The sequence below is a fragment of the Aphis gossypii genome, chromosome 2 (genome assembly GCF_020184175.1).
Source record: "Aphis gossypii isolate Hap1 chromosome 2, ASM2018417v2, whole genome shotgun sequence".
Lineage (NCBI taxonomy): Eukaryota > Metazoa > Arthropoda > Insecta > Hemiptera > Aphididae > Aphis > Aphis gossypii.
In genome coordinates, this window is record NC_065531.1 from 51,669,546 (window position 1) to 51,813,724 (window position 144,179).

The 144,179-nt window shown below is 27.2% G+C and overlaps 8 protein-coding genes across 12 annotated transcripts; 2 read left to right on the top strand and 6 right to left on the bottom strand.

Moving 5' to 3' along the window:
- Window positions 1-354: 354 nt before the first annotated feature.
- On the bottom strand, window positions 355-42,717 carry LOC114128216 (5'-AMP-activated protein kinase subunit gamma). Of its 4 annotated transcripts, none has more exons than XM_050201101.1 (15): window positions 42,513-42,717; window positions 42,103-42,400; window positions 38,070-38,434; window positions 34,824-34,902; window positions 33,206-33,564; window positions 31,646-31,894; window positions 16,531-16,567; window positions 2,889-3,025; window positions 2,761-2,809; window positions 2,388-2,678; window positions 2,133-2,314; window positions 1,822-2,025; window positions 1,603-1,749; window positions 1,448-1,541; window positions 355-1,377 (listed from the first exon to the last, which is right to left on the bottom strand). In XM_050201101.1, the coding sequence occupies exons 2-15, from the start codon at window positions 42,257-42,259 to the stop codon at window positions 1,277-1,279; spliced, it is 2,451 nt and encodes an 816-aa protein (XP_050057058.1). In that variant the 5' UTR covers window positions 42,260-42,400; window positions 42,513-42,717; the 3' UTR covers window positions 355-1,276. The 4 variants fall into 4 exon arrangements, with proteins under 4 accessions (XP_050057058.1, XP_027848484.1, XP_027848485.1 ...); XM_027992683.2 differs by having other exon boundaries at window positions 2,127-2,314; XM_027992684.2 differs by having other exon boundaries at window positions 2,127-2,314; window positions 42,103-42,265; window positions 42,513-42,716.
- A 299-nt stretch (window positions 42,718-43,016) lies between these two features.
- Window positions 43,017-50,465, top strand: LOC114128218 (protein phosphatase 1 regulatory subunit 37). Its single transcript, XM_027992687.2, has 9 exons — window positions 43,017-43,805; window positions 43,885-44,129; window positions 45,078-45,197; window positions 45,255-45,405; window positions 45,628-45,757; window positions 45,857-45,992; window positions 46,175-46,363; window positions 47,537-47,662; window positions 47,769-50,465. The coding sequence occupies exons 1-9, from the start codon at window positions 43,616-43,618 to the stop codon at window positions 48,666-48,668; spliced, it is 2,187 nt and encodes a 728-aa protein (XP_027848488.2). The 5' UTR covers window positions 43,017-43,615; the 3' UTR covers window positions 48,669-50,465.
- Window positions 50,466-52,890: 2,425 nt separating this feature from the next.
- Window positions 52,891-54,469, bottom strand: LOC114128228 (28S ribosomal protein S10, mitochondrial). The gene is made up of 4 exons (XM_027992702.2): window positions 54,171-54,469; window positions 53,889-54,019; window positions 53,186-53,387; window positions 52,891-53,118 (listed from the first exon to the last, which is right to left on the bottom strand). Exons 1-4 carry the CDS (start codon window positions 54,327-54,329, stop codon window positions 53,059-53,061), a joined length of 552 nt encoding a protein of 183 aa, XP_027848503.1. The 5' UTR covers window positions 54,330-54,469; the 3' UTR covers window positions 52,891-53,058.
- A 2,061-nt stretch (window positions 54,470-56,530) lies between these two features.
- LOC114128223 (uncharacterized) lies at window positions 56,531-62,909 on the bottom strand. 2 transcript variants are annotated; one of them, XM_027992693.2, is made up of 4 exons: window positions 62,661-62,909; window positions 61,125-61,260; window positions 60,007-60,206; window positions 56,531-56,914 (listed from the first exon to the last, which is right to left on the bottom strand). In XM_027992693.2, exons 1-4 carry the CDS (start codon window positions 62,784-62,786, stop codon window positions 56,708-56,710), a joined length of 669 nt encoding a protein of 222 aa, XP_027848494.1. In that variant the 5' UTR covers window positions 62,787-62,909; the 3' UTR covers window positions 56,531-56,707. The 2 variants fall into 2 exon arrangements, with proteins under 2 accessions (XP_027848494.1, XP_050057060.1); XM_050201103.1 differs by lacking the exon at window positions 62,661-62,909 and adding an exon at window positions 61,924-62,016.
- A 906-nt stretch (window positions 62,910-63,815) lies between these two features.
- On the top strand, window positions 63,816-82,664 carry LOC114128235 (probable ATP-dependent RNA helicase DDX31). Its single transcript, XM_027992709.2, has 11 exons — window positions 63,816-64,087; window positions 64,164-64,394; window positions 66,750-67,016; window positions 67,082-67,302; window positions 67,407-67,665; window positions 67,743-67,934; window positions 68,380-68,570; window positions 68,736-68,796; window positions 68,930-69,029; window positions 69,897-70,062; window positions 82,455-82,664. The coding sequence occupies exons 1-11, from the start codon at window positions 63,971-63,973 to the stop codon at window positions 82,576-82,578; spliced, it is 1,929 nt and encodes a 642-aa protein (XP_027848510.1). The 5' UTR covers window positions 63,816-63,970; the 3' UTR covers window positions 82,579-82,664.
- Window positions 82,665-106,667: 24,003 nt separating this feature from the next.
- On the bottom strand, window positions 106,668-110,248 carry LOC126550109 (uncharacterized). Its single transcript, XM_050201073.1, has 2 exons — window positions 110,003-110,248; window positions 106,668-108,657 (listed from the first exon to the last, which is right to left on the bottom strand). Exon 2 carries the CDS (start codon window positions 108,630-108,632, stop codon window positions 107,574-107,576), a length of 1,059 nt encoding a protein of 352 aa, XP_050057030.1. The 5' UTR covers window positions 108,633-108,657; window positions 110,003-110,248; the 3' UTR covers window positions 106,668-107,573.
- A 345-nt stretch (window positions 110,249-110,593) lies between these two features.
- On the bottom strand, window positions 110,594-112,146 carry LOC126550110 (uncharacterized; the record flags this gene model as incomplete). The annotated part of the gene is made up of 4 exons (XM_050201074.1): window positions 110,594-110,842; window positions 110,927-111,129; window positions 111,448-111,542; window positions 111,636-112,146. Coding segments are annotated over 4 exons (960 nt in total), but the record flags the coding sequence as incomplete, so codon positions are not given.
- On the bottom strand, window positions 112,145-115,509 carry LOC126549822 (uncharacterized). Its single transcript, XM_050200204.1, has 8 exons — window positions 115,057-115,509; window positions 114,879-114,968; window positions 114,642-114,732; window positions 114,421-114,524; window positions 113,817-114,357; window positions 113,513-113,735; window positions 112,727-112,990; window positions 112,145-112,602 (listed from the first exon to the last, which is right to left on the bottom strand). The coding sequence occupies exons 1-8, from the start codon at window positions 115,272-115,274 to the stop codon at window positions 112,151-112,153; spliced, it is 1,983 nt and encodes a 660-aa protein (XP_050056161.1). The 5' UTR covers window positions 115,275-115,509; the 3' UTR covers window positions 112,145-112,150.
- Between the last annotated feature and the right edge of the window lie 28,670 nt (window positions 115,510-144,179).

Consider the following 144,179-nt stretch of genomic DNA (forward strand, 5'->3'; position numbering starts at 1 on the left):
TTCTGTGTTACATAATTTTGCATCAATTATCAATAGATATGAATAATAATTAATGATACCATTTTTAAGATTGTAATTTATATATTTTTGTTAGGTATTGGACTTGTATGACTATAGACCACTTGATAATGTTTATAGTTCTGGATTAATTGGGTATTATTATTATGGCCCAATTTTTTAAAAATATTATGTTTGTTGTCAGGATTTCGTTTGTTTGATACGTATAAAATAAATAATGGTTATTAACAAACTACTGTGGTTCTATCTAGCTACAATCTCAAGAAATATAAGTTCAAGAGAACATGAAAAAATTTAATTAGAGGAACAGTTTTTCTTAAAGAAATTAATAAACACTTGTTTTTAAATAATATATTTATTTTAAAATGTATACAATATATTATATATGAATATACTGATTCAATATGTAATATTTTATTTGTACATATAATCATCGGTAATTTGTATAAGTATAAAATTTCACCGTGTAAGCTAAGGCGATTTACTAATATACATAAGTGTTTTTTTCTGTAAAGTATTTGCGTTGACATGAGATGTCATAAGTATTTAATAAATATAATTGTACATTTATAATTATTCTAATAGAAAACGCTTCATGCACATTATAATCAAAATAAAAACAACACAAAATATAAAAATTTAAATTAAGTTTTATAGCAATCAGCGTTCATTTAATTATACACTCGTGTATACATTTTAAAATCTACAAAAAAAAAAATGTATTGGAAAACAAAAAAAAAAGTTTTACATATGTATATTTTTTCTATTGAAAAATATTTTGGTGTGTTAATAATTTGTAATAAATGTATACATGTACATTGTACATAAGGTAAATAGTCAAAAAATATTATTATTAATATATTAAATAACAAATATAATATTTCAACAGCTCTTCATTTGACAATATCACACGGTCATATGAAAAATCACGTAACGCTTTTTTTTTAATGTAGAACTTTTAGACATTAAAATAATATTTATATTAAAAATTCAGACTAGTTCTTTCTAAAAAAAAATATATAATAATAATAATAATAATAATAATAATAAAAAAGGCATTGAACATACATTTTTCAACTAATACTTAGAGAATGAACATTTTGTTGTCTCTAAAGCGCTGTCGTATAATACTACATAGGTAAATAATACTTGTACAAATAAAATTAAACCAGATCATCCGGTGTTATGACTGCATACTATTAATTCTGTTCCCATAACTTATAAAGTCATAGGATTAAATAAAATATGTTTGCTTACATTATGATTGTAATAGTATTGGCTCCATGATTGAGTTTAAAGCTTTAGGGCTTTCCACATTATTTTCATATAGGTCTTTGGCTTTCAATAACCGTTCAGCTCCTTTAAGGAGTAATTTAACAATATTATAAAAGGATGTAAAATATCAGAATAGTCACTTATTTAAACATACCAGAAGGTCGGAGTACTAAATAGTGTAGGATATCGGACAATGAGAGTATTCCAATGACTTTGTCATCTGTGTCTACAATAACTAGCCTATGCACCTGAAAAATAATTGGAAAATCAAAAATAAAATCGTACAAGAATTAATGAAAGTTTTCTTACTTCAGCACGAACAATTTTTTCAATTACATTAAATAATGTATCAGTCAGATGGCATTTTTGTACACCTTCAAACCAATCACTTCGATACTCATTGGCTTGTTTTAGAGTAACATCTAAATTATTATACGTACGTTCTGCAGCTAAATTCTAATAACATAAAACATCAATTAAATATATATTTTGAATTATCAATAGTTTATCCTGTGATTAATAACTTACAATAACATCAAATTTAGCAAATATATCAACAAGTCGACCATGTTGATCAACCATTGGTAAAGCAGATACTCTTCGTTCAACAAATTTCTTTAATGCTAATATAATAGATGTTTCTTCGGAAACTGTCTCTATATTTTCATAAGTGCCAATTTTTAATTCTTCTAGACTCTGAGATAAATATGCAGGTTTTGGTAAATCATTTATCTAAAATGTGAATATAAGATTTATTATTATATAAAACAAAATATAATATTTACTCGATAAATAAAAAAATGTGAAAAAAAAAAAAAAATAAAATTCTATACCCTTACGTAAAGAAGAAGAAAACGTAGAATGCGTTTATGTGTTACAATATAAAGAACATTTCCAGTTGCAGGATCAATTACTGGAAGTCTATGTATTTTATTATTTATTAGAGTTTGAATGGCAAAATATAGTGACATATCAGGGCCAATTGATATTAATTCTTGAGGACGTTCTTGATGTAATTCGTCTGAAACATGAATTTTTATTTTTTTAAACTTTTCTTTTAGAATATACAATTATTATATATTATTAATTTTTACTTCTCCAGGTATCCAACTTATGTTCTTCTAATTCCTCCATACTTGAAGATGATGAAGAATAGTATTTCTGTAGTATCCTGATAAAATCTGTAATAGTTAACATGCCCACAAATTGTTGACGCTTATTGTCCCATAATGGAGCAGCTCGCACACCATTGTAGACCAAAGCGAAAAACGCCTTTTTTACAATTAATTGTGTATCGAATACAACCAATTTTGCACTGGTTGGTATGAGATCATAAGTTTTATGGAAGCGAAAAAATTTCACAAATATTTGACTTTCGTCTTCGACTGAAAGTTAAAAAATTAACGATTAATGCTTAACTTAAGTATTTTAATAAGTAACTATTTATAATTTTAGTCTATAACATACCCAGGTCTTTAATTTTTACTTTTTCCAAAAATGGATCAGCAACAGGAAGCTAAAAAATAAATACAAATATTAAGTATAAAACAAATACATAAGATTCAAGCATTTGTCAAAGGTACTCGGATACTTACTCCTCGAGAATCTCTAAACAATATTGCTGCATGAGTAGGATCTAAAAGGCCATCAGAATTTTTCCTTGAGTTAGAAATAGTGCCTAAGGACAGTCGACGGGTTTCAGGGTCTAGAGAACTTCTACGTAATAGGGCTCCTGGTCAAAAAAAAAAAAAGTTATTCAATACATTATTCATTAAATTTTATAAGAGCAAAAATGATGTAAAACATGAATTATTCATGCAAGTATCATTTTATTTTACAATAAACATCGCAACATCATTTGTGTATTATATTTATTCTTGTTGTTGTGGCCTTTCAATGTCGATGGGTCATGATGATCATAATGCACATATTATAGACGACAACATCAAAATTAAAAAGATATATTTAATGACCACTTATACGCTACATAAGTATAATATGTTTTAATCAACATTTAAAGAGTAATATTTTTAAATGCTAAAAAAAATGTTATTATAATAAAATTCTTATAAGTAGTTTATAGAAATAAAAAGATTATTAATACTATTAAAGCAAAATGTATCATCCATATTACATGATATAAAATAATATGATAAGCTATTTTATGGGTTAGGTTAAAAAAAATAAACAATAAACTTATACAATAAATTTGATTAATTTCATAGAAATCCAGAAAACAATTTTAATGATAGTTATTATCTCATGTCATAAAAGGGCAAGGAGTATATTATTGTATAAACAAAGTATCTATAAAAAAAAAATCAGTCACATTAACTGATGTTAAACTAGCATTTTCCCAAATTTAGTTTTAATTTTAAAATATAACATTTCAACATTTACAACCATTGATTTAAAGATAATGGTAAAGAGGAAAAACCATTCACATATAAATTTAAGTGCCTGCAATCTGTATACAAGTAAATACATATTATTTACTATTTACCTATCATAAAAATATGACGATAAAGAAAAGTAATAAATTATAAATGAATTGTGGGTGTAGGTAATAAATAAAAGTTCATAATGTATAGCATTTAAATTTTTAAAAGAAAATCAGGATTTAATCACACTAATAAGTAATAACTAAAAATTAATAGGTATTGAATTAAAATAGAAGTAATAATTATTAAAAAAAAAAAAAAGAAAGTCTGAAATAAAATTCCATCAAAAAAATGTGTATTTTTTATTTTTCATTATTGAATTAGTAATACAGTATACCATAAATACATTTCAAACAATGTAAAAATAATTGTCCACCACCAAAAAAGGCTATAACATAAAGGTATTTTTTTATACTTTTAAACAAACGAATAAACATTTTTTTTTTTTATTTTAACTGTATTAATAGCAATGATAATTGCCGTATAAGTAATTAAAGCACAATTATTGGATATCTGTTAAAATAAAAACGATGCAGCAGTCATATTTAATTTTGATTAAATTAAACGTTTTATAATATTATATAAACAAGCATATTATATATTATACTGCTCAATGCTCATTATTTTAATATATACAAAGCGCTTATATTATTCCACTTCAATCATTTCAAGTATTCTGTATTCATTTTATTTGATTTAACATTCGCGATCGACTTATAATATTATGACGTAATTTTTTTAGTTACTGTCTACGGGTTTATAATAATTCAGTAATTACGTATTATATTATATCTCCAAAACCTTATTCTTATTATCACCTTTTTACCATTATTCTTATCATATTCTTTTTTTAATGGTTCTACCAGAGCACAGCAAGTTGAAGAAAAAAATGAGTTCCATATAAAAAACGAATTAACAACACTATCTTTGTGTAGTATACAACATACATATGTATATAACATATTCTCGTACGTTGTCGTTTTATCAACGGTAATTATATCGAATAATAACAAAGTTTTTTCATGATCTTTTTTTCTCATGAACAACACGTCAAGTCGTAATGTTGTATACTTTACACAATTCCAACACAAATGTCAACGCAATCAAACCAAAGAACAAACAGCCGTTTAAAACCGCGAGGACGAGACGAACAAGATTTAATGACGTGGGTACATGCGGGAACGTAAAAAATCTACAAAATTATAGTCAGCTCAACAAAAATATCGCGAATATAAATTAAATACACACAGACAGAAGCAGACAGGTGCGCGCGTTTTCTCATCATAATATTTATAGCGAACATGTTTAATGATCTGCGCGTTTGCCTATGATAACTTAACTGTTTTATAGTGTCTAGAAAAACACAATGCAAATCTCATCTATAATGCAATGACGTATAGAATTAGACATCTTCGGCTATTACTATTAGTTATTTTTGTTTATTACTGATTTACCCTTCGCGAGAAAACGGCTGTGAACGCCATCGATGGGTACGTATCGTTTGTTCTTGTTACCACATGGATTGAAACCGGTTGCAGTAAAAAACCAGTTATAAAGTTTCATGTGTACGAGCTACCACATACACATTATTAATATTATATCAGCTATAATCGCATTAGATTTGTGTTTAGCGATTTCCTTCTTTTTCTTATTCACTTGACGTAGAGTAAAAAAAAAACCAAACCGTGCTTGAACCTCAAGGACTTTCGTTCGCAACGATCGTTATATATTACTTGTTGTTAATACTGCGCATACACAATGTCTAATATAATAAATACAATAAAAAGAGCCTTTAATGTTTATTTTCCTTCATGGTGCTAGGTGAGAATTCTATATAGCCATTACAATATTGGTTTATAGTGCAGGCTCACATAATATGGTTATACGTCTATAAAGACTGCAAGTTTCACTATATTTCACGTGCAGAGAGAATCTGGCTGGGTTATCTATAATTATGTTAACCTTAGGTTAGGTAGCGGCATTGGTGAAAATTATTTATGAAAGAAGTGGGTTGGGGAACTTTACGTGAACAAAGGCAAATGTTTGACGGTAAAATTGTCAAGGTTGTGGTATCCTGGATAAAAAAGTCACCGATTAATTTTTTGTGCTAAAACAATTCTATATACAACGCATACTTAATACGGCTTACAAAATACACAAAAATAATAATAATTAATAAATTATAAGTATTATAAGTAATAGTAGTCAAATATTCATAAAATGTCCGTTGCATTAACCATTACAACATATCAGTGGCGAATCCAGGAAGGTGGATCCCGGGTCCGGACCCCCTTGGCTCATGCCATAGTATTTATTTTTATTTTATATTTTTAAAGTTACCCAGAAAACAAAAAAACAATGTATAATAAATAAAACATTTTCCTGGACCCCCCCCCCTTGAATAAATCATGGTTGCGCCACTGCAACATATTTTATTTTCTTGCATATTTTAACAACTTTTTTGTTTTTTTTTTTTCTATTGGAAATTACACTAATTTTGTTTAGTCAGAAGACAACATCTAATTTTATTTATTTAATTACTGTCCTAACAGAATAAGGGTGATTGTGACCAACGAATTTTGAAAACGATGATTCCATTACCAAAGGTAGTTTGATGGATATTCTACGTTGATGGTGGATAAAGTGATGAAAAAAATAGTTAAAAGTGGGACGAATACGAGTGTACGACAAGATATTCTGTATAGCTTATTTGGTGGCCTTTTTAACCTAATACGGTGGTTGGTAATACTATAGTATTACGCTATCTTTTTAGACGCAACATATAATAGCATAATTTAACTGAATCTATGTTAATGTATTATGACTGTGTATTATAATATAGATGACATAACCTTTGCGAGACGAGAAATACTTAATAATACTTTAATACGCGCAATTAAATGTATGACAGATATATTATTTATTATATATTGTGAACAGGTATTCGGATACATGATGATAAAAATATAATTTAAGTGTTATAGTAAACAGTCATTGATCGCGGAATTGAGTGCAAACAGCCATTGGATCGGAAATGATCTGCGTCGATGACCGGTTAAAAAAAAAATCGAAAACAAAATTCAAGGTTACTGTGACCACCAAAATACACGTTTCTACGATGTTTGGTGCACTGTATTAGTGTATTATACTATGCGTACCTATATATTATATTATACGTATGATATTATGCAAAAGGTGACCCACCACAATTGGAAAACTATACACAGGCCATTATTAATTAATTAGACCGATAAACTGCATAATAAGACATTATTATTAGTTATCGATGAGAACTATTTTTTTTTTAAAAACGCATAAAATTCGCACATGACAGAAAATAATAATATAATACATAACATTATAATGTGACGTCAACGAATATTATATTATATATAGTAATATTACTTTCTATGGAATATAATAAATTCTATAGGAATATAGTTGTATAGATACATACAGCAGAGATGTACCAAGTATACTATTTACTATATCCGCGAGTTTATCGTATAAAGGTGTGTTTTAACGAGTGCAGGTGAATGCGATGGTGGAGAAATCCTGGAAATCGTAGGCAGCCGCCTTTTGTATCATATAGGTTATTTAACAAATACGTCAGCGGTCACTGATCGGTACACGTGATTCTTCTTCCTGTTTTTCCATTATATTTACAATTATTTCATTTCGTTTTTATTTTATACGAACTTCGTTTTCCTAAATGACATTGTTAATGTTTGTACGGTTTATTGCGCCTCAAGCACTTAATTATTCTTAATGCACAATATTGTTGCGAAGACGATATTTTTTTTTCACGAACTGATAAAAAAATAAAAACGGGTAATCTCAGATTTGATGACAAAATGTAAAATAAATATACAGAGAAAAAACGGGTGCCAATTACTCGTTAGTATATTTTTTATAAATAATAATAAAAATATAATACCTATAGAGTGGTGCGAATTATACGTAATATCATGAAAATAAAAACTTTAGATTTTATACGCAGAATACAAAAACATTAATTTGAGCGATAAATTTCAATAGGATACAGAAGATTTAATTATAAAAAATAATTGGAATTATTTTAGTACAATACAACGATTTCTATAACTGATGGGTATTATACAAAATAATCGAAGGCTCGCAACTGTACGTTAGAGGTACCGAATTATAAAAATGATATCGATACTTAATAGATATATCTACAATGCGTGAAAAAGGCCTAGTATCATCCCAAACATATATCACAACACTTTGAATGTAATTATTTCACGAAATCGTCGAAGTGTAGTCCCCAAAATCAGAATTTTATTATAGATTTTTGATTTATGAAAAGTAACTTTTAATATGTAATTATATACTGTTTTACCGCCGAGATTTAATTTTGTGAAAATTGCAAAATACTGTAGTTTTTTTTTACATCACATCGCTATAGATCGACGTTCTACATCAATTATTATAGCTCATACTTTATAGTACCTTCTTTCAAAATGCTCTCAAATATCTTATACGCGTCGCCGCTGTCAAGCCGTTGTCGAGTCGAGCTGGCCTGTTGCTGCTGCAATAGCGTTTTCCTGGCACCGTCGTCCAGAGACTTTGACCGGTTCCGGAACTGCCCGTCTTTGGGCACATCCAACAGGCACGACGCGTGCTGGTGGCTGGTCGCCCGGTCCACCGACAACGCCGCAGTCGGCATTTGCTGGTGCGGCGTCGGCACCATGAGCGCGGTGCTGTTGGTGACGGGCAACGGCGCGGCGCTATTTTTCGAGGTGCCGGTGAGCGCGCGGTAAGCGTCGTACAGGAAAGACGTGCGCGGCGATGACCGTCTGCTCGGGCTCGGCGACCGGGACGACGGCGACAGCGAGTATACGTTCTTCGGCACTGATTTCGGCGCGATCGGTTCATCGTCTGGCGGCGTGATATGACACACTACGTGCGGCTTGGGTATGACTAGACGCAATGGCTTGGCTGCCTCCACTTCCATCGTTATATGCGTCTGCAGTTACCGAAGGTACGTCGCAACACAACAATAGGTATCTGATATATAATAGACGAGGGCCGTACGAGAAAAATAATTAAAAAACTATTTCTGACTGGACGACGGACTTTTTTTTTTTCAATAATGTATATTTTTTTCCTATAAGCGTATTATTCGTTCGTCGTATACGGCATATACCTAATATATTTATTATACTATGCGCGTGTATGCACACCACCGTTCGGTCGGTCTATACGCACAATATTTAATAATAATTATACTAATATTATCTGGCCGTGTACACAGAAAATTACAAAACGGAATCGACGTACGACGCAACAGTTTTACACCCGACGACTGCAGTGGAACGTGCAGCAGTTGTGCGATAGTACAATAGCACGTTGCAGTGCTGGCCTGACGCGCGCGAGCGCGAGAAAAACGAGCGTGGCGAAAAACGTGCGTGTACGACTGGTTCGAAAAAACGAAGCGCGGCAGCCCAGACCACTGTGCACTACCACCACGATCGGCGTCGACGACGGCGGCGGCGGTGGTGGTGTTTCTTTCTCCCAAACGCCACAAAAACAAGTGCTGGGAAGGGGATCGGACGACGAAGCAGGGGACGAAAGCGACGCACGACCGGTCCCACGTATACACAAACAATACGGTACAATAATAATATACAATAGTAATATAATATAATATGTTTGGTCCCGATGATCGACTTTGACCGGGTATGTGGTTCACAGGCACGTGTGTATTTAATAATAATAATAATAATATAGGTAACCGCCTACGAAATCAGACGCGCGCGGGTTACCGTCAAAGGTCAATGACGAATACATTTTCATTTATTTATTATAATGCGGTAACTAGAATATAATAAATATTATAAACGACGAACTTTAGAACCGAATACAATTGGTAAGTATAAAGGTCAGGAAATTTTTTCTTAATATACTATTATATTTGAACGCACGAAATATAATAAAATAATATCGGGTTTCACAATAATAACCGTAAATCACGAGTGTGCAGTGGCTTGCCACAGCGCTACTGCTTAATAAAAATGCATTTGATACACTCGTATACCGTTTGAACTGTTATTATAAGTAGGCCTATGATACTTACATGTACGATTCCTCATAAAAAGTAAATAAGAAAAAATATTATAACGCAAAATCTATATAAAAACATACGCAGTAATCGAGACTAACAAATGTCAAATTGGTTTTTATTAGTTTATATATAAAAAAAAACAAAATTAAATACGTAATTAAGATCATATAACATTGTGTAAACACCAGTTGTACGACAGTTCGGAGTGATGTTCGGTTTCCAACATCTGGACCGTTATTTAACATTAATATTATTACACGAACGTGGTTGATAAATAAAATAAACCGAAATGATTTGTTGGTTTTAAAGTGGGACTTTGGTCCATTATGAAAATTCAAGTAATACGATTAGAAGAAAGTTTCGTACATTCTCAATAAGTCAGTTAACTACTGTTTTTTTCGACCTATTTTCTTGATTACAACAAACTATTAATCAATAGCACGGTAATTTAACACCGATCATATAACTTTTTATTTTAATAGATTTTAATCGTTATAACATATTAACATCTACCTATAATAAAATTATTAATACGACTACTTCGTCTAATATTGTACATTGATTCTGTGCAAAGCAACAAAGTTTTTAATTTTATAATGTGTATATTTATGTATATTTTAACTATCATTAATAGTATATTTTGTAGTTTCCATTTTTATTTTATAAACTTTTTAAAAATTTGCATAAATGCTAAATCGGAATAATTTCAATAATGCAATGGTAATTTTTGTAAGTTTTTAACGTTTTGATTAGGTTACTAACATACAAATTTATACAGGTATTTTAAATTAGCAGCTAAACATTTTGATTTTATTAATCAAATATCTATATTGACAGTAAGAAATAAAAATTATATTTAAAATATAATTTTTCAGGTAGGTAGTTTAAATATTAATGTTAAATAAATGCTGCTTAATTAGGTTTTCATCACTATATAGGAATATAACTTTTATATACCTCAAAATAACTTTAAACAATTAAATTGAAATAATACGTGACTATAGAAAAAACTGAATATCCTAATAAGATATTAAAATGAAATGTAATTATTTTTAATATTTTTTACTATAGCTGATAAAGAAATATCAATCTTCTATTTGACATTTCATAGTTCATACAATCCAATATTATATTTTATTATATAAGATAGAACGTGCTTATAATAAACGCTTTAGTACTATTAGTTTAATTTTCAAATGTTTATAGAATCAATGTATTTTTACACACGTAACATTTAAGATTCAAATTTGAACAAAAAACTCTATATAAAAACAAGTAAGATATGGTTTTATTTTTTTGGGTTTATGATAACTCACGACATATTTTTGGGCCATAAGAACATTTTTTTTTAGTTTAACTATAATATTCTTAATACATAAAATTTTAAAATAATAGCAACGTGTATAGGATAATTATAATAATAATTATAACGAATATAGAAAATATTTCTGAATACAAATTTGACAAACAATTATAACTTTATCTAATAGTGTTTATTTAATTATTGAATTTTAAAACACATGCCACAGCGATTAAATGTACAAAAAAACAAAGCTAAATCATTGTCAGATAAAGTAATATAAAATATCTTGGGTTAAAATTTTAGTATTTATTATTAACAGAAATGTCCATGTAACACCAGAAAATTATTAAAGATGCATACGGCTTTAAAGTTATTGAGAATATTGATCACCACATTAAAAACTTTTCTCATGAATCACACATCATAATCCCAGAAAAAACCCGATTACTGCGGTACCTAATACTAAGATTTTACATGCTATCTCCGGTTATCACATTACTAATTTTATGACCAATGTTGTGGAGAGTTCTGGGTCGTCAATATTTGAATTATTTGACCTATTATAAAATTCACATTAAAATTAATATGATTTGGGCCACTCTTGTATAAACAATACACAACAATAAATACAGTAATATATCTCGTTACGTAAATTTTTTCCAATTTCTCAATTTTAATACGAGTCAAATATCACGTTTCAAAAGAAAAAAATATTTAATCGGCTTCTACTGTATAACTTGATTTTAAAACGCCTTACATATAATGTATACTAATATAAAAATTGAATTATTGTATGAGATGACAAGGTTTTTTTTAAAAAAAAACACTTATTTGTTAGTTTTAGTTAAAAAAAAATAATAAATTTATCATTGAACATTTAATGGGAAAGTGGGGAAATCAGAGATTATGAGACATATAAATGTGATTTAATTATTGTTTATTTTTACATACTAATATTAGGATAAGTTAAAAATATGAGGAAAATTAAGCACTACATATAAACGTAGTGTAGATAATATATTATTAAGTCTAAAATAGAATAACAACCAACAGGTTGTATGCGAAAGTTTGTTGTCCATGTAATTCTCGGTTTAGTAAACCAATATACTATATTATTAAAACAAAGCGTTGTAAGGCTAAGTCTCATATATTCGCACATTTATCTATACCTACATGAATTTAGAGAAGTTCGGTATAGGGAATTGTTTTGTCATAACACTCATAAGTTATAATTTATAAATGAATACTACGATGAGTGAAATTTTAAAAGATTAGTGAGTAACGTATGCCAGCATTTTGTGTACAATCGCATACATAATACGAACGAACTTATTTTTTAATAATAAGTTCCACAATAATAAAAAATAAGTTTTGATTTCATTTACAATCGGTTGTGTATGCTAACATTTTAATTATATTAATCAAATTTTAAGTAGACAGTTGTAGGTGGTATGTTATAACTTTATAAGTACTATAATTAAATTTAAATGCTGAAAAAATATTTGAACTCATACATTTTACATGATATTGTATTGATAACAAAAATACATACACATTTTATTTACTTTAAGTAGATATTATAATTTATAACTATATATTTATGAATTAATTTAAAAATAAAATAACTGTTATATTGTACACACCATAATATCTTTGTAATGCTACGAAAAAAATGCTGTTAGTAAAAAATAAAATTATGATTTTGCATTTAATTAGGAACACTACGCATTGAATAATTTATATGTACGCAATAATTTGTAGATGTATAATTATCATATGGAATAACGTGTGAAATTGTTTTCATCTAAGTATGAAGTAGTATAGGTTACAAAATTATTATTATATTATATGTTTGTAGTATTTAATTAATTAGTATAAGTGGAAATTTGGTAATATTTTTGACGAGTTTCCCAACTAAAATGAATAATTGTTTCCATGCAGTGAAAAATGTCAAAATACATCATAAACCTATTAAGTTATCTTATGGAGTCAAAATCTATCGATTTAAGCCAATAATAAGTTTATGATAGTTGAAATTTGAAGACACAGAATAACAAAAATGTAATCTCTATTCTCTATACGTCATATAAAAACTGTATGATTATAAAAAAATATAAATAATTCAATGTATTTGAATGCATATTAAATGTAACCTTTAAGTAAATGGTTAAAAGTAACTGATAAACACCGTGTCATTATAAAAACCTAACACTAAAATTCACATTAAACGTACATTTGTAAACATATATTTCAGAAAGTTATGTTTAGGTAAGGTTAACTAACTCGTTGAAATGAAAATGAGAATGTCGTGAATGAGAAATATTTTAATTTTGTATATCATGTCAAGTAAATGTATTCGTATTTGAGAAAAACAATTTTGAATACAATTAGAAAAATGTATTTAACCTTTCCATAATTAGTTTTCATCAAGTCACGTAAGTAGGATTAATTAATTTCTGCGCCAAGCAAATTTTAATCGTATTTAAAGCATTTAGATTTGTTTTGTAGACACCACTTATATTTAAATTAATTTTAGTGAAAAATAATTTTTGTACATACTAAACTATACGAAAAATAAGTAAAAGAAATATTATTTTCTAAATTGAATCAAAATTAAATAATTAAAAGGTTGAAATTTAATTATTATTATAGTAAATATACGCTACCCGTGAAGCATACACGTATAAAGTTATTAGAAGTTAACAAGGAGTAATATATATACTGCTCTGTTGTGCGCAGTATAATACTATATAAGTAGGTGCCAAGTGTACCTCGTTAATGAGTAAGTCACTATAATGTAACTAAACATTAAAATTAAACTCAACTTCAGTACATAAATAAATAATTTTGAGAAGATAGCATGTTAGTCTATATACTACATACCTAATAGTACCTATATTTCATGAAATGTTTTTTGATACCGATACTAAAGTAATTTATTTTACAATTAGAATTACAATAAATCGATTTAATTTTTGGTAAAAACATTGCATTTGTTTTATTATTAATATTTAATTATTATATGTTAGTATAATATATTTATATGATTTATTATGTTATTAACTGTTGAGTCAATTACATCTTACGGTAGAACAGTGTGAAGTCTATGATATATAAATGAGTGATAGCTAAAGCCTTAAAGTTTCAAATCCCCGCAAATAATATTTTTGAATTACAAAATAACAATTAAAATTGTTAGGTTAAATTGGGTAAATTGTTAAAATTCTTAGTTTGAGTATCTAATTTTGACCAAATTAAAATTTCAAATATCTATAAAAAAATTTTATTTCGAATATTTCATTTTTTTTTTTTTAGATTTTTTGGTTCTAGCCTGAATAACTTATAATAATAAGGTAATCTAGCCTTGTATTACATTTTTAAACTTTTAGTATCAACATATTATAAAGAAATTTTTTTCAAATTAAATTTGAAATATTCAATTACAGTTCAAAAAAAGAAATACGCCAAAAATTATAATACGAAAATGTTAGTATAAATAAATGGTAAAAATAGATATAGGTAGATATATCTGGCTTTTGTTTTTAAATAACAAAAAAATAATTGAGTAATATTCCGTAGTTTTTCAATATTTTTCTATTTGTTTATCATAATTATTTAGATAATCAATAGGAATATTTTATTGTTGAAAAAGAAGCATTTTTTTCTCTATTATACCAACTATTTTCTACTTAAAACTGGTGTCATACTTGCGGAATATTTGACGAGGAAATAAATAATCGCGACGTGCGAAGTGATTTTATTTTTTCCGTGCGAAAATGCCGCTGTAATGTGTTCAGTAGTATTTAAATATATAAATTTCGATATTGCGAAAATTTCGCATGGAACGAAGATATGGAAAAATAATTACAAAATTATGGTAAAATCGATAAATTCGTTGATCTATTAAAAATCTAAAATGATCTCTTACATTAATTAAATTAAATACACGTTTAATGTAAGTTTATTATGATACATATACTGGTAAAAGCTATAAAACTACTTAGTGAAATATATAACATATAAGTAAATACATCATTAGACGTAAAAACTATGAGTTTTGTTTTCGTTATCTTGAATTTATTTTGGAATTTTTAATTTAGGTATTGCGATTTTGGTTTCCTGCGATAACATCTAATAGTTACTATACAAAATAGTGAATAGATGTCATCAAATAAAACTCATTACTGGATCGCTATCATTTTTGTATTCAGAATTATGGAATATACTCGTATTATAGATTATAGCAATATAAGTAGTTATTCAAAAAAATATACTAAGGTCCGAAAGTGTATTGTTTATATATAAGCTCAAAGTGATTTTCAGACGATTCAAATTTTAAACAAAATCAAAAACTAAATGTTTATTAATGGAAAATAATAAAGTAATAACAATACTCTGTGAAATTATTTTTTACGCTGTATTACATTAACATTATTAATTTACTTTGGTTTTACTATAACATATTGTATTAAGGTGTTAATAATATATGAAGAATGTCAAATTCTTGAAAACTCTACTTATAAATTGCGGTCTGCGGATATCTCAATAGTTTAACAATGTTTACGAAAATGTATAAGAAATACTAATTACCAAAAGTATATGTAAGTTAGGGGTTTCTTGAAATTTAAAATTTTAAAATTTAATATTACGTAAAATATCTAATACATAGATATTAAAAATAATTAAATATTGACAAATAAATTAGATAGTGTTGTACACTTGAATATCATCAGAGTATTATTTGTGAGGACGTGAATTTTAGCATTTTTAAATTCGTTTTAAAATTATTTTCACATTTATTTTAGAGACCTAGAACTAAAATTTCTGACTAGAGGATTTTAAAAATACCAAAAAATGTTTGATTGTTCACCATATTAACTAATTTAGTAAGTAATACAACAGAATAAGATTTCTACTTTACAATTCATAACTTTTAAATAATATTTATAGTAAAGAATTTAAAAGTTTATTAGGAATTATTTTTTTTCTTACATGAAAATATTATAAATTAAATTATTAAATCATTGGTAAATATTTATTTAAGTCAAATTATTTAAAACGAGTTAAAATTAAATCCACAACCATGTTAAGAAATGTAAGTAATTTATAGAAAAGCACCTTGCTTATAGTTCAACTAAATTTATTTTACGTTGATCAATTAATATAACATTACACTTTATACCAACACTAGATTTGATTCTAAAGTAACATAATTGACGTCAGAGATTAAAACTTTAACAATCTTGACCCAATGAAATGACCTATAATTTTCGTCATCTTATAATTATTAATAACAACAAGAACAAAATTCTTACTAGAGTACAAACTTAAAAATTAAGTGATTTACTATACGCTACATTAGGTTAGTTTAATATGTATCGGGTTAATAAATTGTAAGTACTCACCTTGTGCAAAATTTGTATGTGGGATATTGGCTGCTTTCTGCAAAAGAAAACAAAACACAAAATCAATTTTAGTCCTAATAAGAATATGTGGTGGAGTTGAGCAAAACAAGGTCGAATATTCAATGTCAATTCATTAACAGGTCCTCGTATTATATCAAGTATTTCTTGTTTTATTAGTAGGTAACACAATAAAATATATAACTTGAGCAGCTCAAGTTGAGCTCTCAAAATTATAATGATATCATAGTATGAGACATATTTTTTAATCCAGTTTAATAATAAAATTATTTATATTTTTACAAAATATTTTATTGAATCTATAAGATGATAATTTTAATTGTTTTATGATAAGAAAATAGATAAATTCCTATAATCATTAATTGTACATTTTTATCATTATTAATATTTGTTTATATTTATCATGTGCATGTATAATACCAATAATCATTAATTATCTTTCAATGTAAAATATCTAACGTAATTTGGATCTACTTATATGAAATAATTACACTGTATGACATATTAGATATAGTAGATGTATTTAACATTGTTCAACACAGCAATTTAAAAGTATATACTTGTCAACTATTAAATAGCAATTTTCTGTTAATGTTATTAATTATTAATAACACAATTTTATATAACAACTTTGTAGTTCAATAACTATGATAATCTGTATTACGTGTCGAAATTTAATATACACAAAAACAAATAAAACATATTATTATTAAAATTAGTAGTGAACGTACAATATTATATATAAATCTATATCATATTATTTCTTATGATAAAAATATCAGTATAATTAATTAGTTATTGGTAGTTACCTACCATACTATGCTTTATGATAAAATATAAGTTACGGTATTTATTTGTTGTTCTAGTACAAGGATCTGGAACCTTTTTGTGTAAAAGATCCATTTTTCAAATATTTGTAAAATCATAATTAATGCATACTTCTAACAGCCACTGGTTTCCGATCCCTGTTCTAGTGTGTGTATTTTTTTTTACCGTGTACATAGAGTGAATTATCAAGTATGCTAAAACCATTTTTTAATAAAATAATGTATTTAATCAAATTCCGATATTTGGAATTTTTAAGTACACACTTAAAGGACATAATTTCTTTCAATTTTTTAATAGTTGTATAAACTTTTGTTTCAAGTGAGAAATACCCTTTATTATAACTATACATAGAAAGATAGAACATAAACATGGACAATTTTTTGGGTAGATCATACATTTTAACCAATATAAGTTTAATGGTCGACGATTGATTTCCCACTTTGTCTTGCAGTATAGTTATCTGAAAGTTGGGATGTTAATACGTTATAGTTTTTATCCCACCGCAATTAAACCATGAAAAATAGATTATTTGCCATGCAAATACAAGGGCTAAAAAAATGCATGTCACACAATAGAAATTATTCAAGAAGATTTTTAAATATTGAAATAAAGTAAATAAATAAATACATTTTTACTACTGAATTATTAAATTATACGCATACATACACGTGATACTCCACATCATGAATAACAAGGAATAAATATATAAGATTCTTACCTACATAATATTATAGTACCTACGTTTATTACGAATCATTATTTTCTAGAAGTAATACGAAATTATAAAATGTTATAAATTATAAATACCTATTACAATGATATATAACAATGAAACAAAATAAGGATTTATAATGATCTTTAATAATAAGTTTATTATAATTAATTCAGAAATAGTTTTGATATCATTTAGTTGATACCACTATACCTACTGCAGAATCATTATTTATTTATACGTTTAGTATACATTATGAACAATGTTTTTTTTTAAATTTTTAGATATCTACTTATTTTTTTTTACTAGAAAAAATATACTATTAATTATATTACTGTGTAACCTTCAATTTTAAATTTTTTATAAGATACGCATTTGTGTGTGATATAGAACGTGAGTTTCAAATTTTAAATAGATCTTATCGAAATTGTTGGTTCTGGAGAGATTATAGTATGTTATTAAAACCAAACGAAGTAACTAAACACAACTAAGCTTGAAAATCACAATACAATATAATAATATAATATTTTCAAATGAAACGTGCGCGCGCGTATATAATATGAAGTGTGTATAATTAATCTATATTATAGTACATACATTTAGGGCACAATATTTTAATTTTACCTAATTAACAAAATAGAAATCAAAATCTTTCAAAACAAATCATCACAGAAGTTTAACATACGATGTAAAGGGCAGCTTAGTGCGTAGAACAAGATTTTTTATTGAAGTGTCGAGTGTAGAAAGTAAGAAAATTATGAGTGATAATTTACGGTGCATTAAATTAAATAATTTGCAATATATTTAGACTGTCGTATAGGCCATTCAACAATTTAAACGAGTACATCGATAAAATTATGCCTGTACCATAATGAAATTATATTTAATCATCGCTCCACTTCCAGACCTGATTTAATTGATGTCCTATTATAAGGAGAAAACTTATCTTTACTTTTCAATTTTAACTATACATATAAGTTTTAACTGATTAGGATTCCAAATCGCTGATCTAAATTCGAACCCTAAACAAACCAATATGAAGTATAACTGTTTAAACAACGAATTTTAATAACTAAAACGTTTATGTTTATTAAAACCCATGTTTCTATAGGTATTTTCACAAATGTTATTTATATATGCACTAAAAGCAAGAGTAAAAATCACGTCCGTGCGCGAACTTATACACCTAGTGTGTAAGGGCCTTAACGATAATAAAATTCCCAAAGTTAAATAACTCTAAACACATTTAGTTTAACATTATTATTCGTTTTTTGATTTTTACCATTTTTTGAGTGTTTTTATCAAACAATTTCAGTGTTAAGTAGTTAACACAGTTTAGTTACATAGTTGTAGTAAATAACGATTTCAGCTAATATAGTATTATGTAATTTATCCATCAACAAAGTAAATATATTTAAAAAATAAATATTTTTATTTCAATATCTAGAATTGTGAAAAGCGTAGGAGATAAAATGTATCTATTATAAGTAGTGAAATAAAGTTAATTCTGTAGGGTGCTTGATTGTTTCGTAGGAAAAAAATTAAAATAGTGCCAATTGTAATTTTTTCAAAATAGGTGCAAAATGTAATATAGGTATATATCTTATTTTAAAGTAAACTGACAATTCTTCCCCCATTTTATAACTCCTATAATTGTAAATGTAATTTTATAGATTTACATAAAATATAATTAATAACTAATAAAAATGGCTAATTTTTTTTTGAAGTGAAAACTTCTTTAGGCGCGTTTAGCACTTTTTGTGGGTACTGAATTGAACTGAGCCGTCACGCTAATAATGTAACGCTCATTCAGGCGAAGTCGGCTCGAGTCGACTAATAGCAATAATTATCGCTATAGCAACAACACGTATCAGCAGCATTTAATATAGATATTCTTTTGAATTAGAAGTAAAAGTCAGAAATGAAGTATTTCGATTTAATTTTCTGTTGCACTCAGAAGTGTTTCAACAAATTACTGCCCCCTCTATGTTATAGAAGATGGATGAAGAAAACCAAATTGATGACAAATTGCAACGGAAAAGGGAACTGACCAATACGTGCGTGAAACACTATCGTAAAAAAGGAAGCGAATGGAATCTCAGCAATTGAATTCTTCGATACAAGATGACCCTAACGAGGAAATGGAAAGCATGCGAGTTCAAGAAAAAATTGCAGAACGGAAAAAAGCAATGGCGAAGGAACGTTCCAGAATATATAGTGAGAAGAAACGTCTTAATGCACTACAATCAGTTCATGATGTGGTTCATGATTTACTAACTCCCGGACCTTTGCATGGATATCTATAGCTCGTATTAAAAAATCAACAAACTACGATTCATAATCCTCAGATTGCCGGAACATCAACGAATATGGATATTCCTCTTGTTACACGTGAAAATCAAAGAACTACGATCCATGATTCTTAGATTGTCGGAACATCCACAAACATGAACATTCCTATTGTTATACGCAATGATTGTGAAAATTCAAATAATGGTGAAAATATTTTATCGCCGTTAAATGAAGAAAATCAACCAATGGATGTTGATGATAATTTAGCACCATTACAAGTTTAAATGCGCACAACACCTACTCCAAACGTACAATTAAACAGATCATCATCAGCGACATACAGTGACTATGCAAGACACAGTAGCCCTCATAAATAATTTCATAAGCAGTTTATTCAGAATGAAATTGGATATGTTTGAATAATTTGCGATAGATAATGGTTAAAAGACAACTTGAAGAAATTAAACGAGGAAAGCATATAGAGTTCATTCGAACATTTCTCCATATTTCGTATTATAAATTTCGCCTTATTGAAGTTTTCACTTCTGTCATGTGCTCTTAAGCACACATAAATATGTATTTTTTTTTAATATTTATGATAAATTATTAATACTTAATTATAAATGTAATAAATATTCTATAATAATAAAATGTATAAAACTCTTATATAAGTATAATAGGAAGCTAAAAGATAAAATATGGCAAAATAAATATTAAATTTAAATATTACTATTATTTTATTGTTTCAAGTAGTTTTAGAGTTGACCAAACATACACATCTATAATTTACTATATTTATGAATAAAAAAATTATAGTTTATTTAAAAAAAATAATTTCTTATTAAATATTAAATAATATTATATTATAAAAGAGTAAACTTAAAAAAAAGTTCGGCCATTCCTTTTTTATAACATTTATACAATATATATATAGATTTACATTATTATTTTAAGTGTAAGTATAACATACATAAGTGTATAAAATAAAACGGTATGTAGGTCAATTTTTATTTTTGACCACTATTTTATTAAGTAAATTCTCGTAGGAAAATATAATTTTGTAAGTGTAAAAAAACCATATTATACAGTCACCGTTCTGTGAATTAACTTCAGTATTATGCATAAAATCGTAAATTATTAACCTTAACTAATAAGTAATTATAATATTATTGTAAATTACAAGATATAATACAATAATATTTTATTGGTTGTACTTTGTATTTAACTTAAATAATGTAATAAGCAACTGATAGCGTATTTTTAATGAAATTATACATAGTCTTGTTCAATTAAAAAATTTGATGGATTATTTTGAAGGCTGAGTTTTGAGGTTAACTTTAGTTGATAGAAAATTAAATTAAAATCAAGGAAGTCTAGTAGTGTAAATGTAATCAAAAATATGAAGTTTATGTAGACAATATTTTGTATACTAGTATAATAGCAGTATAAGCAGTGTGCTTATTTTAATATATATATATATATATGTATAGTGCAATTCTTTTAACGAACAACACTCATTATTGTAAAATACATTTATGTTTTTTTACACAGTTTCCTTTCAAAATAAAACAACATGTTGTTTTCATTTATTTTACTTTTTTAAGATAACATACATTTTTAATTTCATATTCTGACACAGAATATTTTTCGGATTATTTTTATATATATAAATCGAAATTCAGACTAGTAGTTTATAAGTCATAACTATTTAAAATGTATGTAAGCGTAATAGGCCAACATTTAGAGGGGTACCCCGTACTTTCTCCACTCGACTACCTTAGTTTTAAAAACGTATAACTCATAAAATCATTTATCGTTTATAAGTGTTTAAATATTCCGAAAAATATTCTACCTACTTCAAAATATGAAATTAAAAATGTATGTTATTATTTAAAAAAGTAAAATCCTTTAATATATATATATATATATATATATATATCCAGCGCCACGGTCGTGGCGCGAGCTAAGTAAAAAAAATAAAAGCGGCGGCACGACAGTGTATATTATCTCGAAGCAGGAGTTTCACATTAAAACCGTGTAAATTTCGGTGTTTTTTGTCAGATGAGATAATTAATTATCTACTGAATCAATTTATACCTAGTAAATTGCAAAACATGAGGAAAATCATGCAGATGATCCTTTTGTAAAAATCATAAAAATCGTACTGTTAGAAATTAAGTTATCAAAGGAAACGTGAAACATTTTTAATGAAAAATTATATTGAAATCTGGAATCACGGCGGCCGCTTCTCGCGTTGTCGTGCCGACCGGGAAATAAACACTAATATATGATATGTTAAATAAACATTAATATAATTAATATTAATTAATATATTTATTATTATTTAGGTATAAATGATAAAAATTGGTGATATCAAAACAAAAACCCTCCGTCTAACTCCGTGTAAAAATTAGCTAAGTAAAAAAAAGAAGAAAAAAATCAAAAAAAAAAATCATTGTATAACCAAAACTTTTTTCGCTTCATATAGAATTTATAAAACCAGTAATTTCAAAGCACTATAAAGATGTGATATCATAAATAAATGCTAAGTAAACTGAATTTAAGTATATTTAGTCTGTTTCGATAATTTATTTACTTGGCGAGGAAATTTTTTACTTCATACGATACAATGATACAATATAAGAACCGTGGCGCTGGATGAATAATTAGACAATAAGACATTATAAATTAAAAATATTACAGTTAACATTTCTATACTAATCAAAATAATACTCTACAACCAATAATAACACTTTACACTGTATACTCTATATTAATACTAAAATTTCCTCGCCAAGTAAATAAATTATCGAAACAGACTAAATATACTTAAATTCAGTTTACTTAGCATTTATTTATGATATCACATCTTTATAGTGCTTTGAAATTACTGGTTTTATAAATTCTATATGAAGCGAAAAAAGTTTTGGTTATACAATGATTTTTTTTTTTGATTTTTTTCTTCTTTTTTTTACTTAGCTAATTTTTACACGGAGTTAGACGGAGGGTTTTTGTTTTGATATATATATATAATTTTAAATGTTGTTTTATTTTGACTGTAAATTATGTAAAAAAATATTTTCAAAAACATTTAATAGATATTAAAATAATGAGTGTTGTTTGATGAAAAAATCACTCAGTATACCAAACCATTTTCTATCCTATAAGGCTATAACTTAACTATTGTAACATTCGTTAGACACTATATAAATACCAATTACACATTAAACAGTAAACACACTATATTATGATTAACTAACATAAAATATACACACAACAAATTTTACACGTTCCGATTATTACTTAATATATTAAAATGACACCGGCACCAGTTCGACACTGACTATTAACGCAAGCAAACCAAGCGAAAAGCAATACAATTAATAACAGCCATATCTACGATCAACCAAACTGTAAAGTATATTTTAAATATATTTATTAGATATATAAACCAAACGTGTCTTATAATTGATAAACACCTCACACCAGTGCTTTAACTCCCAGCTACGGAAAACTTATCCATGAGGTATAAAAAACGTTCCCTGGATAACTAATATCGTAATCAGGTTCCCCCGACCACGTTACACCATAATATTATGTATTTATCATTTAATTTACTGTGAAATATATAATGACAATAATTTATTGATAGATTTTATTATAAATTATCATAGATTAGTATTTTACTATTATTTAAACCTATAAACAATTCAATTTATTATAAAAAGGCATTTTTTTAAAATTTAACTTGTTAAAAGTGGTATACATTGTACAATGGGTTTAGATGACCAGGAAAAATATATGTTAATTTTTCTAATATATTTAAGCATAATATAGGTAAGTCTATTAATTAACTAATATAAAAAGATAAATGTCCATTGTCCATATAGCTTAAAAAAAATGTTAAATTTTGTATAAAAATTATTCAATACAATTTTGACGTATAATTGATATGATAAAAGAAATATTAAGTTTTAAATGTTTGTTGTTTCAGTGAGGTCAATATGGAGTTCAAATTTCATTAGTTTTGCTTACATCAATATTAAATGAAACATTTTATAATATTAAATAGTACCTAAGTATATATTATACCGTTTTATGTACATTTAAAATACTTTTACTCAATACTCTAATTACTTAGTATTCTTTAATAACTATATATAAACTTTAAAATGTAATAATAATATATTTATAGTGTAGTTTTAGAATATATAATCATTATGTTTCACATTTCATTATGTTTTAACAAGTAGTTATTCTAGATTATCGCTAAGTAAAATATTATTTTAACGCAGTCATAATATTGTTTCCATTCACGTCAAATATTTAGTCAATATAATATAGTCTATAATAAGTAACTTTTGTAAGATTCTCTCTATCATTTAAACTGTTTAAAGTACAAAAAACTTATCACTATTGTCAATAACTGGTTGTTTCATAACTTAGTGTCTAAATCATTTATCACATCACATTATTATTCCATTTTTGCATCTTAATAAATAATTATTTACTCGGAGTGGAATTTCTTATTAACATGTTCTTGACGTTTTCCGTATAAATTTTTTTATCAAATTATTTATCATTATAATATTCAGTTATTGTGACATATTGTTTATTATTACATTTGCGATGCACTATAACGATATACTTACTCGTTTTTTTTTTTTTTTGTAAAGTTTTATTATTAACAGTTAAATACTACGATAGTACGATAAATAATATTTATTAATATTTTTTTATTTATATTACGTATTTTTACTTTGTAATAACACAAATATAAATATAATATATGTAACGCAATTGTAATATTATATCTACTATATCAATCCACAGTATATAAACCCAAAATACAATTTTGAAAAGTAAGCAGCAGGCTTATAAAAATTTATAAATTATACGGTGAAATTTAATTAAATGTTGAAGTTAATTTCAACTTTTAAATAGATCAACATTTTTGACTTTTATTAAATTCAATAAAAATTAAAAATCGAATTTTAATTTTATAAAAAAATACGTTAGTAAATAAGTAAAGTGCCTAATGATCTATTATTAAAATAAAAGTAAATGAGTATAATAAAGCGGTAAAAAAGTAACATTCTCCTAAACGTTTAAAAGCGGCAGTTTCTTTATTCCATTTAGAATTTAATATATAAACTATAAAGAAATACCTAATTCTGAAGTATATTTTTAAATTTTAAAGAGAGTTGTCCACAGTAACTATCGATTAGTTTCTCTAACAGTTAATATATTATACAAGTAAATATCTTAATAGATAACTGAATTGTACCAAATTCAGCATCATCATCAAATCAATGTATAACCAAATTATCATGGTAAATATTTAAAATAAATGATTATATGGTTATTAGTTTTAAATATTTAGAGTATGTACTTAGAATACATTTTTTTAGTTTTTTAAGGCATAAAATGTCCAAACCAACTTACAAGTATATAATTTTGATAATAATAATTAGCGAAATTGTTTTATCATGAAATGAAAGACACAAAAAAAAAAAACTACGAGAAATATATGACATTTTAATATGACAGTTAATGTAATTTTAATTCACAATTCATTAACCATAATATAGTAAAAATATGTTTAACTATAATGTGGTTTTATTAACAAAAAAACACTATTCAATATAAACACAATATCGTAAAGGATACGCTACTTAATGGATATGATTTTTTTTTTTAGCAATTAATAATCTAGGGAAGCTTCTTCTGAGTGCTTTTATTTTTATTGTTACATCACTGCAGTTAAGTAATATACATATATTATAATATATACCATATTATACGCATTTAAATTATTTAAGATGAATAAAGTATTTAATACGTTTGGTATCAATAATTTTTCTTTAATTGACTAACATTAATGATTTGAATCTTGAGTTACGTAGAAAGCTGTATACATATTATGCACGTAATAGGTAATTTACTCTTTTAACGAAACTCACCACTAACGCATCAAAGAAAACAATTATATCAAAGTATGACACAGACTTCATCGATAAGCATTCCAAACGCTTAAAAATAAAATAATGCAATTATGCGAGATGTAGTAAATTTATGAACACGAGAATTAAGATCGATCACTCAATAGAAACAATACAACTATACTGCAAGCTATACTTGTAGTGATAGTACATGCTGCTGTAGTTTTTCCACAAACAACTAACATAATACAATGTATTATTATAATAATTAATTATAATATTTCTATTAGAGCATAAGACACATTCACATAGGTCGAATCCATTAAAATTATGTAACCCGGCCCTATATAATATTTATAGTGACAGTATAACTCATCCTTTATAATTAAGTAAGTCTGGTTAGTGTTTATTGAACAAAGACCGTCCAATAGTATAACGTAAGGAAAGAAACCAATAACTACTATTTATATGAACTGTGGATAAACTAATACACCAATAAATCAGTATATCACTACCACCCGTAATAAGCTTATAATACGATTATAATATAATAAATAATAATATACATGTTTACGTGATAACCGAAGCAGTAATATTGTAACAATTAGACACACATTAGAATTTCTCATTTTATTCTAAATACGATATATTATATTCACAAGTAGTAATTTATTAAGAATCGAAAACAGAATTTGAACGTCGCGAATAATACTGAATTTATAAATAATAAAAGAAAAATATACCCTTACTAAATGCGACCATATAATATTATAAATCTGTAATGGTCAATGGGTGAGGCGATTGGAGATTAGTCAAATTATGGATATTACTTATTATTACCTAGCTATTACTATGAAATGGAGTGACACCTTAGCTTATTGTAAATCAATCATAAAATAACATGTAGCAGATGACTAAATTATTATTATTTATTATTTTATTATTTATGACGGTACCTTCTATTAATATTTTAATCAAAAAATTCTCAATTACAAACAATAACCTAAAGGGGTTACGTTAAATTTGAGTATAATTTAATTTTCAACCATTGTATAAATTTAATTGGATACAAACAATTAACATTATGATTATTACAATAGTAACAAGATTGCAGGAAGGTCACGAATTGCGTTAATTGTATATTTTCTAATTTTCTTAACTAAAGAGATAGTTTCCAAACAGGTAAATTACAATCTTAATATAAATAGGAAAATGCAATGGCGCTTGATTTATTTCATATTTTTATACCATCATTACCAACATAACTAAATTGCATTTAAAACAAAAGTAGATTTTATAAACTAATAAAAAAATAATAAATATTAAGATTTTGTATTATTTGCATTTTAATAAATTGTTAATCAATATACGGATTACGGATCACTCTGCACATTATTTGTTTGAACATGGTTAAGGTAGATCCAATACCAACAACCCATTTAATATCAATAACCTAACCAATTCCATAATTTTCGTTAATGTTAACTTGCTGTTACATCTACCATTGAGATCCATGTATGAAATTGAAATCACGGGTAGATCGCCTATTTGGGTAGATCGCGTACGACATCACTACCCATTATTTAAACAATTTCGCTAGTCAGTTTTATATAAATCTCTAAAATATGCTTGTTTTATTTTCATTCTCTCTTTTATTAAATACTCAGAAGGTTTGTTATATTAATCTGATACAATAATAATGATGATGATGAATACACCTTATTTTTATGTTAGTAGGTTATTGATTCGGTAAAAAATAAAAATAATACAAAATAATTATAATTTAAAAATTACCCTAAGCTTAATGCAGATATATAAAGATTTATTGTCTACCCATCACAAAAATAAATGAAAGTTTAATATCCATAATGACTAAAATAAACTACCAGACCTAATAATATGATCCTACTGTATATTACAATAATGTTCGTTTTCTAACATTTATATCGTTCATAAAACGAACCCCAAAAATACACTATACGAAATATTAAAGAAATTATTTGAATATACAATTTAAGATAGGCCTGAGTAAAATTTGAAAATTATTATTATTTTTACATATTTATTATGCCAAAACTAGAGCCGTAAAATTATGAAAAAACAGTAGGTTAATTTATCCAAAGTGGGGGAGAGCTCCTTCGGGAAAATATTTCATAAAAACCAAAATAAATGAATATAAAAAAATAAGAATTAATTTTATTAGTATACCTATGTATATATTTCATTGCAGTGTCAATTATTCAGATAAACAAGTGACAAGTCTATAAATTAATACGCATATTATGATATATACCTATTATGCACACAATTATACTTAATGTTAATCTTGATTTGTTTTAAACCTCATTAAAAAAAATATATTTTAAGTTTGGAATTCTTCAATTTGACAGTCCATAAACAACTATTCCTTTGTTATTTTTTACCATTGTTTGTTTTTTGTAGTAGGTAATGTATTTGATTACAATTACTAATTACAGCTAAAGATAAGTTAAATAGTTTATTTTTAACTTTAATATTATATTCGAACTATTTTTTTAAATATAATATTAAAAAATAACATTTTTTTCTTGGCCATAACACGAGTGCATAATGGTTTCCGTATACGCGTGACGTACTGGTGTACTATACAGTTCTTATGCAACAGGTATACGTGTAAAATAATAATAATAATATGTAGTAATAGTAGTAGACATTGTGTAAGCACTATATAAATATAATATACTGCGGGCAGAGATAAAGTGAAACATCCAGAGAAGGAGTGAGAAAAAGAGGGGGCGTGAAGAGTAACGAAGAGATCCGACGGAGGGAGTGAGTGAGAGGGCGTAATACCGAGAGAGATACGTACGAAGGGTAAAGCCGAAAGCATTGTCACGGGTAGCCGGATGGGTGACTGCGCGACTGCGGCCGGCTGTAGCGTGGCCAGATGAAAAGTGGCCGGGGTCGCGGCGGCGGTGGGCGGCTGCAGACTGTGGTGGTGCTTGACGAAATCAACGGGATTTCCGCCGTCCAGGGACCGGCTTCGCGGCTTGTTGACGGCCGGCACCGCCGCGGACGGATCCTGTTGCTGGCTGAACATCCATCGGAAGTACCACGACATCGCCCGGGCATATTGCGCCGGTCCGCGCACACCACACTCGGTGATGGACACCTCACTGCGCAGCGAAAACGGATGATAATTTTACAGATAACGCGGACGACGACAGGTACGAGACAGGACCGCGACGATGGAGCGACAGACGACGGACTGACGCTGTGCGGACAACACAACAGTCATCGTGTCATACCTAGGCAACGCGGACGGCCGCGGCGAGGACCACTACCACCGGCTACCGCATAGCCGGCCGTGGAGGATGGATGGAACCCACCACGGACGCGATACTGATTTTCGAGGAAGGGAACCGGTTTTCGGTGTTGGCGCGAACGAGCGAGCCGCGGTGCGTGCTCTCGTATGGAAATAGACATACAGAAAAAAACAAAAATAATAATATCGTTGAATATTATTACAATAATGATAATAATAATGACGATGACGAGGATAATAAAAACAGCAACAAAACGGCCGAGAATATCTCTATAACATACAGTCTACAACAGTACGAAAATATGTTTGCATTGCATTGGAACTTGTGTACCTGCAGACAACAAAATCCTTGGAGGAGGGAACACGATGTGTAATATCATAATAATAATAACATTTACGAGCAATTAGTCGTGTTGTTTACAAGGTCTTTCGTGACACTTTCACTAAACACCAGCCGCAACTCCCACCCACTCAGAATGCCACTTCTACAACGCGATGTTGTCCGCCGAGGGTCATTCGGAAAGACGGCCGTAGAGCCTGGAATCGTTATAGATATTATTACCGACTTCAAATGTTTTCCAAATACTAGTCACTATGTACGGGATAATTTATTACATTATTAATAATATCTACTATTTGTCTGAACTTTAAGGCCCTACATTGATTAACTAAAATTCAATAATTGCCATAAATATATACGGTATGGTAAATTGACTTCTATTGTTATACGGACGTTACGGTAGACGATTTTATAAATTGGGTCAGTGGGCTCCTCACACAAAAAAACTGGTTATTATATCATCTGTTCGCCTTCCCCACCAAACCTACTACTTCAATAGTTAATTTCCAATGAAGTAAAATTCTAAAAAAAACTGTTATTCTGTAACTACGTGAACTACAGAAAATGTATAACAATTTAACGAGTTAAGACAAACTCATGTAATAAAAAGTTATAAGAAGACACGTACCTATCTCGTCATCTAGACTCATTATATTATTACTATTATTATAATTTTTGAAAATTAGATTACCTACTGATCATTATTATTTTTTATAACATTAACTAAACTACTTTGTAAAATAAGAAAATGATGTTAAAATTGTAACACCAGTCGTTTTTGTTTAAAAAAATATTTATAGAAGACTTGTTTTCCTTTCTACTTATAAAGTATACAAGTAAAAAATGACTGTTAATTATAAGCCAACTATTTGTATGTCCGTGTGTTTTTTTCATCATAACTTAAATAGCAAAAATGAAACGTCTACAAATTAAATGTTACGTATACAGTATACACTTATACACAATGAAAGACTCCTGTGTAATGTATTAATTTGTATACATTTTTATTTTGTTATTATAGATTACCAATAATATTTATTATTTTTACATAATACAATTTCCCATTAAATATTAGTAGCTGACTAGGTAAATTAGTTGAAATTTATTGAAAAAAAAAAAATCATTTGTAAATTCTAATGCTGTATGTTATAGATTACCTAGCCAGGTCTAACAACACTGATTATGACTAGTAATAGGATACACACACTTAGATTTAATTTATTTTTCTTCATAAAAAAAAAAAAGCACACCAGTCTTAAAATCAAATCATTGATATCAATACTACAAAACCAACTTGTTCATAGAAGACTTATAGCTAAAATATATTAAATTAAACACCTAAGTTTGATACTGTCATCATAACAATAATAAGGTCACAAATAGCCAAGGATCGGTGTCTACATTTTAGTAAACACTATTTCATTGTTGCAGAATATTCATCGCATAAAAATATGCTATACATGTTAAAATATATTAATTTTTTTTTAATTTATAGTTTTTTCTTAAATATTTTTGCAAGCTTTTAATATTATTTAATGCTCAAAATTTCTTCTTCCACTAATAACAGTTATGCATAAATAATAATGTTAACATTATTTTATACTACATTTTTTAGATTAAAATGATTAGAGAATTTGTAATTCCAAGTATACATTAGGTAGGTAATCAATTATTGAACTTACGGCTTTACGTTTGTCTTCTGCAGAAACAGCACTTTGAGATCTATGTCTAAATAAATCCATCATTTTAGAAACAGCCCCTTTAGTACTAGCACTATCTGATCCAGCTCGTGGTCTTGCAGCTACTGCAGTTTGCTTATAACGATTTCTAGTTGGAGGGGGTACCAAATTATTGAATTCAACAGTATCACTAGATATATTTGATCCACTAATACTATTTCGAGCACTTGAACCAGGTGATTTAAGAGTTTGCTGTAAACAAATATACAAGTATACAATTTGTAAATAAAAAATTGGTATTTAATAACAAATTATTAAACCATAGAGTTAATTTTGAAATATAAATTAAATTATTAACTGGCTAGTAAAAAACACATTAAAGGTAAACAAATAACAAAATAATCAATTACAATTTATTTTAAACCCATATTATTAGTTTATCTTCTTACAAGATAAGATACTAATGTGTACTTAATAATTAATATAAATTGATTAAAAAACAACTGAATTGTAAAATTTAACAATAATATATGTACATTCTCATACAATATACATAAAAATATTTAATAATTTAATTTACAAATAAATTAAACTTTCTAGAGGCCAAATAATGTTTTAAGTAGAGCAAGGAATGTATTTTTTAATACAATAAATCAAATAATATTTGTTTTTCATTATTATTATTGTTTTTTTGTTAACACTGTTATAGATGTGGAATGTTCTAAAAATTGTAAATATCACTATCTTGGACGTATACAGAAGATTACGAATCTGCGATCAATTTATAATTTAATATTTAAATGTTGATAAATAATTATTCTAATAAATGTTAGTGTTAAGCCATATGTTTGAGCTCACTGTTTTAAATCGTAAAAGAAATAATTCTATAGCGAGTTTCTTCATATTTGGATCTATTTGTTTGAGAATGAAACAGTATACAAAAACTTCAAATAACTTTCTATAAAGAGAATAAAATAAAATAAGATTTTATAAATATTTTAAAACAAAAAAATTAAAAATATATGTTGTAATTATTTCATATATTAAATATTTTTTATTTTTATCACATCCATGATTAGTATATTACAATGCTTTAGCACATATGGCACATATAGAGAGTGGTTGTGAATACATTTTTTTAAACATATACACTATAATCATTTAGAATATGTTATTCAAATACTTTATATATGTATATTAAGAATAAAATGTATGTATTTTGATAAGACCAATAAAGATTGAAGATGAAAAAGATTAGGTTAGATTTATCATTTCTGCAATAACATAAAACAACCATAAATAATTTTGAAGAAATATCTACAAGTCTAATGGACTTAACTTCATACAATATAAATCTTTTATGATACATGTTTGTTTTTAATACTATCCTCCATTGCTAAAAATTGTAAAGCAACATTAAATGCTTAATACTGAGTTGTATTATTTCTATATTATTATTTTTATATATTTAATACATTTATCAAATTTCTATGAAAAAGTCATGAAAAAGTAACTATTTAAATAACAAGACTAATAAATAGAATAAATTAATACAATACTAACTTGAATAGAGTTTTTCATTTGTAGTATTATTGTGTTGTTCTTTTTAGATGCTGCATCAGATTTTGATCTAGGTCTAAAAGCATCTAAAAGTGTATTTGTCTTGCGAGTATGAGAAGGAGATTGTCCAGAACGGGGTTTTGGTGACATCTTTTTTTGGATATTTTGTGATTGCTGAATTTGTTGTGATTGCAATTGTTGAGTTTTATTTTTTGATGGTTGTATTTTTGGAGTACCTTTAGCTAAAATATCATCTCCAGATTGCCGTCTTTCAACACCAACTGATCCTTTTTTAGTTTTAGCCAGAGCAGCTACCACTGCAGGTAGCAATATAGGAGCTGAACCTCCTTTGCTCCAGGTTCCTGATTAAATAACAAAAATAATTTAAATACACTTTAAATTTTCAAATTTTTTCTATTCATAAAAAAAAACCAATACCTATTTAATTAATTATACAATAAAAAATACTAATACAGTAGTCACTCAAATACTCAATAATTCGAAAAACTCTAAAAATCGAACTAAACGCTAAGTCCCGTGAGAAAACCTCTGTAATTAGAAGAAAAAACATGTATTTTGATCCCCTCGAAAATTCAAAATATCTGTCGATGAGACACACTCTACAATTAGAATTTTTTTCCAGGAACCTCTATAATTCGAATTTCCTTAAACATGATTATAATACATAAGTCCATATGTATAAAAATGTTGTACTATCTACTTGACACACTCGTAATGAAACTAATAACAACGGTGGTTAAATATTATTGTACCTTACCTACCTAATCTAAACTTGAATCGTATCATTTTACCAAAATAAACATCTTCAATGGGTTAGGCCTCAGATTTTTTTAATGTGTAAAATATAATAATATAATAAATAAATTTCAATTAATAAATGTAAAATATAATTATATGTATAATAAATGTAATATAATATAGATACATACAATATTTTACCTCTCTTTAATTTGAATTACTTTTTTTCCCTCGATTATTCAAACATTCGGTAAATCGAAAACCTCTATAAGTCAAAATTTAACTTGGTCCCCTGAATTTTGAATTATCGAGTGATTACTGTATTATTTATACCAACAATATCTAATGATTATCTTGAATATTAAATTAAAGTAAAAATAATCTTAAAAAATGTAATTTTTGATCATTACCTGAAAAATCATGCTTAGATATTTCAAACATTGCCAGTAATATATTTAATTTTAAATCAATATTCAAACTATGTTTTTTTACAGTTCATAAAAAACAAAAATATAAAATAAACAATAAAGAAAAAATATTGAATGTTCTTTGATAGACTGTGATCTATGCAGGTAAAAACTAAAAGTGGACTGATAATTTTCTAGTTAACCCTGACTTCATATTGAAATAACCGTTTATTTTTTCCATAATTGGAAATAACAAATAAAATTAGATAAGAAAAATTCAAACAGATTAATAAGATATGAATTAATAATGATTAAAATGTATAATAATTTTGATTAAACCAACATAATACTTAAATATTAATTTTTTTAACTATTTAGTAATTTAAACTTTTAATATTTTACATTATTTTTAAATTCAATACAGTACAAAAATAAAATAAATGAATAAATTTTACCAGATCTTGGGCGATTGATTGATAAACACTGACCATCTGATTCATCTGCTGTAGTTGGTAAAGGTTGTGATCCAAGTTCCTAAAACAGAAAATAATTGATATTAACATTTAATATTACTATAAATTTATTAGTGTTCATTTATACAGAAAAATAATGATTAACATGGAGAGGTATATGCTTAGTATCTATTATATCACCAAATTTATAAATATATTATTAAATCATAATTTATTTGAAATAATTTTAATTTATATTATGAAGAAAATTAATATAGCTAATACTCAAAGAAACATACTTCATTTAAACTTAAAAATGTTAATAATCTAGAAAATTTTATTGTATGCATAAAATCATAAAATATAACAGGTACTAATGTAACAGGTTTTAATGCCAATTAAGTAATCTTTATAAATGTCATTAGTTTAACTTTTTTTTTCCATAGATTAAAGTATTATTATATATAGATTAAACATATATCTATTTATAAATTTATAACTAGGTATTTATTATTAATTTATTATTTCTTTATTGGCAGAAAAATTGCATTTACAAAACAATCTCTATGTACCTATATTAAATGTATGGTACATAAAAATTATAATAAAACCCATTTATGAAAAAAATTATAGAAAAGTTTACTTTCCATAAATAAAATAAATTATTTATTTTATAACTAATAATAACTATAAACTAAAATTAACTTCTATAGTATTTCATATTGCCCAAGGACGTACTCAGCTTTTTCCAATGAAGGGGGGATGAGGGGATGAACTGTATTTTGTTTTGTTGATTGTCATAGACACAATATGTATAAATGCGTAAAAAAAGGTTCATGGAGGGATATGACACCCTCATGCCCCTGTGAGCACGCCCCGTCACCCCTGATATTGTTAATAGAATAATTGCAAGTTATGACTTTAAAGAAAGTACAAGAAATTATTAAAATTTGAACAATGTAAAAGAACACCTAGATTTAAAAAACCTTTGTTTGTCGTTTTTTCAATATGAGTGTTAAAACATGGTGAATGAAAAATAAGTCAATAAATGATTTCACTTTAAAAAAACATTAATAAAATTTATAATAAAAGCAAATGCTTAAAAACACCAACTATCAAAATTATTTAAATCTTCCAATGAAGTAATTCAATCATAAATTGAAACCAATTTTTTTAAATGATTTTGTAAGGGTGAAAAACAATATATGATCAAATAAATCTTCAATCGATGTTAGATAAATTTTTTTTTATGGAGTGAAAAAAATTGTTTACCCCTAAATATTGATAAATGTAATGTAATTTTTTTTACACGTAAAGCTAATCCTCTTTTAAAACAATATATAATAAATAATTGTTCCTTATCGACAGTAAATTCAATTAAAGATATAGGAATTCATTTTGAAAGTGATCTTGGCTTTAAAATCAATCATAAAATTATCCTCAACAAATCATATAAGATGTTAGGTTTTATAAATAGAAATACAAAAGAATTTAAAAATCCTAAATGCTTAAAAACACCTTATACTTCCTTAGTTAGATCTAACTTTGAATTTGGCTCAATTTTTTGGTCGCAAAATTTATTACTCTGAACTCTATAATATTCAAAAAAGTTTCTTAAAAATATATCTTATAAATTAAATTTTCATTTCTCCAGAGACTCAATTATTTCATTTTAGGAATCTTTTGATCTTAATAGTCTCTCTCTGAGACGAAATCTAACAGATATTTTTATTTTTGATATTCTCAACGGTTTTGTTCTTTGTCCTGAGTTATTAGCGATTATAGGTCTCCGAATCCCTCTTCTATATACATGCAATTTAGATTTATTTATTATTCCACATTATAGAACAAATAGTGGAGCTTTTTCTTTTCTTCCCAGAGCTCTTAGATTAGCCAATACAATCTCCCACTATCTTGATTTTTTTAATTCTACTCATGCCAATTTTAAACATAACACTTCATTGTTACTAAAAAGTCTAATTTATCTCATTTTTATTAGTCATTATATGGTTCTAGTCGTATACATTTAATCTTAGTTTATTGTATTTAATTGTAAAATCAGTATTTTAAATCTTGTATTATTACTATTATTATTTCAGCTTTTATGTGTTTCTTGGTGGTTGTCATACATGTTATATTATATATTTTGTAAAGGGCTACCGCCCGTTTATCATTCAATAAATAAATAAATACAATTTTAGAATGCTTTATAACTGATTGAATATCATTTATAAATAATAAAAATGATGTAGGTAAAAGATTGTTTCCATAATAAACACCTGAAAAACGTGAATAGGCTCTGAAAAAAAAATGTTTTGATTTCACAATCTGGATTTTATTTAAAGAAAGTTAAGTATGATAATAATAGAACCCAAAACTAAATTTTTTAAATTGATTAATTGGTAATTAACTATTAATACTATTAATGGATTTTGAAATCAGTAAAAGGTTGGTGTCCATTTGAAATCCAACTGAAAAGAAACTCGTTTTTAACTAAATTGTTAAAAATAACCAAACTGGTTAGGTTAGATTATAATTAACTGTCCTACAGAAACTATGTTGGATTTTAGATGAAAAAACTATTTCTAATAAGTTATTTTTTTCAATTTTAAAAATAATTTTAGAACTGTAGACATCTTTAAAATTTTAAATATAACAGTAGTTTGTTATAGAAGAATGTTTACCTTTTTTAAACATTGGAGAAATAACATACAGTTTTCTATATTGTGGTACTATACAATTTTATACAATGTTTATCTCTGTCCTCCTACTTTTTATACAATATACTTTTAATTCAATCAATCTCCTACTTATACTAAAAACCTTAAATCATGAAGTTTAAAAATAGAAGCTATAAACAATTTTTAAAATATTTAAATAAATATTTTGATTTTCAGCTATGAAATACTCAACATTAAAATGATTGGTATATTTTTTAGGTTTGCATAAATACTAAAAAATGTTAAAGAAAACATTTTAAACAAGCTTCCTATTGTTAGTAAAATGTTCAGTCATGAATATTAATTTAAAAAGGTTTAAAGTTTTCTAAATTTGATTTAGATTTTTCAAAAATATGTACTAATAATAAATTTGATAAGATAATATTCAATTAAATTTTAAATAGTACTTATATATCTGATAAAAAACTAAAATAAATATCTATATTGCAATAAAAAGGAATCTTCAAAATCCACACAAATATTTAAAAATTTAATAACTAGTAGTAAATATAGAATACTTTATACATACTGCTCGACGTTTTGATGTTTCTGCATCATAACGTTTAATCCATACGTCATCCATTGAATCATAATCTAAAGTGGACGTTGAAGATGCCTGAGATTTCATTTCTACCAAATTAACATCAAAAAAGTGTTTATCCCTATGATGTGATGGTGGTGATATTGGAGGTGTTGATTTAGCACTTATGTTAGCACTATTCAGTTGGTCATCTATCACTGGTGATTTTAAATTATTTTCAATATGTTCATCTTCTTCTTTACATTCTGAAAGGCGTCTACCAACAAATTGATGACTTCTTGACGGTAAGCGATTAACGTGACGCAAAAAATAATGTTGAAACCAATCAGCGTCTTCAGGACTATCTTGAGCTCCTTTAACAAAAATTTTAATTGATTGAAAGTTATCAATGGAAACAAAAATAACAGTATTATAAGTTAAAACTAAAATTGTATAAATTTCAAGTACCTGTCAGGTAACATAATATACATATCAATTTAATTGTTATTTAAAAGAGCTTTTCAAAAATATAACTAATATATTTATCAATAAAATTTAAATATGTGCAATTTTACAATCTGTAAATAAAACAAATAAAATTATCAAGAAAAAAATAAATGCATTTTGGTACGTAGGTAGCAGTTACACATCAACTCATATCAAAATCTGATACAGGTTAATACATTTCATTGGTATACTATACGTCTATACACATAACTTTTTAAATGCTCAATATAGAAATGATACATATCTATAAACTCCAATTTCTTCCTTGAATTATTTATATAATATTTCATTAAATTTATACTAACTTTTCTTAATTGTGATAAAAAATAATTATCTGTTTATGAATTTAGGACAATTTATTGAAAATCTAATAAATATGTACATAGACTTGAAAACTTGAAACCACTATTTTTATATCTATTAATGATTTGAAAATATATTTTTAAGTTATTACTTTTTTGAATGACAGTATACATTTTTTTTATTTCATATTTTGAAGCAGAATGTTTTTCGTAGTATAGGGGTACATAAAAATCAAAATTCAGACTATTAGCTTAAGGGTTATAAGTACTTAAAATATAGATGAGTGGCGTGCAGAGGTACGATGATACCCCACAAAATGTTGTTCCTCTATTTCACTTATCAAAACTTAAAATATTTATAATTCATAAACTACTAGTCTCAATTTTGATTTTTATGAAACAAAATATTCTAAAAAGTATTTTGCTTCAGAATATGAAACTAAAAATATATGTTGCATTCAAGAAAGTAAAAATTTGAAAAAATATTGTTTTATTTTGACAAGAAATTAAGTGAATATTGGTTTTTTCAAAAGTTAATAGATTTTTAAATGAGTACTCGATAAAAGAATCACACATTATATCAATATGATAGAAAATAGCTTTCAATTATAGTTTTTGTGCTTATTTTTTAGAAAAATGTAAAGAAAATATAATCTTATATGATTACATACAATTTACTGCGACTAAATAAAATACAACATAGTAACACAAATACATTGATTGCATGTCTCAGAATCTAAAATAAGCCAAAAAGAAAATTTAAAAATTTAACTTTTGTAACCATGTAAGATTAAACATTGATAATATATAACTGCTCCCAAATAATGCATAACAGTGCTTATAAACTACAAAATTTCAACGTTTACTATTAAATTGCATAAATTAAATAATTATAAATTATAAATATATTATTTTTTATCTAATAACTATTTAATTCATTCATAGAAATAAAAGTTGATACATTCAAAATTTAATTTTAGTCACACATATGATCATCAGGCATCATGCATTAAACTAACACAAAATTATATTGATCAATAATAAGAAATAAGAACATATAACTAAGGAGAAATCTTTATATGTTTTTATTAGTTAATTATATTGGCACTTAAATTAATAACTCAATAGTCTTCAATTTTAAAAATATATTAACAAAATGTGACTATGCACATTGTACATATATTATTAGGGAACGGATTTATACATAAATACATATTTTTTTTAAAACAAGATATTTAAAATTTGATAAGAAATGTTCATAATTTAAAACTTTCTTATAAGAATGACGCCAATCTTATTTTACATAATTCACTAATTTGTAAATATTTTAGTAAGAAATTAATAAAACAATGAAAAAATGAAAAATAATATATTATTTTTAAAACACATGTAAAATAAATTACTTATTACTTATTGAAAAACATTCATTTATATCATTTAGATCCCTGATATATACTAAGAGAATTTAAATTTAACAATAAATAGTATAAGGTATCTAAGTTATATTCATCAATATAACTGATCATTAATTTAAAAATCTTAATTAATCAGTAATCATTAAAAAATTTTAGTTTTAAATTTTAATGTTATATGCTAATTTGTAAAATTTGAAACTAATTATTGTTGTTATTGTGTTACTTAATAGTTAAAAAAAAAACAAAGTTCAAACATAAACAATAGCTTTAGAATTATAAGTAAACTAAATGACAAACCTCTAAATCATGTCGATGGTGGTAAGGCCAAGTAACGTAAACCTCAACTTTATAGAAATCGAGGTTTTAACTCCCAACCGGGGTGCCGTAAACTTTATTTAGGGTTCCGCAAAATTAATTAACATATATTTTTTATTACATTATAATTAAAAATACATAGTTAATTTTCAATGTAAAAATTTGTTTTATAAAATATAATATGTGTATATACTATATACTTATATCTTACTACTTTTTTTTATACATATGCGCTGCTTAATAAAGCTGAAGTAATCGATAAGGTGCCTCCAGATTTTTAGAAAATAACTAAGGATGCCGTGAGTCCAAAAAGGTTGGGAACCTCTGTTTTAACTGATAATGATAAAACACATGCAAATACATGTTTTTAACCAAGTAATGTAACCCTCATATCATTTCTTACAATGGTAAATTCAGCTTTTAGTCATTTATAATTAGTGTAACCCACAAAGGAATATATGGTCAAGTAATAATGGCTTCAGTCAATTAATGTAACCATCATTATTTTATTTTATTTACAATATGTTGATGCCAATTAATGTAACTCTCTTAAGATAATAGTATATCGTAACCCACTATTTGAAATATCAATTCAGGTAAAATACTGTAACCCTCAACTTCCTTCACTTTGATGCATAGTGACTAGTCAAAAAAATCATTTTTAACTCTAAATTGTATAATTTTTTGTTAAAATACATATTCAATAATTAATCTATTAAATTTTAGCTTCCTTGGATAATTTTTAACAAAACTAATAAAATTTTAGTCTCTCCAGTGAAATTTAATTTTTATGGATTATGTTACTTGGCCTTTCCACCATCGATGTTATAAAAATAATGTAGGTAACTAATATAATTGTAATCAGCAGTAGTTGTATGATGTTAAAATGGTATTATCTTTTATATTTCAAGAAAAATTGTTTTAAATAATAGCGAAAATTTGAATATTTTTACTATAATCTTAGTGGCTTCAATATTATAAAAATATAAAATTCAAATTAGTGTGAAGCTTCCAAAAAAATAATTAATATTAAAATATCTTGAAATAACTAACATAGTAAATGGATTCCTATTCATAAATATACAATTAATTAAGTTATACTTGTAAAGTTAAATTGAAATTAATAATTATGATGTTAAAAATTCATATAATTTTAATTAAGGTGTTATAAATTAAGATTCATTTACTCAAATAATAAAGGTATATGATCTTTTCTTATTTATTCTAAATGTGTAAATGTATTGTAAATAATAAGGTGTATTTTATGGTAATATATCAAATAATTAAGAATACATTAGAGAAAAAAAAATTTTTGTATTTAAACATAAAAGTTAATTTAAGATTAGAATCACTAATTTATCAATTAGCTATATGTATATATATTATATTAAATTAAAACCAATAGATCAAAACCAAAACACATGTTTCATATGAGCCACCATAAAAGTAGGTAATATGATCAGCTGTTGATATCTATGTGCAAATTATATTTATTAATTTTACCAAGTATTTCTTTGAGCACTGCCATAGATGATATAGTGTTATAATTAATGGTGTTGTAATTGATGGCAGACACCAGGTCCCCGACTTCATCATCCTCTTCTTCACCCTCATCGTCCTGTCCAGTGTTGTTACTTTGCTTCCCCGCAGTCGATGACATTTTCACCTTAATTTCCAATACAAATCATCGAAACACCAGTGAACATTTTGAAGGAATGAATACCAATCAATAAAAGAATTGCCCCCACAAAACATTCGGTATGGGGATCCCTTAAGAAACGAAACAACACAAGATATTTATCTATATAAGAACAAACAAATACGTATACAATGTATATATTATATTTAACACATACGGTATAATTTTGTTTATTTGTTTGTCGTATTTTAATAATAAAAAATTTGATATGTACCTCAGTTTCTTAAAAAATGTGCCGGCCAACCATTATGATCCGAGGCTCTGAAACAAAGCGAGTGAGTGACGGAACACACTCGGATTCTCGGACTGAACGATGGTCGGTGTTGACCGATCATGAACAGATTGCCAATAAAAGTAAAACCTTTACAACGACAGTTTGATTAACGAAAGCCGAATTTTATTATTATATTATTTTCCCCTGTGTTTTTGTTTTGCCATATCGATGTGCGCGATGAGGGCGGTAAGAAGCTGTGGATCCGGTCGAAAAGATGGCGCCACTGACTATGTTGTTATTGTTCTCATCAGCGATATGACTTGTTAAAATATTTCTCGGCATTTTAAAAATAGTTAATACAGAATATTGTATGCAATACATAATCGTCGGTCCATCGACACGCATATACGCAATACTATTTACCACCCACCACAGTCCACAATCATACGTAATGTTTTTTAAGGCGAATTTTCGTATTTTTTTTAATCTTCTACGAAACGCCAGAGTAGTAAGTTTACAAGAGACGCGCAAGCGCAGCTTGTGATTATAATTATTGTAGCCTGTTGGTAGTGCATACTACTTACCGTGGTTGTGGATCTTATCCGATCGGTCAATTTTACCAACCACTAATCATCGATTATGAATAATATTTTTTTCCCGACCGTCGTCGTCCGACTTTTTCGCGTTTGTATTTATTGTTATTTTATTGGCAATTTTCGGTAACTGATATTTTGTTATTATTTTTTTTTGTCGTCATCGGATCAATTCTATCCGGTTTTTCATCGACTAATTTATACATGTATATTACGCGCGTATATATGTATGCGGTACGCGAGCGTTGTCGTTTGTTTACGCCAAGTTTTGACCGACACCGAGTGAAGTGCTGCCGCCGCTGTTGACCAGCGACGACAACGACGATGCGTTATAGATGAAGCTCGTTACACTCGCAAACCATTGCCACCGAAAGAACCTTTTACTTTTCGACCCTCGCGAACGCGGTCAAACTACAGCAAAATCAGATCAATCGAAAGTATGCACTGCTGCTCCTGCTCCTGCTCCTGTTGCACAATACCATAAAACCGACCGACTGACCAACTACAGTGATGACTGAATGGAAATCCAGATCGTTACCTAGCAATTTCGAAACACTTTCCCTGTCAAATGTGCCAGTCGGTCCTTCGTGTTTACGTTCTAACTCCAAGAAAACATACATCAGCCGCAATGTATCTTTTCCGGATGACGAAAGTCAAATTGTCACTGGCGTTCTTGAAACCTTGCATCCTTGGGAATCCAGTAAATATTTATATTGAAATATAATCGTCACTGTTAAGAAACATGGTGTATAATTATACTAATCTTTTATTGTTCTCAGTGGAAAACGTAACTATAGAGTTACTTACAGCCAAATATAAAGAATCATGTGAAAGACACAATACTAATCCATTATACTCTGTTCTCAATCAAATAAAATCTATAAATACAAATTTGGAGAGGAACGAATGTCTTGATCTAAAAGGTGTTTTATTAACCAATGTCGACTGGGAGAGCCTTGAAGAAATATTTAAAAGAGTTCAGTTTAAAACTATAAATGTTGAAGCAACTGGATTAAATGATGATGTAAGAAAACTGAATTTTATTATTATGTTTTTCATTAAATTGGTTTTAAACTGTATAAGATAACTTATAGAGTCAGAACATATAGGTAGTTTTTTCATTAGAATCTAAGAAAGTCCATATAGAATAAATTTAATAGTTAATTTTCTCTGCTAGAAGTTGGTTAGATAGTTAAAGTTTATTAGTAAATCATAACTAGTGCATTGTACACCTAAATATTGCCTAACTAGGTATTGTTACTATTTTTAAAAAATATAATTTCCTGATTACTAAATTTAAACATTAGGTAGGTACTAGTTTGAGTATTAAAAGAAAAAACATAACTACCTACCTTGCTTAGCAAAGAATTAAACTAGTTCAAGTTAATTATGAATACAAATTAATTCAAACATTTATATTGGAAACAAAAATAAAATTACTTAATTCATTGTTTGTTAATCCATTTTTAATTTAGTTAATTTGAACTTTTTTTATTCCAAGGTCTACCAATAAGTAAAATAATGTCAACACATTCCATTTCAACAAATAATAAATATTTACCTAGTACCTACCTATTGAATTGGTAATAGACCTTACTGATTTATGTAATTTTAATAATATAAATTGTTCTGTTTAAAATGTTATATTAATATTAATGTATTATTATATTGAATCAGAATAATACAATTCTCATTATTAAAATTTCTTTTTTTTATAAACAAGTTATGTAGATCCATAATACTCCATAAGTAATAATACTCCATAGGTATAAGTATTAAGTAATATTCTAAACAATATCATTTTTGTAGAAAAATGTCTTATTGAATTTTTAAATTAATTAATGATTGAACTTAGCCATGTCTTAATATCAGAGGAATATATCCTTTTTTCTTTTCACATTTATATTAAATAACCTAAAACTTGTTGGATATTAATAATATTTAATTTATAAGAAATGTATTTAAATTGTAGACAGCAATTGCATTATTTGATATGTTAGACTTTTATGAATCTGCCATTTGTTTAAACATATCTTCTAACAACGATATTGGCACTAGAGGATGGCAAGCATGTGCTCGTACATTAAAAAAGGTAAATAGTAATTATAATTTGAAAAGTAATAAATTTTAAATGTAAATTTATTTTCAGTCAAAATGTTTAGAAGAATTGGAAGCAAGGAACACAATACTTAATGAATCAAATATGACTTTATTAGGTCGTTCATTAAAATTTGGTTCACAATTATGTGTTTTAAAACTTGAAAACTGTAATCTTGCAGACCGGCCATTAACATCATTAGGTGATTATTTTTAAATACAATATTATATATTATTATATATTTTTATTTTATCATTTTAATTAATTTAAAAGTAGTTTAACTTAATCAAATGATTTTTAATTATATAAACCTTGAAGCAGTATAACATCAATGAATTTTGTTTTATTATTATTATTAATTAAGTACCTAAAAGAAAAAATATTAAAATAATTTTATTAAACATATTTTAACAAATTGTTTCAGTTTCTTTAATAAAATTAAATAACACATTAAAAGAACTTTATTTGGGTGAAAATTATTTAAATGAAAATGATGCTAAACAACTTTCAATTTTACTAAAATGTAATACCACTTTGCAGTTGTTGGATTTAAGGTAAACATATAGATTTTTATTAGTAGCATAATATGTACTAAAGTATTTATATATATATCATTAATCAATACTTAACTGATTTATTAATTCTGATTTTAGCAATAATAATATTCAAAATAATGGTTTTAAATTACTTTGTGAAAGCATTGTGAATCAAAATTCTCCTCTAACAATTTTAATTGTCTGGAATAATAACTTGAATCAAGAGTGTTCAGAATATTTGTCAAACTTAATGGTAAATATATTTAATTTTTTTTTTATTGAAATTTTAAATGAAATTGAAATCAATTTTATAAAGGAAAATATGCATTTAGTAATTATTAATGTATAGAAAGAAATCTTTTAAAAATTAAAATATGTTTTTTTCTAATCATAATAGTATACTAATATATTATAAATATATTATTTTTTTTGTAGCGCGCAGAAACCAAATTAGAAATGCTCAATGTTGGTTTTAACTGTTTACTCGACTCCACGGCTAGTGCTATTGAAATACCATTGAAAAACAACAAAAATTTGGTACGCTTAGGATTGCAAAGTACCCAAATTACTTGTAAAGGAGCTAAAAATTTAGCAGAAGCACTAGAATCCAATACTTCTTTACAAGTAAGTACCTCTTTATAATTATACAAATTATACTACTAATTCAACTATAAATCTATCGTATTTAAAGTAAATATAGTGTTATTAAAAATTAAATAGAATTAAACTTGTTACCTATACATAACATTTATTTAGTATTTAATATAAGCTAATCATAGAACATATAAACTATAATTTATTATTCATGTGGTAGATATTACACAAAAACATCAACAAATAAAAATTAATTTCTCAAATATATACACTTTTTTTGTATCTGTTCTAGCTATAATAATTGTGTTAACTAATGAAATTTTAATAATATATATTTATACATATATAGTATATACGATATACATACAATATTATCTGATCTATCTTTTTCAAGAACATTTGAACTAAACTGTAAAAGCTTTAAATTTTATAATTTTTTAATGACAATGGCAGATTTTCAAAATTTTTCTGGGGGTCCTAATAATTGTATGTATTTTAAATTTATTATTTTTATTTTTATAAATACAAGTATATATATATATTAATAAATATGTATGTATATATCAACTTCTGGGGAGGAGGGATCCAGACCACCCTCAAATAACTGCAACTGACCAAAGATAAGCCTATCTGTTTTAAAAATAATAAATCAACAATATAAATAATAATTAGGGCTCGGATTCTATAGCACTAAAAATAACTGAAGTATGCGCTATAATATGCCCTAAAGACATGACAAATAGCATAAATGAAAATTTATTCTATTCACAAATTAAAAAAAACAACAACAGTTAAATTCTAATTATTTTTATTAATATTACTTGAATTATTGAATTACTATTTGAATGAAAATGGCAACTATTTAAAATTGTTTGGAAATATGAATACAATTCAAATAATTATGATTTATTAATTAAATAATATTTTTAATAATTTTACCTGAGTTACACTAATAACCTAATAATTAGTTACCTAATAATTTATCTTGTTTATTTATGTATCAATCACCTAAATATTATTAGAAACCTGCTAGCTTAAGTTAAGTATAAAATTCCTAAAGTATATGGATAATCATATTATAATTATTATTATAGCTTGCAAGTTAAAAAAAAATGTAGTCTAGTTTTGTATTTAGAAATGACTTTAGATATGTTTTTACGTTTTAAACCTCCTTATGTATTGTAATATTGTTCGCTTTTGCAGAGATTAGATTTACGTGATAATAATATTGAAGTTGAAGGGCTGAGAAATTTGAAAGAGTCCATTTCAAAAAATTTTAGAATTACACGCCTAGATTTAGATCCTCTGCCACGTAACAAATATGCAGCTGTAAGATATTGTTTTTATTTTCTATAATAATATTTATTTAAATGTATTATCAATTGTATGGTCTATATGTATTAAGTATTTCAAATTATTTATTTATTTTATTTAGGACACAATTAAGGAGTATACAAATTTAACAGAGCAGATCAAACAAATGTGTGAAGAAAATGAAAAAAATCATTGTAGTAAACAAACTGAAGATGATCTACTTGACCAGATAACAGATGAGTCTAACTTAACAAAAGCTATCAAAATACCTAATGTCGATTCTAGAAAAATATCTCTTACATGTGAATCACTAATGATGCAGTATACTTCACTTAAAAATCCCAATTATCTTGGTTCAGATGATTACTCGCCTATGTTGCGAGGAAGTAGTGGTAGATTAAGGAGTCCTGCTCCGAGTCCTATACACAGTCCAATTGCTAGTAGTCCAATGTGCAGTCCTTCATTAACATCCACACGAAATCGTTTCCACGTATCTAAAGTGTCTGAACAAAAACAAAAAGAATGTCGATTTAAGGTGACCAAATTGAATACTTTAAACGATAAAGCACCTACAGCTAGTAATGAATCATTATCTGATGATTCTTTTGGTCCTACTAATTTGGAACTCACAGTTGATAGTTTGGATTTGTGCAAACATAAAAATGACACCAAGAAAGAAGATCAAAGAACCAGGAAAGTATCTTGGGTTATGGGTTCTCGACCTTTACTGACTTCATTGCAAAACATTACCTCGAGTTTGGATCAAGCAACCTCATCAGGAGTTGACAAGCTTCTCAGTTTATTTAGTCCTTTTTCTAGTGCGGATAAATCTTCAGCATCTATTGATACAGTTGAATCTAATGATTCTGTTTTTGAATCAGATCATGAATCAAAGAAACCAGTTACACTGGATCAAGCAACTTGGCCACCAGTATTCGGAAGCTTGAAAAAAACTACTTCTATCTGCAGGCCGCTGTCAGATAAAGGTAGACGTAGTTTAAGCGATTTACGTACTTTTTAAATTTTAAAGTTAGAGGGATAGTGACCATACTCAAGCAATGATACTAGTAGATCAAATGCATTTAGGTTGTTTATTTATATTGTAAGGTCTCCCCTCAGAGCAAATCTCGTTAACAGTAGTATCTTTTACAAACTACATTGTGATTCACAAGCACATGAGTACAAATTTATTTTTATCATTGTTGAACAATTTATAAATATTTATGCGATCGTTTTTAGTTGTTAGTGCTTTATGTATAATTTAAACACACCCTCTAACCATACATACGACTACTGTAACGAGAATTCACACAATTTTTTACATTATCTGGTGTACAAACAACTATGGGCTTGAAACCATTTACAATACATTTGAAAAAAATAATATAAATAAAATATAATTTATTATATTTTATATTTTAGTATAACAAAATATACATATATAAAATCAAATATTGTTATTAATTGAAAGAATATATTGAACTCGAATATTTGGTTACTGTTTAATAAAATGTTTCTGTAACCAATATTATTACTGTACTTGCGTTTTATAAAATGGTTTCTTGTCTAGTGATGTTTTAAATTATTAATGAACTGGTCTCAGTATGATTACAATTTAATTTTAGGTACTTATAGTATGTATAATAACATTAATATAATATTTAAAGTTACCAACCAGTGTTTTAAACAAATGGAACAAAAAGATAATCATATTATTGTTATATTATGTACATGGCTAGTAGATTTCTTCTTTGTACTATTTAAGCACAAATTTTTTGAATATTATAGTTTCTTGAGTTTACTTGTCAATTCTTTTTGTTTCAAATTAAATCAAAGTATCTTTTCTTAACTTGTGTTATTTTAGTCATCTGATTGTTAAAAGTGCAATAATCTGTCTGGATCCAACATGTAAAGCACAAAATGTTGAAAGAAGAACAGACATTTGGAAGTTAATAATTACCATAAATTTGTTTACAGAATACCGTTTTAAATACTTATTTTTCTGAGTTTGTTTATCTACAGAAAAACATTGTTACAGTTATTTATATTATTTTATATTTTTCTTCTTTTTCCGAATTCTTGGATATTTTTATTGACTGTGATTTTTATCTTGGGTTTTTCTTTGTGATAATTGTTTTTAATAATCATAAAAATTAATAATATATATATATATATTACAATATACTTTTTTTTTTGTTCAATTACTTAAATTTTATCGAAACAAAAATATTCCAAAGACTGACATTTTCCAAACAGTATTTGGAAAGACTTAAAAGTCAATTTATTCATTAAAAAAAAAAAAAAAACAACTCTCATAATATCATATATTTCTTTACAGGTGCCATTTTCTTTTACTTTATATAATGTTTAAGTCCAAGTTAGTTGGAAAATATTGTTACCAAATTTACTATCAGATAATTATTAAATAGTAGTTAGTCTATACATTACATTAGAGTTATATATAGTTTAAAAATATTATGAATGTAGCTTTAGCGTACTTAACTTAAGAAGTTAATTAATTTTTCTATTATGTTTTATAATATTGAACGAATATATTGTGTTATAATGATAAATAATAAAGTTGCTACGTATGTTTATGACCTTTGCATTTAAATTTAACGCTCTTGTCGCGACATGTTTATATTATATAATGTTGTTATTTACATATTATTTTTTTGTTATTTCAAAAGAAAGAAAATTATTACTATGTTAAACTACGTCCTTTTTAGTTTTAAAACTATTAGAAATTTATTACTTTACTTAAAGTTTATTGTATACATTACACTCACATATAATATATATAAAACATACATATTGATTTCTGTTATTTTTATTTTTTTATGGGGTTGTCTTGTTATGGACACAATTATATTATTTAAACAGATTAAATTTTATCGTTATTATATATATATATATTCTGTAGAAAAAAATCTAATAAATATATATATTTATGTACGGCACTCAACTCATATTGTGAAATCACGTGTCAAAAAAAAAAAAATTATTAAATCAGAAAATGTTTCAAGTCTATGTATAATACAATACTATATAATATTGGAAAAAAATTATAATAAAGAAAAATAATGTAGATTGTTATTCATTGTATTGGTTGTTTTATTCTTTGTATTAATACGCCTATTGCTCATTCATAAGTGGAATTTGATAAACTTGGTTGGAGAGATTAAAGCTGTAGTGTTATTTTTTATGATTATTTAAATATTATAAATAGTATTTAACTTAATAAAAATAAATTGTTGCTCATATGTACAGTAGGAGTTCAGGCTGTTAAGGGTGACTTGTTGAGTAGGTCTCTATAATGGTTGTGTTAAATTTGAAATTCTCTTGTAATTCTGAATAGAAAAGGTGTGTCTTTGTTATATTCTGTGATATAACCAAGTGTATTTTATCATATTATACTATAATAATAATAAATTTACCATTAATAATATGATATAAGAAGACATAAGCTTAAAATAAATCTATATGTTTTGAAAGTGTCATAGAGTATAATAAAATATAGGTAAGTTAAAAGTTAAAAAAGTAAGTAATAATTTTAAATAACAATGAAGTATATATTTTATTATTTATGTATTTAATTTTCAAACTTAACCTAACATAATTTTTTTTATCGCCATTTATAAAAAACAAAAATAATCTAACATCTCAAAGATTGCTCAAAAAATTATCATGTATAGATAATGTTAGTATAAAATTTGGTGAAAATGTTTAATCTTTCTTAAATTCTGAACTAAGTTATGAATAAATTGATTTTACAATGATGTGTGTTTTTGTGTCTGTGTGTAGCATAACTTGTCGAAATAATGCTTCAATTTCAAATTTTGGGGGTGGTTTCCAATTGGAAAGTGAATATCTTTGGTGCATTACAGAGGTCAAAAGTAAAAAATTTTCCAGTATTTTAAAAAAAAAAAAAACGATTTTTTTATGTAGTTATAAACTCAAAAAAAATCACTAAATACTTGAGATTTTCACCAAATGTTTATATTAGTGTTATCTTCATACAGTTAAATTTTCAAAATATTTTGACTTTTTTTAGTTATTAATTGAGATCTGAAATTTTACACTGGACGATACATTTGAGTGGTTCCATTTCCTTTAATTCACAAAAAACGAATTACCTTCACTTTGCACCTTATAGGCGGTGGGAAATAAAATTGTATTCTTCATATTGTTATAGCAACTACTAGCACAATTCTGAACGAAAATAGTCGAAACTTTGCTTATTGTTAAAGAATAATGTAATGATGGCGACATTTTGAAAAATGTCACTGAAATGCCCGTATTTAGTGAATTGTAATACATCGAAGGTTCATTTTGACATAGCTCTCGTACATAACGTATACCATGTACAATCATCTACCATAATTTTAAATTATTTAAATTTTCATATTATTTTTGAAGATTGTTTACGTTATATAATAAATTTTACATCCCTGATGCACAAAACAAAAATATACAAATTATACTAGCTGATTATTGTTATAATAATGTATTTTATGCATGGTTGCCAAAGTAGTACATTGGTTCATTTATTAAATGTTTAATATGCAATTATAAGTTATAACAAATAAATGTTTTGTTGAGTAATTTAATTGGGTTTTATTTGATATAAAATATTTTGGCCTTTTTTGAGCTATTAATAAACAACTGAAAGTTCTTATAAGTCATTTTTATTGTAGTTAAAAAAAAAAAGTCGTTTATAGTTCAATTTCTTACGAAATATGTCAAAGTTGCGAAAATTTAAATAATTATATAGTTGAAAATTCATAAAAAATTTTGTATTTATACCTAAGGTTATTTTTTATTAACATTTCAAGTTCAAATATTGACAAAAATTTGTCAAACCCATGAATATTTACAAATTATATAGTAATTAAAATTTATAAAAATGTTTGTATAAGAATCTAAGAGTTGAAAATTTAATACAAGATTTTCATAAGTTTGACTTACAATAATTATAAAAGAACTTTTATTTTGGAGTATTCAGATAATTAAAACATAAACTACCTTTTTCAACATCCACTGGAAGGTTAGGTTAGGTTAAGTTGGCTTTTCTGAACTTAGATTTACTATATTATAAGTTTGTATGATGATAGCAACTCTAGTGGGTGTAAACGTTCTTTTAAAAAAAAAATTGACCAATATTGTAATAACTGTTTTTGACATTACTTGGATTTTAACACTATCTTAATATATGTCTACATGTACATTAATAAGAGCTGGTATAAAATTTGAAATAATAGTATTCAATATATTTCACTGTAATACCCTTTAACAATAGTAAATTATGATAATAAAATCAGTTAAATTTAATTTACAGATTTTACTATTTAGAAATTGTATTACATAAAAAAAAATATTTCAACATTAACAACTAAGAGTAATGTATAATTTTAAGCTATTTCAGACTTCATATGTGATGAAACACTTTCAGGAATATTTTCTAAAAGTACCTGCAAACATTTTTAAAACATTTCTCATTAAGGTTAATTTAAATTAACTTGGATGAAAATAACTCACTTTGGTTACTTTAAGTGCAACTCCTTCGGGTAAATTTCTCTGAACATACTCCAAAAAGGTTTCCGCAGTAGAACCAGTAAGTTTATGGAAATGAATGAATCTAAACCATGTTCTTACTTCATACTGTACTCTACATCTTTTATGTACGTGAATAGAACGTAATAATGTGTATCTCTCATGGTGAGCTTTACGTGGTGACCAGCTAAAATAAAATCGTAAATCATCACAACAATTCTTAATATTGTTTATTATAAATTAGACACTAGAATATAACATGATTAAGAAAATTATTCTAAGTCATTACCTTCTCATCAATAATTAAAACCTACCTACATTAATTCACATATTGATACAGTATATTATGTAAACTAAAAATTTATCAATGGTCTTAATATTCTTGGGTATTTATTAAGCCTATACTATGTAAAAAAAAAAAATAATAATATTTAAATATTATTTTTAAATTTATAAGATTAATTATTTAATAGATAAACTTGTTGAAAAGGTACATATAAAATTCTACATTGAAGTCTGGAAGTATTGATTTTAAATTTGTATCTAATTTGTATTTTAGATATCTGGTAAGGACTAAGGAGAAGAGATAAGAGAATACCAACACTTTTTCAATATTATAATATAAAAATATTTATCACTTATGATACTCTTAAACTTTTAGCTTTAATTTATAAAATTAAAAACATACCATTTACCAATTTGAATCCCTAATTCATTTGCAGCCATTGTTGCAAATTGTGTGTAACTACGTAATACTGCGCGATCGTTGCCACGACACTCAAATTCTATGGTTTTGTATAATTTATCCAGTTCTTCATTCTAAAATTAAAAACATATGACACTAAGTTCAGTATTTGAATAAGTATGATATTATAAATATTATGACGACAATGATGTGCGATCACTAATCATTTACTGATGACAACTATTAATCGTTCATCTAGTCAGCTATAATTATAATACATATTACCTGAGCAGCAGGCACCATATCATTTTGCTCGATTTTACTCGCCTCAGATCTTTGAGGCGGCATAGAGTAGAGCCATCTTGAAGATAAATTAAAATTAGAAGGCAACAACGCTGAAGTTTTTCTACTGTTCATCAATAAGGTTTTCAATAAAGTCGTCATTATTTAGTACCGTCGTCAACCGTTGAAAATTAAAAATTACAAGATCATATGGCACGACTCACTTACAGTGGTCATACAGTAGTACTCTCAGACTCAGTAGTCTGGTAGTCGGGACTTGCGAAGTTATGATTATTTTTTTTCTTGATTTATCGTTATCACACATCTATTATCATAATTAGTTTTATATAGTATAAATTATATATATTTTTATATTTTTACTGATATAGTGATATCATAGAGAGTATGATTGCTAATACGTCGTATGAACTTTCAACTTACACTATGGAGTTTGTTCATTAGTATTTACTATTTAATCATTACAAAAACCATTAGAAAAGAGATTTGTAATTTATCGTCAGAGCCAACAGAAACACTAAAACCACAAACTAAACCGTCGAAAAAATCAGTGATGGGAGCAAAACATGTTGACGTAAAATCCTTAGATCGTAAAATCTCCAGAATGATTTTTAGTAAACTGCTTGATCTGTTGACTTTGGTACATCTGTGGACTGCGAAAAATTCTAGAATAAAAAGTGTTTTAAAAAAAGTTGGACTTACTTAGTGTGTATTATCTAAGGACTAAAGCCCAATGAATTATAATATAATTTATTATTTAGATAATAATTAATAGGTATTAATTTTTTTTTCATTAAAATTTAAACATTATTGTACCTAAATATATATTCATATTATTATATTTTTTCCTATTTTCTTATTCTTAGGCATCTATTTTAATTTGATTTTTATTTATATATATTTCTTTAAGATGGTGTTGGGACATTCAACAATGATAGTAGTATAAAAGTGTATTGAATTTCATTATCGAATGACAGTAACGAAAATATGATGGATTTCAAACTATGTCGATAAATTAAGTCAAAAATGACACTGCGAACATAGCTCTGGACCAGAACTACCATATCAACTGAGTCCCCAATTTCTATTTTCTAGTGCTTCTAACTCCTTACTGAGGAGATGGTGGTCAATTGTATCAAAGACTTTGGAAAAGTCTGAGATAGCCACACCTATTTGACGGCCGTTAAGACTGTTAAGTATAAATGAAGAGAAGATTGTGCTACTAGTTATGGAAGATTTCCCTGGTCCGAATCCATGCTATTGCGGAATGGGATTAGAATAGATTAAGACTCCGTTTTATGGAGTTGTAAACCAGACGCCCAAATATTTTTGCGAGGTGGAGTTATATGGAAATAGGTAGGTCTATATATTTAGACAACAGTGGAGGGGTCGCCTGATTTGAAAATGGGAGTTTCTGAGCAAATTTTCCATACTTTATAGGAAAGAAACCTTCATTAAGGTAATAAGGTACCACATAAATAAAAGATAAACAGGGATGCCGATAGCAAAGCGGCAGTTAAAGAGCAGGCAAGCAGAGATTCTGTCAGGGTTGGAGAACTTTATATATTTTAGGCTTTTTAGAGCTGAAAGTAAATCGTCTGGTGTAAAATAGGCACTAGATGAAAGATCAAAAGATAACCTGGATACTGTTTAAGGAAACCACTAATTATTGATGCCACTAAGTAGCGCAAATGTATGTTTCAATACTATGCAGTAGTGCGCATCATTAAAAATATCTGCTGTTTCGTGAATATTATATTGGAAGAAAGTGTTATGCCAATCAAATGAGTAGAACTCAAGTTTAAGAAATTAGAAATAGGCGCGTAATGGACAGATTTTAAATCTCTAAAAATGAAATTCGTATGAAGATCCAGAGATGAAGGAAGTTGATCCTTTATATGTAGTGGTGGGTGATGGGGGTCAGCTTTACAGAGAATAGTTGTTGCAACTTGCAGGTATGATGGAGAGGTCCTGGATGTAAGAAAAATCATTACATATATTGTTATTCTGAAAAAAGTTAAGGAGTGAGAAAGAGTTGCGGACTAATAATTAAGGAAGGAGAATGGCTGCTTGAAGTAAATAGACTTACGTCACCATGATTCCAAAAATATTGGAGAAAAAACTAAAAAAACATTAAAAACCAAAGATAGCTAGGTACTTTTTTGTTATTTAGTATTTACGGTCAATTGGGATACCTGTATTTTCAAGGATTTAATTTTAACAAACATTTCTAATAGGTATTCAAATATTCAGTGTTTATATTATATTAGACTGCACTAAAAATTTAATACTTTTTTACCACTGACAGGTATAATATGATAAAATAATTAATAACTGATAAAATGTGTACTTCGTTAAAATATTTATTTATTTTCATAATCCCGAATCGTAAACATATAATAATATATTATGTTATTAGTTACTACAACGAATTCTTATGTTATATTATTTTATAATTAATAATTATATCGTTATAATAATAATAATAAGCGGTTTATGAGCAAAACCCGTGCCTAGATGTATTAATTTCTATTGGCAGGGAAGTCGGCGTACCATCCGTATGAGCCTAATGGACCGGTATGTGCTCCAAAATCAACATAGCCGCTTCCACTACGGCGTTGCGCTGCCACTTTGGGTTCATTCGATTTTGCCGGATGTCGGACGGCGAAACAAGCTAACAGCTGCAGCCAAATGAAAACCACAACGATTATGTACTGGAACGAATTCATCTGTAAACGAATTAAATATACAATATTACTGAAAACTGCAATAATGATATTTGTATTTACCAGATTTTCTGGAAATAATTTTCGTATAATATCAATACTAATAGGTATATTGGATTAGGTCGTCATTATAATATATATTATGTAATAAGGGCAGCACTTGGTATCTAAGTATGTACTCGTATAGGTAGATATTTACATTTTTCCTAAAAATAATATTTTAGGACTACAAAATGAAAATTGTTCATATTGTACATATTTGAAATTTGAATCATTACTTTCGTAATTATCCAATATTGACTGGTTAAGATTAAGATTAACCATAACTCATATTATATGTATATGTATAATTCGTCATTGACACGAAAAAACCTCCTATGTGCCAAATTTGCGATTTTAAGATATTGGTATCCATGGATTCAGAAAAAATAGGCAGTCGTTTTGATAAAAACTCCAATATACTATCACCATCGTAGAATACTTCTTATGTGATTAAAATTACATAGGAGATATTGACATGCAGAGTAGATATTGTGTCGCGTATGAAATATACACATGGGAGATTTTTCCATGTTCATAAATGATATTACCTTCTATGTATTGTTCGGCAAAAAAAAAATTAACCCAATATAATCTCCCATGTGATGAAATATTTACAATTTGTACAATAAATACATAAATATCAATTTTTTTTTTCAGAATAAAAATTTATATTCTTTCACATTTTTAAAATTTATTTTCATTAATCATTAATTGATGACTTGTGATTTTTTAAAACGTTTTTTGTCCCTCCTGAAAAATTAGGTTTTAGCACATATAGGAGATTTTTTCGTGTAATATAATATAATATATTATATAGGTATATAACCCAAAAAAAAACAAATTAGCGCCTTCAAGACTCCTCCAATAGTAGACATATTTTAAGGTAGGTATTTAAGCTTAAATTAAACTATTACAGACTATTACAGATTAGTCATATTAGTAATATACTATTATCTATATTCTTTTCAACATTTCAGCGAGAGAACCCGCCGCGGGACGACCAAACTCGGTTTATTCTATATCTGTGTATATCTGGTATATCTGGTATATCTGTGTATCGCCAAACGACACCCTGCTATAATAGGGAAACTGCGGTTTCGACTTTCGATAGCAGGTCGACGCGGGAGGGTGCGCAGAATCGGCGCGTTCTCTCGCTAGATAGAAGGTATATTTAATATTATATTTCATATCATTGATATTATAGTACAATGTAAGAAAATAACTACTATAGATAGGTTAATCTATTTTATTAATATAAATGGTTAGGTACTTACGTCAACAATGTTTAAAAAATGATTGCAAGCTTAAAAATTGTATGATAATTTGATAATACTGTGTAAATAGTGGAGACAGCAATATTGTTAAATGCGTGTTACATGTAGTAGGTACCTACAAGTATTTTAGTGCAATTGACAATGGCATGTACACCATAGAAACAATTGTGGTGTTTGTGTTCAATGTGATAAAAAAATTGGTTCAAAATACTTTCACCAATTCGACTAAGCGGCTTTGTTACCGTTATTATAAATCAGGTAAAAGTATTGTTTTTTTTTACATAGGTTTTGCTGTAGTGGTTTATAAGGAAATTATTTGTAGAAACAGTAGCGCATAATTATTGTTATTGTAGTTTACTAAAATTAATAAATAATAGGTAGGTAGATACTTCACTAGGTGAATATGATTTATAATTGTTTATATGCCATAAATATAGGATATATTTGCTTTAGGTGTAAATAAATAATAATATGCAATAAATTGAATATTTTCTCATAGTCACTATGATTACCTAATAGCTATAAATATATTAGCCATACTCCCATAGGTATATGTAAATATATTAACTGTGTTTATTTTAAATTAGTTTTTTAATAAAAATATTACGAATACGCAATTATTAGATTTAGATAGGCACATTGGACATACTTTAGGACTTAGAATAACTCACTAGTAAAATTATAATAGTTGAATTATATGACTATACTATACTATTATATGACTATGCATTGTGAGTTGTGATAAGTCACATATATATTAATCAATAATCTTTATGATTTTTAAAAAATATTTAAATTTATATATTATTCTATATTTTCTAAATCGAAATATTATATTATGTTCCTTTAATTGAAAATGGTCACTGAGGCATCGCTCGGCGGGCGCCATTTTGGCGAAAAACGGTTATCTCCAAAAGTAATAATATTGAAATCTTTTAATCATCTTAGTCTCTTTTATTCTTATATATTCTAAATATATTGTTGCGAAAAAAATGGGTCATTATAAGCTATACCAGAGGTTCTTAAACTTTTTATTGTACAACCCATTTTGGGAATTTTTTAAAATTTGGCGACCCACAATATCAATGAATAAAGTCATTCAGTTTTCTAGTGAATCAGTTGTTTACAACAAAAAATATATATTTATTTTTAATATAAAAATATAATCGCAACTCAATTTTGGGTCGCGATCCACAGTTCGGGAACCTCTGAGCTATGCTATAGCCAGCATAATGGCGATGGCGGCCCGCAAACAAATTTTATCTGGCCCGTAGACAAGAAAAAAAAGTAAAAACCGATAAAAAATACGAATAGACTTCTTTTTGCATTATAATATAATATGATAAAAATATTTACTTGGTTATTTCGATGGCCCCCAAAATTTTTAAAAATTTCCAGTTTCCAAAAATATTAATTAATGACTCCTGGGCTATAGATAGGTACTTAACTCATACACCTGCATGTATGGCTATACAAAGTTCAATAATATCCAATAGCGTAATAAAACTACTCCTTCCTTCTAATTTTGTTTTAAATACAATTTATAGAGAAAGAGGTGATTATTATATGATATAGCCACATAGACATTTCGCTGAAATGGTATACGAATATATACAATTATGTTCCTAAAAAATTAAAATATACTTAAAAATTATTAAAATTAGAATTTTTAAATCAATTAATTATCAATGGAAAATTTTTTAAACGTTCTGCAGTTTATTTACTTTCTATAGTTTCTACAAGTGAAAATCACGATCGGTGAACACGGCGGTGACTTACAAGTCCGGCTGCAGATAGACACGGTCTATTGCATACGTCGCATACAAAACGCCGCGTGATGACAGCGACGTGCCGATTATTATTCGTTTGACGAAAATTGTCATCGAGATCGTCAATATTATTAGAGCATGTTGATGCCGATGTCGCTGCTATGTCATCGCGATCAGTACTTTGTTCTTCCAGCAACACACTAGTTTCGTCTATAAAACATTAAATTATTTATCACGTATGAAATACGATTGTACTATATTATTATATGTTTAGTATCACAATTGCCATTAAAATGAAACGAATTAGATTTAATATATTTATTCGAGTTATATAAGCTGACAACATTTACGATTGATGGCACTGATGGCAGATAAATTCAGTGGCGCAAGTAGGGTAAAGGCTTAGCTACCAAAATACTCTAGAATCCCCTCAACAAATAAGAATAGAAATTTAGGTTTATAATTTTTTAATAAAAGTTGGTTTTACGGATTTTTTTAAAAACTAATCAAGAAAATATTTATTGGCCATATATGTCTTATTTGCGCTATTGTAAAACACCTATAGGTATTCTGTGCTTCTGTACCGTGTTTAAGGATATGTTATATCTAAAGTAGGTATAGTGTGCATAAAAATTATGTCATTTAGAGAGCTGTTTTTTTCTGGAGTCACCTATAGCCTATAGGTTAAGTCAACCTGGTTTGATCAACTTAATATAGGAGTAATTTAATTTTGAGATTTAATTTAGGCTTAATAAGAAAATAAAAGATATGCAGTCAAGAATTGGACATCTTTCTTTTGGTTTTAAGGTGAAATAAGTTATTATTGATTTACACTTTAAACGGTTGTGTTCAGGAATAATTTAATCATTACTATTATTATTATTGATATTATTCACACTAATCACACTACATAGGATACTACGATATTGAAACTATTCAAATTAATTCAATTGTCTTCCAAAATGTTTTCTTTTTTTAACATTTAAAAATTATTTTTGTGTAATTAGTTATCATTTATTCATTTGTAACAATCAGCTTTTAACATATTATAATCATGTATGATATTTAAAATTGTTAACATGCAAACATTGCAAACTAACAAATAATATAATATATACATTTATTTACTTGAATTGTTGGCTGTATATGTATTTACATCATTTCCAATAATTGTGTATACTAATTTGGATTCAAGCATGTGATTTGATAATAAAAAATTTAAAACGGTTTTTATAATTGGTTGTTCTGCACTCATGTGATTATTCTAAATGAATTAAAATAAAATGTTTATATAATAAAATGGGTAAAGTTTTAAACTTGATTAAATCTTTTATTCTTAACAGGCCTCAGCAAGTTTGATTTGAAGGAATTCTTAACAATAAAATATGTAGGTAGATACTATGTACAAATAGTTTTTCAGTGCAGCAAAGTGCTGTTCTAGGTCCAATTTTATAATTTATTTATGATTTGGACTTTTAAATCTAAATCTAAATTCTGATGATATTCTATCTTAGGTATCATCTTATGTCGATGATATTGTCATATACTTGTAAAAAAAAAAAATTATAATGATCTATTTAAAAAAGCTTATATTTGTATTGATGTATCTATTATCTAATTAAAGGATGGCGTGATAATAATAACCTATAATTAAATTTAACTAATTTATGTAATTGTAAATATGATATTTTTAATATTACTTACTATAATAATATTTATAACCTTAGTGATTACTTATCTGTATGAACACATTCTTATAATTGTAAACATAAATGTATCGTGTAAATATATTCTTTTCGAGGTTTAGAGAGAGTTTATAATGTGAAATACCTAAGTATTAATTTTGATCATTCAAAATTTGTGGAACATATTATTACCTATTCAGTAAATAATATAATAATAAAATTATTTTATAAATTTAGAATACTTCGTTATATATTAGACTAAAAAACTTGAAGAGAAGTTTTTTTAGCTTCAGCACAATTGGTTTATTCGTATGGTTCATTGGAGTCGGGTTGTACTTACTCTAGTAGCCTAGTAACATTAAACTTTTAAATATTAGTAATATTACTTTTCTTTAATTAAAATTATTTTCAATAAACTTAAATTGTATCTAACAAATTTAAAGTACCTATACTGATTTTAATTTACTTTATGAACGTCAAACTTTATTATATTATATATGTTTAAAATTAAATCTATTGTTAATGATTATCAACCATCGCAAACGTATAATACGAAATTAAAAAGTATTAAAAACCATTATGTTCCTTTTAATAACACCAATTTTTTTAATCAAAGCCCTATAGTTATATGGCCTATGGGTATATTATTATTACGTAAATACCTATAATAACATTAATATTTTCTTTTATACTAATTTTGCTTAATATAAAAATTATGTTCTAACCGAAACAAATCTTTGTATAATAAATAAATAAATCTTGTACGGTTCTTATTTGTTTTGTGATATATTTTATTTATAATTTTAAATTGTTAAGTTTTCTTTCTATTTTTGTTTTTAATTTGTAATATGTGAAATTTTTGTAAATTTTTTGTGGTTGCAATAAATAAAAAATAAAATTATTATAAATGTATATAATATATATACAAAGAGACTTCATAGTTCATAGATGTAGTTTTGTTTAATAATAATTACTATACCATAATATGATCTGTAATTGATTGCTCATCAGGATTGGATATTAAAACGATTGCTCTAAAAATTGCTCGTACGTAACATGTAAAGCATGTTAAACTAGGACAAAAACATGGCATATATGATGCCATCTTGAAAAACTTAATTAAAATAAATATTGATTGGCGAGTTTAATAGAATGAATTAGATTATAAAAATAATAAACACTTTTAAAGTAAATTAGACAATAGTTCATTTTATAGGTTTTACAAACACTTTTCTATTTTCTGTTTTATTTTTACGTATTTATCAGCCAGAAAATATAAACTAAACTAAAAAAAAAAAAAAAAAATTACATTTAAAAGTACAATAAATATAAATAAATAAAAAATATAGTTTTAAATTATAAAAATTAAATTATACATTATTAATGTAATTATAACATATAATTTCCATATTAGAACGATTATCCTTCAAAAATATATAATTCCTTAATATTTAATTTCAGCTTAGGAACAAAAATAATTATAAAACTTCAGAATTCATTACGGTTATTATTCCATTATAATACATTTCCATTTTAGAACCGAGTTTCTGTTCTAAAATATATACTTCCTTAAAATGAATCGCGGAAAAAATGGCCACAGAAAAAAAAACCCAAACTAAAAAATACATCCCAGAAAAAAGCCCAAAAAGATATATTACACATAATATATTTATATTTATTTATAGGTACATATTTTTAATAATATACACAGTAGTAAAATATAATACATTATATTATTATATTTTATAATATAATAAATTATACATACATACTTTTTAGTAATGGTGGGCATTAACTTATTAAAAAGTTAATTTATTTTAACTTTTTAACTTAACTAGTTAGTTATTTTTGTTTAATCAAACTTACTAAAATTTAACTTAATAACGACTTATCGATTCTGTAAATTTTCATGCAACCGGGCATTAATTATTACTAAATTTTTTTTTTATACGGAGTTTTACAACTCCGTTAGTGGTTTTGGTGTGATATATTTTAAATCCACGAAGAGACGTACTCTGTTTTAAAATAATGAGCTTGTTATCAAGTTGTTTTTTGTTATCATTTTATCAACATTGTTTAATTGTTCTTATCATTATGATTGCACGTGTTGTTTTAAGGTTACTGATAGGAATTCAAACTTCAAAATTAAAATTTGTATATTTGTTAATTAATAATAATTTTGATTTGTTTAAGAGAATATACCATTTAATGTACCAATTAACGAATCAATATTTTGTAGTAAGTTTATAAATAATTACGTATCATTTGATTATACATTATCTATTTAGTATGAATTGTGACGAATTTGGCGATGGTCTAGAAAATGACTGTGTTATAAATCGGGAAAAAGATCCTGTAAACTCAAGAGTGTTCGGTGTTAATCGAAGATCAAATTTTTCAAGAAAAGTAAAAATAACTAATAAATTATATTCAAAATTTTGTTGAATACTATTAACATAATATACTGTTTTTTTGTTCTTAGGAGAAAGGCAATGATGCTAGATTAAATGGAAAAAATTCAAATTATCAAAAGAAAAATAACAATGACAAAAAAAGTGGATATGTATCTTCAATGTTTAGAAATAATCCAGAAGTACAATTGCCTGTGGCTATTCTTAATAAACAAGTTGACATTCAAGCTATTAATAAAAATAAGAATTCGTTGTTTTCCACCTCAACATATAAGGATTTGACTGATCTGCATGCTCATATGGTTTGTTAAAAATATATATTTTTTTTTAATTATATATATTCATATAGGTATTAATGCATAATAATATATTAATTTTGAAGTACCTATTTTAACAAAATATTAACTATTTTTTAAATAATAGGTTTTCAATTAAATATTCTTTATTAATATTAGGGTGTTGAACTTTAAATGAGTTAAAATGAGTTATATTCAGTGCTTGTAAGTAGTTCATGCCTTATAAAATGCCTAAATAAGCATACTCTTTTGCACTAAAAACTGGCAAACTGTGCCTTAGAAAGTTCAAAAATATACATTATAATATGCATTAAAAATATTAAAATATGCGGATTTAAAAAAGAAGGAATTTTTAAGTAATAGTATTTGAATATTTTTTATTGATATTGATGAATTGAACGATATACATTAAAATAACGACCAAAATATTCCAAACTCAAGAATAAATCATTGTAAAAGTATCAAAAAGATAAGACTACTTCATATAACATGTTTTTCACTAATTGCTTATGTAGGCACAATACACTAATAAACTGAATGAAATGATGACTACTGTATTGTTTTTAATAATTTTACATTGCTATAATTCTCATATATTTTAGGGTAAATGGACAATTTCCTCCTGATTGTTTTTGGTGTAATATGATATTTTCCCCTCAAAATATTTTTTATGCAGACATTTCCCCCCATTTTTAGTATAATACATTATAATTATAAATGTAAAAGGTGTTTTGTAAAATTCTTTCTTATTGCACACTAAATTTGTGGTACAAATGTAGCATGTAAATTGCAAGCCTCGAATCTTGATCTATTATTGTTCAGGCTCTACGTTTATCAGCCTGTGAGTTATCAGGTTAAATTATAGCCATTAAGCTTGGCGTTGCCCGTGAGACTCTCTTATGATAATGCGAGCAGTGTATTATGAGGTAGGCAATCCACTTGTGGTGGATTGTGAACCCTGCGAGATGTGCATAAGCTTATCATTTCTAACCATTAAGTTTCAGTTATATTAATTGTTTTTTTCTATGGTGAATAAGATACAATAATGTGTCATCTCGTGGTTTTTATATAATTGGTTAAACAATCTGACTTACCTATTTTATTTATTTATTTTATATTTTTATATTATTTATACATTTTTTATTTTAATTATAATTTTTTATAAAGTTGGTATAACAATCTGATTTATTTTGTTTATTTATTTTTTTAAATTTTTTTTTACCAATTTCAACCCTTTTAAATCGAAATTTTAAAAATTGGGTGACGTGGTGACACTTAGGAAGGTATTTGGTTATTTGGACTAATTCAGTGAAAAAAAAATTGGAAAAAAGATAAATAGCGTTGTCACAAAATGGATACTTATAAAAAGCCTGTTCTTTTATATATATAAGGATAATAGGTAGCTAAAATATTGTCTACATAAAATAAAATATAAACAATAAAACTAATAAAATTGGCTAAAAATTCCAACATAAAAACCGATACATTTTGTAAAAAACTTTTGATCCCTAATTCTTTTGTTATTTTTAAATACATATTTTTCAATGTTACTAGCTAATACAGTATGCTAATACTATTATATTTTATTTAGACAATCTTTTAAATATTACTATTATTTTATTGATTAAAAATATACATCTATAATAAATTGGTATTCGGAAAAAAAGCTGATATCAAAATACGGTAAAAAAAAGTCCTGACTATAGAAAAAAAAAGACCCATACCAACAAATACATAACACTTTTTTTTTTTTAAATTTTACAATGTACTTTTACTTCAATTTAATTATGTAACACTTTTTTTGACGTATGTAATATGAATCTATAACCATAGGTACCTATATGATATATATTAAATTATATACCTAACCTAACCTATGACAATTATTTAAAAAAAATTTAATATAATAATATAAATAAGAATTTGGTTTAAATAGACCATTTAAACTAACTTAATTAATTAAATAGCATTTAAGAGCTTAAAACAAAAATATATACAATTAATAAGTAAAAAAAAATCATAATGTAAGTTCATATCATAATATATATTAGTGTAAACATTTTTGTTGAATATTCTTTGGGTATATCCATAATAATATGTTAAACAAATTAAAGATAGTAATTTGAATGACAAGTTATTCCTGTTAACCATATTTTTTATTTCCAAGTACCTATTTAAGTGTTATTTAAATAAATTATGGTTTATAATTATTCAAATGAGGACATGACTCATGAGTCTTAAAGTCTTCAGTATAATTATCTATTATTTATTTAGATATTTAGTTAATACTTAAGTTTTTTTTATTATAATAATACCATTTATGTCTAGTATTCATTTTTCAATTTTTTTCCTTGATAATAGATTGCTAATTTGGAACAAACATTAGGAGTGACAAAATTAACAACAGTTCAAAGTCAAACAATTCCAATCTTACTTTCTGGTAAAGATGCAATGGTTCAATCTGAGACGGGTAGTGGTAAAACATTTGCGTATGCTGTTCCGCTTATTGAGTCGTTACATAATATTCGACCAAAACTATCTAGAACTGATGGCCTTAGGGCATTAATCATTTTACCAACCAGAGAACTAGCATTACAAACCTATGAAAATTTTATCAAGTTATTAAAGGTAAGATTATAAAAGTATACAATATTATAAATATTAAATTAATAAAAAATTGTATAATTTTGTAGCCTTACACATGGCTTGTGCCTGGTATGTTTACGGGTGGCGAAAAAAGAAAATCTGAAAAGGCTCGTATGAGAAAAGGCATTACAATACTTATTGGAACACCAGGACGATTATTAGATCACGCACAGAATACCAAGTCAATATCTTTTAAATCACTTCAATGGTTGATAATTGATGAAGCTGATAGAATGCTCGATCTTGGATATGAAAAAGATATTATGAGGTAAGGATATTTGAATATTTATTTAACTAAAAATGTAATACAAGTATTTACCATGTAATATACCAGTATATAATGTAATATTGATTCAACAATTTATATTTCAGTATTTTATCTGTTATTAATGAACATCGTGATGAGTCTATACCTCGACAAACAGCCTTATTATCAGCAACTTTGTCTGAAGGAGTCCAACGGCTTGCAGGATTGTCATTGAAAGATCCGGTTTACATTGATGCATCTTCAATAGGGAATACAGATTCAGAATGTTTAGCAATACCAGACAGTCTTTTACAATATTATGTTTTAGCTCCTCCTAAATTAAGACTAGTTACCCTTTCTGGCGTTTTGTTACAAAAATTACAAGTAAAAATCTATTCAATTAAAAAATTATTCTGATATAAGTATTTAAAACTTTTTAATAACTATATTTATTTTCACAGAAAGGTCAAATTTCAAGCAAAACATTAGTTTTTATGGCCACTCAAGATATGGTTGACTTTTATACAGAATTATTAACCACTGTTCTAACTTGCTTAACCATGTTTAAACTTCATGGTAATATGACTCAAGTAGAACGTATGGAAGTTTTTAAATCATTTAAAGCTGCTAATCACGGAGTTTTATTTTGCACTGTATGTTATTCATTTTCTATATTATAATAATTTATTTTAATTATTAATTTATATATTAAAAGTTGGTTGAGTTATTTATAAGAAAATAATTGTTATTGTTTTTTTGTTAATCAATTTCAAATAAAAACAGATAGTTTATAAAGCAGAATATTTTCGTGATTTCAAACAATAAACCAAAATTATCAGTATCCAAGTAATAATGTTTTTCTTTAAAGGTTTATTGTATGTTATATAAATATCTAAATTAATAAGTTACTAGAAAGTAAAAATATTTCTATTCTAAATTGTTAATTGTTGCCTTGCATTTTGGTATTAAAATTTAATTATGTAGAAATATTTAGCATTTATCTATAATTTTTGTTATCATTAAAAAAAAAATAAAGAATAGCCTTAATAAATATATGTGAATAAATATGGTAGTTAGATTATTATTTATTATTTTCAGGATGTAGCATCAAGAGGGCTAGATTTACCTTTAGTAGATCGTATTATACAGTACAATGCTCCAATAACACCCACAGACTATGTTCACAGAGTTGGTCGAACTGCACGAGTTGGTCAGAAGGGAGAAGCGACATTATTTTTGACACCACATGAAGCTATGTTTATAGCTAAACTTCAAGATCATTCTATTATGTAAGACTTAAATTCAATTACTATAATAAATCATAAGAAACTATAAAAACATATAAATTACATTTTATATTAAAGAAATTATTAATAAATATTTGTTAAGAATTACTAATCATATTGCTATTATTATAAAGTAGAAAATTTCTAATTATTGTATTTATATTTTAGAGCTTCCGAATTAAAAATGGATAAATGTTTGACATCAATTCTCACAATGGAATTTGAAGGTGTAAGTATATTAAAATTATTAATCAAAATACACCTAACTTTAATGTTTTTATTTATTTTATTGTTTGTACAAAAATAAACTTTTTATTTTTAAATGTCAGTTAAAAATATAATTATTATTTATTTTTCATAAGGAACATGTGAAAACAGCTGAAATGGCAGCTAATATATTACAATCTCGCTTTGAAACTGCAGTACTTGAACAAGATCGTCTTCATGAATTAGGGTGCAACGGTATAAACTATTATCGTCATAATCATTATTGATATTATTAAATATTTTTGGCATTTGTGAGAGCATTAATTAAATATTCTATTTTTGTTTATTTCATCACTTGTGATTCAGTACTTTGGTAGTATAAAGTACATTAAATACTTTAAATCAATAATTATGATAATATATTAATTTGTCATACATTTACTAATGAGTAAAAATTCAATGTAAAATATACATGTATTTAATTGTTGACACTTGAACATTTTATATGAGTTATATGTTATATTGAAGACTTAAAGTAATATAACTGAATTTTATTATTTTAAATCCTTAAGAGGACGCTATACCCGCTTGTGTTGTCTCTGTCTTATACACATGTAACATAGTTAAAAACTGTTTTGCGCAGGACAACTTTACTCCTTCAATATTTATATCAACATTTTAAATCGCATTGAGAAGAATTTTACCTGTGTTGTAGCGTTTTAACTTTTTTGATAGTGGTAACCAATAATTTTTAATAATTAAATGAAAAAAACCTTAAGTTCTCAAACCGATAACTTTAATTGTATTCGTGTTATCAAAAAAATTAAAACACTACGACACAGGTAAAGTTCTTCCCAATGGGATTTATAATTTTGTTTGTTTTGATTAAAATATTGAGGGAGTAAAGTTGTTCCGCGCAAAACAGTTTTTAACCATGTTACGCCTGTATAAGACAGACAACACATGCGGGTATAGCGTCCTCTTAAGCAACATATAATATTAAACAATAAATAATCAATCATAAAACTATATTAGATTTCTACTACATGAATACCAATTTTTACTAATAATTATTGATAGTATTTAATACTAAATTATTTACCATTTAATTGTATATTGCAGCTTTCAAGTCATGGGTTAGATCTTATGCAAGTTATCCAAAAAGTAGTCGAGAAGTTTTTAACTTCAAAGATTGCCATCTTGGTCATTATGCTAAGAGCTTTGCTTTACGAGATGCACCAAGAATAATTGGAGGAATCGGTAAACCAAAGAAAGATCCTAGAATGAAGTAAGTAAATTTTATTAATTTATACTTATAAAATTATTATAATTATTAAATTTAACAAAAATAAAAAATATAATAGATATATCAATAATTATATGTATAAATCATGTTTATAGTGTAAAGATGTATTTTTCATGTTTATTCGAAAAAAAATTTTTATGATTTTTTTATTAACATTGAACAATGTCAATTTTAAAAAAGAAATATGGATATATCCTTACTTTTATAATATGTTAGATTAATTATTTACTAAAATCAATGATAAAAGCATATAATTTTTAAATATCTTTAATAGTATACTAATAATATATATATAATAATTTAATATTATATTAAGTATAAAAACTGCAATTGTTTAAACAAATATAAATTAAAATTAAATTACTGATGCATGATGCTAGTACGAGTGTATGAAGTGAAACTACTTTACTAAGGGTATAAGAAAAAATTTAGTGGCATGACTAACAGGTTGAAATAACAGTTTGGGTCCATCACAGCTGATGACATGTTTAAATAGAGGCTTATTGCTTGTAGACTTTTTTCGATATATTGTTGGCATTACCTAAGATGCACAATGTGGAGGTCACATATCTAGTATTCTATACATTTATAAGAATGTTCATTTATTTTTTGAAAATAAATATGACAATCTGAATCATTTATATATAATAATAATAATAATTTTGTTTCTATAGTAACAATAACAAACGTGTCATTCTAATCAGTCGGTCGCCGGACTAAATATTTTTGTCATACTCTCAGTAAAGAAGTTTCACTTCAATATTAAATAGAAATAATAACAACCTTTAGCAAATTAAAAATTTACCTCCAGGATACCAAAAAAGACATAATATGTTTGAGTAACAATTTATAATTATTTCTTAGTATTATTATTATAATAATAGAATAACTTATATAAATAATAAAACTTTGCTTTTAACACAGTTAATAATTGCTAAATATGTAAAATAAAGTTAAATTTAGGTACCTAAGTTAAAAATACCTTGGTAGAAAATGTTTAGGTTTTAATAATAAAATATAAAGCTGAAAAGTAGGTTATTACTGACTTCACTAAAGGATGATTAGGCATGATGAGGTCCTAGGGCTCTGGACTTGGAAGAGCTCTCGACCTTTGTAAATATTATTTGTATTTACAAAACTTTGATTTAATTTTAAAATTGATGTCGCACTGTTATGGGTACTAATAAAAGTGCAAAATATATCATATTTCATTTAAGAGGATGAGCTGGATTGAATTTTTAAATGATCAATAGAAAAAAATGTAGACAACGTAAAATGAATTAAATAGTTACATTAAACTTTGTTTTGGTAACATACATAGATGAGAGCCAATACTTATAATTCCCCGGGGACTTCAATTTATAATTACGCATTTGGGTATATTAGATTAGTATTTAATTTTGAAATAATTAAGACATTTGAGAGTAAAAATGTTTTTATATATTTTTTGTATGATAATCTGAAGTTTATTTTAGTCTTTGAATGCATTCAATTTTTAATTTCTAAATCTTAAAATTAAAAACATATTATGTTTATATATCTCTTAAAATATGTATAATTAATCATTATTTATTATAAATTCATTCTCACCCCAATAATGACAATAGTTTAACTGACTTTTATACAATTTTTAATGATTTTTCACTACTACTCATGATTTGTTCTGTTATAGTTGTAATATTGTTAAGGTCTGGTGGACTGGAAAATTGTTATTGAAATACAATTCTTAAGTTTATTTTTTTAAACATATTTTCTTTGGTTTAGGTAATTGATTCTTAAGATACAATTGTTAGTGTTTTGAACGTTAAGTGAAACCATTTTTGGCCTTAAAACGTTTCATTATAAATTACAGTTTGTTATGTCATATTATATTCAAGGTAATCAAATTGCAGTACTTTAATATTTGTAATAAATAAATATATTTTATGTGTTAATCAAAAATTTAAGAATAATAAGCGATTAGACCTTGGACGTATTTAAGTAAACCACTATAAGGTATAGTCGTATAGGCTATTATTCTGTTATACTAGGGTATCAAATACCTAATATGTTACCAAACCAAGACAATTTAAATAAATTAAAATTATAGATGTATATTTCTACAACTATTTTGAGGAAATTAAAATAATGATGAAAAACAGGCGAGAGGAGCTAGGATGTTAGCAATCAAAATATTCACGGTACTGACTCAATGTGTACGGCAATGTACGGCTTTACTTGTTCAACTTGAAACCAAATGTTAACAAATATTCATTTTTCTGGCTTGAAGATTTGCACCGTTTTTCTATAAGTGCCCGATTGTTTCGAACTGTGTGATAATCGATTTCAAACACAAAAGACGACAGCAAAAGTGTGAAAATGGAACGGTTTTCTTTCAAACACTCCACTTTCCATTGTGTAAATGATTGTAGTATGATTACTGTGTTCAGCTTACTGAAAAATTACTCTTAATTTGTTTTCCTGGCTAAGTTGATGGATTCTATATGCTACCTGCATATTGTTGTTTATAGATAATATTACTTCGTTTGTACTGTACTATATATTTTGATCAACCGAATGGAAAATTCAATGCAAACCAAAATTGTTAGCAATAGAAAATGAAATCGTCTGTAAATTGGTAACGATATATTGACATATCATATAGCTATCAGTTTCTATAAAAGTATATTAAATTGTTGTACATCCATCTCGTTATTTTTGTATATGTTGTTAAAAAATACAAATATTTCTACCATATCGTAATACGTTATTACAGTATTATATTATACACATTGTGGATTACATTATTACTTATTACAAATACATTTAACTAGGATGTAGTGCAGATGTGCGGTGTCCAATTATTAGGACTAGGGTCCATGAGTAATATGCACTCGACTCAATAAAATATTGCAATGTTAAGTTACGATGATTAAAAAATAAATATTGATGCTTATTACTGTTACGGAAATAGATTCTATTATTTTTAAGTATTTTCTTTTTTTTTCAGATATTTACTTCTTGTATAAAATCATAAAAAGTTTTTCTAAGTATCTAATTAATTGTTTGGTATAGTATTGTAATACCACATAATTTAGTAGAATTCTTACAAATTTTGAATTTTATAATTCACATATTACAGCCAAATTTGTTATTATAAAAATGGTGATTTTTAATTATTTTAAATCTGAATGCTATAATTATTGAATATATTGGTTTACTCAAAAAATGGTTAAGAATAAATGTTTATCGTTTTTGTAAATTAATTTTTTCAAAAAGTATTTATTTAAAAATGAACTTTTAATGATTAACTGTATTTTCATCTATTAAGGTGTTTATGTACTTCAATCCCACACAAGATGCATGCGTTCTAATTAATTGTTCGTTTTCCGTATTTCAGCATCTAATAAAAGTCGAAGTAAATTGGTGCCATTTTTTCTCTTTTCACTTTTGTCTTAACTTAAATTTATAAATAAATTCGTTATTTATTGATTCATGATAAATCAAATTCTTCTTTAAACTTTTTTGTCGTTATTATTAACACACTTATGTTTTATTTTTTTATTTTATTTATTTTTTTTTTTTTTGGTATGTAATATTTACACAATATAACACGTTATAACCAAAGAAAATTAAGTACCCATATTTTAGAAATAACTGTGTACTATATAATTTAAAATGAAAAAGAATTATGTACATTGTGTTGTTGTCAAGCTTATTACTGATTTAACATGATGTAATAATAATACATTTCATACATAATATATTATACTTCTTAAGCTGCGTCATAGGATTATTTTTTTAATTTTCCGGCTTGAAGATGAAACGTTTTCTGAAACGATCTATTATAGATATTGTGTCTTCGTCGTCGCAAGTCATAATAATATGAGATCCGATTGTTATTTATTTTGTTATTAGTTCTACAGTTTGCAGTAACAATGCCTAGGCGATGCGTACTTGAAAAGATTTTGGTTACAGGTCAATTGTTATTGTCAGAGCGGTTCAGCTGGAAAATCGGGCTCTTGGAATCGAGGAGGGGGAGGGTAAACAACAATAAGATATCCAATTATTTGGCTCGGACCAATTACCGATTGGATGTGCGCCTTGGGTTTCCCGATTATGTAACCGCATATGCGCCATCTAATTTTCAAGGACGATTGGAACATTTTTCTTGTTCTTTTTTTATCGACCGTATACGTATAATGTATTATAAATTATAATAAACTCTAAAAAAGTATAAACGAAAGTATTCTAACAATTATTTTACCATGAATGTATTTATAATAGAATGAAACTGTTTTAAATCGGATAGGTATTTGTGTATAAATTCAGTAGCTATATGTAGGTTACAACTTGACTTAAATTTTAACAATCATCGTAAAAAATATATGCATAATAATATGTCATTTAACAAATTCAGATTTATCCATTTTGTGTTAGTAGGGTTATAAAGACCTGATGTTATTTCATATTTGTGTCTCGTCAAAAATTAGTGGAATATAAAATTTTTCACGAATTTAGTACAATTATATATCTATATAGGTACAATATGCAATAAATCCATTTTAACACACAAACTTATGTAATATATAGTTATTATGACTTATTATATTTGTTTTATTTAAGTAATAATTATCAAATTGTTGTCTGGTTTTTTATTTTTATACCTACCATTAATATATTTAAACTAACAATTCATGTGAAAAAAATATTTTTATACGATCATGGCTGCATTAATCAACACCCACTAAAGTTCTAAAAAAAATTTTAAAACTACATCCGCGATTTGTTTTATGAACAAGTAACCGTAATTATAACAACTGATTATACTGCTAACGAGTTAGCAAATATGTAATATATTTTCATATTGTTGTAAGACATTTTATAAAATAAATATTATTATCAATTACTATGCTACATATAGGTAATCCAAGTCACTTTTACCCTAATCCTTGGATCTGCCGTTTTTCTTAGACTCCCCATAGTAATTATTCAGACGGTGTATTATGTAACGAAACTGTATAATAATATTATAATAATACAATATAATTTTTCTAGTATAATCATGTTTATAATCATCGAAAGTCCATTCATTTATTGTAACATAAGTATCACTGTATATTATGTGTGCTGTATGCAGTGAAATGTTAAAAATCTTGATATTACGTTTAGAGTATCTACTATACGATATTATTACCCATATTTTTATGTCCTTTTATATCTATATAATAATATTATACTATATATAGTTCTGTATAAACAGTGAGAGAAGAAATACCTAAGAACACACTGCAGTATAATAGTCAAGTGGGTTACATTATATATTCGTCTCGATTTGATATAGATATTATGTCTACAACAAAACACTATATAATATTATATAACTACACCGGACACCCAAATAAATCTTTAAAAATGCGTTTTATTTCTTGGCAATATCACAACAGCCCATTAAATTATTTCCCTTAATTTCCCTTGTTAATTTCTGCTGACAAATCACCAGTAATTTTGATCTCGGACACTATATAATAATTTTTTCTTCACTAACAACATGTAATTTGCCGCAGTATGTGTATAGTTAGGGAATTCTGTAGCAGTTTATTACTAACATGCGGTATGTAAACTCATTTGACCGAAGAACACATCGTTTATACCGGGTAATCCATTTAACAGAAGACACTCATTATTTCAAAAACTATTGTCGTTTTTAAATATATTTTTTTTACACTATTTTGTATTGTTAAAAACAATCTTTCTATAAAAAATTAACTTTTAATAATAACATGCTTCTTTAGTTCTTTATTTTAATATAGATATTTTTCGAAATTCCTAATTCAATGTATAAGATTAAAATTTTGGACTATATAAGTTTAAGAGTTATTTAATTACTTTAAGCACTTTTAAGTTTTAAGTTACTTTAACTTTTAAGTACCCCACACAAAATTTTAGTCAACTACTTCGTTCATTTAATCTTTATAATTTTTAGTTGTAACCAATAAAATACTTGTCAAAAATTTGATTTTTCATAGATGTAAAAACTTCAAGTAATTTTGCTTTAGAATATAAAATTAAAAATGTACGTTGTTGCTTAATGTTTAAAATATTAAAAACTTTAAAAATGATAACAATACAATTTAAAATATTAAAATTTGTAAAGTATAATTTTAGGTTTTTATATTCAAAGATTTTTATTTGACCCTGTTATTTGTTGAACTATTAAAAAATAACAACATTGATAGCCTTTAACACTAAGTTCTAAGCTTTAATCATTAACTTTGGATCCGTAAACATTTTTTGATTTTAAATTTTATAGGGATTTTTGGCAGTATAATTGTGATATATAGTTAGTACTTATTGGGTCTTATCGGAGTGTGGGGTTCTTAAAAGTTCTGCTTTTTAAAGTTTAATTCCCAATACGTTCATATATTTGAAATTTTCCCTAAATATTTGTATTAGCATTTTATTAACGTATTTAATATAATTTTAAAAATATTTGATTTCTTTTTATGCTATTATATAGATATTTTAAATGTTTAGCATCTTCAGTTTTTTTTTCATTTATGTACAATGAAGTTCTTTTTATTTTTAAACACTTAACAATTAAATGTACAATACAATATTGTGTTCCTCATAAGTTGTTCTTACAAGAATTATATATTTTAACAATTTTATGTTTTAAGTTCTAATGTTGATAAAATTGGATAATTTAGATGAATTTTAGTTATTTTGTTGCATTTTAGAAAACATAGGTTGTTAATTTGTTAATTTATCAATACATTTAAATTTAACTCCTTCCTTACAACAACTGACTTAATGACTGGGTATTCTCGATGTTTATTACATTTTGTTATAAAAAATGATGTACCTACAGATTTAAAATTTGCATGCAATTGAAAAATCAAGCAATAAAAAAAAAATATGTTAGTTTTATTTTGGATTATGTACTTTTTTAATGATTTAAATATCTTATGAGAGTTTATTTAATGTTGGAATGGACAAATGTAAACACGACTTGAATTAATGTAAGAAAGTTTCAGGAAACATGCGCTTAAAAATACAAAAATAGCAAAGCATAAATTAAAGAATTCGTAAGAATAATAAACATGATTTTCAACTATTCAAAAATAAATAATTTTACAATGATACAAAATTATATTTTAAATTTAAAAAAAAAATAACAAATGAATTGTTTATTCAAAATATTTCCATAAATATTATTTCATGGAATTAAAAAAAAATACATAATATATAGGTAACATTTTCAGAAGGTATAATGGAATGGATAATAATTGTATGATTGTTATAATAACAAAAATAATTTAGACTTAGTTTACATGTTTAATTAAATATGCATTTAATTGATTGGAGTTCAGTTAAAATGTACATTTTTTTATATGTCTGTAAAGACGGCAATAGTGATAGTAATATGCCATTAGTGCATTGTTGTAGAATGTGCAGTGTATAATCTATAGATATGCATACTAACTTTGTAGAAGCCGAGTATTGATACATTTATATAGGTAGGTAGGTATATAGTGTTTTTTTCGTGATATTTTTGATTCTTGGAGTTGGATTTAAATTCGTTTCGGCTGCCGCCCGTCGGGGTCGACACTGTTTAAAAACTTATTAATTTCTCGACGCACACTGATTATAATCGAACAACAATCTCATTGTTTATAAGGCGAGCGCGACGAAGAAAAAAAATTTAAACACAAAAAAGATATGTGTATACTATATAGGTACACGGTGAAGAAGGTTTTTAAATTCTGGTAGCTGCAGGGGTTCTCATAGTCTGCCCCCCATCGGTCCTGTGTTTATCGGTCGCAGCTCCCGTCTGACAAAATCCTTTCATCATTATCGCCACATCACACCCTTTTGTTTGATACGCGCACATACTCACTCGATCACTATTGTATAGTTTAAAACTTGATACATATTATATACTGCACCAGCAGATATAGACACGTTATTAACTGCTGCCTCACTTATTATTATTATCATTACCATCATCATCAATTGTGTTATAATGATTAAAATGGTTCGGGGGCCTTTTTCCGATCCTCTTTTGTTATCGACTAATAAACATTATGCCGAGACAATGGTTTTTTTTCACTCGTCCTAGGCCTATTATAGTTTATCAATAATTTTTAGGAAAATTTTACAATTTTTTTTAAGCATTATTATACTGTATACCTAAATATTTTAACAATATAAACATATTAAACTATTGCTGCAGCTCACTTATTAATATTCTTTTACATAATATGTTTTCATCTAAAAAAGTCTTTGCTAAAAAATGGAGTGATTATAATTACATCGTTGTTGCGTTAAGTATAGATGTACGTCAATATAACTAATTTAATCAAACCAATTGTAATATCTAATAATAATATATTCAGTGTCTTAAAAATTTCAAATTCATTAATTAGTGTTATGATATACCATTATTATTAATTTTTCCACGGGAGGTCAATGATATGAAAAGTATGATGCGAATTCAATTACATATTAGGTCATTAAAAAGCAGTGCATCAGCTTCAGAATGTTATAAATTCAAATTGTTAAGTCAAATATTATCGATTGTCTGTGTATTATAATATGTATAATAAGTTATAAACTGTAAATAAAATAATACATATATAAGTATATAAAAATACTATAAATATATATATACATATATAATCATTAATTTTCTAATGAAATATGTGATTGAATAAATTTTTTGTTAACTTTAAATGGTGTATATTTTGTCAGTATAATAGCATATAACAATGTTAAATTTTTAGATAATACTAATTTTATATTACATTTAATGTTGAATAAAAACAAAGTACCTAATTTTAATGATATTACCTACATCGTTTGCAAGGAATTTCTTCCGGAAAACCGAATTTGGTGTTGAATAAAATAAAGACTATATTTAACATGATGTATCCGATGCAGGGGTGCGATTCCACCCCGTATCACGTATTATTGTATTATTTCCGGTGGTTTACAAATATGAACCACATTAGGTTTAGGTATTAGGACTTACCTGGTTTGGTAACGTGTGAGACGCGCCAATCGTATTGATTAATTATCATTTCGTGCAAAACGAGTTTTCCGTATAATAGGGATTTCTGCGAAGCGTGGTGTGCGGAGAGAATAGGGACAACCCTCTCTCTCACGATAAAATTATGAGAAACGTTTTAAAAATAAACATCACCAGTATACGTTGGATCGCATGCGTGTGATATAAAATAGGGTGTTGTGTTGCTCTTAATCCCGCGGTTGTTAATAATGATAATTAACATCGGGCTCGCGCAAGCACACGTGACGATAACAAAAGAGCCTTTCAAAACATTCATTTATTTATTGTTCAAGATGCTCGTCGTCCATTAATTTCTCAACTGGATCTCGACCATATCACAATCATAGCAATAATATAATAATAATAATGATGATGATAATGTAATAATATATGTCTTATATGATATTGGATATAGAACAAAAGGATCTGCGTCGCATCCACCCTCCTTCCCTTATTACAATACAACCCATACTTTTATACATGATATATATATATAGGTATATAGAACTCACGACTCTTGACTGATACGCTCCCTTTACCGTTATATTATGTTACTAAGAAAACCCTGAAATTATTTGTCAATATTTTAAATTTACAGTAAAAAACCACTTTTCTTCAGCCATAGCCGTATAAATAATATTGCTTAGGTATGAGCAAGTTAAATTTCTGCAGTAAATGATGATTGAGAATATATGGATACCAAGAATATTTGAGCAGTAGCACTAGAAAATGTACCTATAATAAATACATTTATTATTAAAAAGGCACAAAAAAAAGAAAATTTAATTAAGTTTAAAATTTAAAAAGAAATGCTTCTGATTTAAATTTAACTCCAAAAATGATGGTAATCTCTGTATAATTTTGTATAGGTGCCACTACAGTTTTAACCAAAATAATATTTCAAACCTAATTAAGAACCTTGTTTCAAAAATTCTATAATAAAATTGTTTCTATTATTATAAAAAGTATCTTCAGACACAACAATAAATAAAAATAACATACCTAAGATAAAATTTATACATAATTCTTCAATTCATTCAGAATCTAAAATATACCTTTTTAATCATGGCAAATATTTATGTACGAATTTATAATAGTTTCTAAATTTGTTAATCAATTAGAACAATTTTCAAAGGAGCCTGGAATGAGAATTATTTAATGGATATTTGGATTGAGATAGCCTGAGTTTGTGGTTCTTAGCAAATTTATCACCCCTCGAATTTAACGTTTATAGTTATGCCTTATGTTGTCCTATGTACGTACTCTCGGTTGTGTAACTGGAATCGACCGTTATCAGCGCGGGTGACGCAATTGTGATTTTATACGTTTGACCGTCGCCGCTGCCACCACCAACCGATTCGCGGTTGTTCAGTTAGTATAAGACAAATTGCCTGGCGATTATTTGAGGTATCATTGTAAAAGTGTATAGAAAATTATAAATTAGGCCACGCCACCATTGGGGCTATTTTATATTTAGTAATCGCCACTAATCAGTTCTTTTGCACGGACAATTTAAATTTTCTACGGTCTGTCGTGAGCGCCGCACTAGACGCGAACGTCGTCACCGTCATAGTTAAGACAAGAGCTAGTTTACTTTGGCTACATAAAACCACAAACAGTTTTTGCGAAGTTTTAATAAATATACAGAGTGATTCACCAAGTACCTATGCACACAACCATTTTTTCCTTTAACCGTGTTTTTGTTTAATTCTGATTTTTGGAACTTTTACGTACCTATACATAATAATATATTTATGTATTTTTAAATAGTTAGATATTTTCTAATATAGCATATTCTGTCGTGCGACACCAACTTATTTTTTTCGTATGAGAATCACCCTTTTTTCCTGTAAATTATAAATTAGGTGATTTTTGTGAAAATGTTGATATATTTTAATTGAAATGTTAAGTTGTAATTATTGAGTTATTTAACTTTGTGTTACAATAATAATAATAATAGATTTGAAAGATACTTATGAATTATGATGATTTAAAAACTTGAGTAAATAATGATCCCATCTACATTTTATGATTTATTTACATTTGAAACATTTATACTATACATCAAATAGTATTACATATATTTCGTATTTTTGTAAGACCATTTTAAGCACTATAGTATCCTTGGTATGTACACTTCAATAGCACAACAATTTTTAGTTAAAATTTCGATATAGATACACAAATATTAAAAAATAAATCCTCTACTTAACAATTATTAAAACAGGTTATTTTTCATTAGATGTGTAGAAATTTATATCGTCGCCAGACATTCTTTAAATGGTATATAGCTAGATAACCTAAATAGTTGAAGTACCTATGGTCTTAAAGTACTTAGAAATAACAAAAATCAGAATTTGAATAAATTCATTATTAAAGAAATGAGAGTAAGCGTGTTTGATAAATCACCCTGTATAACAATATATTATGTAGGTATATAATGAGTTATTATTATTATAATGCATACTGAGCGAGCTGTCGTTGCCGGTTGACGTTGTCGCTGATGTACTCGTCTCCGTGAAAATCGGTGGCGCGGGTCACTGCATTCGTAAACAAAAATTTTTTATTTAGGAAAAATGTACAATTTATGCATGTAGTATAAAAAAGAAATTAACTAATTGAGCATACATGCAGCATATACGAGTGGAGAAATCCGCTCCGTTGACGGAATTCCGGAAGTTTGTTTACTCAATTTTTATACTCTATAAGATGAGCCATTTCCTATTTTTATACGGCGATTTGAATTGTTGGAAAGGTGATTGATTAGACGCTAATAATATAATAGACTGTAATCTGAAGATTTGAATGGCTCTGGTAACGATTTCTAAATTGCTGTTTCCCCTTTATTATCATTGATTGAGACATATTATATGAAACTCTGTGTAGATGTACAAAGGATACGGGATTGAAGGATTTTAATTTTATTTGTATTAAATATTTTTACCAATTTGCAGGATTTAACACCATATTATATTATTATAACATTTGTCCAAATAAGCTTTTAAAAGCAAATTTGAAATTAATTTATTTGTCTTGTACTAACTGCTGAGTCACAGTATATATAATATTATATTTTGTGTTCACGGTGTGCATAATATTTTAAAACTTCACAAAGGACAAAATATCGTGGAAAGGGTTAGTTTGGTCAACAACGATAGCTTTACAACATCGTTATTGATTATTTTTTAAATGATTTAATAGATGTAATTTTATTTTTTTATTATAGTTATTGTACCTATACTTAAGAGTTTAGAATGTTTTGTGTTGAGTGTATTTACATAATATTTATACAATAAAATATTTATTCGATATTTTTGTTTTTCAGAAATCAAAGAAAAATTCCTAAGACCGACAGTGGACCTCTGTTTAAGAAACGAAAATCAGATAAAGCTATTTCGGCCTCGGAGTTTGATAGTGGAATGAAGGCGAAAAAAAGGAAGATGAATTGAAATCTGTCGTGGCATGTATTAATTATTGTTTATGTAATCGGCAAAAGTTGCAATACATAATAAAGACAGGTTTTTTCAAAAAATAAGTTATAATTTATTATCTTTATTTTTCGTCTATATTTAACAATTACGATTCTGGACTGACAAAATGCACAATAGAATAGGCTAATTATAATTGCATATGTAATTAATATGACAAAAATGGCTAATTACTTCCATGATTCTAACAATTATGTACGGTTTTATTAAAAAAACGTATTATCATAGTTTTGCGTATAACCGTTGATAATGATAGTTTGAGATGTTTTTGTAGGCGTTTTAAAGTTCGACATGTGTTGTTATTATGTACATAGTATACGAATGGAGAATCGTATAATGATTAGTAATAATGAAAATAAAAAAGCGTTTTATGTATTATTTGTACATAATATTTTCCCTACAGTTGTATAATAAAGTTTGAAAACAAGTAACAACTGTTAAACTGTACTTGAGTATTTGCTTATGTATTCCTATTGTTATACGTGTATAGTGTATACACTCAACGAAATTAATTTTGATCATTTCACAATCGCATTTTTATCATTATTATTAATTAATTATGATCATGCAATGAGTGAATAATTAACTTCGTATATTCACATGTAAGTATAATATAATATTGTTATGTGTGCACCACGACGTTGGAATATATACTGCTTGGATAAGTAGTAAGTATACCTACCTAGCTTACTTATAATAACGGTTACAATGCCGAACGAGATAATAATATTTTGTTTGTTTGTTAATACTATAGTATAAGTTAGTAGAGCCGTTCGACTTTTTTATCCTAAGGCAGAACTCAAGTTATGTGCTCCCTGCGGGTGGTGAGGGTGAACACTCGCAGATTTAATATTTCTTACTACCAGTCGCGGAAAAATGTGAACATTTTTAATTAAGTTTATAATAAACTAATCAATTTACAATTTACAACCATAATAACTATTAGGTACCTATTTCAAAATAAAAATTATTAATAATAAAAAGTAAAATAACTATAATTTATGAATTGTAAATGAATTTTCCTTGCTTTGTATCGATAAATTTGTTAATAACTTCGTCATCGTTAAATTTATTAGCGATTTCCGTTTTTATTTAAAGTGTATATGAACATATTTGGTAATCTTTCCTGAACCATGTAGTAACCATTTTATAAGTTTTTATCAGTTTAAAGTTTACTGAAACTCTTTTCATATGAAGTTGTTATGACGGGCATTGAGAAAAATATCCGTATATACCAATATTTAGATGTAATTCTTTAAGCTTATAATCGTGAACCATTTGCAATAAATCCAAAAGATTTACTTATTCAATAATTGGTAAAATCGAAAAAAGTTACTTGTTTAAAATTTTTAATTTCTTCAACTATTTCCGCAGTATTTATATTTTCATTAGATTTTAGTCCTGGATCAGCAGTTGCCTTTTGAAAATCGTGTAAATTCGTATTAGTTAATGATGATGACAGAAAACGATTTAAAATCGTTTGATATTTCCATAACTTTTTCATACCACCATATAGTTTGAGTAAGAAGAATATTAATTATTGACTCCATGATGGAGATTCGAAAATTTTGTTCTGCAGAAGTATTTTTTACATTGTAATCTGTTTCATAATAAGTTCTAATTTTTTGTTTTTTTTCTTGATTCCTTTAAAATCGTTGATATTTTTAACTCTCCTATAATGTTTGTAGCATTAGTAAAATTGGCTTCCACAGTTATGTCTCAAATTTCCTGCAAAGAATTGTAATTTTTCTTTTATTAATAATAATATATAACAATATTACTTGAGATATTTGCTCATTTTATGACACGTTGAGAGCCAACTCAAATATGATTGTCGATTATAAATGAAAAAATAACATAATATAAATACTGCTAATAATATGATTGTAAAGTGATAAACGAATAATTGATGAAAAGATACATTTTATATCTAATATGGTCTGTATATACCTAATAATGAAAAATATATCGTAAAAAATATTTATATATTTTTTAAGTTAATTATTAAATATTATTGCATCTCCTATAGCATCAGGTGCCTAATGGCTCGCTCGCCTCGTCCTAAAGGGTGTTATACATAATTATATGATTTATTCGGACTGACAAATGGCCTGAGGAAATCAAGTGTTGTGTACAGACGGCAACCTCTGCAACGACTTTTGATCAGTTGAATTTTATTTCCAATAGTATTCGTATGTTTTTTCGGGCGGTTGGATGGCACGCCACCCGACAAGACCCGACAAGATTGACAGGATGTTTGTCAGATGACACGTCTACACACGACCCGATATAACGTCTGATCTGACTAAATTATCCTGTCGGCCGACCAGATCATATTGTGTGTAGCAGCCTTATAGTTTCGGGCGTTACGGCTCTGTAAGTATAATACTATACTTACTAAACTTAGTGAAATATAATATGATAATATATATAAAAAAATATTTTTGTTCTCATGTTTTTTTAAATATAAAATAAATATTTGTTTGCTTAGTTTGACTCATAATATAAGAAAATTTGTTAATTTCGTGTTACTTTTGAGGTATTTGGCAGCTACAGTCAATTTGTGTAAATTCTGTGTACATCTGTCATAAACTCATAAAATCATGGAGTCTTATAAGAGTTTGAACATAATAGTTATCCTATTATTAAGTGGAGAATTTTTTTTTCGGTATAATTTCATTATTAAAGGAAAAAAAATTGGAGAGAACAATATATTATTTGGTGTGAATCACCTTATCGTAATCGATATTATACTATTCACTTGAATAGCGCATTCACTAGATAAGCGTTATCACAGTCAATATATTATATGGTTGAAAACGACAAAATATACAGATATATTACATGCAGAGCTTTAACACTTTTACAATTTATCTATTACTCGTGCGTCGTGTGTTGTCCGTGTATGTTGCAGTATAATGACGTCATATGTTAAAGGGACAAATGATATAATTGGCCGAATGATGGTCCACTGCCTTCGACGAACGACACTCGCAGTGCGCCAGTACACGAGTAACACGTGATGTGTATAGGTAAAGTACACAAACACATTCACACATACACACACAGACATTTTCTTAGCTCAAGGCCCAAGGTTAAATCAATGACCTCACCCGTGTGTGTCTTTTCCTCGCCAAGGATATTAACGATATAATAATAATCGAAATTTTAGATGTATAGCTTTGAGGTAGTAGTCGTCGGATTGGTACTTTGTTAAGCGTTTTCCATTAATGACTATAGAACGCGATACAGGCGGCGGCAGGCCATCAGGTGTCTATCGGTTTATTCGTATAAGCATATACATATATATAATATACGTATACCTATGTAACGTGATGAATTTTAATTGTAATGTGCCACTACAATGAGAGAATACCGCCGCCGCCAGTAGCGTTGTTTTGTCCGATTCAATCACACGAGATAACACACACACACAAGCGCGCGCGCGTTAGATTTTAATAATAATATAATATTATTATTATAAAGGTAATATATACGCACTGCAGCAGAGCCTCAGAGAAGTCTTTATATTATTCGAATAATCGTACTATTATATTATTATACACGACACACACGGCAGCTATTGCGACACAATAAAAGACCCTCCGCGAGATATCGTGCCGTAAACACGTGTATTATAGGTGTAGCGGCACATAAGTATAACACGAAAACCGAAATTTCTATTTGGACGAATTCAGTAATTAATATTTTATTGAAATAATCATCATTACGATGTCGTGTCGAGTAATAAAAACACAACCAGAAGGTGATTTGTAGACTTACATATATAGTTACATCCCCCCACAAATATTTTCATAGTAGGTGTGCCATAGCATATTCTAGCTATCCGTATACCCGTAAAATATGACTACCTATACATAGGTATACTAGTTGTATGCCTAAGATGAAACTCCCGAAAACGGTAAAATACGTTATAATATTCGAGTTGCACGTGGCTCTTGCTTTTTAGTATGTTAAATCGAAGTTGTAGCCAGATTAATATTAATAATTTTAAGATGAGTCTATATTGTATTTATAATACCTATAACCGTTACCCGTTTAATAAACTATACTGTAATAGCTATGAAACTTTTCATTTAAAGTTAAAAAAACGACATATTCTACAGACTACTTACACTGCACACCCAAATATTTTCGTGTACATTGATGTTTTGAAAATATTTAATAAGTCTAAGCGATATAAACAGTAGACACGGATTAAGTAGGAATCAAAAAAATCTAAGAGAGCTAAAATGTTTCCATAATAGTCGTATAGGTAATTAATGTAATATCTGCATATAGTTATAATAATAAATATTTTAACCTCAATGGGCGATAAAAGCCTATTGATTAGTTTTTAAATAAGCTGAGCATATTTTTTTGTACGTGTCCATCGTTTAACTAAGTTTTTTGAAATCCAAACTTAAAACCTTTTGATTATAAAAATATTGTTAATACTGTTTTGCCTTTTCGCTAATAACGTTCATTTCTATAAAACTTAATGTATAAACGTGTTATTTATGGTAACGATTGCGCAAACCAAACTGACTATGTTGAACTGTTGATGATGAACTAATCTTTTACTGATACTCAGTGATTGACAAGATTGTTGCATTCAATAAATTAATCGGTCTGGAAAGTACTGTGTGTCTTAAAAATAATAATTTTAAACATTACAGAAATCGATATAATAATCAATAGTACACGTACAACTTGATACAACTTGCAGATATATTAATTGATAATCTAGCTATGCTATGAGAGGCAATGCTAGTAAAAAAAGGTTACCTACTTAAATTTGTGAGGCAATTCGAGTGTCACCCTAAATTCAATACTGCTGTGAATATTTTGAATATAAAAGTCTCAATAAAAGTGTATGAGCGTATTATTTTATTAAGATTGTATACAAATGTTATTTTATATTCTATGACTGTCTAGTCTAAGCAATTGTTGGGACTTAGATAGGGGTAAATATTGGGTGATTGATTTCCTACTTAACTGAAATTGATCGGGAAAAAGAGTGTAATGTATGGGGTATAGATTGTCCTACATTGTTAACTTTAATACGATGTATAAATATTTAAATATTATCAAACATTTTAGAAAATTATACTTATATGTTAAAATGTACCAGATATAAAAATATATATTTCTATAATTTTTAATTTATTTTAATTTTTTTGTTTTTCACTATGATAAAAAATTTATTTAAAAAAATAAAATAAAATTCATATTCAATTAATTTTTTCATTTGGATTATTGTATGTTTTACTGAATATAATATACTGAATTAATGATAGCAAAAAATGTATGTATGATATGTATAATAAAATTGCATATGCATATTGCAATTTTTAGTTAAAGTATTCTTAAATGTTAGTAATGCAATTGTCGAATTAGTTAGGTTGTAGTTATATACTCCATCACTTCAAATTTTAAACGCTGCAGCAGTATATTATCGCTTATATATAATATTATACGCGCACGCCGCATATGTCATATTATTATTGTATTATTATTATAATACATCCCGAGTAGCAAGTGGCGACGCCATTAATCCTGCCAAACGACCGGCCAAATGTTGTTTTAACCGTGACGGCGTGACAATATTGTAGTATATAACATAATATGCTCGAAAAGATTTTTTTTTAATTATCACTATGCTTGCTATTATACTTATATATATATATATATATATGTATATTCACCATATAGTGTAAGTATATAACTATGCACTCGTGTATTATTAGTTTTTCTTAAACATTCATAGATCGCAGTGTTGTACAGAGTTGACGTATTTTGAGGGATGTAGTTATGGGTGGTTGAGGGACGAGCAGAGCTTCGAACAACGATATCACGAGAAGTGGAAAATCGTTTTTTATCTAAAAAGTGCCTCAATAGGTATGTCTTCGGTTAAGTTCATATCATAATTATATTGTTATTTTTAGCTGCAGTGCTCATATACTATAATTTATGTGCAAATAATTCAACACCAAAAAGCTTGCCTTAAATACACGTCTCCGCTTATTTAAAATTCTAATGATGAACAACAAGCACACAAAACTCCTGATATATCTAACTCAGATACAAAAAGAAAAGTTTTTATGAACTTTAAAGTTTAAACTATAAAATAATTGCAATTTTTTGCGATTTTGACGATTTTATCAAAATTTTAACTTCAGATTCATACAAAAAAAAGTTTTATTTATCTATTTTTAATATTTTTATTTTTTATACAAATATAAGAACATTTTATATAGGATATAGAAATTAATTTTCAAGGATTTTGACTCAATAAATCATTTTTTATCGATAATGATAGAAAAAAATTTGTCATGCCTATAAAAAGAAAGTTAATATGTTTTGAAAATTGTATCATACAATGAAAATGATAATTTAAACATATTTTGATGAAAGTTTTAATTTTTTTTTTAAATAGGTACAACAAAATACTAAAAATTATTGGAGAAACAATTTTTTAACGGGTGAATATCAGATGTCGTAAAAATTTGAACTTGAAATAGTTCTTAAAATTTGTTTTTCAGTAGAATTGTACCTATTTATTTATAGCAGCTTAAAAAACTTATACAATATCTAGAACTAAATATTCTTAAATTTTAGGTATAAAATCAAAAAAATTATGAATTTCTAATTACAATGCAAAATAAATAATTTTTCCCAATTTGTAATCAAAAAAGTATCCTTTTTTTTTGTTTTTGATTTTTTCAGTTTTTTCAGCTGTAGAATTTTTATATGTTTATGATGCTACTATAGTAATAATAAAAAATTGAAAAGTAAAAACCCAGAACTCGGATTCAATGTCTATATTAGATTATTAGATTATTATTGTTTTCGTTATCGCCTTGTTTTTTAAATTTATTAAAAGTATAGATTTTCGATTTCCATAATATGGCTGCAGTACCTACCTTTATAGTCAGTATGCCTGTAACAATAACATCGATAGGTATCAATCGTTTCAAAATTTAATATGTAGTGTTGTAATTTCAAATTTGAAACTTCTGGTATATAAAGTATGCAGTAGCACCGATTACTTCAGTGAATGTAGATAGTTCGTTTTCTATGTATAAAAATATTCTGTTGGATAATGGAGTCAGTTTCACTACTGCAAATCAACGGAAAATGGGAATGCATGGTAAATAATTATTTTTTTAATTTAAATTTATTTTTCAAAATTTTTATTCATTTTTATATCTAGTTTATGTTAATTTTTGGTCATGCTTTTTTTTGTTACTTTTTTAAAAATAAATATGCTTCTTTTTTGCATTTTTAAAACAATCGTATGCTTTTTTAGTTGCTTATTATGCTTTAAAATCCGAGCCCTATGTATAATATATATTAGGCATGAAGTTATAATAAATTGATAGTATCTTCATGTATTTAGAATGGAGGGAGAAAAACTATTTTAGTCATATCTTCTCCTTCAAATAAATCCTAAATACGCCACTGGTTCAAAACCTAAAAGATATTAATTTAACTGTGTATAATATGCTTATTAATATTCATTTATTGAATCTTGGTATCTATTAAAGCGAATTTATATGTTACTAATTACATTTAATACAACTTGGCAAAGACATGAACTCATATTAGATCTGAATTCATTGTTAGGTAATGGATAGTATAAACCGGATAGTTATAATACATCAATGTATTATTAGTCCATCATATAACTATACGTAATTGTATTGATATCCGTTTACACAAGAACACACATATTGATTGTTCGTCATTTTTTTAACATAGATAATTTATTTATTTTAATATATACTCAGGTCTTACTGCAAATAATAATATATATCATAAATCATTTATATGATTACACGCCGCCGTTTCGTGTTCTGTCGTAGCGGATATATTGACATCCGGTTTGGCCACTGTTTGTTGCTGTGTAAAATATGCTTATATTATAAATAGCTTCTCTTTATCACAGCAGTCGGCAAGTTTATATTGTACCTAATTATGTAAACTTATTAAAATCGAAGGGCTGAAAAAATAATATGTTATTTAATAATACATTTGACAAGTCACGAGTATTGAAATTTTAATAAATATATACTAAAATAGATTAAAATATAATGCATAGCTATAATACCTATTAACTTAATACAGGTATAAATGGTGTAATAAAAGTATTAGATTCTTGGCCAATAAATTAATAATGATTAAAGTTCTCGACTATGTATTCATAGTATAAAGCCATAATAATAGGTTAGGTTGATATACCTAATATAAATTACATATAAATGATGATATTCATCAGAAGAGGATAAAAACTAACGGACATATACATTTAGTGCACATACAAGATGTATGTGACGACTTGTGAATCTCTCACAACATAAAAGTCAATAAATCGTTTGACATCAAATTGCCTCACAGCCATCACCATCGATTATTGACGTATATAACACATGTATTGCATTGTGTTTATGACGTATCTATTGTCACGGAATTAAATGACGAGGATCGCATAGTATTACATATCACTGAATTATAATTTATATAATACATAAACTTGTCGGCGGTAGATAGGTACAATACTGCTTTTAATGTATAAATATTTAGTTTTCTCGTTTTAGGGTCATAACGTTTGTTTCGCTATATACTAAGTACCTATCACTATTAACTATTAAGTATTACAATATAATGTGTATTATAGAGGGTGGTTATAAACTTACAACCCTAAGAGGGACATAGACTATGAACAATTCCCTTAAATCAATTAATTAGATAGTTAATCATTTTTTGTTTACACAATTGTGAAATTGAATACCCACCTACAAAAAATGTTATTTAAAAGAAATATATTAAAAATGTATTTATGTTTTTATGATTAACCATTTCTATAATGGGTGATATAAACATGCATGATTACAATAATTGTTGTGTATTACGTTGAAAATCTGGTGAGGTTAACAATGTGACCCCATACATGATTCTCATAGATATGGGTGTTTGAAAGCTGTTTATTTTACTCCAATTATTTAATAAATATATAAATATTGAATATAATATTATAATATCATGAAATTGGTGCTGTAAAATATAATAGTTTGTATTTCAATGTTGATAAGCATAGTTGTTGGTTGGAGGGGAGGGGGCTACGTTTTTAAACATATATTTTACACGGGACTCGACTATTTGAGTTGCCCACGAAAATTTGGCATTTGTTAATGTGATGCGAGCTACATAAAATATATGATGATAATGCGTGCGTGATGTCGTGATTTATGTATAAATATTATTAACGAGAGCGAAATGTGCGGTCGTTCAGCGGCTAACTAACTGCGGACGACGCGATTTAAGAGACTGCAACCACGCAGTCAATATATACAATCCTTAAACACTATAATAGTATACGGTAGTTCATTATCTCGCAACGAGTTTCGTCGTCGAGCGGGGTCTTCTCCTATCGTCGTCTTGTCTCGCGAGTATAATATTGCGCCATGGGGGCAGAGCGGGGTCATAATTTATTTTTCAACGCGGCGCACATGGGTCATAACTCACGGTAATAAGGGATCCAGGAATAAGCAAACGACGACGACAACGAGAAAAAAAAAAGAGAGAGGAGAAAAAAGCGAATAAAATAGATGCCACTGCAGCGTGCGCGGGTTGTGACACACACACACACCCGCACGCACCGTGTGTGTATATACGAAAAGAGAAGAATGCGTTCGCGTATGTATATATTATTATAGTAGTTGTCATTCACATGTATCAACGACGAAGGTTTTAACGATGTATCCGGTCGTACGCATTATTACTATTATTATAATATCGTATAATATATTACGGCATTTACTATACGTATAATAATAGACGTATGTTTGCTTGAAATATTTGTATATAGTTTCAATTTCTTGATCCTCGCCGTTGTACATAATATTATGTGTTTGTGTGTATATTATTAAAAAAATATGTTATTCGGTTTATTGTGCTCTATTGTATAATAGCTAATTCGTGTGTTGTCTGCGCGCAGTCTGCCCGTCTGATGTGCTATATTAGCGTGTCTATAATATATGTTTGTGTAGCGTGTGATGGTATAGTGTGTGTGGTTTTTTTCACTCGTATAATTAGCGTATATTAGTTTGTTGGAAAAAAAGTGTTCTTTTTCTTGAGCGTTTAGTGCATTCCAAAATAAAAATCTCATTTCGTTTTTATACTATTACTATTCTCATTCCCGAATGGCAGCTATAACGTATAATAATGTTCTACTAAAATATTATTATAACATACTAAATTTAGTGTTATAAGATATTACTTGTAAGTTATAATAAATCATAAATGCACTCACGAGAAATATATTGGCGTGAAATCTAGAATTCACACATGAATTGTATGTCGAATGATTAAAAAAAATAATTTTTTTCACTTAAATAATAAAAAATTAAATGAAAGTCAATTAATGTTTCTTTTATTGCATATTCTTTACTCTTTGGAAGGGATTTTTTCTACAAAAGTTGAAACATGACAATTTTTTAGTTTATTTTTTTAGAATTTGGTGGAATAATAATATAAAAAATGTGGGAGAGTCGATCACGAGTAGACATGATGATAAATTCAAATTGTTTTAAGAATTCTTATCGCGTCGTTATATAGTCTGTAAATCGTAGATCATTCAGTACGTTAAAAATAAAAAGTTTAAAAGAAATCGAATTTCTATAGGTCTCATTGCACACTGGCATAATTGGAAATGATCTAGTAGACATGGCAGCCAACGGAGAAATAGTAACACCTAGCCACCTAGGCACCTAGCTCGGTAGTAACTAATAATATTAGATTTCAAGACCCACACAAAAAAAATGAATAATTTATAATAATAACAAATTATAGGCAAGAATGCAAGACATGATTATATGATGTGAGGAGATACCAATCACAAACAAATTAAGATAAATTAAGTGGGAATAAAGTCATACACGACAAAAATAGTTATTATATGAAGACGTAGATTAGCCATTCTCGCTGAACACACCTATATCTCATATACTACCAAAGAAGAGCGTCCTGCAACCTGCAAACTTTGCGACAAACAGCTTACCTACAACCTACTACTAAGAAACAAATACTTGGAGAAGTAAACTCGGAACATTTTACGGACTGCAGAGCTATATTAATGTTATACTTTAAGACAATTTATATTATCAATTCTGCAAATATTCAATATGACCTACCCTCATAGAATTAAGATTAATATACGTAAAAACTTCCGGCTAACGACCTCAGACATTGAAGCCAGCTCAATAAAAAATAACTTTAAAAACACATTTAAATTTCTATGTTGAAAGTTAAAAAAAAATACGAAAAATTATAGCTTTCAATTTCCATTAAAATAGAATGTCAGCACTCTATTTAATTTCTCTCTCTGAGCAACATAGAAAATTTACGTTTAATTGCTAAACAATAAAGTACCTATAGTAAATACTTTAGTAGAATCAACTTATGTTATTATCTTTAATATTAAAGTGAATTAATATAATTATCAAACTTAAAATTAAAAACATTATCTATATGTTTGTACGTACGTTGACTTTTTCAAGATTGAGTCAGAGAAAAAACAAATATTACATTGATATCTTCTTAAGGCTATAAAGTTATTTTAAATATTTTGTGCATGTGCGATATTATTTAATTTATTATAGAAAAACGTCTATTCTTTTTAATATGTGTACTGTGTAGTGGTTAATCATCTTTTAAAAGTGTGATAAACCTATAGACAATATAGTTGTTTAATATAGCTTCAAATCATATTATTTATTCTAAAAACACCATAGACATGTAATATGCCTATACGTAGTACGCATGATATCATTTTTGAAGTTCTGTTAACCTTTTCACATTATTTTTCGGATAATTTCATAACTAATGTAAAATAATTTTTCATCGCACATAATATCTATATGGTTGTATGATAATTACGTCGTATTAGTTAGATTTTTTTTTATTATTAGATATTATAGTTCACTACCTATAATACTATTACCTATGTAGAGATTCGCACGGTAATAATATGAAGGTAGACACTTATCGTGAATGACATTATACATTTTATCGCCTATAATCCATATTTGCGAGCGTGACTAGGCACATTTACAAGTCTTTAAAGAGGGTATGAAGTATTAACACAGTTATTTAGTTCTAACGTTATATTAAATCGATTGAAAATTATCATGTTCAATATGACCTATATAATATACGATATACCGATCCTACGTAGGTATGATATAAATTTAACGTTTTATCAAAAATCCCATATAAAACGTTGACTTTTAAATAATGTATAAAATCATGATTTACATACTTTATATTTTGTATATCTACTAAATGTTTTTTACGAATACAACCAACACCACGGTAGGTGACAGGTTTGGTTAGTGATATGCATAGTATACCTATAATGTATGCGTATAATACTGAAATGCAATGTATAATATAATGTACAATAAACACTTCACTCGTGTTACCTAATTAAGTGAAAGCTCTAGTCGCCCGTCATTAATTATTTAATTATAAATATTATATTGTATTTGTTAAATTATTTCCGGTTTAGCTCACGTGGTACGATAAATAATAATAATATAATAGTAACATAATATACTCATACGGTTTTGTAGTCGTTATCGTATTCGAGCAAACAAAAGAAGCGTTTGTGTAATTGTTATTTTTTTTTTTAACATTATCAAATAATATGCATAATGTAATATATTATAAGTTAAGAAAAAAAAATGTATACATTATTGGCCCGCGTTACAACCACCGTCTGTCTGGATCTCGAACGAACAACAGCAGCGGTGGGTGTAATTTGTCGTCAAAAGCGACGTGTCGCGCGCGATCCGGAGCCAAATATTATATCGGACAGCTAGCGGCTAATTAACCCCGAACACTAAACAGATTTGAATAATAATTTGTTTGTCGTGTATACGTTATTTATAAAACGCGACAGTCGTTTCAGTCGATGTGTATATATTATACATGTAATGTGCCGCACATTATAATATATTTATATACACATCACACAGACGCACCACAACATAAATACGTATCTATTATTATTATTATTATTATAAAGAAAAAAGTGAAAAATAACAGTCGCACACAAACCATTGAATCGTCGATTAAACAGCGCTGTTGTCCATAATAATAATATAATATATTATTATTATTATCACCATCAGCACCGCTTTCCACCGCAGTATTCGAATTAATTACGTCTCGACCGCGAGTATATTTTGTGTGTACATATATTTTATAATTTATATAGGAAACATCGAACAGATGTGCTCCGCGAACCGTAACATATTTTTAATTGTTCTACCGGTAACACTGCGTGACACGCACTTCCGGCCACTACCGCCGCCGTCGGTCCCCACTGATTTTAGTTAATTAATTCCCCCGTAAACGTATGTACCTATGTATATATTATATCTATATTATTATTATTATTATAACGATGATTGTACACAAAAATTATATTTTATTATATATTGTTACCGGAAAAACGTTTTCGATCGATTCGAACATTATATTATATTGTGTTACCGCCATCGCGCATCGCCGGCCGGACGGACACTGTATACGAATACAATATGCGATAGATTTAAAGCCGGATATAGGTACCTATAGCTGTTGCTAGATTGTCGATTCGTGTGTAAAACCGATACTAAGTATAATTTGAGAGGAAAAGTGATGATAATATTATTATTTATTGCATCCCGGTGTTTGGGAAGTATCGATAACAATAAATAATTGTCAATTAACCATTAAAAAAAATAAAAAATGAATATAACCGTTAAAAAAAATATTTTAATAGGTAATTGATTAGCGTGGTTATATAGGGAGAGCCCTTCGTATCAAGAGTTTTATTAACACGTGTATTAATCATTCCCTCCACTATAGTGGCCGAGCAGCCCCGAGTTGTTGACAATGAAAAAATTGATCGAAAAACGTATATTACAGGTATCGTCCTACTGTAGTTATGTATAGCCGACACCGTATGTGGGTATATATTTTTATAAAGTACATGCTTTCTTTTTAAATTGTGTTCGTATTGGTACGACGAAGCGTTGCCGCGTGCGATTTTTAAATTTAACATAATCACCTAGGTATTACCTGTTATGTAATAATTTTAAAGCATGACAAAATTAGCTTACTAAAATAAGTGATAACACTTAAAAATAATGTTTATTAATAAATCCATCATCATACCTACTTCATAATTTATTTTGATGTAATATAAGCAAAAACCTGAAGCTGATTAACCTTTACATGAACAGCGTTTTTTGTCTATGATGAGAAATCTCAGACAACACAAATGAACAACCAAAAACTTAAGTGTTGGGGGGGGACATTGGGATCATTGTTATAGGTATAGCTATAGTGAACTAGCACAGTAAAAAAACAAAAAATAAATTTCATATATACCTACAGATGGTTGTTTTTTTGAACTATTAAAACACAACCATACTCTATAAATTTAGAATTTTACTGCTAATACTTTTGTAAAGTTTTTCCAACATAATAACAATGTTTAATGTTTTATGCAATGTTCTACTATATATTATATTCGTCTGAGAAAGGGCTGCTTAAATGCTTTAAGTATACTGTATATGTCTGCAGTATACTATAGTTTTACTATTGATTTTGATTTTTGACCAGTTGAATATGATAAATAATCGGAAACAAGAGCTTTTTACAATTTAGTAGGTAATCAATAATTTAACTAATTTTTATTGAGTCGTAGACTGTTGAACTGAACGATGGTTAAACTATTATATTTTACTTTAAAATGTTGACTTGTGTTTTCGTCTCATACATATTATAAAAGACAGACATAATATTATTAGATGATTTTGACGACGGTCCTCGATAGTCGATAGTATATGTGTATTATATTGTGTGTGGATACGTCGTATTCACCATGAAATGCTTTGTATTCAATACGTTTTAAACTAGAGAACATGCGTGCAACCGAGGAGAAGATGTATGCCTATATATCGGTTCCCTTTTGTTGTCACAGAAAACCCATGGTAATCGTTAATAAACCGTTACGAATTAACAGCTTGTCCGTTTAGCCTCAGGGCAAAAATAATATGTTTCAGTATTTTATTTTGAATTTTTTTCGGGAGATAGTAATATAACAAAAATAGAAAAATATAGTACGCGTGGATAGCTTAGTTTTGTGCCGATATCGGAGGAAATAAAATCTTACAATATTTTATCGATATTCGATGGTTAAACGCATACACAAGTATCAAGTGTACATTTATTCATTATTTTCAGCAATTATACATTTTATATTTATTTTTAATGTATAATATTAAAGTAATTTTACCACAATATATTCAAATTAATTTAATTTTAAAGTATATTAAAGTAATATTTCAAGTTCTTCTGTATAGGTACATATTATTATAGCCTAGCTTATTACTTTAAAGGTAACATAATGGAATTACACGTGCGTCTTTATCAATAAACATACATAAAAAAATGTAAAAAATTAGATTTTGGTATTTTTTCTTTATCTTTTTAATTCATTGTTGTTGACACTATAATTAAATAAGTAAACAAGATTGCTACATCATTATTGGCTTAAAATTTAAAATATTTATTACATTATAATATAGGTATAGCTATCTTATCTAATATTTTCTAATTTTCTAACAACATCATTACCTATTATATATATTCCTATACTGGAACGATTTATTATTCATATAAATATGCTTACCTATGAAATTTGTAATAGCAGCTGCTCGTGCTTCGTATTCGACCGTTTATAATAAAAATTATGATCTATTACATACAACACATAAATGCGTCCATAAATTATGTTAATATTTTTTCGTAAAAAAAAAAAAAAAATAGTAATGATAATGGTTTTGCTAAAACATTACCCGCAAAGTATATTTTTTGTCACAGTCGACTACCTACGCATTATCTACCGTCCGCCACCAACGATTATAGGATTTCCATATTTTTAAAATTTTCTTTTCCATAATATTATATATTATACATAAATATTTTCACCAACAGGCAATAACGCTGTGCATCGATACCGATATAATTGTATAATAATAGTTGATATTGCACGAGCCACATTTTTTCGATTTGCTTTTTTCCATGGATTCACGACTGTATATCAAATAGCTTATATAATCTTAACGCGATCATCAATATTAAGTATTACCTACGTTTCTGAATTATATACAACATGTTAATCGGATATTCATAAAGGTCTAATTATTTAAGTTTTAATGATTATTTTAATAAATTTTATAGTAAAGCCTTGAGGTTCCTATTTTTTTTTTTAAATAGAACCAGTTTTGAATTTTAATGTAAAAATTGTCTGGTTCTGCTCTATAGTGCGTATTACAGTGTGGTTGATTTTGGAATAAATTTCGGTCTATGGATGGAACCAATCTAAATCCAACAAAGTTGAACAATTATATAAATGAACTTTATAACTTATAAATGATATAATAATATTATCCATTAGATATGTCTGTTTAATTAATAATAAATAAATATGGCTATAAACATGAAAATTTAAATTTAATCCAAAACCATATCAATATCATCTACCTATACAATCATAAATAATACCTACTATCATATTATGGGCTCGAAACATTAGTAGTTATCTAGGTGGGAGTAGATGACAAGATGTATATTAATTCATATATTATACATATTTGTGTTGTGTTGTTGATAGATGAAAAAAGCGTATACGTCCCTCGTAAATTTAAGTGCGGTTGTCAACGTCGGAAATTCATCTGTTCGAATTTCAATATGTATAAACATAAAATTATCATGCATTTTTTTATTTTGCAGAGACATAAAATATTGCCACGCGTAAGAGCGGGTAATGAATAACTATAATGCCTGTCGAAAAAAAAATGTTATTTGATACATAATATATAGTAGTTATATCTATATATACCAAATAGTAAAACAGTATAACAAATTAACAACGCTGCACCGTATGGTTCTTTAATTATAAAATTAATTTTGGTATACGTCGACATAATATTAAGCGTGGTGGTGTACAAAATGTATTATGTTATATAATATATTGTTTCGCTACAAGTTGTATTTAAACGACAGTATTTGTAACTGACTACTGTAGTTTGACTGCTTCACAGCATCAAGGATTTATTTTCTGAAACTACTAAAACGCGAGCTTACTGGATACGAGAGGTACAAGTTCCATGTATTAAAATATTATTTAGTGTAATAAAAGATTTCTTATTTGGAAATCGAATAAATTCTTTTAAAAATAATTAGTTTAAGTGTCTATAGTATAGACTATAATAGACTCATCTATACTTATCAAATGAGAAGTATAATTTGGTCAAGGGTAATAAATTACTCGTACACTTATTATTGATATGTTATGTATTATTATATCGTTACTATTACTGATATAAACAATCATTTAATAATCGTATACTGATAAATACCTACTAAATAGGCATTTAGATATGAAATGATGTAAATTAAAAATCAAAATTTTGAGTAAACTGTGCTTAAAAAACAAAAATGGTTGTGTTAATAGTTATATTTCTTTTGAAATAAAATACTGATACATTTTCCAATATTTAGTAAACTTCAGTAAAAAACTATACTATCTGCTATATAAAGTACATAAAGATAAAAAACTATATGATGCGTATTCGTTAAGGGTGGAATGGCAAAGATATCATGTACCAGTTTTCTGATTGGCACTTGCGCGCCGTGAAGAACGACTGTTTTAGGTAATGTTTCTGATTGAAGAACATTTTATAATAATCATAGTACTACATTTCCTATAAATAATAAGGGTGTACAGGTTTATCTAATTGTCCGAGCTTACATCATTAACGAAATAAACTCAAATTCAACGTTATCGATCGAACCTTAAATAGAAAGAAAAGTATTTTAATTCAGACTATAAAACTAAAAATATAGACATAATTGTTGATTTAAAATTAAGAGATGTTAGATGATTAACGAATATCCATAAGTATTACTTAGGTACCTACATTAAAAAAATATTTATTAAGAAGGCAAGTTATAATACTAAATATTTATTGAAGCTAAAAGTATACAAAAACGAATTATTCAAAATAATAAATAATAATTATACTAATATTATGAAATAGTTGTATAATTATTATAATGTATCTATAAAATTCAGCGTATACAGCTATATATAATATATTACCCCTATATAGTGATTTTACCTATATATATAGAGCGGTACTCCGGGAAAATACGAGCCTATATAATGTTGTATAGTATCTATTATATTTCTAATATTATGTAAGTTGTACCTAACCTTCGACGTGGAAATCTCGTGTTTACCCGAAGTTAACGGAGGTGAAAAATGTGCCCATATATATGACATTAGTCTCGGTTGTTTTACGAGATGTGTCTATTGTTAACTAGATTAGTTTGGGGGGATGGGAGGGGGATGCCCTAATAGCGCAGCACTATACACGTATAACAATATTATACATATATAGCGCCTAAGTCCACGCACATCATACATAATATAATATTTATTATTATATATATAAACGTACATAATAATATAATATGATATATAATACGTTCGCGGTGCGTTCAAGTCTATTCCATCGATTTCACGGTGATGTCCATTGTGTATTACCCCCGCGCTGCGACGACGACGTTGCACATGTTTTCTTCGACCAGTAAACCTATATATATCTATATGTATTATTATAATGATAAAATAGTATGATGATAATAATAATAATAATAATAATAATTTTAAATTACTCCACGTTGCTGTATAGTATCAAGGACGTTGTTATTAGTTAATTTCAAAGAAAAAAGAAAAATGAAAAATGATTTACCGGGTGCCGTCGTCGTCGTGTGTATTATAATATGTAATAGTGCTGCTGCTCTTGCTACGGTGGCGGTGTCTGTAGACACGTGTTAAACGTTGTTGTGTCGTGAGCATTGGACAGCCGATATGGTCGTCGTCGACGTCGTATTATGTATTATATTTGGTCGTCGTGTGGTGCGTAACGCCTAATTAGACGACGTTCGTTTAGAGAAAATATAATCGTGTATCCGTCATCGTCGTGTCCTTTTCCCGCGCGCACATGAAACATAATATTATATATAATATATACACGTGAATAATATAATGATATGTTGTATTATAATATATAGGCACCCACGCGGGACCTACCGTTTTGCCGCGTCTTTACCACCCGATCATCGTTTTAACGAACCAAAAACTATGATTATAAATCATATTTTTTGTTCAAAAATTGTTTGTATAATATGTTGGGTTCTTATATTGCTTATAATTATCGAAAATATTATTGCATGATGTCAAATATTGTACGTATATGTATCAAATACGGTGGTCCCTTTAGAAAGACGGTTTCTGACAATAAGTGCTTACAACTACAGCCTATACCTACTGCTGCTTTCTCACGCTGTCTATAATACATAACATACGCATATTACATACGCGTATACAATTTAAAATAATTAACCGACACCAAATTCAGTGGCGTATACCTATGTGATGTTCAGCGATTAATATAATATTAACGGAATGTTTACCATCGTAAAAAAAAAAACGTTTATAGAAAATAATAAACATACATTCACATTTAATATAATATTGAGAGTAAGTATACATAATAGAGGTAACTACTATTTGCAGTAAACCGGCAGCTATATCATAATATTGAGAAGTTCCCCTAGCTCGAAAATTTTCGGTCACTTTGAACTTGTACATTATTACGTCATCATCAATACAATAGCCTGTGTTTAGTTTGAAATTCTGTATAACTATATATATACATTATAATATATATAATATAGAAATACCACAGGGACCTTATCGGACGTGAAAAGCAGCAAAACACGTTTCATATAGCTATGTATAATATAACTACCCCGTGCACACACACACTTAGCTAATAAATAATATATGTGTATGTAGTTTAGGTCCAAGTGCCATCAGTTCAGTTATATTAAGCTCCAACAAAATGGCGGTAGCGGCCGGCTAATTCAATTCCCTTGCCCTTTCACCGTTAATTGCCATTACACACTCTAAACAATAATAATAAACTCGTAAATACATGTATACTCTTATACCCTACACACAAACCCACAATTACTACCATTTCGTTAGCACACACACACCTATTTGGTTCTTTATTTTCGTTTGGTTCACAAATATACCATACATACTAATATACTATATATATATTACATTATTACATTATTACAAGCGAAGTGCGAACAAGTAGGTACGTTCATTTCAAATATTATTATGAAGTATAACCATTATAAATACATTGTACGTAGGTATTACAACTATAACGAGAAAATTGATATATATTATATATATTTACGAAGAAGGTCTGCAAAGTGGTTCTACAGTAAAAGTGTTCAATTTTATTTGTATAAAGACAAGAAAATAGTTTCATCAGCGTATCCACATAAAGTTCAACTATGGGAGGGTGAGATGGTGGCAATTATAATTTTTAACTGTCAATTGTTTTTTGGAATTTTTTGAAAGTGTTGTATTAAACACTCATGCATTTGATAATTTTGTTATTACATAAATACAATTAAAAAAAAACACGAGAAAAAACTAAAAATAAGATATAATATACCAACTGGCCCTCTCTCAAAAAAGTAGTTAATCAACTATATAATTAAATTAAAAATATTATGAGGTTATTATAGTTAACTAGGAATAAAATCTGCAAGGGACGAAAACTTTTGATTTACTCAATGTTTTGCGTTGGAATTATTATTCTTTTTATATCTCATCAATCATCACCACATATTTTTATAATATTATATTATATTTGTAAAATATATAAAACTATGTTGCATTTGTAATGCGATTTTATATTTATTTTTACTTTGAGTGCAAAAGTATTTTGATTCTAAAAAAATATATATTACACTCAGTCGGCGAGAACAATTCCGCAAATTTTCGGAATCGTGTTGATTTTAATAGCAATTAATATACATACACGACTACGCAAATTCCATACATACATGTATATACACATATATATATATATATGCGAATCCGCATAATTTTAAATTCAACGTTGCTATTCTGAAAACAAAATAATATAATATTATTGTAAGGGCCGAGCCACACTACATAGTGATTTTGGCGCGCGGTAAGCATACAACGGTGGCACCCGGTAACGCGCGTTACAATGACGCGCTGTACTCCGGCGATACACGCGTGTTTTCACGGCGCGTCAAAATCGCTATAGTGTATAACGAATAAAACTGTCGTTATTATATATTTTTTTTTTATGTTTTATTATAACAAACGTTTTAAATTGTATGATTATTAGTTGATCTTTTTTTTTTTTTTGTAAATTTTATAACTACTTATTATCTGTTCATAATATAATTGTATAAAATATTGAATACAGTATCACAATATCATAATGTCATTAAAATTTATATCGAGCGACCAAGAAAAAATTTAATTTATAATAACAAGAGTAATTAATTGTATGGCAACGTTGCATTTTAAATTATTCGGAAGTGTGTATGTATTATACTGTTATAAAGAAGATTAACATTAAATTATGATGTGAGCGGTATCGGTATCTATAACTATAACTAAATAAATAATTATTTAGTAGCTTAATATTATTAGTTGTAACTGTGTTATTAATTTATTATGTTATGGAGACGTGTTCTCGTCTTAGGCAGCGTTGAAGCGGTCCTTTAGCGTGATCCTATGTCAAGATGATAGTTTTGTTGAACTCTTTGAATAGTTAACGAATGGACTTAAAGAAACTTTTTTCCAATTTTTATTGTTGACTTAGAATTTTGGGATTTTGTGGTATTTATGTATACGTTTATTGTTTATATGTTTCTTTCAAACTACGTATTATTATTAAAGATATATTTTGAAATAGTTGTAATTTAGTTAAGTGAATTTATGTACAAGTATAATAGGTGGGAATTTGACCGTGGCTTGAATTTCTTGCCTCTAAATGAATTTAATAACTAGATGCCTAAGAATATTCGATTTTTCGTTTAGATTATAGATCTCAGATTCAGTTTTGTCGGTTGAAAATGTGAGTGGCGATGGCTCGACATATACATACATATATATATTATACACGTGCATTAGGCGGAATGACCGTACGATTTATAATCTCGCACCGATGACGAGAGATGGCGATAGCGACTTCACAGAGCTCTGCAGGAAAATAAAAGAATGGTATTGCAACGGTATAGTTGCGTTCGCTGGTGTCGGGGAATTATGAATTAAAATAGAAAACCTGTAAAGGTACGTACAGAAGGATCAATTAAAATGTCGTTAAGCATAAATATACGAGTGTAAAAAATACTACGATTGTTGTAGGGTGGAGGTGAAGGAGGTTAATAATTTTGATGCGGTGGTCCGATGTGTATAGACACAGTCGCGCGGTAATAATTAATCATTGCGCGTTTTGTTTTTACGTTAGACAATTACGTACACGATGATGATCATTTTGGCTACTGATCGTGTGCGTCAGTCAATGCAGCGTCTGCGGTCATCATCATCCGCCACACACAATTGACCTTTTACGAATATCGGTACATATAGGTAAGACAGGTAGGACAGGTATATGATGATGTCGGGTGCGCTTTTTCATACCTCATATGACGCGTTTCCGGTGGTGTCCCACAGATACCGCCCGTAATCAGCTGTGGAATTTCAAGTCAGTACAAACTAAATTTGATAGTTGAAAAATAATAAAATCAAAGCCACCGCCCATATACGTGTACTTACGTTGCAATACCACAACTATACTATATATTACATAAAAAGCAGTACATCAGTACCTACCTGCATGTATTTAGACTACTGTATTTTGTATTTGTCGTCCATTTATACAAATATCTACGTGTAATTAAGTATTTACTATATAATCACAAAAATTAAATTAGGTTTATGTTGAGGTACTTACCTATACTTAAGCATTATTATTTGTAATAATTTTTTTTTTATTTAATTTAAAACTTGAACTAATTTTGTTTCGAGTTACATCAGAAGGTAAACAATACAATATGATATAATTTAAGTGATTTTATTACATAGGTATGTCAAAAAATAAAAACAATTACTAGGTAATTAAGTTTAAACTTCAAATAAAATATAATATTTTGCTTGAAATTTATCAAAATGAAAATGAAATATCATAATCTGATAACATTCCTTTCTCTTTAAAAATTAATTCGATTATTAGAAAAGGATAATATTTTTTTAACGAGCTCTGTTAAGAGGCCGTCACACTAAAAGTGAAACGCATACAACGTCCGAGAGAACGCGCTGTTAGGTGTTTTCGTGATCCGCAAGCACGCGACGTTTTAACCACGCCCACTACTGGTAGTCGGCGGCCAGCCGAGGATTATGCCTATTCGGGAGCGGTGTTTATTATTATTTGAACCTTCGTCTAAGACGGATCGCGCGTAAATATACACGTAAATGGGTAAATGCAGCTGTAATATTTTTAATACCCGCGGGTACCGATGTGATTTGTATTTATAATACATTATTAGATATTTACTTCATGAAATATTTATAATAAAGTAAATAATAACTAATTTATAGCAATAACCTAAATTAATATTACCTAAATATCTAAATATTAGTTTTGTAATATTTAAATGTATTGCGTATATTTTACATTATACATTATTCGTGAACATGCTACAACTTACAAATTTTTTTGGTAATTCAAAGAAAAATAGAATATTGAGCATAATAACCTGTACCTACTTAAACACACTTAAAAATACATAATTTAATCATTTTATAATCTAATATTTAATTACCATACAAAATAGTAAAAAACAAATATTTCTTTAACCTTTTTTCAAATGTATTATATTTATAAACATATAACATAAAGGTAATAATTGCATTTTTCATGTACATTTAATATGAAATTAAAATTTTTATCATTAAATAATTAAATAAAATATACAAATTTAAAACAATACTTTTAATACTAAATAAATAATAAATTAAATTAAATACATTATTTCTGTATGGCTTTAAAGTGTTTAAACAGAATCTTGACTCAAGCTCGGGTACACTTTTTTGCTATTTTTAATTGAATAGCGAACATGTTTTGTGTCTAGCGAGTCTTGATCAAAATTTTGATTTTTTTTGTGTGTCTTTAACATTAAATAATGGGTAATACTAGAAAAAATTCCTGCCAACAGTTTTGCACTCCACCCAAAGGTTTTGTATAAAATAGTAATATTAATCCCCGTATCCACTAGTGTTAATATTAATTTTACAATAAAAAATATCCCCATCAGTCCCGAAACAAAAGTACCAATAGTTGTAAACCATCCCCAAAGTTGATGTAATTTATTTTCGACCATGTTGCTTATTGTCTGTTCGTCAATAAGATATTTATATTGCAGACCTTGGTTAGTCGTATCATATCCCATAGATTGTCTTATTAAATTATTTGTAGCAGCACTCACTTCTTGTGGAAACAATATATGTTGCTGAAAAGCTTTCATTGTGTCTTGTGTGTATATACCAGCATTCATAAGCGATTCTGGACTTTTGTACGACCACGTCCAGGTTGTAGCCGGTTTGAGCTTTTGTGGTTTTTTTATTTCTTGTATATTGGGTACAATACCAAACCAGTCTCCGTCCAAATTGAAGCCAGGTGGAAGTAGTATATTACAATCAATTTGAGTTCCAAATTGTTGCAATATGTGCGTTTTGGGGGCCATGAAAAACGTTTTGTTGTTATATAAAACTGGTAGTTCATTAAAACATACATTTTTTCTCGATATTTCAACATTTACCTTTTTACATTTTATTAAATATATTATTTCGCCTGTTTTCACTGCAGTAAAACCTGGTCCTTCGCCCATAAGATACGAAAAGTCGGAAATGCTCGAAGAGGCTAGTGTAAGCTTTTGTTGTAATATTTTTCGTTCGAGATCACACTGTTTTTAATTATGTCATTATACAATGATGTTATCGTAGATTTAAAGAAGTTTTCAACATAAACAAATTTTGTATTAACGTAGGCTAACAAATCAGTGTTTTGCGGAGAAATTGTTGTTGTCGTAAATCGATTGAAAAATGCGGTATCTACAAGTATGACTAACTGTATGTGTTCAGTTTGAATCACTGGCATCCCGCATGCAAAACTTTTTTTAATTTGTTTTAGGGAAAATACTATTTTATCCGTTTCCACAATATAGGTATATATATTATTTGAAAAATCATTAATGGCATTTGAAATTATTAACGATGCAGGACCATCATATAAAACATTGAAATCTTGTACTTCACAAGTGAAATGGTTGTTTGTCCATATAGTCTCTCCTTTAAAAGAATCAAAACCATAATTTTCAGATAATTTCATTTTGGTTCCTGTTGGAAGTATGAGGATATTATCTTTACTATTTGCTATAGCCGTACCTTCTGAAAGCAATATTTTAAATTTAGCTTGTACGACCACATCTTCCCACTCTCCTCTGCTTGATTTAAAAGTTGTGCCTTTACAATTACCATACTTGTCTAATGTTCCGGCAATGATATTTGTTACAAATATCGTTTCGTTTATTTTTAAATCTGTCACTACTCCTCCCGTTTGAAAAGTGAAAGATTGTTTCTGGTGAGTCTCTGAACATCTAGCACTACCTAACTCTATTATGTCGGAAAAATACCCTCCCTCTACAACTTGTGCGTCTTCAAACGCCGAACACCTTGTTATTAAATAATCAACAGTGATCAGGCATGATTTGAAATTAACTGGATATGTTTCAACCCTTTGCAATAGTTGTATTCTTGTTACCCGTTCTGTTTTCGAAGGTATTGGAAGATCACAGTTGTCTACTTCTAGACTGTCAAAGGAAGTTATATTTAGGTTAGGACCTCCGCAATCGTAAGCAATGAATCCAAAAGTGAAATGTATGGTTGTAATAATAACAAATAGAACTTTTTTGATATTCATGTTGAGTGTTGACTGGTTGTAATACCTATTATGAAATAAAATATAAATATTATATATAGGTACAATTTAAATTAAACACTTAATTTAAATATTGTGCTTTAAAAAATAAGAGAACGGATTTAAATGCTCTAAAAAACAAGAAAAATTTGTATAAAAATACGATTTAACGCACTCATAACAGCAATTAAAACTATTTTTATCATTGAAAAAATTTGTTTTACTGCATAAATTCTTATTCTATTAGGTTTTAATTTGATCTAACCTAACCTTAATCTGATCGGTAAAAAAAATATAGTAAATAATAAATAATAAAAATACAAGTAGGTAGGTACGACGCATATACGATTTTTATGTTTATTCAAAAATAATTCATTGTAAAAACTTGAAACTTGTATCAGATGTTTACATTAGTATTTTCATTTGAGAATTAATACCTAAAATTTGAAAATTTAAAATAAGGTTTCTCATAAAATGGGGCATACCCGTTTTTGACCAAAATCAAAAATGTATATAATATATGTAAAAAAAAAATAATTGCTGCTAAATAATTTTTTATAAGTTGCATAAAATGTTGTAAAATAAATATAGAACATTTTTAATATATAAGAATAGTAAAATATTAACATTATTTTTATGTTAATATGCCACAATATATATATACAATATTATATAAAAATTTTTAAAAAATAGTATACAATTTAATTTTAGGGTTTTTAATTTATCTTACAATTGCACCTGGATAGAATTATTATTCGTAAAAATACAATTCTTTACGAAATTATTTACAAAACGATATTAATTATACACACACAATAAAAATTATCACTATTTGTTTCATATAATATTTAAGTTTTAAAGGTTCTGCAACTTAAATTCAAATATCTTGGTACTATTCATTACAAATATTTACAATAATAGTATCTTGTATCTTTTGACAAAATTACATATTATTATTATTTTATTATTTTAAATAATATTATACATATTGTGACATATTAATATAAAAATAATGTTGATATAGATAGTCTTAAATTTTAAATAATTTTCTATATTTTATTTTACAATATTTTATGCAACTTATACTTTTAATAATTTTGCAAAAGTATTAAAAGTATCTATATAGGTAATTGCCATAATTTTACAAAAATGTTTGTTTTGGTCGAAAAGAGAATCATTATTTTTTAAATTTGGTCGAAATTTCGTAATATCATTCCGTTTGTAAGACTCGTCCAAATATAATAATCGAAAGTTAATAGGTACCTAATTATCTCCGTTCAGAATCATTTTTCATCGTATACAAGATTTATCAATGAACTAAAATTTAAAATTAAAAAAAGTATATTTTTAAGTAGTTATAAATGGGTACTTACAAATGATGTAGCGTTTGTTCTGAGAGTTGATGATATGTATAATGTATATGTATAAATACAAAACTATATATAATTTAAAAGAACACTGACTTTAAAAAAAACTGTATTTAGAAAATAAAAATTTGTCTGGAGTCTCGCAATGATGGTGACTGGAAACACTTACACACTGTAACTGAAACTGATCTCGAGACTGTGACTGAACACTGTATCGCTTTTTTAAATATCTATAATATAGGCTAATTTTTTTCTAATTTTTATTAGACTTTGTTAATGATGTATAATGAGATATATTGTGTTAATGTATTTGATATTATTATGTTACAATTATGTTATTATTAAATGTTATGATATTACAAATTAACGATCTCGTATAATCATGTTTTATGATAATTCAGATAATTGTTTGAATGACTGAAATTATAAATTAATTATAATTGTAATAAATAATAACCTTAAATTACACAGATTGAACTTCAACTATTATAGTATTAATAGTATTATACTTATTATATCTGATGATGCATAATGTATATGTTATTAATTAATTAATACCTACGTATAGGCATATAATGTGAATAATTAAGCAATGCATATTTCGTAATAAATAATTTATTAAAATATTTGGATACGGTATATATATATATATGTATAGAAATATGTATACTATAAACATGGGTTCTAATATTAAATCATTTATAATTTAGTTTCAAATTTATTTTAGTTTTGTTTTTTGTTTTTATGTTTTCCAAAATGTGTTCTGGATCTTTTATGTCATCTATTTGTAATCGTTTTCCATACTGAGGATTCACTATTTCTGGTAGTAAACATTCCATGTAAAATCTTAAAAGAAAGTAACAAACTTACTAAGTTGTATAAGAGTAAACTTATCTTTGATATTAAAATTAAAAATTTTTAAAAACTTACAGTTTTAATTTATCAACCATTTTTGTATTCCAAAAGCAAACATCATAATTTATTATTTGTACTTCTGTCCAATTTTTTGAATAAACGAAGAAATAACAAAATCTTCGTTTGGAAATATGCATTTGTCCCTGAACTTGATAATAATAATTATGATCAACTTTTAGCTGCATTTTTCCATTGTCATCGAGTCGACAGAATAATAACTAAAAATGTTTGTTGTAAAATAGAATAAAAACATTTTTACATTTTTACCTACACTAAACTTAATATTTTAACAGTTATAGGTACTGATTAGATCAGTGGTTTTCAAACTTTTATTATACATGCCACAAGGTACACCGTAAACTTAAAATAATGTTCACGGCACACTGACCTTTTTTAGATGAACAAAATTGTTTTGAATTAATTATTAATTTATTTTCTTATATCACAATTCAATGCAATCTGTAATTTATGGAATAACCGCGGCACCCAGTTTGAAAACCACTGGATTAGATAGTTAGTATATATTATACTCTTACTTTTTTACTGTTTATCGCTTCCGAAAATGTCAACGTATCTCTGACTGCGAACGGGCATTTAATTTCAACTAAAAAATCGTCATTGATAATACCGTCTGTATTCATATACAAAAAAAATTATTATTATTATTATATTATTTTATTTGAAATTATTAATGCATATCATAAGTAACTGTAATACATTTTACCTGGAGTTGTTGCTAGGTAAGGAAATTGTTCATCGATGATAAGCCCACACGGATGGATTTTGCATTTTAAAATATTTTCCAATGCGACGATAGCTTCTGGTTCGGTGGCTTTACCATAATCAGTTGCCTTCGAAAAAAATGTCCTATATAATATATCGTAAACAGAAATTTTACAAGACGTAGTTGGTCGTAGTTTACAAACACGGCCAAAATTTGATGTTGTAAGTCTATTCCTTCGTTCAGCATGCCAAATTTGAGAATTAGCTTGTTCTCTAGTTTTCTTTTCAATATCCAAGCGCCCGTTTCTATCTAATCGTAGTGAATTGATAAAATCATCTTTTATTTTTTGTAACTCTTCTTTTGAAATATTATCTTCTTCGGGTAATGGTTCGGCTAAACCATAATGTTGATCCGGGCCAACATTACTCTTTTTCTGTATACTTGTAGGAAAAAGACGTTTTTTAGATTGGTTTCTTTTTTTTTTATTGGATGTAAGGAATTTCTTCCTATTATACCTAGAAGTATATGTATATATAAAAAAAAAAATCAAAAATACTAAAAAAAAAATAATACTTCAAAGTAGGTATACCTGGGCTTATATCATTTTGTATATTTTTATGCATTAAACGAAGAAATTGTCCACTTGAATTATATGATATAACCGCAGCTTCAACTCGTGAATTGTATGAATTTCTTTGTGAGTAATTTATTCGTTTACCCGCTAAATGTTTATTAATTACACTATTGAATTGTTCACACACGTTGTTGTCAACATTCATAAGTAAACTATCAACATTGACGACTAAACGAGATATTATTTGAGATATATCAGTTAAGAATCCCGATCTTTCAGCTTCTAAAATCATATTTTTTTCATTTGGTATTGTGCCCTTGCAAAAATATGGCTCACATCGATCATGGCTACCCAAAATGTGACGAAAACTATTACTTATATCTTTCCGTAATCCTATAGTATAGTTATAAAAAAATATATTTATTCAAGTTATATTCTATACTCTGTAGTACAAGTAAGTCTGTAAGTCTTGTTGTTTAAAAAATTAAAATTCATAAAAAAATTTTTTTCAACTTACCAACTTCTTTTTCGTAATCTGATTGACCTTGTAAACTATTACGATATTCAATTGCCTTAGTTATTGAAAATCTAAAACGTAATGCATTGGCTTTTACATGTTTTCTTAACAAAATTGGATACTTCGTGTTTGCTGTCATAGCTGCTAATTTTGTACCATAATTTCGCAATAAATGATTACGACATTCTATTTTTTTTACGAGTAGTCTAGGTCCATAAGGCATGATTTCAGATAGCCTTTTTGAAACGCTAGAATCTCCATCTCCTGGTAAAGATAATTATTTTTATTTTATTATCATTTATACATTTTTATCAACTATGGTTGCTGCAACTATATATATATGTATATATACGAATATTATTTAATTTATCTTGCATTTTTATAATAATTGACACTTTAATTAAAATATTACTGTTGGTATAATTACTATATGTAATTGATATTGTAGTTGTCATTAATTTTATTATTCCTATTTCTTTTATAAATCGTATCATTAAAATCATTATAAGCCATATATATTTTATTTTATTTAATACAGAAATTATACCTAATAAATATATTATAATATTATCGTGTGTATAATGGGCCCCATATCGTGTGTTATGGTTTATGAGCAAGCTCGTGTGGGGCCCATAAACAAATTATATATTCTTTATTATTTGTCGATTTTGTCGTTGTCATTATAATAATTACTACTGATAAAGCCAGTCGTTGGGAATCGTGCCGAATGGGTCATTATTGATATTGATATATTAATATTGTTACTGATATATTATATACACTAACCTATTAGTTTGTTATATTTGAGTCCATGCATTTCCAAACTTTGTTTAAATCCATCGGCAATGGCATCGGCTTCCATGCTTGTTGCACCCTTTTTCCAATTTAAAAAACAAGTATGGTCAGGTGGAGATAGTTTTTTATTTTTGGCCCTTTGGCAAATTATACAATAACGGTTTCTAATTCCCACAAACAAAATTTTTTTCGATCTATAACCTATTATTGTTGCCTAGAAAGTAGAATTATAAATAAGGTCATTCAAAACAGTTTTATAAAACTAATATACTAATATAGCATATATATATTTTACCACTCCAGATAATGCATCATATTTAGTCTTGTAACTGCGCTTTGACCACTGTCCATCCGCAACTACAGTGCACATAGGGGTTCCATCAACATCTAATGTACCAGCTTTTATTGCTAAACGACGTTCTTCTTCACCAGCAATTTTCATTTGTTCCTCTGCAACTTCGTGAATTCTTTTGCAAATAAACTCTTGAATTTTCAGAAAAGTAGTTGAAGACATACAAGGTATATCGATTATCGCACACAATTCGGACAACTGTGTAAATCCAATTCCAGCTGCTATTGATCCATTAACGGCGGAATAATTTACTGGCAAATAAGCTTCAGGTTTCAACTTTTCTGAGTCGATAAACATAACAATATTACAAACATCACATTTAAACTTAAATGATGATCTAAACCCGTGTTTTTTCTCAGAAATAAACGTCATATTTAAAAATGTACAACCAAATGACCCTCTATGAACACTGTTTTTAATTTGACTAAAAACGTAATGCATATCCACTATTCGTCTTCCCGAACTTTCATCAACATCACATTGCCTGTTAAAGAATTAAATTTATTACGACTCATCTTCAATCAAAATATAAATTTTAAATGCATACTTAATTTCTTGATTACTAAGTATAGATTCGTCCACTGTTAAGTTATGTAAATTTTCTTCAGTATTCCAATAATTATTTGCATTACCCTCCGGATCATTTATTTTCTAATTTTTTTTTAAAAAAAATTGATATAATATATACAAAAATCGTTGGAGTTCTCATATACATTCAAATTTATATAATCAGAGTTTTAATTTAAATTATTAAACATTTTTAATTTACCTAATTGTTTCCCTTGATGTGCATGGTAGTTGATTGTCAGCACCTAAGAAAAAAGGTGCCTCAACAGATTTTACGAGCTCTGGATTTTGACTTTAAAAAATATATAAAAATATTGTATTATATAAATATTTATACTGCTGCATGCGATTATGTAATACATTTTCCGTATATTATTTAAATATTAAGTTATTATAGTTTACCAAATTTAATAGCTATATAATTTAGCAAAAGTTTACCTAATTGTTTCCCTTGATGTGCATGGTAGTTGATTGTCATCACCCAAGAAAAAAGGTTTCACAACAGATTCTACGACCTCTGGATTGGGACTTAATTAAAAACAATGTATTGTTATAACTGATATTACGTTATTATTTATACATATTTTATATTTTAATCATTTAATATTTTACTTACTTGGTTTTGTTTTGAATTCCTAGAAAATTCATCACTCGATTACTCAATTTCTTTTTAGTTGATAACTTTTTCGATGGTTGACGAGTACGTTTTTTAAGTTGATCCATTTTAACGTTAAATAAAAAAAAATTAAACCACAATAAAAATTCAATTAGAATGTAAGTTGTTACTGGTGTGGACAGTTTTACAGAATGACAATAATTTTGATGTCTTCCCATTTTGATATGCACTATTATCGTTGATCATAATATTTAATTATATAATTACCTTATACTAGTTATACTAATGAATAATGCGAGTAATAAAATAATAATAATTTAATTATCACAAATAGGTACTTACTTTTATACTATATCTAATGGAGAAATGATAGTAGATATAATATTTATAATATAATATATTAGATATTAAAACTATCTTGAACAAATTATGGTCATTACTCATTAGTGTTGAGAATTTTAATTATTGACGTATTATACATATATACATTTATTTAGATTTAGTAAGAGCAAACAAAAGTTTCTACCAATATATGTCATACTGTCGCCTTTTTACTTGATAATAACCGAATGTTTACATATATTAAATAGGTATAAAAATTTTATACTACAACACCCATAGACTATAGTAGATTAATTCTAGTTTTATATGAAAAATACTTTGACCACATATTTTCTACTGATGATTAGTGTAATCATGTGGATATCAATAAATACTTACATAGTAATCTCAATACGTTTATACACAGTTATATATTATTTAGGGTATTATATACTATGTAGGTACTATGTACTACATGCTAGCAATTAGTTTTTGATTCAACTATTTCAATAAAATCATTAAATTGCTGTATGCATTTATGTTTAGTTTACAAAAATCTGTATTTAATATAAAAATATTTTATAATAAATTAAAATATTTATATTTTAATTCCACGGCATTCTTTTAAAAAAGCCCTGCAAAAGTTATCAACAATGATTTTTTTCAGGAGTAAACGACATATTTCTTTTGTATACACTTATACTCAGTTAAATTAAAACATTTTCATATTTTAAACCTAACCACTAATTATATTGAAAAATTTCCTACAGTTTGAAAAAAAAAATTGTCGAGATCGTACATTTTTCAGCTGAGTTTTGGCAACTTTATGATACTTTGTGGTTTCAACATGTGTTTAGTTTATTAGAATATGAATTTGAATTATTATATCGAAATAATTCAAATAATATTCATGGGCCATATTATTATTTTCCTTATCGATACTCTGGGTATTTATAAAACGCGCGCGGCTAGATAACCGGTTTCGATCTAGGTGAGGTACCGCTGCATATGCGCGAAGTGTGGGGGAATGAGTACAGTTTTAGAACAGTGCCGCAGTTGTTTCGATAGCAGCACACGACGGCCGTAAAATCATAATTTTTTTACAACAAACATGGTTTTTTGATTCCAATAGTACTCAAGTCTCATTAGTCGTAGAAACATGATTTTGGTACCAAATTAAACGTGAGAAGTTGTACTAAAAACTGTTGGAACAGAATTTTGATATCTCAATTTGCTGATTTTATATAATTTTTTAAAAATTTCAAAATTTTAACAAATTTCAAATATAAATAAAATCGGTTTGAAAACAAATTTCAAAAATTTGTTCCAACAGTTTTTAGTACAACTTCTCACGTTTAATTTGATACAAAAATCATGTTTCTACGACTAATGAGACTTGAGTACTATTGGAATCAAAAAACCATGTTTTACGGTCGATTTTTTCCTAGTGTGACGGCCTCTTAAATTTAGTTTGTGTAGTTAAAATAAGTACCTGCCCCGCTAATTATTTCACAATCGTAAAACTCTATTGGTATACATGTAATGAAACATTTTGTAAAGAAAAAACAATTTCATCAACATGACATTATTAATTAGCTACAAAGAAAGAGGTCATAATGAAATTGAATTAAGAACTAACGAAACCCTGCGGTTGGAGTATCGGATATCGTGCAATCGTATACAATAATATTACAATATGATAAAATATATTATTAACTGACAAAAGAAATAATATTATGCCATGTCCAAAGGCAACGAGCTCTATTTTTATAATTAACAAATCGTCTAATCAATCCGACGGATAATAATAATTAATAATATAATATACAGTAATAAGCAAAATAATTGTATTATTATTGTTTTATTTAAAAAATAACATATCTTATTTTCTAAGATAATTTAACGTTCATTTTTAAGTTTTTAAGAATAGAATACATTTATCCATTGTCTCTTAAATAATGATAATACTCTGTACGCTTTATACTTTTAGTAAATAGTTTTATCATTGCCTTCAGTTATGAGTTTAAAAATTATGCATATTTTTATTAAAATGTATTATCTATACGGGTATTGTACTTATTTTAAATTAATTAGAACCATTAATTATCCTATTAGTCGAAAAAACAACTATTAAACAACAAAAATGTATTGTTTAAGTACAATAGTAAATACAATTTTTAAAAATTGAAAAATTGTGTTGTTTATGCAATTTAACGTACAAATTTTATATTATATTACCACAGTATAATATTAAGGTCAATGGTCACCTATATCTATAGTTAAGAGAGTACCTATTTAAAAATTATTAATACAAAGTGCCTATTGTTCATTAAAAATAATAACATATTGCCTAAATGCGAATTTTCAGGTTTTAAGGTTTTAAATAAAAGTTTATAGTAATTAATCAATATTAGATAAAATATATTATAAAGAAGTATATAATAATATATAATATAATACAATTACAAAATATTGGAACTATATATTTGTTTAGTACCTATAATGTAGTTAACATAAATTTAAGGTTCATTAATAATAGGTACGTATTACTGTATTAGGTACGGTAAAATTCAAAATTTAGTGGCTTAACAACAATTTTTATTTTTCTACACTTCATAATCATGAGTTTGATGTCAGTATGTCATACAGTGTGCCAGCCCAGCATTATATAAATGTAGGTATATACTATATGTATCTTCCTATATTCTTTATAGTAAATTAGTAATTATTTTAAGTTTTAACCAATGGTGCTCGCAATTGATTGAAAGAATATGGGTATCGCTATATAGTTCAAAATTTTAATGAGTAGTAGTTCCTGAATTATAAAAATATATTATGTATTTAAGTACGACTTATTTTCAAAACTATAGGTACTGTAATAGTTAATTAATCTATAAGAGCTAAGAGTATAATTAACAGTTTTTAAAAAATGTCTATACCAGTCAATAATGAATTAATTATTTTAAAACAATTTTTTAGTAATATCGAAACAACGTGAAATACTGAAATTAAATGTTGTGTTTTTGTATTATTTTATACATATTATGGTAAATTGTTCTTAATTATTATTACTTAAAGTGACATATTGTAGTATATCTAATAATATCCACACTATAGAACATATTATTTATGTAATGTAAATATTTCTTATGTATTTATCTATATTTTGCATTTATTATATTTTCTTCATGGATAACATAATATAGGTACATTGTATTTTAATGACTCTCGAAAAAATTCTGAATTCCTATGGAGTGGACTTCCAAAAATATTAATTGGTGATCCCTCAGCACATGTGTGTAAGTGTGTTACAATGTATAATGTGTAACATAATATTTAATATAATATAATACAGTAAAGAACTTATAAAATCGTTAAATTTAACGCCGGCTAGTGATTATCATTTATTGTATATAATTATTATAAGTACACTAGCTGACGAGTAAAAATAAAACGTAGATCATAATAAAATGATGTGTTAAGGTTTCCGATTCCATTATATTATTATTATTTTTATCATTCGTCTATTACAATGGGGTCTGTTATTATATTTATTATAAAAAAAAATATACGCATAATATATACAGTAATACCGCGCTGACAACAACTTGCGGAGGTTTTAACACGTCATTCGAATATATCAGCACACCAAACGTTTACATAATTATTATAATGGAATATAATATATATGACGAAGAATATGCTTTTTTTCCTACTCTTTTTACGCGTGGAATAAATTATATAATATCTAAAGAGTCAAACGGTTTAATTTTTTTTTTTTTTTTATTATTATTATTTTAATTAAACTATTATACAGCAGCACGTATAAGAAGAACATCGCTGGTGAGTGCGTACGTTGTACACATATACAATACAACTATTGGAAGTGTTCCGGTCGGAAATTATTATAAAAAGCGTCTTCAATAATGCGCCGACACAACACACACATACACACATTATACCGGACCGTTCACGAAGACGACGCCACGGCTTCTATTCGATCAAAAGAGCCGCACGGTAAACAGTCAATTTGGCGGCGGCGATTTTTTTCGTTAAGGGCGCCACGAGGGCACCGCCCCCAAAAATGAAAAAATAGACTCGTTAATTGCGCGCGAGGGGCTATTGACGGTTGTGCTGGCGCGTGTGGATGCGATGATGATGACTTGCACGATCGACACATATATTATACATATTCGAGAAAGGAGATATTATATATTATACGCGTTATATATACATATATGTGTGTGTGTGTGTGTCGTGTGTGTACGGGAGAGAGAATGAGTGTATATAAAATATTGGTGGCAAAGGGGGTGGAGGTGGTGGTGACTTGGCAAAAAACGTGGGAATCGAGAAAAAGGGCCGCTCGTGTGTGTATATGTTTTTTATTTCATATAACCAACTTATTACGTTTAATTGAATGTAAAATTTTTCAAAAACGTTTTCTATATGCGTATATTAATATTGTACAGTAATGATAACAATATAATATTAACCCTCGCGCACCACTAAATGTATGTGCACGCGGCCGAATCGTCGCATGAGCGAAGCCGCGGTATTTATCTTATATAAATAATATATATAATACATGTTATAATATCGTTACGTTCCACGACTGCGTTGTCCGAATCACCCTGAAATCGTTAACATCCGTTCGGTTTACATCGGCGTATATAATATCATACGTCATATATGCGATTTGTTTTCGTTTTACATTTAATGGCGAATTTATTTATTGCAACGTGTAGAGACCCTGCTGAGTGCTGGCAAATCGATTCAAAACAAAATCGAAATCGGAACTCTAACTCTATTATACATTATCAGCGTAATAATACCTATGATGTTTTGGTAATTTAATTTAACTCGAGGAAGTACTTGACGGGTTTTTACGAAAGAATAATACGACCGTATAGTATACAGTAGGTATATATACACCATACATGCATATTATATTATTATCCCCGGGCTAGGTCATTTTCGCAACTGCCTTCACAATTTGTAGGCTAATTGTTTATTGTATAATAATAATATATGTATACAATATATTATCGGCGTTGAATTACTCAACAAAAGATATTATTTATTATCATTGTCGTTGTATACATGTGATACGCACTTGCTGCAGTGCGAATCATTGTAAATTGACAACCTTAAATATTTCAAGGTTTACATGACAGTTTTCGGCGTATATATTATATTATTTATAGTTTTTATTGTATACCTATGTATAAACTATAAATGTGTATACGTATAATATTTTCCCTGCAGCACATGGAGCCATTATATGTGTTATAATAGTACGTATATTGGCGTGCTTATTATCCACGCGCGCCAAATTGATGGAACAATTTTCCGTGTCGATTGTTTGTGAACGAAGACGGCGTGTATGTATAACACATAAAGTTATATCTTATGGGCATATTATAAATATATATTAGCAATTGGAATAGCGATTGGTGTGGTTTTCAATGTTAACATACGAATAAACCTTGTCGATTTCTCACCCCTATTTTATATAATATAGCCTTTAGCTAAGCATTTATAAGAATTCCGATTTTCGAAATTTTTATATAGACTCCTTTTTCAAATACTTGTAGTCTATAGATTTACTTTTTTCGGTAAATTATCAATAAGCTGGTTAGATATTTTGGTCTTTAAATTTTGATGACTTAATAATTGTCTTAAAATTTCAATGGACCATTAGTTTATAAAGTTTAATAAATAAAGTTCATAAAGACTGTTCAATGCATTAACCTATTTTTCAAAATACAATTTATTTAACAATTTACTGTAAAAATTCAATGGACTTGAAGTTTTGCCATATTTTCATCAATTTCATCTCTATCGTTTGGTTAGAATGTTCTAAAATAATGAAGTATAAACATTTTTCTTCATTACATCTCCTGCAAGTGCAAATACTAAAAAAATATTAATTAAAAATTATATTGATTTCTTGTTTACATCATTAAAACGTATAAAAGTATATAACTATATAGGGTTTCAATCCGATCGAATTTTCTGTGTACCTAATTTAAACAAACAAACAAAACATGGTATATATTTTATACGTATTATACGTATTATCAAGTGTTTAGACATAATTTTCTATGGAAGTCAGCTTATAATACTGGATTTAACACTTTTTGATCTATCAATATCGCATTAAATGGTATTGAGTTTACCGTCAATAATCTTTGTAAATTAAATAAAAAGGTTTAAATACCTACTTGTACATTTCTAGACATTTGATTTTCATCGCTGCGACAATCTATACATCTATATAGATCTATTTAATAATAATATGAATTATATAAGATATTTGCATAATATACGATAGTATTAATATTATGCATCATATGAAACAATTATACTTTCTAATTTCACCACCCTTTTTCCAATACCAAATGTATCTCCTTCATTTGTTCAAATTCTTCCATCATGACTATGTTATTGCCAATAATATTGCCAGACACTGCCAAATTTAAATACCCTATCAAGGTAACTTAAAAAATATTTGTTAACATTTTGATTTAGATAGACATGAACATTTTCAAATTAGTCTTAAGAGAAAATATGGTGATTCTCATTCAAAAAATATAGGTCGGTATTTACATGGAACTTCTTAAATAGTAAAAAATATTGTGTTCAAAAATATACTCTTTGACTATTGTAATTATGAATTTTCAAAATAATAATTTTAAGGAGAAAATGGAAAAAAATTAATATGAGAATGATGCTTTTTAGTTGCTTATAGCGAATCACCCTTTTAAATATTGTTGCTGCAGATGCGTGCAGTTTCCTATATGGAATCGTTGTTGCAGATAAGGACCATATGATGAAATGTTGAATTTTAGCGGCTTTTGAATGGTAATTTTTTTTACGACACTTTTTAATATAAATAATGACGTGCCTAATGTTTAAAATCATGGTAATATATCATAGGTTTTGGCTGTAGAGCGTTTATGCTGCAGACGCGCGTCTATTTCGGCGTGAAATCGTAGAAACAGCGCAACAACGTGTAAACACTCACTCTCTCACACATACGTACGCATGCGCACACACACATACACACGATATTATATATTATATTATAATAACGCGTAATCGAATAAATTAAATTAAATTTCAATTTAATACGCGATCTATTGTGCGGCAACCAACGCGTAGTTCTACTATGTACGCTCTGCCAGTCTTCGTCTCTCTCACTCTCTCCAACACACTTCGTCTCTTAAACCTTATACATATACATATATAATAATAATATATAACCTATAATAGTTTTTTATAATATTATATATTATATTATACACATACGCGCGCAATCATAAAACATCATCATTAGCACCTGTGTGTGCGCGTGATACGACGGCCTATTGTGCGTAATGACACTTCATACGCCGCAATGACCTTTTGGATATTTTTTCAATATAATATAATATATACGCGTAGATGTGTATAAGTACAATAATATAATACGTGTATGCACCCTGTATACGAAAAAAAACCCCGTTCGATCGTTGTTGCCGCCGCCGACACGTTCGCGCGATACACACACTTACGGATAATGCAGATTGATTACCGCCGCCGCCTCACGTTTGTGTATCTAAGCACACTGCATTAAAGAAGTCTTTATAAGTCACCTGTGTGCATATATATGTACGTATAAATGTACGTATAATATACACACAAACAATTATATGCAATAGCAGGCGGCGGTGGCGGCGGTGACTATATGAGAGATGGTTTCACGCGCGCAATAGCAGGGTCATTATTACTGTTGTTATTATTATTATTATTATTGTACATCGACCGAAAGATTAACGTGACTAAAAAAATGAAAAAAATAAAAATGTTTTTAATGGAAGCAATCGCCCGCGATTAATAACGAGTATATAGGTACCTATATAATATCACTATATACTTTTACCGTTCCCATGGCACTTGGGACCACGGCGCGGCAACTACACAAACGTCCACTCCATAATAATATACACACTGCATAATATAAGGTATCCTTTATGCCTACGTATCTGAACTATAATATAATAATAATAATAATATAATATAATATTTTATTTTATTCTACGCTCGTGTAGCGGGGGTGGTCAAATAATCTATCGAGAACGATTAATCCATATAGATTCCATCTCCAGTATAATTTCTTAGAATGTTTAAATAATTATAAAGTTATAGGTATATTGCATTCACAAAATTTGCACTATAAATAATTTCAAAACTATAATATTCATATTATTGTATGCTGTTGTGTGAAGCTCAATTTACACAAATTACAATTAATAAATGTAAACATTAAACTATGTTTAACTTGTGAACTTTTGAACATTTAACTGTGCTTTACATATTTATTTAAATTTACGTTTGCCTATGCTATATAGTAGGTATATTACATAACAAATTCAACTTAAAATGATGTTAAAATATTTAAAAATTATGAATAAATATTAAACACAAACACGTATTCTTAATTTCTTACGTACTTAGCTAGGTAGTAGTGTAGTACCCATCTATATAGTTTTATTTTATTATGGTTGTTATAAATATTATTTTCTATATGATATATACACACAAATACATAAATATATTATAATATATTATTATCATTATCAAATTACCAGGTTATTAACAATCTTTTTGAATTTGTAAAATAATTTTGATATGATGTTAATTGAATAATATCAATAGTCACTAGTCCTACTACTATTAGTCACTTGTTAATAGTTATGTGTGAGTTGTTACATACAATATGCACACATTATAATTACTGGCCGCTCTTTGACTTGTGTACCATTAATTAATATCATCGGGAAATGACCAGTAGCCAAAATTGGATTACCTCAACCTCTCACATGGCACCAACCTTGAGAAGTATACCAGTTGTCACTTGTTTGGAGTCGGATGTATTTTTTATTATTATAAAAATAAATAGTGCAAGGAAATTATTTATAAAAAACGTGATATAGCATATTATATTTTTTTTAAGTAAAAACAATGGTCGTTTTTTAAAAATCAGTTGCTATTATTATGTATACATAAAAATTTGAGATTCGTGAAATTTAAAATGTTATTTATCCATGTGGATTTGGGTATTATTATTTTCGTATATTTATCTATAGGTAAGGTATTTAGTATTTAAATAATTTCTGTATTGAAGATATTTTACTGAATTTTTTTGCAAGCAACTGACTGGTGGTGACAAACATGTAGTAAAAATCACTTTATCTTACACATATTATATGGGATAATTTTCGATATTTTTTACTGTAATTTACTAATAATTCAGTCATCTATACGAATGTATATTTTTAAACATTTTCTTTATTATTTCCAAATCTAATCTTAACTCTGTTTTGAACAAGTTTAATTAAAAATATTAAAAACAATGTTTTTTAAAAATCAGTTGCTATTATTATGTATACTTTAAAATTTGAGATTTGTGAAATTTAAAATGTTATTTATCCATGTGAATTTGGGTATTATTATTTTCTTATAGTTATCTATAGGTATTTAGTATTTAAATAATTTCTGTATTGAAGATATTTCACTTAATTTTTTTGCAAGCAACTGACTGGTGGTGACAAACATGTAGTAAAAATCACTTTATCTTACACGTCATATTATATGGGATAATTTTCGATATTTTTTACTGTAATTTACTAATAATTCAGTCATCTATACGAATGTATATTTTTATGAATACCTAATAATATGATGATAATATTTCGTTTGCAAAAACAACTCGCTTAATTTTCACAAATGAGTTACCTCTCACAGCACTGCTACAGATCTACACGCGCACGGACAAATCTCACGCTGCACAAGGGCAAGGGTGCGAGTTACGTGTACTGAAAACCTTCTTGTAATATTATATTATTGTGACGTGTACGTATACGCGTTGCACATATATTATATTATTACACATAGTACGCGTATAATATTGTAATTGGAACCGATGCGAAATACGAGCGGACCGTGTTTTCGTGTTTGGTCGCAGGAACGATGATAGTCCATTAAAGTATAAGTATATTGTGTTAAACTTTTATTTCAATTATATTTTTTTTCGTATTTGTTTTTATTTTATCGCGTTTAAATTAATTTATTACTCATGTACGAAACCGGAGGTACCTATATACATTATATAATTGCCGTGCTATGTCGCATGTGCAAGAAATAATTTTTGCGTAGTCTTTTCATGTTTTCCATGTTTTCGAGATTTTGCTTTATATATAGGTACCGCAATACAGTATAAGAGAGGTATATATATATAATATTATATACTTGAGCACAATTTTCGGCTGTACCGGAAACGATATATGTCGACACGAAATATTTATTAAAAATGTAAGGGAGAAACCACCTCATCTCTTCATACCGTTACTGCACTAATGTTTTATGCATGCATAATATTATTTATTGTGAATTTATACAGTAACCATGTATATCTATAAACATGGGTGAACCAACGTGTTTTTTTTTTTATAAACTTAAAACACAAAAACGAGAAAACATATTGGCCCATTATGTATAGGAACTCTTAATTAAACTTTGTATTATTATATTACACACGCGGTGTATACGCATAATGGTATATCGAGTAATAATTAGACTGCCACAGAACACAAGTGTATTATAATATATTGCAGTGTTATTCTTTTAGTCAGGGTGTTTTTTTATGAGCATTAAAAAAAAGCTCACAGTCTACATATTTATTTTTGGAGTGTGAAACGAGAGAGTTTATATATACTATGGTAGTTTAAAAAACAGCGCGCCCTATATATATTATATAATAGAAGGGGCGTGTTTTGTGTAACTGACTGTTGCTTTCTTTTATTTTTATCTTTCTTTACAACCCTCTTAAAAAATTAGCTCAACGGAGAATGGACATGTTATTATAATATACATTATAGTACTCAATGCTTTCGACAGAACGACGTGGAATATGGTCACGCATAATATGTATGTAGTATACAATATTTTGTTATGAATACAAATCATAGTAAACAATATAATTAAGAGTGCGCCTATTATTCAAATAGGCGTATACACAATGCATATTACATTTTAATTTTTATGAAATTATCGTAGTAAGCACACCATATGTGTACAGACTAGTACAGTGTATATATTATACTGTAAATAGTGTTACACTAAGTATATGTTCGCCCTCATTTTATTCGTTAACTATATGCATTTTTTCAAATTCTGATTTTTTTGAATTTTTAATCATACCAAATTTAAATCAGTATTTTAAATACTTAGAATTTTTATACCATATATAAGAGGTGTTTTGTACTTCTTTGACAATACTAACACACATTTTTTAGAAATATTAAAAGGAACCCTGTTTTACTGTTATTTATTAATTAGATAATTGTTTTGAGTCTGAATTATTATCAATTTTATAAACTAAAGATAATAGACCGGTGGTAAAAGGCTAATAGAATATTGAAATAACACAGGGCAGTTATATAAAAATAAAATCGTCTGTTTATATCTAGTAAAAAAGAGTCGGTTTTATTAATAAAAAAATTGATTCAATCGCTTCAGGATATTATATACATAGTACATAGGTACACATTTAAGTATTTGAAGATACGGTCTTTAAGCGCTCTTGAAAATTCCATAAACAATAGAATTTGAATAGATATTTATTACTCTGTAATATAACTATAAAATGGAGTGTGAGTGTGCGTACATTGTTATAGTCACTCTATAAATTTAATATAATAAAATAAATTTAAATTGAGTATATTTTATAACTTATATTATTATGATTCAAAACGTGTTAACTATGCATATTGAAATTCGCGTGTGAACGAATCAACGTTATACTATACTTCAAGAGTATAATTTTTTGTTTTCATTGAAGTAAATTGTAAAATAATTAAAATTGTTTTTAGATTGGATGGATTTTTATTGTTTGTTATTGTAATTATGTTCAAGTGTAGGTATAACTAAAATAAATTATCATAAACATACTAATAATTTAAATTACAAACAAAATTATTTAATTTTCATTTACTAATTAGATCTGTAAAATATTTAATAATAATAAGTTAGTAACCATAATATTTAAATTTTTTTACTTTAATTGTTAATGAAATAATTAATACAATTTAGATTTAATTTGTTTGGCTCAGAATAAACACATTGTATTTAAGCATTTTCTAATAATTAAAATACAATTAAACAGCATTACGATTTTCTAATTATAGACATTAATTTATTCGGTAAAATTTAAATACAATTATTATTAACATGTGGTATTCATCAAGTTAAGTGATTGCATAATAAGGGAATATAAGGAATGAAACAATAACGTCTTATTATTTCTATTTTTAAAATATGTAGTAGCTCTTTTTTTAATTTTTATTTACAGTTGCAGACTTGAGCTTTAAATATCAAAATTAATTGATCATTTTTATAAGTTAAATTTATAAATATAAAACTATGCGTATTGTAATGAGTTAAAAATAAGATATAAGGTTATAGTATGAGATATAGAATCTAAATATCGGTTTATTCAGTTATGTATCTTTACTCATTACTTTATGAGATATATTAAGGGGGATGGGTATACAACAGTTTTTCCTTCCAAATGAAATAATGTACGGAAAATATGTATTGTATACATTTTTCATTTACCCTTTGAAGAACGGTGATCATCAGTTGTATCTTATCCGATTTGATATAGTAGATATTGAATAACCAGAAGAGGAAGAGGTATACTAAATATTGTATTAAACAAATCGAAAGATATAGTTACAGAGAATTAAATTTATTAAATTTGTAAAAATTGATAGAAACTTGAATAATTATTATGAATATGACTGAGCCCGTGTTGATTGTCGTACATATCCATTTTTATAGGTGTTGATAGGTCGCCTTTTTAACCGAATTCGCAGATAGCGGCCTTAATCATTCTTGTGTTGCTATTGTTATAATAATTTATGTTTGGACAGCTTCAAAGACAATTAATATTCTTAAATTTAAAAATAACTCAATCAATAATAATTATTTTTTGTTAATTAATGTTTGTAAGTTGAACAGATAATATTCTTTTTAATTTTCTTAAATCTAAAAATAACTTAATCAATAGGTAATATTTATCTTATGTTAATAATTAATGTTTATGCAACTGTATAGATAATATTCTATTTAATTTTCTTAAATCTAAATAATGATGTATCATAAATCATAATGTATATACCATTACAATATGTATGTGTATTGTGTATAAACATTTAAGTTACCTAATAGAGATTTAATTGTGGTATCTACGAAACATGGGTATTTAGTATTGTTGTAGGTATAGTAATTATTATTAAAATGATGGTTTATTTTTTATTAAATACTGCGTCACCTGTGTTTTTGTTTGCAGTATGCTTTTTATAAGTAAATAGTTATACGGAAGAATAAATTACTAAACAAATGTGTTTGAGAAAGTTTCGGTAGATACGTATGTACTATTAAAGCGTTTAGTAAAACGTGACCCCTATCCCCTACCTTATCGAGAAAGTATACCTAATAGGTATAATGCGAAAACCTAATACTTATGTCTTGAGAATAATATTTATAGGTACGAATATTATACTCGACAATCGCAATCACTTAGAAGTACAATAATCATAATTTTTGTGGGTACACGAATACACATTACACAGTAATAGTATACTATATTTTACAAATTGTCAATTAGAGTTTATTGTTAGAAAATTATCACAGTATAGTCATTATACGCACAGAATCAAATAGATACATTATGATATGATAAAGTAACAGTATATTATGTATCAGATTTTGCGCTTCGTCCGATTGATCAATTTATTTATATACATTACATTTTACATTAATAGCGTTGATGACTGTTTCTCATCGATTAAAAGATTAAAATGTAATATTTACAATTTAATTTTGTATAACTATGTATGGTTTAAAGTATGAAATGAGGAAGAAGAAAAAAAGAGAAAATTTTAAATCAAATTGATCACTTGTAAATATTTTTTTAATTTTGAAAATATTATTATACAATTATCACATTTTTAATTGAATATTTACCTAAATCAATTTTTCAAAATAAAACATTTTTAACCACATCTGTATTTTAAAAAGCTGTTTCAACCAATGGAGAATAAAAATAAATCATTACCATTCACGTTACGCAAGTTAATCTTCCAGTAATATTCAACAATAAAATAATCCTCACATAGATATTTTAGATAATTTAGTTGAATATTTAGGCCTTCATGATTTATTTTACTGATAAATGGCTAACTCGGATAACACATTCAAATGTGATCTATATTTCACAAATAATTTACCAATACTGAATCTATAAACATATAAACTTTATAATATAGCAGTAGTCCTTGAAGTGAAATGAATGAAAATACGAGTATATCAACTATCAAGTTATAGTGGGTAATATACTAATATCCAATATCCATATTAAAATAATGAGTAAAACTTGAAGTGTACCTATTACAATATAAATAATAATATCCAAAATTATTAAGTTAGCATTTTAACGTTAGAGTGCAAGGTAACTCACCTATATTTTAATGAGTAATGACAAATTAGAAACTAAAACATAATAGTCTGGTACAGAAAAATAATACTCATGTTCAAAAATTATGATTTTATAATAAAACATGTTATTGTCTTAATATCACTTGTAATATTCAATAAATTAGTGAATAAAACACGGGGAAGAGGACAAAACAATAAATCTTTAGTATTTACTATACCGCTATATAAAAAGTCTTTAAGTAACTACTCTTTTAACAACTCCTTTACCCTGATTACCCTTATATTCTATACATGTATGCTGTATGCTTCATCGAGTAACACATCCGTACGATAACAGTCAGCACACACATAGATATGGGAATTTACGAATCGCCTTTTACAGAATCAAAATAACACTACGTCCAGAAACCTGCAGTCACGCGAGATCGAAAATACATATAAAATTAAAGTATTATTTTTCGAACTGTAACATAATTCGCGTAGATGGTCGTCTCATGCTGGAAGATAAGGAATAATGACGGTAACCCAAGCTTTTAAAATAAACAAATAACATTTATGTATATATATATATTGCTATCGATAAACATTCAGTGCATCTATATACTTAGACAATAATATAAGTACAACTTTATATGCATAAAAATATCGTACACGATCACCACATACTTATACTGCATTTACGGCGATGTCACATACAGCAGTAATCCATCTCGTATCGTGGTCGAGACGTCATAGTCCTGCAGCATCCCCACTCTTCAGGTCTGGGCTGGGATCAATGGGGATCAACCCGTGTTGTTTAGCAGCTTAGTGGATGTCACACACACGGTTCTCATCGCACAGACCACCCAAGGCGATTACGTATGTGTGTGTTTGTGTGTGTAGGTGTGACGAGTGTGTGTGCGCAATTCGATCTTCGGTTCTGTCCAAACCGATTAGTCGGACAACGAGCTCCCGAACGGGCCTCCTTCCATTCCTTTACCCGAACGTCGTCCTGCGTGTGTTTGTATATGTTAATATATTATATTATATGTATATGTTATAATAATCACTTTTTGTATGGGTGGGTGACGGGTATAACATTATATCGACAGACTACGACGACGGTGTAACATTTCGACCGCTTTGCATGCACTGCTGCGCAGCTTGTTAACGACGGAGTGTAACAACTCATTATAATAAATATTATAATATAATATTATGTAGAACCTTCGCAGTCATTCTCGTTACCGGTCAGTCGGTAGTCCGTTTGCGACGAAACTTATTAGAGACAAAAGCGTCAAGTTTTACTTATCGGTGGTGAGGGAGGTGAAATGGACCTATATACACCTCCTAAAAACTTTTTAATTTCCCGCCTATCTATATTATGTGTAAGTATATATTGGACGTTAGAATGACTATTATCGCATTTTAGAAATCGATATATATATATATAGTTTTCATCTAAACTCCACTAACGTAGTGATTATATGGAACTTTCAATTTTTTAAACTTATAATAGTTTGTTTAAAATGCATTCTTTATAGGTAGGTACTATTATTTTTTATTACACGCACTTCAATTTCACTGATTTAGGAAATTCTACATTTGTTTCAACTTAATTATTAAATACAAGAATATTATTTATTTGTATATTTACAACTCAGATAATTTAACTGCCAATAAATTAAGTTATTAAGTTAATTAGAAAATTAACTAACGAGTCAAACTTAAAAGTTAACAAAACAAATTAGATTTTTAACTTTTTAACTAGCTAATTTCTGTGACCTTTATAACAGTGTTTTACTATTATAAATCATAGATGCTAAAATAAGCATACCTACAAATACTTACTATATCTATTGTATAGCTGTCAACTACCTATCACTATCTAATTCGTTAATATACAAAAATAAAAGTATTTTCGTATATTTAGATCTTATGTTCATTATTCTATAGTTTAAATAAATATAATATACATAGTACATGTTTGTTTATAGAGGTACGTATATTATTTATAGCTATTATACGACGATGTACAATCACTCCCCCGCGACAACGTTTAGCGTTTTTCCAGCGTGCGCCAATCGACGCGTCGCAGCCGATGCCGTCGTCGACGACGCCCACTTTATACCACGCCAACGTATATCCATATGTATACAATAATAATATAAACGATTCTAAAATTGGAAAAAAAATTAAGCAAAAGAATGTTCGATTGAAGATTTTTTTTTTTAATCGTTTTTACTAGATGTGATTCAGATGTACAATTATAATGAAAATAATACTCGCGCAGGAGCGTGTCCTTATTTGTTTTTTTATATGGCACACGAAAATATTATATAAGTATTATTAATAATTATATATACAATTTCAGAGCAGAATTTACTATGGGCTTAGCCGCTTAGGGCTTATGTGCTTGGTATCTACGCGTTTTAAACGGAATTTATTATAAGCACCCTAATTTATTTTGATAACGATTTTTTAGATATCAAAAAAAAAAAATTATTTATCAAATTGCTTATATAGTCGTATATTTAGGTACACCCTTTTCATAAAATACTGTTGAGTTGTAATTATATTTTAAATATTATTATATACAGTGTGAGCGTGTGTATATTATAAAATGTATACCCACACGCAGTTGTGGACTGATGTTGTTATAATATGATAATGACAATGTGACATTTAAACGTATCGTTTTCCAATTAAAAACACGCGAATTACGAACGTCCGTGTGCTCGCACACACAAAATACAATATCGTAAAACGAAACGGCACGTAAACCATACAATAATAATAATAGTTTATGTAGTAATTTACATATACGTGTGGTTTTCGCGACTGTGACATTTGATAGCGCTGCAGCTGACCCTCACTCTCCGCCGTCATATCGCCACGAGATATATTTTGTTCTCATTTATTTATTATTATGCATTAGGTATATAATATTATAGTAATTGATGAACACAGTAATTGCAACATTATAATAACAGCTTATTGCATAAAAGTTATAAATCATTTTACTGTTAATTATTGAAAATGATATACTGCTATATTTTACCACCAAAATAGTTCAACTATTATTAATAAACATTTTTGAAGATCATTCAAAATGGTATTTGACAATAGAATTACTTACACAAACTTAATTATATTATATAGTTTTGTTACAGGTTAATGAATTTTTACTTTTAACAATTTATGCATATCATAAATTAATAAAAATTCAAATCCACCCAGTGAAAAAAAATTCAGTTGGGGAAGTTATTTTCATCCAGAACTCATTTTTTACCATTACCTATCTTTAAATTATAAAGCACGATATTTGAGAGAGAGAAAGTGAGTCTGGGAAGCTATAAGCACTTAAAAATGTTATAATAAATTATTATAGCTATCTGTCTATTAATAAATAGTAATTTAATGATATGAAAGCTTTAAAGATTTCAATATTGATTACAATTATAAAGATTATAAACTATTAAATCGACTAATATTAATTAAGGTACCAGTTTATACAATATTGTTAACGAAAACCGAATATTTTATATAAATTAATAACTGTTTTCTTTTTCTATGTTATCTATTTGTTAAATGCCGACTAGTGCTTTTCGTCGATTCTGTTAAAAAAAATAATAATAATAATAATAAGCTTTAAATTGATTTGAAATGCAATGCGTTGCACTTGAAACTCTCGGTGCAGCAGGCATAAAAATCATACATAAAGTATACATATTATGTATGTTGATTGCAGTGGCGTAATTTGGTCATATTTTTAGGGTGTGGGGGATGAAATATTTTTAAATTTTACCTATAGCTCAACTCCCCCATTCAAAAAATAAAAAATAAAAAATTGTATTTATTATAAGTATCCCTTTTCAGTGCAATAAATGTGTTTATACGCATGTGACACGGAAATAAATAATTACAAAATATTCAATAATAGCAGTAAATGAGTGTAGTTAATCAGTATTCTTTTTTAAAAAAAAGGTCAAGGAAGGGATACGACATCAAAATACCCCCCACCCCCTCCATATCTACTCCACTGGCTGATTGTCATAATGATATGTAAATTGGTCTTTATATATACCTACTATATAGGTATACCTAGGTAAACCATATCGACTTTATGGCTAAAACCGTCGTATAGGTGAATGGATGCGTCCATACGGTGTTGTCTTCTTATTCCTTCACATATTATAATATTGTACACAGAAAAACGTCTTGTAAGCCGGTTAATATTTATAATACGATCTAACCTTGTTGAGCGACTGGCCAATCGCCGGGTTGCGAGACATTCCATTGCGTGCGTTTATTATTTTTTTTTTTGTTTACGTCGTTATACACACTTCTAATGTGTAATTATATTATCGTCGTCGTCGGATTAATTTCACTGTGTAATGAATTAGAAAACTATGGATGTTGCGGTCGTCAGTGTCGATTTCGGGACATTGGCGTACACCGTATATAGGTATATACCTATATATATGTACTCGTCGTGAATTGTTTCGATTGTATATACCTGGTGCATGAGTCTCGTGACGTATATATTTTACACACACGCATATTATATGCGCGTGATGTTAGGACGAACAAAAAAAAAAAAATAATAATAATAATAATAATAAAGTCACAGTTCTGGCTATCGAGTTCCGCGGTCTTACTTATATATATTATAATATATGAGTATGTGTTTTTTTTTTATTTAATAATTTTTTCACAACGCAGTTTTTACACACACATTATAGTACATATAGGATAATAATATACGGCGAGACACAGTATACGGCTGCGAACTAAAATGTTGTTTACCGATTCGAACGGACGGGGGCGATAAACGGTGTTGAGTGTGGACGACCGGTAATCTATACGCGCGCGTAAATTATTATTATTATTATACGGATGAATGGGCACGTTCGTTTTATAGGGCGCGCGCGCACCGCTGGTTAAACGATAGTTGGGTTTTTATTCATATGATTTCGAAAACGTTTAGCAGCTAGTAATCTATACAGGGTTATAGTAGGAAATATGGAGAAATAGAAGAAATATCATATCCCGTACTATGTCTCCAAGATTCCTATAGGGAAGTCTCTTTGGAACTATTAAGAAACGTATGGAAATAAATGAAATATTACAGCAGAGAATTGAAAAACATACGAAAAACGCATGAAAGTGTTCTAAGTTATCTGAAGTTAACTTATGTTTAGCGTGTAGTAGTTAAGTGGGAAGAGGGATTTACAAAATTATAGGTACAAACTTAATCACATTCTATTTAGTTATACTAGTTATAGCTTTCTGGGTGATGAATATTTTTTTATGATAATGAGTTTAATTTTCAACGAGCCATATAAAAAATATACGAAAATGAAAAATTCAACTCGTTTTCCTGAACCAAACCTGAATCAATTCTCGAAAATCTGAGTAAAATTCAAGGGTATTTGCGACTGAAGTATTACTTAAAATCTTAATCGCATTTCCCATATTATACTATTATAGTCAATTATTTATTGATTATTTCTGCACGTGTTACTATGATGTAAATAATATGAGGAATACAAAAATCATGAGTGTTTATAAATGAATGAAGTCAGGGGTGGATTTAGGTATGTGGTGGCCCGTGGGTGAAATGTATTATAGGGGCTCTTTATAAATAAACAAGAAAAAATATTTTTTTTTATTTATTAAAATATCATAAAGTTGAGTTGGGGGTGGACCCCAGACTGCAGCTTACTCAGCTCTCCGCTAAATCTGGCCCTGAATGAAGTGTATATCGAATGTATGAAAGATATACTATTATAAGTTTTAACGCATATATAATAGTTCTGTTAAAAAATCACATATAAATAAAATATTATGTAGGTATACAGGTGGTTAATAAGTTTCTCACCGATATCGCTGAAAACTAGAATAAACCGGCAGCAGAGTATTTTAACATCGTTGTGGTTAAATATTTTCCACGGTGTGTTCGACATTTGCTATACAGTAATCCAACACCTATATAATATAAATACTATGCTATAAGTTTTCCTAATTAATTTAATACTTATATTTATTAACGCGTAATAAAATATGCGTATTATTATATACGCTGAGTGCCAATAACACGATACAGGCACCACATCATGATTTAATGGGATAAATATTTTCTTATATATATAATATGTTATAATATAAACCGCATGGGCTTATTGGACTTTAAATAGGAAATTAATACACGTGTGTGCGAGTTCTACTATAAACTGTAGAGCATGGATGCACGATGAAAATATATACAGATGAGAGAGTATATATAAACCAGTTACATAATGTTCAATTCATTTATTTTTTAATTCGCTTACATTAGAATTCAGAAGTCATATACTGTAAAAATAAGACAACGATATAGGACATAGGTTATATAATATGTCTGAATTGTTAATATCATACCTACACTATAGAGTGTAGAATATTTCAATTAAACCTATAAATTCGATTGTTAAAATAAAATAACTTCCATAATATAATTATATTAATATGTTTTCAAACAATTATATTTGTTAAAATCATACAATGTGTAACGCATTAATTTTTCATTCTGTGCGCGTTTATTATAAATTATAATTGTCATTTACACATTCTTGTAATCAAATTTAAACAACATATACGCATGTATACAATTACCATTTTATTACCTAATTCTTTACGAGTCAACAAATTGTAATGCAATTAATCAAAAACTAAATTCAAGAACAATTAGGTTTTTAATAAGCAAGATGATCAATTAAAAGTTTATTGCTAAATTATACTAACAATAATTTTCTTGTTTACCTAACCTAACCTATACACGAATTTACCACACACGATTTATCTAACCACTGATATAAATAAGTTGAAATTAAACAAATATAGTTTTAATTGTACTTATATATTGTATAATACACTTACCTATACTTTCATATACTTATTTAGTATTATGGATTTGAATATAATTTTAAGTATATAACTGCAGTAAGTACAATGTAAAGTGTAGACTGTAGATGAATAATTTTATTAAAATATTTAAATTTCGATACTATACGTAATACGTATATAGTAATACGAGTATAAGACACAATCTATAATCCTTTTAATGTATTTTTAATCAATAGTAGTTGTATCCATCATATATATTTTGTTTTTGTAAGTAATACTTATTATTATGTATTTAATTAAGTATATTTACTAAAATTGAAGGCACAATTTCATGCGGTCACGTTTATATTAAGACTGTACAAATTTTCGAAGTGGAACTAGTATGAAAATCATAGTATAGACGGTCTACAAAATAATGAACAATTTATATTGTAATCATTTTAAATTTCTGCGTTTTTTATTAAAAAAAAAAAAAACAGTTTATAAATATTTTTATATTTACTATATTAGTAATGTTAAACCGGTTAGTATATCTTATGCAGTACCATTTTGCAAGTAGTTTTTTTTTTATAACTCTGCAATTATGGAAGATATGAAAACTAAACTTTTAAGGTATTCTATATATTATTCAGTAAAATAATACACAAACAAAAAAACCAATAAGAAATATTGAATTTTTTTGGAGTAATACGAGATTTATTTTTAAAAATTCTAACTTTTGATAAAAAATGTTTACTTTTTTCAATTTATCATAACAATTTGTAAAACTTTTGGTTTAATCGCGTATGTTGGTTGATAGGATATTTAAATAACTTTAAAATAAAAACAAATTATGTTAAAATGTTGAAAGTTTGGAGGAACAAAAAAATGCGTGGTAGGTTTTCTTTAAAAAAAGTTAAATTGCCCATAACTTAAAAAACAAAAAAGTTAGACCCCCTCTTTAAAGGGCATTTCTTTATCGTTTTAGGTATAGGTACTTTCATAAGACTTCAGCAGGCCACTTCACCCCGGAATACATTGTAATAAAGTAATATATATTATATAATGTACGTAATATATACGTTTAAATACAAATATCGAAAGTAAAAATTATCATCAACTATCTTTTTCAGATGAGTGGAATGTTTAAGTTTCCACGTGTGGCTCGTTTGGGTGATGAAAGTTTTGTCAAGAGAAGGTAATTACACTATATTCTCGATTTATACATCGAATATCGAAACGTAATTGTCGTTGTAGTAAAGTTTAAAAACTTACGGCTAACCCATTCCAGTGACAATCACCGACCACGCCACAGCGGTATGGGAGGTCCATAATAATATATGACGTGATAATGTGTATAATAACATAATACGGTAAACCGAACACACGTCGTACAACTCGTATAGGTACACCATGTGTGAGTGTAAAATATATTATTTAATATTCTTACCACAACGTGACGAGATGGTTTCGGGGAATTAAGGAGCCGGGTCGTTAGGACCGGACACCGTAATAGAAATTCGATCGCGGCGACAAATCCGACGATGACGATATAAAATTTTATGAATTATGATAATGGAACGGTTTTATGCGGCGGCGATCTATGTATGAATATATTATATTATGTACACGTACTCGCATCACACGGTCGCGTAATTTGGTCAGCTGTGGACACGACATAATAATATATTATAAGCTCAAATAGTTGACTATTTAATTTATTATATTATTAGGTATGTCGTATATGTGAAAATAATAGGACCTGGTTAAACGCGCGTTATGTTACTGAGGCTGGTGTGATAACAACCCGTCATCACTGATGCAGTCTGTTGCACTCACATACACACACAATACTATAACAGCATACTTAAACAAGTCACGTGTACTGCAGCTTCCGTGATCCTATCTAGTATTTTTTAAACAAAGTGCAATTATCTGACAGTATGGCAAAAGCTTCAATGTAATGTAATAGATACTTATAATACAATCAGTTCCTACAGAGAAGTCGACAAAACTGCAAGGGTTCAAAATAATTGCTCTGTAAATAAAAAATTTGGTAAAAGTACGGTATTATTATATTGACGATTACAGCAACTACCGAGAAAAAAAACAGTTCATTGCAACGAGTGTCAAACATTTATAATAATTAATGCTTGAATTTAAATTCAAAATGCATCTTTTTTGGGATGATCGTAGGCAATGTTTTCCAAGTACCTACACAATTTGTTTCAAAGGTGAAACTTTAATTTTGCATTTTTTTGATAACTTAATATATAAATATTCGATTTGTTTTATATTGTGGTTGCGTTTACCTCGTTTGTTTCGTCCAGTTAATTAATTCGTTCTTATAATAATACCTAAAATAAAAGAATCGAGTTCTTTGTGCTTAGATGGCTACGTTAGTGAATTTGGAAAATACATATTTACAATAGATGGGATAAATTGTAAAAGTTGTAATATAGTGTTAAGGCTGAAAACAATTTTTCATTTTAGCAATATATTTCAAGAGAAAAACATATAAATGGATTAAAATTGATAAATAAAATACAAAAAAATTAAAAACACAACTCATAAATAACGTATTAAACAATGATAAAATAAATATTTTTGATAAAGAATTTTGTATACTTATATGAGTTATACTATTTCATCTTTGAATATTCCATTCAACAAACTTAAGACTTTTACTTTGTGAAAAAATTGTGTGGATTATTTAAATGAATTTAAACTCAAAAAAGCCAACTATGATTCTGTTGATGCAATAGCAGGTTAGATTGTATTTGAAATTTTTTAATTGTATTTTTGGCTGTTTTTTTAAATAATTTTTATAATTTTTAGTGCATTAAAATCCGTGTCATAATTATAATTCTATGATTTTGTTATTAAAAACAACCTATAGGTAAATTAGGTTCTGGCTTTATATATGTTTAAAGTTGGAATTATTATGATTTACAAGAAATATTGAAACGATAATGAATATAATATTGTATATTGTATTTAATGTACAATATAAGCCACATTGTTGAGTTTTTCAATATATGCTGTAGTGTCGAAGCTATATAGGATGAGTTATGACGAGGAGAAAACGAAAAACGTGCGGAGTCGCTCATTCCTTATATTACGAGTATATATATATATAGCTCTGTGCAGTTTTCCAGCTGTAATTTAAGAGTTGCCATAGTATGTACATTGTACATAGTACGTGAAATGTACAGCGACACAAACCAAAAGGGTTGAAGAATTCGTGTACAGTGTCAGTGTGTATGTGTGTGTTCCCAGGATTGATTGGCAAAGCAACGGTCCGTAATGTCTTTTACGCGCTATTTTATGTAGGCGTTATATATATAATAAAAATGTCGACGATGGAAAGACGAAATATAATTCTTCCGGGTGACGGAGCGGAAACCCATTTAGACGTTTATACTTATTTTATTTTTATCCCCATCCCCCGGGCACCGGATTTCCATTCCGAGAGGGAAACTGCGGTTAACAAACATATATACATACATATTACAGATATAAACTTACGCCTCACAAGCGACTTTAGCACAATCGTCGGCTCGAGTGTTAACGAACAAAAAAAAAAAATAATAATAATAATAATGATAATAATAAAAAAATAAAAGATTTCAAAAACGCGCACTGCACAATATTGTAGTAGCGGTGGCGGGTAGGTATAACATCGCGCGGTTAAGAAGTATTAATGGAGTTTTTATTCCACTTCCTCCTTCTCTCACTGGTCCTCCACCAGCCGTTTTTAATTCGAACGTTAACGGTTAGCCGCGGACATCAATCATCAGTGGCGGCGACGGCGGAGGCCCTGACGACTGGTAGCCGACGTATAAAACAAAAAAATAGTATTAAGTGTTAATAACTATTTTAATACCGCGTCAAGACGTGTTATTATGTTGGTCGTAATGAGATTTCTTGAATCCATTATGTGCGATGTACAGCCGCACCGCTTCACTGCAGTGACCAAATCAAAATGATTGTGCTTTCTTGATTTAGTATATTGTTACGTTCGGAACGTCGTGAATATAATATAATATGTAGGCTAGGCTTTAATATCTTAAAAGATCATTCCGAATAATACGAGTATATCAACTAAAAATGAGTGAAATTGCTTAAGTATGCATTAAAATAAAAATGAATATAATATTATAAAATAACATACACTAAATAAGCAAATTTGTCGTGGAATTGCAATCACAAAATTGAGTGGGTAGATATTATTTATTCGTTATGAAAATTAAATTAAAAAAATGATGAGTTAATAATCGTATAGTATAACGATTGACTTAACATTAAACTTATATAATATATCTTATGTTTTATAAACTATTGTCGTCTGTCGATCGCATCAATAAGAGAATCGCACCTGCTATCGTAATATAGTACTTTTTTATTTATTATTCTTTTATTATACTTAAAATTATTTCGACATTTAACAAATTCATACAAGTTTGATTAATTGTTTGTATATTGTAACAATTGTTTTTGTGTTAGGTTAAACGTTATTGATTTTAGTCAGTAGTGACAATAAATTATATAACTCTTGAATAATATACAATTTAATATATAGTTATACCATTGATTATAAATACAATATTTATTTATAATCAATGGTTTTACTATCCAAAACAAGAAAAACCTGAAAAATTACTCTACAGTACCTATAGTTGTAGGTGTTGAGTGTACATTGATATATCGTCATTGAGTTGATGCTGTAACAAATGCGGTAAATTTGAATTTAATAATAAATCATTGTACTTCGAAAAAAAAACGGTTTTTATTATTTTTAATGGAAATTGCTCAGCCTATATTTTTAGGCATATTTTATATCAATATTATTAATTTATTTTTCTATTTATAACACAAAATATATCTTGGTTTTTAATTTTTGAGCGTTTAAGTTACCATAAACAATTACGAATATATATTAAATACAAAAATAAATTGATAATTATAAGTGTCTAATACTAATTATTAATTTAATCTTAAGAACAATAGAAAACCCGTGGAATAATTAATATCTGAGTTACTGAAAAAGGAGGTATTAAAATAAGGATCAAAATTAATTATCTCATTTATATGGTTATACTAAATAGTTTGAAAATTGCATTAAGAATAAAAAAAAATAATAATAATAAGGCAATTATGAAATGTTTCAGAACTCTGCGATTAAAATTTTCATCGTAGAAACAGTAAAAATAATAAAAAATGGTGTAAAATGTTAATTTCAAATTTTAAGATTTGTGCATATTTTCAGCTGCTAAAGGTCACATCAGATATTTTCAGAAAAAACTAAAAATAATAAAATCTAAAATAATGAAAATTTAAAAGTGTTTATAATATAATAATATGTAGTAATGTTTTATATTAACAATATATTATCTTGTACTTGCATAATTTTTTATAAAATAGAAAAATGCGTTTATCTAAGCTAAATGATCTAGTTTTGTAAAAGTGAAACCCATATCTGTAACACTTATTCATTTAGCTATTTTTTGAATGATTATTATTGAAAATTAGTATGTAATTATCCTATAAGTCCCTATTATAGTTCCTAATAATATACTATAATAAATAATAATAATACGTATAGCGTACCTATCAATTCAATTAAGTTTTAAAAAGAATTGAAGATCAAGGATTAAATATGTACAATTTTGATTTTTATTGGCCTTTATTGAACGAGCTTTGAAAAAATTTCATAGTAATTATGATTTTATATTTTATATTTATAAGTCAGAATTATACATGAATATTATGTAGGTAAACGTTAAAATAAATATACTATTCATTGGATAATTTGGCAAAAATTATAATTGTCCATTTTCAAACATTCTCTTTTCTTCGGTTGAAACATCAACGATACGAATAAATAGATATACATAGATATTCTGATGTTCCTTTATTTCTACTTTGAATAATGTAATTTTCGGTTGACCGGTTACGATATAGCGGTGGTTTTCAATCGATTTAATTGACAAAATATAAAAAAAAGAAAGAAAAACCTGGATTTAAAAAAATATATATTATTAAATTATAATATGATTGTAAAAATGTTAACTGTATAAGACGTCAAATCCGTCTAATAATAAAATAATACTATTTTATAATAGAAAAAAATAATCAGAAACAAGTATATACCTTATAATGGCTAATACTATTGTTATACTTATATATTATTATACTACAACTAGAATAAAAAATTGTAAATTCACATCCTTACTATTTTTATTTGTAGCCTTAAAGCATGTTTTAGTCTATTTGAAATGAAACAATTATAAAGCATTACACTTTATAAATTTTTTTGATAAAACATGTTTTACCTGGTCGGTTAAGGAGACTCAATGAAATAATTATAGATACCAATCAATATACAATCGTAATATGTATAGTAGTAAGATATTAAGTTTTTATTAATTTTTGTGAGATTAATAAAAATTGTTAGTATTCATAAAATAAAATAAAAGTATTATAACTAAATAGTATAGTATTTATCTTTTTCCTTGTAATAAATATTTATAACTCCTTTAAATTTTTAGTTTATACGTAATTATTATTGTGTAAGAAGTATAATATAATAATATGTACCTATAAAACAAATTCTTCGAACGTTAATAAATGTTTATTTATACTTCGATCGTACCTACATCTGTGTAATATGTAATTTTATTAATCCGAAATAAGATTTAGGCTTTTAAATAATCAGTGAAACTTAAATAGGACATTCACTAAACAAAATAAAAATATTTGTCAGCCGAGATCACGAAGAAGACAATCAATATTCAGTCATATTCAGTTAGTATTTTAACAACGCGTTCGTCGTCACGATTTATTTTAATACTACTGCAACCACGATTTACAAGATATTATTATGTAAGCATGAAACAAGTAATGACAAACTATAGACCCAAACGAAAAAACGTGATTGAATGATTTCCCAACAAAAAATAATTATTTTAATTAAATATATTCAATTTCACGATAACTGCTTAAATACGGACCTATAAAATGTGAATATCAATCAAAGACATTTAACGATTGACGTAACTTGATTATTATTTAAGTCATCGGTTATACCTACTTAAGATTTATTACCTAGTAGGTACGCTAAATCATGATACATACAACATCGCAACTAAAGACAATTTAAGATTATAGTTGTTAGTTGTAAATTATATAATATTGACCATTATCGGTGTGCAATAAATAATTGTATCTTTTTCTTCTACTATATTATCATGATTTAATATAATATTTTATTCAATACCAAGTGCTAAAATATTCAGTAGAACGATTTTATCAACATGGAATTAAATTACTATAGAATGTTTCATGCTAACTTTTTAGACGTATAATAATTGTCAATAGAGTTTGAACTCTATAAAAATGTCTGTGTTATC

What these genes read in the sequence shown, in the direction of transcription:
- LOC114128216 (XM_027992683.2), bottom strand. Translation starts at nt 42,259, where the DNA reads ATGTCATCGACTGCGGGGAAGCAAAGTAACAACACTGGACAGGACGAT. An exon ending in CAGAAGACAAACGTAAAGCC is followed by an intron (nt 16,568 to 31,645) that starts GTAAGTTCAATA and finishes TTTCTTTTGCAG; the next exon opens with AAAGCAGCCAATATCCCACA. An exon ending in TAAGTTGGATACCTGGAGAA is followed by an intron (nt 2,315 to 2,387) that starts GTAAAAATTAAT and finishes TTCATGTTTCAG; the next exon opens with ACGAATTACATCAAGAACGT.
- LOC114128218 (XM_027992687.2), top strand. Translation starts at nt 43,616, where the DNA reads ATGACTGAATGGAAATCCAGATCGTTACCTAGCAATTTCGAAACACTT. An exon ending in CCGGCCATTAACATCATTAG is followed by an intron (nt 45,406 to 45,627) that starts GTGATTATTTTT and finishes AAATTGTTTCAG; the next exon opens with TTTCTTTAATAAAATTAAAT. An exon ending in CACGTAACAAATATGCAGCT is followed by an intron (nt 47,663 to 47,768) that starts GTAAGATATTGT and finishes TATTTTATTTAG; the next exon opens with GACACAATTAAGGAGTATAC.
- LOC114128228 (XM_027992702.2), bottom strand. Translation starts at nt 54,329, where the DNA reads ATGACGACTTTATTGAAAACCTTATTGATGAACAGTAGAAAAACTTCA. An exon ending in ATATGGTGCCTGCTGCTCAG is followed by an intron (nt 54,020 to 54,170) that starts GTAATATGTATT and finishes TTTTAATTTTAG; the next exon opens with AATGAAGAACTGGATAAATT. An exon ending in TTGCACTTAAAGTAACCAAA is followed by an intron (nt 53,119 to 53,185) that starts GTGAGTTATTTT and finishes AAATGTTTGCAG; the next exon opens with GTACTTTTAGAAAATATTCC.
- LOC114128223 (XM_027992693.2), bottom strand. Translation starts at nt 62,786, where the DNA reads ATGGCATCATATATGCCATGTTTTTGTCCTAGTTTAACATGCTTTACA. An exon ending in CAATTACAGATCATATTATG is followed by an intron (nt 61,261 to 62,660) that starts GTATAGTAATTA and finishes TAATTCATTTAG; the next exon opens with AATAATCACATGAGTGCAGA. An exon ending in GTCTATCTGCAGCCGGACTT is followed by an intron (nt 56,915 to 60,006) that starts GTAAGTCACCGC and finishes ATTCGTTTACAG; the next exon opens with ATGAATTCGTTCCAGTACAT.
- LOC114128235 (XM_027992709.2), top strand. Translation starts at nt 63,971, where the DNA reads ATGAATTGTGACGAATTTGGCGATGGTCTAGAAAATGACTGTGTTATA. An exon ending in CTGATCTGCATGCTCATATG is followed by an intron (nt 64,395 to 66,749) that starts GTTTGTTAAAAA and finishes CCTTGATAATAG; the next exon opens with ATTGCTAATTTGGAACAAAC. An exon ending in TTTTGTTACAAAAATTACAA is followed by an intron (nt 67,666 to 67,742) that starts GTAAAAATCTAT and finishes TTATTTTCACAG; the next exon opens with AAAGGTCAAATTTCAAGCAA.
- LOC126550109 (XM_050201073.1), bottom strand. Translation starts at nt 108,632, where the DNA reads ATGAATATCAAAAAAGTTCTATTTGTTATTATTACAACCATACATTTC.
- LOC126549822 (XM_050200204.1), bottom strand. Translation starts at nt 115,274, where the DNA reads ATGGGAAGACATCAAAATTATTGTCATTCTGTAAAACTGTCCACACCA. An exon ending in CAAATATAACAAACTAATAG is followed by an intron (nt 112,991 to 113,512) that starts GTTAGTGTATAT and finishes TATCTTTACCAG; the next exon opens with GAGATGGAGATTCTAGCGTT. An exon ending in AGATTACGAAAAAGAAGTTG is followed by an intron (nt 112,603 to 112,726) that starts GTAAGTTGAAAA and finishes ACTATACTATAG; the next exon opens with GATTACGGAAAGATATAAGT.